This window comes from Populus trichocarpa, chromosome 5 (genome assembly GCF_000002775.5).
Source record: "Populus trichocarpa isolate Nisqually-1 chromosome 5, P.trichocarpa_v4.1, whole genome shotgun sequence".
Classification (NCBI taxonomy): domain Eukaryota; kingdom Viridiplantae; phylum Streptophyta; class Magnoliopsida; order Malpighiales; family Salicaceae; genus Populus; species Populus trichocarpa.
In genome coordinates, this window is record NC_037289.2 from 18,678,424 (window position 1) to 18,822,602 (window position 144,179).

The 144,179-nt window shown below is 34.1% G+C and overlaps 9 protein-coding genes and 1 long non-coding RNA gene across 16 annotated transcripts in view; 5 read left to right on the top strand and 5 right to left on the bottom strand.

The window, feature by feature from the left end:
* The first annotated feature begins 2,983 nt into the window (after positions 1-2,983).
* LOC7460969 (beta-galactosidase 16) lies at positions 2,984-10,886 on the top strand. Of its 2 annotated transcripts, XM_052453262.1 has the most exons (19): positions 2,984-3,682; positions 3,977-4,072; positions 4,163-4,275; positions 4,408-4,474; positions 4,588-4,680; positions 4,760-4,903; positions 5,328-5,422; positions 5,791-5,896; positions 6,092-6,176; positions 6,256-6,374; positions 6,486-6,650; positions 6,895-7,076; positions 7,180-7,271; positions 8,065-8,174; positions 8,565-8,657; positions 8,761-8,862; positions 9,145-9,290; positions 9,560-9,842; positions 10,402-10,886. In XM_052453262.1, the coding sequence occupies exons 1-19, from the start codon at positions 3,518-3,520 to the stop codon at positions 10,510-10,512; spliced, it is 2,367 nt and encodes a 788-aa protein (XP_052309222.1). In that variant the 5' UTR covers positions 2,984-3,517; the 3' UTR covers positions 10,513-10,886. The 2 variants fall into 2 exon arrangements, with proteins under 2 accessions (XP_052309222.1, XP_052309221.1); XM_052453261.1 differs by having other exon boundaries at positions 6,256-6,650.
* On the bottom strand, positions 4,551-12,648 carry LOC7469168 (N-glycosylase/DNA lyase OGG1). The gene is made up of 4 exons (XM_002307415.4): positions 11,838-12,648; positions 11,555-11,765; positions 11,239-11,461; positions 4,551-5,027 (listed from the first exon to the last, which is right to left on the bottom strand). The coding sequence occupies exons 1-4, from the start codon at positions 12,497-12,499 to the stop codon at positions 4,987-4,989; spliced, it is 1,137 nt and encodes a 378-aa protein (XP_002307451.2). The 5' UTR covers positions 12,500-12,648; the 3' UTR covers positions 4,551-4,986.
* A 5,189-nt stretch (positions 12,649-17,837) lies between these two features.
* On the top strand, positions 17,838-24,486 carry LOC7460970 (SWI/SNF complex subunit SWI3C). 4 transcript variants are annotated; one of them, XM_024601697.2, is made up of 9 exons: positions 17,838-18,040; positions 18,173-18,733; positions 19,614-20,149; positions 20,413-20,767; positions 20,869-20,942; positions 22,608-22,693; positions 23,002-23,075; positions 23,187-23,362; positions 23,671-24,486. In XM_024601697.2, the coding sequence occupies exons 1-9, from the start codon at positions 18,010-18,012 to the stop codon at positions 24,166-24,168; spliced, it is 2,391 nt and encodes a 796-aa protein (XP_024457465.2). In that variant the 5' UTR covers positions 17,838-18,009; the 3' UTR covers positions 24,169-24,486. The 4 variants fall into 4 exon arrangements, with proteins under 4 accessions (XP_024457465.2, XP_024457464.2, XP_002306648.2 ...); XM_024601696.2 differs by having other exon boundaries at positions 17,839-18,040; positions 23,184-23,362; XM_002306612.3 differs by having other exon boundaries at positions 17,839-18,040; positions 20,416-20,767; positions 23,184-23,362.
* Positions 24,487-36,646: 12,160 nt separating this feature from the next.
* On the bottom strand, positions 36,647-63,310 carry LOC7460972 (metal transporter Nramp5). Of its 3 annotated transcripts, none has more exons than XM_052452659.1 (13): positions 63,069-63,310; positions 40,047-40,125; positions 39,908-39,948; positions 39,698-39,776; positions 39,453-39,557; positions 39,126-39,235; positions 38,511-38,692; positions 38,362-38,431; positions 37,989-38,162; positions 37,797-37,901; positions 37,567-37,698; positions 37,386-37,481; positions 36,647-37,299 (listed from the first exon to the last, which is right to left on the bottom strand). In XM_052452659.1, exons 1-13 carry the CDS (start codon positions 63,213-63,215, stop codon positions 37,021-37,023), a joined length of 1,599 nt encoding a protein of 532 aa, XP_052308619.1. In that variant the 5' UTR covers positions 63,216-63,310; the 3' UTR covers positions 36,647-37,020. The 3 variants fall into 3 exon arrangements, with proteins under 3 accessions (XP_052308619.1, XP_024457074.2, XP_024457188.1); XM_024601306.2 differs by lacking the exon at positions 63,069-63,310 and adding an exon at positions 40,227-40,504; XM_024601420.2 differs by lacking the exons at positions 36,647-37,299; positions 37,386-37,481; positions 37,567-37,698; ... (7 more) ...; positions 39,908-39,948; positions 40,047-40,125 and adding exons at positions 59,525-60,081; positions 60,169-60,264; positions 60,349-60,480; ... (7 more) ...; positions 62,749-62,789; positions 62,888-62,966 and having other exon boundaries at positions 63,069-63,306.
* Positions 63,311-81,591: 18,281 nt separating this feature from the next.
* Positions 81,592-83,152, bottom strand: LOC7460973 (uncharacterized). The gene has a single exon (XM_002307419.4). The coding sequence runs from the start codon at positions 82,476-82,478 to the stop codon at positions 81,897-81,899; it is 582 nt and encodes a 193-aa protein (XP_002307455.1). The 5' UTR covers positions 82,479-83,152; the 3' UTR covers positions 81,592-81,896.
* Positions 83,153-83,464: 312 nt separating this feature from the next.
* On the bottom strand, positions 83,465-87,353 carry LOC7460974 (replication factor C subunit 2). Its single transcript, XM_002307420.4, has 12 exons — positions 87,211-87,353; positions 87,040-87,118; positions 86,835-86,914; positions 86,633-86,755; positions 86,466-86,535; positions 86,296-86,369; positions 85,820-85,940; positions 85,677-85,739; positions 84,690-84,749; positions 84,456-84,581; positions 84,280-84,363; positions 83,465-83,804 (listed from the first exon to the last, which is right to left on the bottom strand). Exons 1-12 carry the CDS (start codon positions 87,252-87,254, stop codon positions 83,700-83,702), a joined length of 1,029 nt encoding a protein of 342 aa, XP_002307456.1. The 5' UTR covers positions 87,255-87,353; the 3' UTR covers positions 83,465-83,699.
* Positions 87,354-88,594: 1,241 nt separating this feature from the next.
* On the bottom strand, positions 88,595-91,789 carry LOC112327435 (uncharacterized). The gene is made up of 3 exons (XR_008059201.1): positions 91,702-91,789; positions 90,883-90,987; positions 88,595-88,873 (listed from the first exon to the last, which is right to left on the bottom strand). It is a non-coding gene; the product is annotated as an uncharacterized LOC112327435 (long non-coding RNA).
* Positions 91,790-105,659: 13,870 nt separating this feature from the next.
* Positions 105,660-109,396, top strand: LOC7460975 (cyclin-A1-1). Its single transcript, XM_002306613.4, has 11 exons — positions 105,660-106,030; positions 106,735-107,095; positions 107,198-107,334; positions 107,558-107,650; positions 107,819-107,952; positions 108,065-108,140; positions 108,248-108,324; positions 108,410-108,443; positions 108,559-108,708; positions 108,794-108,928; positions 109,059-109,396. The coding sequence occupies exons 1-11, from the start codon at positions 105,818-105,820 to the stop codon at positions 109,128-109,130; spliced, it is 1,482 nt and encodes a 493-aa protein (XP_002306649.1). The 5' UTR covers positions 105,660-105,817; the 3' UTR covers positions 109,131-109,396.
* Positions 109,397-129,814: 20,418 nt separating this feature from the next.
* LOC18099598 (amino acid permease 3) lies at positions 129,815-132,093 on the top strand. The gene is made up of 5 exons (XM_006383526.3): positions 129,815-129,978; positions 130,087-130,320; positions 130,414-130,507; positions 130,635-130,989; positions 131,114-132,093. The coding sequence occupies exons 1-5, from the start codon at positions 129,861-129,863 to the stop codon at positions 131,765-131,767; spliced, it is 1,455 nt and encodes a 484-aa protein (XP_006383588.1). The 5' UTR covers positions 129,815-129,860; the 3' UTR covers positions 131,768-132,093.
* An 11,275-nt stretch (positions 132,094-143,368) lies between these two features.
* The window catches only part of LOC7469170 (amino acid permease 3), a 3,611-nt gene continuing 2,800 nt past the window's right edge, over positions 143,369-144,179 (top strand). The window contains exon 1 of the mRNA XM_002306614.4: positions 143,369-143,550. Within this exon, the coding sequence (XP_002306650.3) occupies positions 143,545-143,550 (6 nt within the window). The 5' untranslated portion in view covers positions 143,369-143,544. The remainder of the gene's footprint in view (positions 143,551-144,179) is intronic.

Genomic DNA, 144,179 nt, shown 5'->3' on the forward strand with positions numbered 1-144,179 from the left:
GAAATGATCTGGTTGAATTGAACCTTAGTTCGATAGGCAAAGGTGAAAGTTGGGTTAATGGCCAAAGCATAGGCAAATATTGTGTCTCATTTTTAAATCTGATGAGAATCCCTATCAGACATGGTGAGCATCAGACAATAATATTCATTTTAGGTGTAAGCTATATGGCTAATACTTTATGTAATTTTGTTCAATCCTATGCTTGCATCATTATTTGAGAGGAAAATATCAACATCACTCTTCATGTTTTTGTATAACACAATCATAATAATTTACAAAGTTGTAAGATATGTAACCATTGTTTAAAACAAGATCATCTAGGTATCATATTTATTAAACCTTCCTTAAACCTTCATGAACATGAAAACACAAGTTTTTCTATAAAATAAAATAATTTTTCAATGATTTGGGCATGGTACAAGCATTCTACCCATTGGGATAGGTCAAAGAGCTAGAATTTCAACTCAAAACTCAACCTTAGAGCCGATGTTGACCCGGTTTGTCCAATCCTACGCAACACGTCCTTTTATGTATTTTTTTAAGTTCTTATGAACAACACACATAAACTTTTCATGTATATAATTTTTCTATACACACACGAGTTTTTCTATACAGAGCAAACAATATATTTTACACCAATGACACAGTTTATCATCAATATTTTCATCAATAACACATCAACCATTAAGCAACCATGGTTAGCCATTTCAAATAGAATGAAATGGATCTGGATGAGTCCAGTTTTCCAACCAAAAAGTGTAATTGAACCATTCTTTGTCATCTCCATTCTTAAACTCGTGTAATCTGCTGTAAATCTAGTGTCCCCACTAAGAACGCAACAAAACGAAATATGGTTGGAGGCCTAAAGTCAAGGTTCGCTGTCCCCGCAGGAGGAGGATTTCCAGCGTTCTCTCTTCTCAAGCTTTGGAACTCCTTATGGTAATTGTAAAACTCATGCCATTGGAAGTTGTCATTCATCCAGTTCTCGGGCTACTGTGGAGAAGGTGGGATCTCTATCCCTTTCTCTAATGGCCTTGTAATGAAGTTGATTAGTTTTTAGTTCGTTATTTATCAATTAAAATGAAATCATGGCTGGTTAGTCTTTTTCTCCAATATCATGACTAGCTATTTGTATCCATTATGAAGCATAAACAGCATGAATGTCACTCTCCTTTATTCTGCAGGCTTGTCTAGGTAAGGGAATATGTTCCATTCCTGTGTCACTCAAGAACTTCCATGTCCAGGCATTGCAAAGCCTTTGCTCGTTGATGCTGAGTGCACATGAGGAGGGACGTACTAGGGTGTTTTCCCTCTGGCGTGATTCAATTTGCAGTCGCAAGATTAATAACATAATGTTTTCACCATCAAACCAAACCGCAATTAATGATAATTTATTATAAACTGTACTTCGATTGAGTTTAATTGTCTAAGCTTTGCTTGTGTTTCTATCAACGGGGGTTGCTTCATGTCCATGAGCAGCATGTTTTCTTGGTGGGCTAGAGCTTGTCCAATAAATTACTGAAAACGATGCCAGTTATGTTTCAATTAGTCAGCGTGCCTCAATTAATATGCAGGGATGAGATGATTACTGCTTCCACATTCTGGTGCCTCGAAACCGGCAGGTTTTTGTGCCGTGTCATGAGATCTTGTCAGAAAATATGTAATTAAAGTCGAAGACTACAGTATATGTTGCTGACAATCATAGATTAATATATATAAATTGGATCGGTCCATGGTTTAGATTCTTCTTCAACACAGTCTGTACGGCCTGCTAGTCCCAAGATTTTTTCTTGAAATCAGGCAATTTTTTGTTTGCTATGTTAGTTAAATCGGACAGAGCAGATCTTGTTGAGCAGCTTCTTCAAGAGAGCTGCGATGTTTGTCAAGTCAACTATAATATTGTAGCTTCATCCACATGCATTATAGTCTCGAAAGTCGATGCTCCACTTTGCAGACGGAGTTATATATAATATCTGAAAGGTGATATACATAGTTTTCTTAGTCATTTTTTAGATAGCTAAAGTCTTGAAATTAAAACTACTCTACAGGCAAGGGAAATATTGTTTCTATAGCTAGCGTTGTAGACACACTTTCGTGGACACTATGGAATCACTTTGTTCATAAGTTTTTCATAATTTAGCTAAAATTATTAAGAAAAGGAAAACAAAATTGATAGGCGGATGATCACAATGCAAAACACAAAAGAGATGGATGATGTTTTCGAAATTTTTGGCAAAATATTCAATTTAGTAATCATACTTTTCAAATTATAGAAGTAGATCCCTTCCATTTTCAAAATTTCAAAACATTTAATTTTGGTTCAAAACTTTATTTTTTTTAGTTTTTTTTCATGAACACCTCCTTTTTTTTTCTAAGTTTTTTTTTTTTGTCAATTACATCTATTTCTATGGTATAGTTTTTTTATGGTACAGTTTTTTTTTTTATGTGCATATAACTTTTTCTATATAGTGTAGGCATTATTTTTCTTGTCAATAGTTATTTAACTACCAATATCTTCGCCAATAACATGTAGCAACCCTCCACTTTCCATGAAAATATCGTACAAATTATAAACATACCCTTGACCATGCAAGGTTATGAGTTCGAGATTTCAAGATTTTTTAGGAATAACCTAGATCAAAACAAATATCTATGTTAAGCTCATCACTCCAATTCAAGACGAAACTATAAAAACCTCAATTTCTGTTGGAATTTGCTCCACTTCATCACAATTATAATCATTGATCTATTAATAGAACAGTCGTAGTAAATGCTCGTATGTTAGGAAGATAGAAACTCCAAGAGGACGTGGTACGTGTACTCTGTATATATACATAAAATTAATATCTTCCTATTAGTTGGTGGATAATACAAGTAAAATCAAATTAAATTGGAAACAAACCAAGCAAATCCGCATTAAAATCCTAATCCATTAATGTCCATGCTCTTATAAAAAGGAAAAGAAAATTAATGTAGAGAGAGAGAGAGAGAGAGAGAGAAGCAGTGCCTGAACTGGCTAGTTGCTATTTCCTATTTCGTGGATGAACCTTGCAAAAACTCTGAAGCAGTCAACGCAAGTTAAAGCATAGACATCGTCGACATCCCACGTTCATCATCGTCAGTTAAACAGTCCACATTCTGGATTGCTCCTTCCTGTTTTCTCTCCATGATTTGAATCTTTCTCTTTCTTTTTTATCAGTTACGCTCGATCTCTTATTAGTAATTTCAATATCTAAAGGCACGTCATTCTCCTTTTTTTTTTTTTAACACACAAGTGTTTCTATATATTTATAACCTTGGTTTTGACCCATAGCAAACTAGCAGTTATGAAGAGAGGGGGGGGAGTAGGTTACATTTTTTAAGGCTACGCTATCTCAAAGGCAGTTGAGATCAGTATATATATATCAGTATAGTTTCGTGAGAGACTGTATATAAAGAAGTGGAAGCTGGAGACTCGGGTGTGTGATCACCAAGAAGAAGCTTCAGGTCACTAAATTAATAAGTAGATATTTAGAAGATGGTGCGCATGCTCTATTGGCTTACTGCAATATTGCTGCTATGGACGGCGACGGGCACAGTCCGTGGAGGCAACGTAACCTACGATGGAAGATCCTTGATCATCAATGGCCAACACAAGATTCTCTTTTCTGGTTCAATCCACTATCCTCGCAGCACTCCTGATGTACGTATCTCACTGTTCTGTTCATGTACTTACGATTACGATGCATATGTTTCTTTTCTTCTTCTTTTTAGTCTGTTTAATTTGCCTATAGTAGTTCAACAAGCATGGCCTTTATCTATTTCTTTGTGGCCCTTCATTCCTCTATCTCCCACCTTTACCGTAAGTCGAGGACGTTGCACTTAATCTCTTCTCTTCCTTTCTCCCATGGATGCGTTTCATTTAAGAAAAGATATAAAGCTGGGTTATCTGCAGTTCTATGATGATAAATCCCAAGATACCTGTTCCTGTTTGCAGATGTGGTCATCTTTGATTTCCAAAGCCAAGGCTGGAGGCATAGACGTTATACAGACCTATGTGTTTTGGAACCTGCACGAGCCACAACAAGGGCAGGTAGCTCCTTGCGCGTGTGTGAGGCCCCTTTTAATTTTCGTTTGATCGACTGTAGTGGTGAGTGACCATTTCATACCCTATTCGTTGCAGTTTTATTTCAATGGAAGAGCGGACTTAGTAAGGTTCGTGAAGGAAATCCAAGCACAAGGCCTCTATGCTTGCCTTAGAATTGGGCCCTTTATTGAGAGTGAATGGACATACGGGTAACTCCCCTTCGACTGTTATTTCCAAATTCAGACGTGATAAACAGGCCTGTCAAAAGCAAAAATAATGTGCCACCTTTTATTTATTTTTGCGTTGAAAATTATTTTTATATAAAAATAACAAAATTGCAGGGGACTACCATTTTGGCTGCATGACATTCCGGGCATGGTCTACCGATCTGATAACCAACCTTTCAAGGTATCGACTGCTTGTCACATCAAATCCATAAGTTCCAACACTTTACACTGGATTAATGTATTTAACGGTGCACTGCTAAAGTTGAACTTGTATTCTCATTTGGCTATTGGCAGTATCACATGAAAAGGTTTGTATCGAGAATAGTAAGCATGATGAAATCAGAGAAATTATATGCTTCACAAGGAGGGCCAATCATACTATCACAGGTTAAGTCCACCGAAGCAAATTGAGGCATTTTATCATTGCTAAAGCCGTTATCATGGTCTAATATCTGTCTGCATGCAGGTTGAGAACGAGTACAAAAATGTTGAAGCAGCTTTTCATGAGAAAGGGCCAAGTTATGTTCGTTGGGCTGCATTGATGGCCGTAAATCTTCATACTGGAGTGCCCTGGGTGATGTGTAAGCAGGATGATGCTCCTGACCCAGTGGTTAGTTCCCTCGTCCTTCAATGTTTAGCATTTAGCAACTGTTGCTTCAAAGGTAATCCACCATTTTCTGGTCTGGAAGACGTTCAATCTGCTTGCTGGCCTCCTTCCTCAGTGCTGCTTGGGCCTGCCAACCAGGACAGAAAAGGATTAAATAGAGTTACAAGCTTCCAAATGCCCTGCATTAAGTCTCTATAAGAGCAAATTCACAAGATTCACTAAACATACAAGTCATTGATGAACGATGAGTTTAAAAAATGTACTGAAATTTATGGTAAAAAACAGAAAATCTTCCTTGACATTGTTTGTCAAAGAATCTGCTAGTTGCTCTAACACCCTCTTAATTTGTTTTTTAAATTCCATTTTGCATTATGTGCTATAATAAGCAGTTATTCCGTGATTAAAGACTAAGTCGTGCAATTTGCAGATCAATTCATGCAATGGAATGCGATGTGGAGAAACATTTGCAGGACCAAACTCACCGAATAAGCCATCAATATGGACTGAGGACTGGACCAGTTTGTATGTTTTTAATGAAATGCTTTATTTGTTTTTTTTTTTTTTTTTCCAAAATCAGATTCTACATTGAACATTAGAAAGAATTCTAAATGGATTATGTCAAATGGGGAACTAAATGGCATTGACAAGTAATATTAACTTGTTGCAATAGAGAGGGCTGCCTTGCCACAGTTTAAATATAATCTATATATCCTGCAACACTGTAAGCATAATCACATAAACAACAGTCAGTAGTATATTTCTGATTTCCTTTCAAATGTTGATAAAATAAAAATAAACAAAAACGGATGTGCTCAATATGCTTGCCAAGCCAATTTGCTAATGAAATGATTTACCGAGACTACAACTAATGCCTTCATGTTTGTCTGAAGCTATCAGGTATACGGGGAAGAAACATACATGAGATCAGCTCAAGACATAGCATTTCATGTTGCTTTATTCATTGCAAAAACAGGAAGTTATGTAAACTATTACATGGTATGATAATTGCAGCCTAGACTAAACCAAAACAGTATAGTGTCTCCCTTTCTTTTATTCATGATTCAATGTTTTGAAATCTATAGATGGTAGCCCAGAATACTACACCGCATACAAACTTTTTCTTTGATTTAATGTAATCACAACAACAAATATTGTCCAGACCTATTAACTTCTTCCCCAACACGGTTACAGTATCATGGAGGAACCAATTTTGGAAGAACAGCCTCTGCATTTACAATAACAAGTTACTATGACCAAGCCCCTCTTGACGAGTATGGTAAGTCTTGTAGATTTTTCCATGACATTAATTTGTATTTTTCAAATTACAATCTGATCTGTTTTAATGATGGGTGCAGGTTTAATTAGGCAGCCAAAATGGGGTCACCTGAAGGAATTACATGCTGCAATAAAGTCATGTTCAAAGCTGCTACTTCATGGAGCACATAAAACTTTTTCTTTGGGGCCACTACAACAAGTAAGAAAGCTAAGAACATTTTCTTTCCTGGAGATTGGTAACTTGTGTTTGATTTCTTTCGAGAAACATTTGAGTAAATTATTTCTTGATCACTCAACCCTGAAAATTCAGGCGTATGTCTTCCAAGGAAATTCAGGACAATGTGCTGCCTTTCTAGTGAACAATGACGGCAAACAAGAAGTAGAAGTCCTCTTTCAAAGCAATTCATATAAGTTGCCTCAAAAGTCTATTAGCATTCTACCAGACTGCAAGACCATGACCTTTAATACAGCAAAAGTATGGCACCTGTACACTCAACTCAATTTTTCATAACATCAGTGCATAATATTTTATCCCCGTGTTCTGATTGTTATAAAGGTTTTCATATTACAGCATTTTCATTTAATTGACTTAACCACATTCAGATCACAAAGAAAGGTATAAGAAAAATACATCATAGAAATGCATTATGCGTGCAATGACTACAGAATTAAGCATCTCAAAATGTGATTCTATTTCTTTTAAACTTTTTCATGGACAGGTAAATGCACAATATACTACAAGATCAATGAAACCAAACCAAAAGTTCAACTCGGTTGGGAAATGGGAAGAGTATAATGAACCTATCCCAGAATTTGACAAAACATCTTTGAGAGCAAACAGATTGTTAGAGCACATGAGTACAACAAAAGATACATCTGACTACCTATGGTACACTTTCAGGTAAAGCACATTGAAAAGATTTAATATTAACAAGGTTGTAGTTCGATGAAAATGAAAAAACCATAAGACCTGAGATGCTTACCATATGCTATGAAAAGTGCAGGTTTCAACAAAATCTTCCCAATGCACAGTCTGTATTTAATGCCCAATCACATGGACACGTTTTGCATGCATATGTAAATGGAGTACATGCTGGTATGCTTCTAGATCTCGTAATCCTTTTTAGTATGGTAAAAAATAGCCCATAAATACAATTCAGTGATTTTTGTTTTCCATAAATTAAGTTTACAAGTCTCACATATTTTCTAAGACTAGTTAGACACATAAATGAGAGAATGCAAAGCTGGTCTACTTTGTTTAAAGATGATGGAAGAAAAGACCAATTGCTGAGCAAGTTTTATAGCTACACATATTAGTTCCTTCTTTAACATCTATGTTGTCAACTTTTATAGCTACACATATTAGTTCCTTCTTTAACATCTATGGCACTATTACAAGAATCCATCTTATTCCATGTTGTCAAGAAGCGTTTTTTTTTCAAATTAAAGGTTACAGGGACAATTTAAAACAACTACAAATGAAATGCCTCTCTAGGCAGACCTTTCGTTTCTACATGCACACTTTTATTTACTTTTCTTGGCTATCCATAATCCACTGTACACACGATAATAGGTAGACTAAAGAGCCAGAAACAGTTCGTGTAGTGGATAACCAACATGAAAGAGTGACCTAATAAAACACAAGCATCTATCAACAGTTGACTAGTTGCTGGCCAGTTCTTCTAACATGGCTTGCCTATGTATAAAAGTGAAAAATGAATATACATAGTATCTAATAATGCAGGATTTTCAATATAAACCTTGGCATCTGGAATTTCAAGATGGACAGACAATTTCAATGTCCGGTTTCTATAGCCTCCACCACAGCCTTGTGGTGCTTATTTTTAAAAGTTATCAGTTTTTAACATAATTAAGCTTTTTCTATGTAGGCTTTGGTCACGGAAGTCATCAGAATACAAGTTTCAGTCTGCAGACTACAGTTCGTCTAAAAAATGGAACAAATAATGTTGCCCTACTTAGTGCAACAGTTGGATTACCGGTACTTATCAGTCTCAATGCTCTTCTTTTTCTATACAATGACTCAAGAATATGATGGCTACTTGATAGATATTTAAGGAAATACATGCGTGTTCATGTATGTATATAATTTGTTCGTTTCTTATCTCAGCAATGACACAGCAAGCAGAAAACTTTTGCTGGACCTTGATAAAAACAAATTCAACATTCATGAAGCAAATTTAGATTCACCAATAAAATGCTGATATTTAATTCTACCTTGATATGACACAGATAATACAGCACAGCAGTCAAGCTGTATTCTTTTCAACTCTGTTTCTGCGAGTGGTTTTGACTTTTGAAAGTATGTGACACAAGCAGAAGCTACTTGATTTCAATATAACTTTAACAGGTCAGCTTATTTGTAACACAGGATTCAGGAGCATATCTCGAGCGCAGGGTTGCTGGATTGCGTAGAGTAAGGATTCAAAACAAGGATTTCACAACTTACACGTGGGGATACCAGGTATGCCTTGAGTGAAGGTTCACAAATCCCATTTCCTCTTAATTTCAATGATAGACCTTGAAAATAATCAGATTATACTGATCTTATAAACATATTGACAAAGGTTGGGCTGCTAGGAGAGAGGTTACAAATTTACACGGAGAATGGATCTAACAAGGTTAAGTGGAACAAGTTAGGAACCAATCGACCACTCATGTGGTACAAGGTATGGAAATTCATTAACTGACTCTAAGTTGAATTTCTGTGTTTAATTTTGATACAAGAAAGAAAATAAGGAAAGTACAGTGTAACTACATATTATATTAAAAACCATATCCTTCCTTTGAGAACAAGAGTAAAATATGATGAATCATAAAAATTCTCTTTTGTTTCAGCACATTATGATCAACATACACACACAACACTATCTAATTCTAACAGGAGTTCCTCATTATGTTTGCCAGTGCTACAGTATAATACTGACTTTTCTCTCGTTTATTATTCGCAGACTCTCTTTGACGCACCTGCAGGAAATGATCCAGTGGCACTAAACCTTGGTTCCATGGGAAAGGGAGAGGCTTGGGTTAATGGCCAAAGCATTGGCCGATATTGGGTATCATTCCATACTTCCCAAGGAAGTCCTTCACAAACATGGTAATATCATTTTTTACGACAAAGAAGAACGTACATGAACACCATTTTTTTTCTGAAAAAACCCTGATAATCCTTTTCAAAATAAACATCAAATGACCATTACTTTATGATGTCTTAAGTTTTGACACTTTTTTTTAATTCATAGAAAATTGATGTTTCATTTCAAGGCTTTTAAAACATACCGGTGCTTTGTCTTTCTAAAGAAGTTCTCTTAAGAGGATAACTCAACTTTGATCTATCTTTTCCTAATAGCTGAACTAATATGTCAGGTACAACATCCCTCGAGCTTTCCTCAAACCGACTGGCAACCTGTTAGTTCTGCTAGAAGAAGAAAAAGGATACCCTCCAGGGATTACAGTAGACACTGTTTCAGTTACAAAAGTATGTGGCTATGCATCCGAATCACACTTGTCTGCAGTTCAGCTTAGTTGTCCTCTAAAAAGAAACATTTCTAGTATCATTTTTGCAAGCTTTGGAACCCCCTCGGGTAATTGTGAAAGTTACGCTATTGGAAACTGTCACTCATCTAGTTCTAAAGCTAATGTAGAAAAGGTAAGCTTTTGTGCGATTTAAATTTTCTAAAATTAAATTCCTAATGCTTCGCTTTGTCATGAAGTTAGAGAAAATCAGAAACAAATGGGAAAGTTAAGATATTTTGGCTTAATTTCTTCTTTATCCATGCAAAGCATTGCTGTTATAGGATTATAAGTTACAATTCATTTTAATATTAACATGAAAATCCTTCTCTGATATTAAAATGGCAGACAACTTAAAGCAAGGTTTGAACCCTCAAAGTTTTTTTTTTTTTTTTCAATTTCCATATTGTTGACGACAAGAGTCAGGATTGAGTAAAGTGAAATGGGTACTTTACGCTATATGGTACATGCCCTACTAGAATAACTACTTGAAGCTGCTCCAAATCTCCTCAGCCCCCCAACCTTCAACAATTTTTAAAGGTGGTGGCAATTAAGAAATATATCTAGCCATTGTAGTCCCTTGCTGAAACCCAGCTAACAGTGAACTATAATTATGCTAATATATGACATGAATAAGCCACACATCTTTTCTTGCAAATTGATTGACCCAATCAAAACTGTTATCTATTTTTCAGGCTTGTATAGGGAAGAGAAGCTGTTCCATCCCTCAATCAAATCATTTTTTTGGTGGCGACCCATGTCCAGGCATTCCTAAAGTTCTGCTGGTTGAAGCCAAATGCACATGATTTTAAGTTTCATAGCATATTGGGCAAAGAGGTACCATGAAAATTTAAATTCAACTTTTAAATGATGTATATCTAGGCGAAATGAGTCAACTCAAGGTGTCATCATCATTCCAGAACCCATATATCCTAGTCTAGGTCTAAAAACTTTTTGGTTTATTTTTTGTATTTTATGGGAGGATAGAAAGCACTGTGGCTGCGAGGGGCAACAAGTCAGGGCACTACAAGTCTAAAAGTTTAGATGATGGGATTATAGGGAGACCGATGTTGACTAATACGCGGTGTGGATAAAGCACGTGAAGAACATGTAAATGTTCCTCTTGTTTTTCTCTATAAAAGTTCCCCTTTCCTTGGCTATACAGTAAATTCTTGATTAAGTGGTTTTGTATATGTTAACTTGCAAACTTAGTGTCAGTCAACTTATATTGATGATTTAATGTTCTCCAGATTGCAAGTTTATTTCCAAATTTCCTTCTTTCATATCCAGAAAAAAAATGTCGCAATAAAGAAAATGAAAATCAATCAATCTATCAGAGCTTGAAAGAAGAATGGTACAATCTTGACAACTGTAAATTTACACCAATCATGCATGTAATGTAATCAAGGGGATTTAAAGACGTAAAAGAAAAAAATTGAAGGAGCAGACTTGAAAGCCAAACATATGAATAAAGCATAAAGATTCTGCAAAAATTCAAATATCAGTGATGCTTAGGTAATAGCTTCAATTACCACGTTGTGCTTTGCTGCCTCTTTTCTTAGAGGATTTCTTTTCATTGACAGTCACTGATGGTAGAAGGGCCTTCTGCGAGGGCAATTCAGCAATGAAAAGTAATGTCTGAGCCCATCCAGCATATTTCCCATACTTAGTCACAAACGCATCTGCCACACGGCCGCAGAGCTTAGGTGTCAGGCTAGCACCAGCAAGCTCAGGTACAAGGTGTGTCGTAGCAATCTACTCGAGTCAACCCCAAAACAAGCATTCTCTTATCAAAACTATAGCGAATCAAAGCTACCAAATAAACTAAAACACAACAGAGCATTGTACCCGCCACACGTGCGTATCAACAGGGATGGCATGATGTTGATCGAGAGAAAACAGAGCAATACAGGATGCCACTTTTAAACCAATTCCAGGTAATGTACAAAGTGAATCAATCACCATTTGGAGTTGTAATTTTCGAAGAGATTCAAGCCATTTCACACCTCCTTCCGGTTTCGATTGCAAAGCATTCACCGTTCCAGTAACGTATTTAGCTCTGCAAATTAATTTACAGCATTAACACAAAAAAATAATCAACAATAACACAGTATTTAACAAACATACCTACCTATAACCAAAACCAGCCTCTCTTAGCTGCTGCTCCGTAACCAAAGCCAATCTCTCCAGGGAAGGAAACGCGTGGAACTCAAAACCCTCAACATTCCCCAAATGATCACCTAATGAGGACACGAAATCCACCATTTTAGTGATCCTCGAAATGTTATTATTCGAAGAGCATAAAAATTGAATCAAGCACTCAAGTGGATCCTGCCTCAAAACCCTAGCTCCTTTAAAATGCTGTGCCAATTCAGCGAACCGCGAATCAGCGGCGGCGAACCCGTGCCACATTTCGGTTAGTGAGATGTTGGTGTTGAGGAAACTGAGGAGAGCTGATTTGGCAGCGGATTGGGAGGGGGAATGGTGGATTTGGTAATAAACGTCGCCGTTTTGATGGTGCTTAAGGGAGATTAAGTGACGACCGAGACTGCCTGTGTATTGGAGGGGACCGGTTTGTTTCCAACGGAAGGTTTGGCCGGTGGGGAATGTGAGTGGGAGTGAGAGTTCTGACTGGGTCAGGTTGACTGGGGCCCAGTTTGTTGGCTTGAAAATTATTTTTTGGTGTTTTTTGGAGGAGTGGCGGGGTTGTGGTGGTGTTGGCAGAGGTGGTATTGGTGATGATCTGCTGGTGGTGGGGGTGGCGGGTGGCGGCGTGGGTCTGGCTCGCTTCATTGTTGGCGTTGGGAAGTAAAGGAACTCCCTTTTGGTGATGGGAATTTTGCGGCCAGCTATTCGTTCCCTCCCTGTGTGGAATCTCGCGAGTGCTATCTCCTCTCATGACCGCATCATACTATCCTCAATTTGATTGTTGTGTAATTACTCTTCAGTCTTCTTCACCCATGATATCGTAAAAATATTGATTTTTAATAATATTTTGTTGAAAACAATTATTTACAAACATGCTTGTTTTTATAATTTATACTAGTGTTCAAACTTCTTTTTTGCTTGTTTAATAATCTTTTCCAGAGATGGGAGTATTGGATTTTCTCCATCTCCATACATTGCTACCAATACATTTCACTATTTCCATTTTCTTCAAACATTCATGCATGATTCTAGAGAGATCTCCACAAGGTTTGGTAGAAGCAACTCCATCGTTTAATCTTTGAGATTTTGAACCTCCATATTCGCTTATCTCTTGCCTTTTTCAAATTGTTGTGTTGTTGTTTTGGTTTACATGGATTAGAACTCTTTCAATAATAAAAGGAGATTCAAAGCATGGGTTTCTGGTTTTGTAAAGGAGAAGGTGATTACTTCGTGGACTAAAGTTGATTTGATGATGTATTTGATTTATTTTAGGTGAATATTTTGATTATTATTAATATGGATATTTGGATCAACTTGTATGTATCTTGATTAATTTTATATTTTTAAAGTTAATAATTATATAAACCTCTAGTGATTTTAAGATTTGTAAAATTCAAATTGATGATATTTAGAAGCAAATTTAGAATTTGAACAATTAAATAATACATATTTAAAGAGAAAAAACATATTTGTTGGAAATTAGATATGAGTGTAGTTTGATTTTTTTATTTGATTCGAAAAATTATATTGATATAGAATAACTTCCATAAACAAAATAGAAGTAAAGTAAAAAAAAAAAAAAACCAAGTAAACTACAAGATGTTTTTTTATAATTATCTGTATAAAATCCGTACAAAATTAAACAGTTCAAACTAGTAGATGTCTCAAACATAAAAGATTCAATTAACTAAAAAGAATTTAATAGCACCAAACTTTTGTATAAAATATAGATTATACTAGACGTGGGCTTGTGTTATATCGTGGAGACAGGTTTTTTTTAATTAAAAATGATGTGTTAACTTATGCAAATACGTTTTAAAAGGGAAAAAAAATTCTTGAGTTATAATTTGATTTTATTTTAATTAGATGATAAAAAAATTAATAGAAGCATTAAATAGACCAAATAAAAAAGAATTGACCACAATAACTTGGGGAAAAAAATCAAAAAGAAAAAAAAATAATTCAATTCTTAGCCAATTAAATATGGAATGATGCAATTGGGTTAAAAAGTACAAAAAAAACATATCTTGAGTCAATCCGAGTTAGCATGATAAACATGTAACCCAATAATAAGGGTCGATCCAACTCGGGTTAACCAGTCAAATTCACGGCTCAAGTTACGAGATCGAGAAAAACCAATATAAAATAAAATAACAATAACAATAAAGCCCTTTAAAAAAATACAATGGTGAATGAGGAAATAAAAATAAATAAATAAATAACAATGTCAACATGCATTAGTTTTTTAAACTCGTGACTCATGTCATTAGACTAGAAACATCTTATTTAGAAAAACCATGAAACCCAATTCCTAACCAATCAAAAGTTAAAAGATAATATTAGAAAAATTATATAAAAAAATAATAAAATAGTAATTAAAAACAATAATGATCAAAATAAAAATAAAAATAAATTAAAGAACAGCTACAATTTTTTAATTGAATGGTGAAATTGAAAAGAAAAATCAATTTAACAAAAACAAAAAAAAAATTCAAAAAAATAAGAATTAAACTGTAAAAAATAACATATGATAAACTAGGGTTGAATGATGAAATAGAAAACAAACTAGAATTTTATAATATAAATTAGAAATTAAAAGAATAGAGACCGAAGTTGAAATATTAATAAATAAAATGATAACTTTGGAATTTTGAATGGTTAACACGAATTTCAAATAGATAGAAAGTAAAAAGGAAAGAAAAGTCACCGACAATAAACCATGAAGCCATTAACGCCATGCGTCACTCCATCAGGAAAAAAAAAAGTTTGTGACGACTCTAATGACATTGTGTAAGGGAATTTTTTGCCACTAGAAAACGCTCCACATGCTTCTAGAAGATTGTGGGCGACTCTTACATGTTAGTGCATGTGTCGTTGCACCTGCCAACAACTTTTTCATTTAAGTAATATTTTATGTTTATTAAAGAGCAAATTGTCCTCGCCTCAACATGGTAATAACAAAAAAAACATATGGAAAAAGAAGAAAAAAACCCCTTAACGCTAGTTTTAAACTTTTTGATTTTAAAGGTAAATTAGTCATTTTATTGCGCTTGGAAAAATAAAAAGACAAAACAACCCTTAGATGTCAGTTTTGAAGATTTTGTTGTTAAGAATAATTTAGTTATTTTACTATGCTTAAAAAAGAAAAAAGATACTTTTATCTCTATTCGATTTTATATTAACTAATGAACCTCGGAAAAAGATTGAATCACCCCAAACATGAAGACCATTGATTCTAGTAAATAGTGAAATATGTGTAGATGTACAATAAAAATCCCTCTCATTTTAGTTTTTATTTTTTTTTGTTATCTATGTATTCTTGCAAAATATCAAGATCTTTAAACTAACATTTAAAAACTATATCTATAATTTATAATAATAATGGAGCTTTACAACATGCATTTGTACAACTTTAAATGTGAGAAGCCAAAAAAAGCCCTTGTAAAAGATTAAGTGTGTTTGGAATTGTAGTAATTTTTATGGTTATGGTTTGAAAAAATTTGTTTTATAAAAAGCATTTTTAGTTGAGGTTGGTTTGGTAAAATATATGTTCGGTTAAAACTGTGGTTGAATGAAAAGTAATTTAATGTGTTTGGTTAATAATGCTTTTCAAATTGATGTTATAAAATAACTAAAAAAGACATATATTAATATTGAAGGTTTTTAATTGAAGTATTGTAGATTTAACTACAATAAAAAATAAGGTAACAATAACAAATAAAAAAAATATTGTCATGGGCAAAATTGAGCTAACATGTGAAACCTGTGACTTGAACATGAAATATATCCAAATTATATGTTTATTGTACGTCATAAGTCATGAGATTATGATAATTCAATAGAAAAAAACTAACGATAAATAAAAACAAAACTGAAAAAATTAAGAGATAAATATAGATCAAGATATTTAATTTCGCAACCCGAATCATTTGCCCAATTATGTTTAATGAATTTATTTATTAAAATCAATTTTTAATAGAAATCGACACACACATAAAATTTATTGAATAAAATAAAACAAAAAAATACCATGTAAGGCTGCACATATTAAAAATATTATAAAAAATAAAACATTTTAAATTTTTTACAAAAAAAAACACCTCAAAACCAGAAACAAAAAAATCTTCCTAAGCTTATATATGTTTTTTGGGTAAAAAAAACACCTAGTTCAAACTTCTCTTATCAAATGTAATATTTGACATAAAAATTGATCATTTTAGTGGTCGAAATCTTTATTAATGACAACTTTCTTTCTCTATGCTAGAATCCAGCGGGTCTCTCTCTCTCCTTCCACCAAGAAAAAACTGAAAATAAGAAAAATTAAGTTTTGTATCAAAATTGAATTTTTAAAAATTAAAAGAACCAATCACCTAAGAGGAAAGAAAATAAAATTTTAAGATAAATTTTAAAGCTGTTATTTATTTCACTTGTTTTTTTTCACTTTAGTCATTTGTTTTTCAATTCAACTCTCCCTTCTAGAAAAATATATAATTAAATGTTAATTTAGGTTTAAAAAAGTTAAATCATGAAAAACAAAAGTTAAAGGAACAATTTAAAAATTAAAAATATCACTAGTTCAATTCAATTGACAATGATACATAAAATAATTAATAGTATTTGTGATACAATAAAAGATAGAGCCTTTTTTACTATATAGATAGTCAAAAATCACCTTTAAGATAAAATATATTAATTAGCAATAATTGGTTACGAAACTGAAATTTTTTCTTAGCTCTTACCCTTTCTGAGAAATCAGGGAGAAACAAATACGAGAAAGAAAACGCTTCTCTTCGGACAAAAATAAGAAAAAACTTCGAGCACGTGTCACTCACTCTCCATCAGCAGCAAAAATGTATCAATTCACGCGCTATTTCGCGTGTCGTGAAATGGACACTTGCACTGCACTCCCGCAGCAATACATTGGCTCGCTTCAGCTATAGTACAATAACCCACCAATAAAAGAAAAAGAAAAATGTAAAAAAGAGGGTGAATTGTATGCTCACCCTTATAGATTTACGAATGCTCCACTTCCACCTTTATAGTTTAAAATTCTTCAACATCAACTCTAATATTTCCAAAAGGTCTTACTTCTGGCCTTGAACATTAGTTTTTTAAGCTTTTTTTGTTCAAGGTTTTCATAAAATTATTTTAAAAATCATTTAAAACCCAAAATCTATAAATTATGAAAAGAGGTCTTTGAATCTTATCTAACATAAAGATATTTTAACAATACGTATTATCTATATTTTTATAGTTACAACCATTGTTATAAAAAGTATATTTTTCGATATTAGTTATAACAAAAGCTGTAACGTAGATTTTTAAGATTTTATTTGGTATTGTGATCCAATCGTGTTTTTAAAAATCTTTTTAATTTTAAATTAAATTTTTGGATGTTTATGAATCGTTTTGATGTGATTATATTAAAAATAAATTTATAAAAATATAAAAAAAATATTATTTTAATGTATTTCCAAGTAAAAAATATTTTAAAAAACAATCTTAATCAAACAGGCTCTAAATACATATTTGGTTTAAAGGGTGGTTATAATTATAATTAGAGCTAGAGTTAAAGCTATAGAGAATCTAATTCAAAAAAACCTTATTCATAGTTTTTTTTTATTTGAGTATTGTTAAGCTATACAAATTTATATGATAAACACACTTCAAGGCATAAATATATTCTAAATAGAAAATAAAAAACTAATGTTAAATAATATGTTAAATCCTCTTAATTTATTTCCAGGACATTATCAAATAAATAAGGATCCAGAAGAAAAAAAAATCATCATGAAAAAGTAGATATTTCTTGGGTGTTTTGAATAGCTACGAGCCATATTATAATGTCTCGAAGACACTGAGGTTGATATTAAGAGATTCAAAAATATAGAACTCAAAGTGTAGTATTTGTGAATTTATAGGGGCTAAAATATACTTTGTAAAGGAAACAGTTTTGAGAGAGGAGAGAGAGAAATGCCCCAAATTGAAACCTGGCTTTGCAAGAGACCAAACAAAGCAACAGCACAAAGCTCACAATCAGATACATAGAAGAGAGACACCAATTCTCTCTCTCTCTCTACCATTTCCCTCCCTTTGATTCCCCATTCAACCAATTAAAGACCCCACAAATCTCCACATTTCCCTCTACTCCAACAATGCCAGCTTCTCCTTCTTTCCCTTCCTCAGGTACTCCCTTCTCTTTTCCCACAAAACCCCCTCTCCCTCTCCACAACTCTTACATTTATTGCCCTCCCTATCCATCAATCGTAGTGTTTGTTTTATTTTATTTATTTGTTTAATTCGGTCTGATTTTGACAGATGGTAGGGGCAAATGGAAAAGGCGAAAGCGAGGAGATTCTCAAATTACACGAAAACCTCCAAAGCACCACCACCAAGAAGAAACAGAAGAACCCGAAGAAGAAGACGACGCCGTTGATGCAGACGAAAATAATAACAACGTCATCGACAGAGAAGATTCTGATGACCCGAACCCAAATCAACAACCCAGCGGACCCGATCCAAACCCTCAAGAGACCGAGGTTTTAATTGACGGTGGGGTCCGCTTATGCGATTTCCCTCCTGTCACGAGGCTCGCTGTGAACCGCCCTCATGCCTCCGTGATGGCGATTGTGGCGGCCGAGAGGGCCTGCTTGGCTGGGGAAAACAGTAATAGAGGGCAATTGGTGGTTAGTTTGGAGAATGTATCGTACGGGCAGCTGCAGGCGGTGTCTGCTGTGATAGCGGACTGTGATGGGAGTGATTTGGAGAGGAGTGATGGAGGGAATACAGGGTATGTAGTGACGCCGCCGCAGATTATGGATGGAAAGGGTGTCGTGAAGAGGTTTTGGAGCAGAGTTCATTTGGTTCCTATGCATTCAGGTTTGAAATTATCACTCTCTTTTACTCTTTTTTTGTCGAATTTTTAATTTTTTTCTCTTGGTTGATATTAATGTTGAAGTGGGTGTTGTGTTATTATTGTTGAGATGGATATGTTAGGGCTTTGTGTGAGTATTTGGAAGATGAATTTATTTTTGCTTTAGCTATGGAAAGTTGGTTTAAGTGGCAGTAGTGAACTTGAGGTTTTGAGTGGCTTTTGGTTTTACAGTATTGAATATTGAAAGAAAAAGAAACAGTAATTGGGGGATTTCATTGCCTGTTTGCTAATTTAAGGATTTGATTTTCTTGGGGGTTTGCCGTGTATCAAGAAAAAAATGAAGAGGAAAATAGAGAGGCTAATGTTATTTATTGAATCCTATTCTGATGATATAATTCAAAAAGGCAACTCTTATTTTGGGAAACCTTTAATTTTTTTTTTAATAGTAAACGGCAAAATCACTTTCAAGCCCTGCAGCCTTAATGAATGATTCTAATCCAAATTGCTATGGGAACCTGCATTTCTGAACCTCGCTAGTTGCCTTACCAACTCAAAGCATCTCATGATCTAGTGAGCTAGCTAGTAGCCTTACCAGCTCAAGGCACATAATTTCGAGGTTTGTATGGGTAAAAATTGTTTGGCAATTTCACACCAAGAGACGTGTTATGGATTTGCTTGATTGAGGTTAGTTATCACATTGTTGCTTTCATTTAGAGAACCTTAACACAGATATAACTTGCCTTAACAAATATTGAATATCTTTTGTCTGAATATTTCTGTGAATTTTGCTTATTTTTTTTTCCCTGTGCAAACTCATTTTTAGCTGTATTATATTCATAGTTTTATTGATTTTGGCATTTTATTGTTGGGATTCTCTGAGAGTAGATTGGTTTTCTCCGGCCTTGGTAAATCGACTGGAGAGACAAGTGGTGCCACATTTTTTCTCTGGAAAATCTCCAGATCACACACCAGAGAAATACAGGGAGTGTAGAAATCGCATTGTTGCTAAATACATGGAGAATCCAGAGAAGAGGCTCACAGTTCCTGATTGTCAAGGATTGGTAGTCGGCATTGACAATGAAGATTTTACTCGAATTTTTAGATTTCTTGATCATTGGGGAATTATAAACTACTGTGCAGCTCCACCAAGTTGTGAATATTGGAATGGGGGGTCTTATTTAAGGGAGGATCCAAATGGTGAGGTTCATGTGCCATCAGCTGCTTTAAAGTCTTTTGATAGTTTGATCCAATTTGACAAGCCCAAATGTAGGCTCAAGGCAGCTGATGTTTACTCATCATTGTCATGTCATGATGATGATCTCTCTGACTTGGACAACAGAATTCGAGAGTGCTTATCTGAAAATCGTTGCAATCATTGTTCTCAGCTTCTTCCCTCTGTGTGCTACCAGTCACAAAAGGAGGTAAATCCTCATATCCTCTGTCCCTGCTTTTGCTTCCTTTCTATATCATTGTGATACTGTTGTGTTGTTCTATCCATACTTCATTCCCCTTTGCTGCCTGCGAGCTCATTCTAACAAGACTCATAATTTTGAGATCTCAAAAGTCATCCATATACATATAGGGGCAAAACCTGGAAATGCCTTTCTAAATATTCAGTCAACCTAAGTTAGCTCTTTGTTTTTTTTTTCTGGATCCATTCTCGGCTGATCAGCATCTCGTGTAGCAGGTTGATATACTATTATGCCCTGACTGCTTTCATGAGGGGAGATTTGTGACTGGTCATTCAAGCTTAGATTTTATTAAGGTGGATTCAACAAAAGATTATGGAGATATAGATGGGGAAAGTTGGAGTGATCAGGAAACATTACTGCTACTTGAGGCAATGGAAATTTACAATGAGAATTGGAATGAAATTGCAGAGCATGTTGGCTCCAAGTCAAAAGCACAATGCATCCTTCATTTTCTCCGTCTGCCTGTGGAGGATGGCCTGTTGGAAAACATTGAAGTTCCTAGCATGCCCAAGTCAATCAGCCCATCAAATAGAGAGGATAACAGAAGACCACACTCAAGTTCAAATGGTGGTCTATCAGCTATTTCTATTGCTTAAGATTTTCTCAATTAAAAAAAATGGTGATGTGTTTCTAATGTTCTGTGGCTGCATTTCTCTTTGTTTCTGTAGGATCCTGCCTCCAAGGTGCTGATGCTGAAAACAGGCTCCCTTTTGCAAATTCTGGCAATCCAGTTATGGCATTGGTAGGTCACTATCTTTATTTTATGCTGTATTTATGTTTACTTGAAAGCATTTTAAGTATAAACAGCCCAATTTGGTTAGCAATTCCATTCATGCTAAAATGAGCTGCTAATTTTATATATTTTTCTCACATTTGTTGATTTTTCAATAGTAGCACTGAAGGCCTTAAATAATTAACCTTGTTGCATGCTCATTGTGGATTCTGGTGTTTGTCTTTTTGTGTTTTTCACTTTGTTTACTTATCGTGTCGGCAGTTGAGTAATAAAAGAAAAGAAAAAATCTAAGCAAGATCTTGTGAACATTAGGAGAAAATAACCTAGCAACATGGTGGATTGAATCTCTGTACCTTTTCAGTTTCAGGATATATGCAGAGAACAGTATCTAGAATCACTCTTTCATCATAAAGCTCTTGTGAACTAATATGACTCCTATTTTAAAAAGTAAAAGTCATTAGCAAACTTAAATGCTGAAATTGAGTCCTCCGACACCATCTTCTGTTTTAAACTGATTTTTGCATTAATTGGTCTTTTAATTCTTTTGCAATCAAAGAGCATTCAGGCTTATATAGTAACTACTTGGAATTTGCGGCAATTACTTGAAGTTGTGTTGTAAATATATCTGTGAATCATATATTCCTCTTCCTCTTGCCCTCAGTTTCTTGAAAAATTTACCACTTGATTTTAGAGCAATATTTGATACCCATCATGCTTGAGTTCTAATCACTGCAACAGTGTGTTTATGACCACACGTCCAGCGTCTATTGTCTATTTAGATGTTTGATACGATGTCTTTTCCAATGATCATATAGAATCGCCCCCCCATATGATGATAAGATCATTAATTTTAGAGCTCTACCATACTTTCATATGGATTGATGGAAGTAATTTAACTTTTCTTTTCCCTGATTTACTTCATTACTAACCCTTCTAAGATGATCCTTCTCCATCATTAACCTGCTTGGAATATTTTCCTCGATAGTGCTCTACTTCTGTTAGGTTGGTTTCTATTGAATGGCTTTCACATTTGAATCCTCTACTATCAGGACTCTAATATCACCCATTTTTTTCACTAATTCCTTTCTGTCCTTGATTCTCCTAGAAAATTCATGCGGTCATTTGTTTCCATCCTTCTAGCCCTGTACTTAGACCTCAATTTCCTTTGGCCCAAATCTGCCAACCTGGAGATTTCTTTTTCATCTAATAAAAGTGAAGATGCAGGAAACATGAGTTATTGGCAGTGTTGTGGAGTATATCTGGATTGTTACGTCCTTATTGTTGGTTGAATTATGATTGGATTGGCAGGTAAAAATGGGGGTCTTGGGGTTCGGGCTTACAGAACTAGGGTGCACAATTTGTTGGTTGAATTGGGATTGGATTGGTTGATTGATGTTTCTGAGCAAAAGTTTCACCAGCTTGAATTAATTGGATCAGGTTGCAGTGTTTCTGTCAGCAGTTACTTTTAGAATTTAAAGGGTTGAACAAATTACTTTGGTGGAAAGAAGATGGGAGAATGGAGATAAATGTTGGAATATAGATTTATTGTTGGTGAATTGTGGTTCAAAATTATTGGTGAATGGTGGAATGACGCAGCACAAATGAACTTGTTTCAAAAGCCTTTTCTTGCTTGGGTATTTTGTGGATCCATCTAACCAGTGGAAAATTTTGCAGGTTGCTTTTCTGGCCTCTGCTGTTGGACCAAGAGTTGCTGCAGCCTGTGCTCATGCATCTTTGGAAGCGCTGTCTGCAGATAATAGGTGGGTGTATGCCTGTCTTAAGAACATGAATAAACTTTCATTTCTTATGGTGTGCCTGTATACAAGTGATTTCTCAGGAATTTGGCATTTTAATGCAGATGATAAATCTCTTTCTTCTGTTCTTCTTCCTCTAGTATCAGGAACTGCTGAGTAGCAATGCTTTTAACCAAATAAAAGTTTCTTGCTTCTTTTCCACTGGCAAAAATAATACGCAATAGAGGATTTTTTTATTGCTTTTATGCATGCATTATGCTTTCATGTTATAAATCCTTGTTGAATTCGATTAATTTTCTCCTTTACTTGTGAAGGTTGGGTTCAGAGAGACTACATGGTAGAGAAGGTGGTTTTCATGGAGAAGTTGCAAATTCAATTCAACTAGAAGGTGGGCCATAAGTTGCTTCCCGGTTTTACTTATCTCCCTCTCCCACATTTCTGTCTTCCTTCTCCTTCATCTAAGATTAGCAAAATATTTCTGTGGATCATACTTCAGAAGATAGCCAACATGGCTCACGGGGTCAAAATGGGGCTGAGGTTGCTCCTCCGTCTGCTGAAAAAGTTAAAGCTGCTGCCAAAGCTGGCCTTGCTGCTGCAGCAACAAAAGCTAAACTGTTTGCCGATCATGAAGAACGAGAAATTCAGAGGCTATCTGCTAATATAATAAATCATCAGGTAGAACTGTTGCCAACATTACTTGCTTTTTTACCTCCATTTTCTATGTTACTTCGTTCTTAGTATTTGTATGTTTATGCCTTGCTTGTGTATACAAGGTGAAGAGGGTACTGTTGAACCTCTTAGGGACAATCTTTATTGCGTCTTTCTTTTCTGGGTGGCATGTATTTTCTCAAGCAAGATACTATACTTTTATCCCTTGTATCAACTGGCATGTCTAGTGAAACTGGAAAGATGGTATTTTTGTCTGGCTTCACCATGTAATGATATATGATTAACACATTAATAAGTTGTTGATATGGTAACAGTTGAAGAGATTGGAGCTTAAGCTGAAGCAATTTGCAGAAGTGGAAACCTTTCTAATGAGAGAGTGCGAGCAAGTGGAGAAGACAAGGCAGAGGTTTGCTGCTGAGCGAATCCGCATGCTATCTACCCGGATAACACCTGCAGGAGTTGCTTCACAAATGAACCAAGCAGGTGTTGCTCCTTCGATGGTTAACAATAATGTTGGCAACAGTAGGCAGCAGGTGATGCCTTCCTCTTCTTCGCAACCAAGCATTTCAGGATATGGCAGCAGTAACCCAGCCCATCCACACAACAATCAACAAGTCCATTCTCACATGTCATATATGCAACGGGGACAGCCACAACCAATGTTTCCATTAGGGCCGAGGCTGCCCGTGGCAGCTATACAGCCATCATCGCCAGCTCCGTCAAGTGTCATGTACAATGCCTCTGGAAATTCACAGCCTAACCTCAATCAAATGCTGCGGTCCGTGTCAGGCCCTAGCTCTGGTTTAGGTTGAAACAGAGAAAGTGATGTAACCTTGGAGTTTTATGGTTGCTTACATTGGTTACTTGCTCTCAATCTGTGTGCTACAGCAGGGGCTAGAGGATGAAAATGGAAGGAGCCAAGAACGTTTCATCCATCTTGCCTTGTAGTTTTGATCTGATTATAAATTATTCTGTGCAGTTTGTAGGCTTGTAACAGATCTCAGTTGATGTAGCATTTGTGTCGAATTATGAACGCTATCCATTAACTAGGAAATCTTATTTTCAGAACAAATAATCTAAGATATAGAATGTGTCGTGAAAATGGCATGTATGACTGCTATTTATATGTTTGTTTTGTTGTCTTTCGCAGATTAGTAAATAACTAAATCATTGTCCCCGCTGATGGATCAAACTTTTTTTGACATAAAAAAAGGCCTAGGTGTTACCTTGTCTGATAACTTAACTTTTAAATTGAGCTTTTTGTTTTTTGACACGTTATATCCAAATATATATGGATTTAGAAGCTGTGCTAGCGTGCAAGAGAGAAAAAAGAGAAGAGAGAGAAGGTCTGAAAGGAAGATTAGAGAAAGATGAGCTGCCAAAGCCATAACTACTTTGGTTATTGTTAGATTTGTGGAATGCCACACCCTATATTAAAAATTGACCGGATGAATATCGTTCGAAAGATATTGTTGTCGCAATATTTCTAGAAAAATTGAGTTCGCGATAACTGTAGTTGCCGATTTGTTTTGCCCTCATTCACCATTGGATCTGCTCTATTTTTCCAAGACAGGTTCGCTTGGATGTCCTTTTAGTTCTAGATGGTAAAGATCAAATTCTAACAAGTTTGAAAAATCTTTTTCTTCTTGGATTGGTTGTTGCCAGTTTTCAAGTTAGATTGTTCCTTTGTATATCGTGACTCATCTAACCAATTAATTACTCTGTTTTTTGTATATGTTATCTGTTTTTTGTATATGTTATGTTATACCTGCTTATCCTAAACTGGACTATTGGATTTTGTCTATTTTTGACTGTATTGAAAGTATTGCCTCTTCGAACTGACTTTCTAGACATGATTACCAGTAACCCGGGATCCGGTTGATTGGTTCAACAAACCCAGAAAAAGGTCTATTGGTTACCTACACAATCGACTACCAACCCCACTACAGCCACCAAAAAACCCTCTAATACCACCCTCAACACATCAAACACCATTGCCACCAACAAAACCATCCTTTAACCTCCTCAAAACACCAAGATTACCCTTAAACAACCACTAAAGAAAACCTAATTTACCCTCACCCAAGTTGCCACATTGGCTCACAAGAACATTGCCCACAACCTTGCACCTAACACTTTATGTGCTCATAGAGTGAAGGTCTCCAACTGTACAACTTGTGCCAAGATAGTCTCTTTTCCACGACAAGAGTTTGGCACCATCTTGGACATTCCAGATAATATGATTGATGAAAGTGCATTGAAATGGAACCGATGTTTGATAGGTTTCTTCCCGGGTTATAAGATATCTTACCATGCTGCCAATTATATTGCTATTCGAGTATGGAAGAATTATGGCATTGAGAGTGTAATTACAACATAACAAGGTTTCTTGATTTTTCGTTTCAAAAGTGATGATGATGCAAACTTGGTTATGGAGAAGGGACCATGGATGTTCGACGAGAAATTCCTTATCCTTCAACCATGACACTTACATTTTATTCTTGACAAGAACAAAATTTCAAAGGTGCTCGTATGGGTTTGTCTTCAAGGTCTACCTTTTCCATTTTGGAATGAGACGGGCCTAGGCATAGCTGCGAGTATTGGCTTGCGACGAACATACACTTAGTGGCACCTGACTTGACTGTCCTAGATTATGTGTTGAATTGGATGCTTCACTACCCATGATCCATGTTTTTTAGCTACGATGTAAGTTATCAATGAAGCCTATCACATTTATAGTTGATTATGAATGGAAGCCATGAGCTTGTGAGATTTGCAAAGTTTTTAATCATTTATGCAAGGCATTGGTTGAGGCCCCAAACTTATTAGAGGAAGACATGCTCAAGATAAAAATAAGAGGGGTGTTTAACAAGCTTATAGCTCACTAATTATTATTGCTAAAGGGGTTACATCCCCTTCGATTGCTAATGCTACAACAAAATCAGTAACCTGGATAGACATATCAGGTGGAATCGATCAAGTAGTTTAGACTAAACTGGAACCAAACAACTAGTTGAACACAATAGAGGCCCCGAGAGCTATTACCCTTGCCGATTGAGACACCAGAGGAACCGGTCGACCGGTTAAAGCTGTAAATTACTATTGAAATAGCCAAACCTATTAATGTTGAGAGGGATAGGTTAAATGATGATGGGGGTTCGAAAGTTGACTCAATTTATGACATATTGCCTTTCTTAAAGGACTAACACCTACTAACTGGAATCAAAATATGTTTGGAGAACAAACATGCTACCTTCACTAATAATAGTGAAGCTAGCACTTCATCACCGATATATGGTTTTTCAGATTCTATCTCGACACCTTCTCAACCAAGTGAAATAAGTAAGCTTGATCCTTATAGTACTCGTGAAATTAGGTAAAGTAAGAAAAAAACAAAAAAAAAAAAGCTTAAGGCCCTTTGATTATTTTCCTCTATTTTTGATATTTTGTTTCCCATGTCCATGTATAATATAGGAAATGTATAATATAGGAAGTTGGAATATTCGGGGTCTTAATGGCTCATCAAAACATAAAGTAATAAAGGATTGAATTAATAATCATAATCTTAGCTTAGTAGGCATACTTGAGACTAAGATTGCATCTAATCATATGAGGGGTTAAGGCATCTATAAATCCTTCTTCATAGCATTTTCTTTCTAATGTCCGAGTTAATATTAATTATTGTATTCTAGTTGCATGGAGTCCAATAGTATATAATGTTGTTTGCTTGCATTCTTCTCCACAGTGGATAACTTGTGAGGTATCTAGCTTGATTGATAGGCACTCATTTATTGTCATTTTTATATCCATCCTCAATACACATTTAGGGTGTCAGGACCTTTAGGAATACTTGAGGTGCTGAGCTACTGCATCTTAGTCTATACCGAGGCTTTCTTTATGAGACTTTAATGCTATGTTGAGTTCTACCGATAAGTGTGGATGTGATCCTACTTGGTATAGTCACATGGATGATTTTGGTACTTGTATCCAAGCAATGAAAGTGGTTAAAGTTCCTTATTTAGAAATAAGATACATTTGGAACAATGTTTAACATGACATGGATACTATTCTTCAAAATCTAGATTGGATCTTTGGTAATTCATATTGGTTCTTTACTTAGCCGACTACTTGTTTTGAATTCTTACTTAGAGACTCCTCAAATCATAGTGCTATGGCTATTCACTCCATTGGTCCTCTTCCTAGGCTAAAATCATTCTTTAAGTTCTTGAATTTATGGGTTGATAGAGATGATTTCTTGGGTTTCGTGGCGGATACTTGGCAGACTCCTGTGGATGGTAACCCTACATACAACCTTACAAAGAGACTTGGATTGCTAGAGCCTAAGTTAAAGACTTTGCATCACCTACACACTAGCCATATCTCTAGTTGTGTAGTTGAGACAAATACTAAATGGGCTGCAACACTGACTCTTCTTGATGATTCTCCTCAGTTTAATGAGTATCAGAGGGTAAAGAGAAAGCTTGCTAGGGAATTCTTTCAATTAAGTAAGGGTGATAAAGCTTTTTATAAACACAAATCTCAGATTCAGTGGTTAAACTTAGAAGACAGAAAAAACCAAGTTCTTTCACAGATAACTCATTCACAAACAAGTCAGGAATAAAATCCATTGGTTGATCGATGAGATATGATCTACGGTTTAAGATTAGCAGGTTTTGGTTCGGTTGACAATCTATTACTTTCAGATACTACTTTTCACACACTCAATTATCACTTTAAAGGATGCTTCCCGTTTATACTCTAGCAGGTTTTCTCTTGACATTACCTCTCTTTTAGAATCATGCATCATAACTGATGAGATCAATGAAGTTTTATTTTCCATCCCAAATGATAAGGTCCTTGGTCTAGATATCTGTACCTCCTTATTCTTCAAGAGAAGTTGGGACATTATTGGTAGAGACTTCATTACTACTGCGAGGTACTTCTTTGATACCAATACTCTACCTAGGTGTGTTAACGTTACTAGGATTACTTTGGTTCCTAAGATTGAGTCACTCACCACTATGAATGACTTTAGACCTATCTCATGTTATAATATGATGTACAAATACATATATAAAGTTATTGTAAGTAGGTTGAAGGGTATTTTTCCAGATGTTATTGGTCCTGCTTAAACTACCTTTGTTTCAAGTAGGCAAATATCAAATACTATCTTGTTGACTCAAGAGCTCATACATAAGTATCACCTAGCTAATCTAATGCGTAAATATGCTTTGAAAATAGATATAAGGAAAGCTTTTGATATGGTTAGTTGAGAATTTATCCTTATGGGCTTAAGGGCTATTAGAGTCCCTGGTGTCATGGTCAGATGGATTGAGGTATGCATGTCTACAACTTTTTTCTTTGTAGTCATGATCAATGAGAGTCATGGTTTCTTCCCATCTTATAAGGGTCTTTGACAGGGTGATCTTTTATCTCATTACTTGTTTGTTTTGGTTATAGATGACTTAGAAAGTATACTCAAAGAGGCTTTGAGGTTTAGATATCATTGATGGTGTCAAAGGACTGCCATCACTCACTTGTGCTTTACAGATAACTTTATGATTTTCTGTTGGGCATACATGGACCTAGTTAGGATTATGAGATGGGCTTTGGATGATTTTGCAGGGTTATCAGGACTTGTTACAAATCCAGGGAAAAGCCATGTCTTTCTATTTACAAATCCAGGAGAAGGTGGCAGCAGCAACAGAGTCCATAGGGAGAGGGAAAAAGAGTTTTGATTGCAGAAAGATCTGATACCAAGTTGAGAATAATTAGGAGACTTGACCTATTGATTAACCAACCTTTTCTATTTATATATGTAGGACAATATACAATAGTAATGGTGGATATTACAATACAAGAATATGATTATAATATTTCCTATATAGATACATTCTATAATAGTCCCAATCACTGTCCGAAAGTATAAATAAAAAAAAAAGGGTTAAATATTGCAATACTGTATAGAATGTGATATTTTTAACGGTAATCGAATTTACACATGCCTCCAGGTATATCAGCAGCTACGACAGCTACCTCTGCCTGCAACCAAAACTTTGGATACTCCACCTTGCACAATTCGGACAAGTATTTACCTGAAAATCCAATGCCGCAGCACAAAAATAATTGCTAGTAGTTTTAATAAATTTTAGATTTGATACCTGTCGTGAGTTTAATTATTTGAAATCTTGTTTGGAAACATATTATAGTTGATTATCTTCACTTCTTAATTCAATCACGTACCGGTGCTTACACCGAGATTTGCAGCAAGAGATCGGATGGCGAGAGCGAAGATCAAACCAATAAGTATAACCCATAACAGCTGAAAATTACACATGATCACCACTTATTATATATTTTGGTTTTTGGTTGTATTTCTTTACACGTCGTATCCATGGTTGGCTCCTGCTTGCAAATCTGTTTCCACTGCAAGTAGTGCACATGACAACATTAATTATATGTTAACGAGTCAAGAAAAGCTAGAGATAGGAGGAACGAAAGAGAAAGAACAGTTGTGCTTACAGTTTCCAGGATCAAGATAAGCTAATGAAACAAGAAAACCGGGTCCTACGTATGGAATTAATTATCTCCATCCAGGTTTCCATATTTAATATATATACGTCAAAAGAGCCAAACATGTACGTAGATCAGGAAAAGCTCGGTGTTTTTTCTTCCAAAGAATATGATGGCAGAGAAACCCAAAAACGAGCTTAACATGAGAGAATGATATGGACCTGCTGGTCATGATCAGTGCAAGGTGGGGACGGGACTGGCCATCCAAGTCAAGAGCTGCTATACGCTCGCTTTTTCCCGGTGATGTATTAGCATTCTGATCGCACAATTGCTGTTCCTGCTGCAGGCTACCCATCTTTCCCTCTCTCTTTCATTTTCTTTACCTGTTAGAGATGCAGGATTCTTTGGGTTTGGTTATATATGATCAATCCCCTTAAACTACAAAGTATCTTCACAATTTAACTTGCAAGGATATTCTTCATTGATCTGCTCTCTTATTTATAGTGCTGATCACGGGGTGGAATCAAATTAACAATTTCTTATGAAGACAACTTAGAAAGTGCTATTAAATAAGGATACTATGACAACAAGTTACTAGATTACTTGCCCCACTAACTTAAATTATTATTTTTTGATTAATGTCGGTGTCCGGCCAGCTTGTGTGCACATCGACTAATCTCACGGGCCCTGAAGTTAACGACCATATAAGCCTCCAGTGGCTCTGAAAAGACTCGAACTCATGACCATTAAAAAGCAAATCCAAGATCTGATCAATTGAGATACCCCTCAAGATTAATATGTTTTCTCGTAGCCATTTTTTTTTAATGCATGCTAGCTAAAGATTAAGTTGTGAAGTTGGGGAAACTAGTACATGGAAAGATATCTAATCTTGTGCTATTGCTAATAGATCTTGCTAGACTTGGCTGGAAGTTTTTAGAGAAATAGACTTTGGTCTTAGCAATGCTCACCCGCTGACCAGATGAAGCACAAAACAATATCCAAACACTCCATTAATAGTCTCCGTTTGCTTGATGTTAGCCTCCGCAAATAAAAGCATGTCATCTGCAAAGCATAAATGCAAATTTTTTGAATGGCTCCTTACACCGTAAGATTAGATATTTTAATATCTCTCAACTTTCTGATTTTCTCTTCGATATGCATCAACATGTCGTTAGAACATTTATTTCAACTTATTGATTTTTTTCTTTGATAGGTATCAATAACTCGTTCTAATTAATATTTATTTTTATATATAATTCTTGATGTCAACTTTTCGGTTCATAAAAATAATAATAAAATGGATGGAGCGTGAGTTGAACTCGCCAACAAGAAAGTCGCTCTATCATATTCAAGCGATGTTTACAGCGACTTACGGTGGTAAAAACAATCTTTCTTAAGTGTTTCTTAAATCGTCACGACGAGGACTACCTTTCTAGGTGACACGTGTAGCGTAATTCTTTTTGGTTGGACGTCATTTAGCTTTTTTTTTTTAATCTCTTATCCTCAATTTTCAACGCAATAGCAACGGCCCTGATCGATTTTAACTGAAATAAAAGCCAAAATTACAACTATAGCACTTCATAGAATTTACGAACGATGAGTCCTGCTATTATTAGACCCAAAAGGTGGTACATTGAAGTCTTAGTAAGCCTTGAACTTCACCTAGACAAAAAGGCTTCATATTACATCATTTTAACCTCGATTTGATTAGTGGTGTCTTGTCCAGTAACAGAGGAAACCCTCTATTCTGGCAGAGGGATATCAGCTAAATCCTCTCTATATGGTACTCGTTCCATCTCTGGGCCCTCGGTAGATTTGGTTAGTCCTGTTAGGATACTGGCATGCAAACCCGACAAGATAAAAGGCAAAGGATAGGATAAAGTGAGAAATTAGACACACAAGAATTTACGTGGTTCACCCAATTTGGCTACGTCCACGGACAAGTATAGAAGGATTTTACTAAGTAATGTGGGAATTACAACCTCTCTCTAACAATAGGAGAACAACTGAAATCTCTCTATTACTAGGAGAAAACACCTCACTTACTTTCTCACAAATACCTCACAACTTTGTGGGATTACTCTCTCTTCACTCTCTCTACTTGCTCTCAATTTTCTCTCTTGTGGTGTGTTCTATATGGCAAGGATGCACTGCCTATTTATAGGCAAGCATCCTTGCCTTTGTCTTGCAAAAGACAAAGCAAGGCAAGTGGCACAAGTTTGGTGCCTACAATTTGTGACTAAGGAAGGATGGCTTCACCACCATTGTTGACTCCCACCATTGTTGACTTAGGTGGCTGGACTTAGGTGGCTGGCTTCACATTCTCCCACTTGAAGACTTTGATGATTTAATCAAGTCTTCACACATGATCATCTGTGATTCTTCTATCCTTTCTATACTTGCCATCTTCATGCTGCTTATGTTTCGGCTAGGCCATAAGAGGATCTGCACCATATGTACTTGTCAGTGTTGACTGGTTTGGTTAAAGCATCTGCTGGGTTTTCCTTTGTGTGAACCTTCTGAAAATCTACACTTCCAGCTTCCACCACTTCGCGAACAAAGTGATATTGAACATCTATATGTTTTGTTCTTGAATGAAACGCTGGATTCCTTGCAATATGCAAAGCACTCTGACTATCACAATACAAAAAAATCTTCTCTTGTTTGTGCCCGAGCTCCTCCATAAGTTTCTTCATCCATATTGCTTCTTTACAAGCTTGTGTAGCTGCCATGTACTCAGCTTCTGTTGTGGATAAAGCTACAACAGTCTGAAGTTTAGAGACCCAGCTCACAGCTCCTCCTGCAATTATGAACACATAGCCTGTAGTGGATTTTCTTTTCTCAAGGTCGCCAGCAAAATCTGAATCAACATAACCTCTGACGGTAAATTCTGATCCTCCATAACATAATGCAACATCTGAGGTGCCCTTGATGTATCTCAAGATCCTCTTAATAGTATTCCAATGCTCTCTACCAGGATTTGCCATGTATCGACTAGCTGCTCCCACTGCTTGTGCAATGTCTGGTCTTGTACATATCATGGCAAACATTAAACTTCCCACTGCTGATGCATACGGTACTCGAGACATCTCCATCCTTTCTGCTTCATTGCTAGGAGACATACTTGAGGATAATTTGAAATTAACAGGAAGTGGGGTGGAAATTGGCTTACAATCTTGCATGTTGAAGCGTCGCAAGATCTTCTTCAGATAATTCTTCTGAGAAAGCCAAATCTTCCTCTTACTTCTGTCTCGGTGAATTTGCATCCCTAGAATCTTGTTTGCTGGTCCCAAGTCCTTCATATCGAACTCCCTAGCCAATTGTGCCTTCAATTCTTGGACTCGATCTTTGTTGGGGCCTATTACCAACATGTCATCCACGTACAACAACAAAATGATGAAAACATCATCTTCTTCAAACCTCTTGTAATACGTACAATGGTCTGAACTGAGTCTGTTGTACCCAAGGCTAATTATGAAGGAATCAAATCTCTTGTACCAACACCTCGGCGCCTGTTTGAGACCGTATAGAGATTTGTTCAACCTGCAAACCAAGTTCTCCTTGCCTGTTTCAGCAAAACCCTCTGGTTGGAGCATATAAATTTCTTCTTCAAGTTCTCCATGAAGAAATGCAGTTTTCACATCTAACTGCTCTAAGTGAAGATCAAATATAGCACACATTGCCAAGACTACTCTGATTGTAGTAAGTCGTACCACTGGAGAAAATATCTCATTGAAGTCTATTCCTTCTTTCTGAGCATATCCTTTCACCACCAATCTTGCACGATACCGCTCCACTTGATCATTGCCATCACGCTTTATCTTGTAAACCCATTTGTTGCCAATGGCCTTCCTTCCTTGTGGTAGCGGAACAAGATCCCAAGTGTTGTTCTTGTGTAGAGCTTCAATCTCCTCTTGCATTGCTATCATCCACATAGATACATCTGTGCTTTTGATAGCCTCATGGAAAGTTGATGGCTCTCCATCCTCTGTTAGAAGACAGTATGCAATGTTGCTCTCAGTAACATATTCTGAGTGCCAAGCCGGTGGTCTTCTTTCACGAGTTGACCGTCGAACTTCAGGAGTGTCAGACTCTGTTTGTTCTTGCTCTTCATGCTCTGGTGCAGCTTCAGAAGAAGTATGTTTCTGAGTATTTTCAATCTGGACTGCTGTAGTCTCCTTTAGAATGCTATTATGTTCTTCCATTTGCATTTTACCTTCTGCAAATATAACATCTCTGCTGATGACTACCTTGTGGGCAGTGGGATCCCACAAGCGATACCCCTTCACTCCATCAGCATATCCCAAGAATACACATTTTCTGGATTTTGAATCCAGCTTGCTAACTTCTTGTGTATTGTACATCACGTACACAGGACTTCCAAATATATGCAATTGAGAATAATCAGCTGGTTTTCCAGTCCATATCTCCATCGGTGTCTTTAGCTCAATTGCAGTTGATGGAGAACGATTTATCACATAACAGGCGGTATTGACTGCTTCTGCCCAGAATGACTTTCCTAGACCTGCAGCCTTCAACATTGCTCTCGTTCTTTCTAATAGAGTTCTGTTCATCCGCTCTGCCACTCCATTTTGCTGTGGAGTGTATGCCGTTGTGAACTGCCTTTTGATACCTTCATGTTGACAGAAGTTATCAAATTCATCACTGGTATATTCTCCTCCATTGTCAGTCCTCAAACACTTGATCTTCTTTTCAGATTCAAGTTCCACCCGCGCTTTGAAAGTTTTAAAGACTGCGAACACATCTGCCTTCCTTCTAATTGGATACACCCAACATCTCCTGGAGAAGTCATCTATGAATGATACAAAGTATTTTGCTCCTCCCAAGGATACAACCGGTGCTTGCCAAACATCAGAGTGAATCAGGTCTAAGATGCATTTGCTCTTAGTTGTTGATGTGCCAAACTTCAACCTGTGCTGTTTACTTGTAACACAGTGCTCACAAAAGGGTAAAGTAACCTTTGTAAGCCCAGGGAGTAACTTCTGATCAGAGAGAACTTTCAAACCTTTCTCTGACATGTGGCCTAGTTTTTGATGCCACATCATCGTCTTCTCTTCTGCAGGACTGGCTGATGCGATTGACGCTTCTGCCCCATGATGTGTTTCTCCCATTAATACAAACATGTTTGCAACTGTCTTTCTTGCCTTTAAAACTACCAGCGCTCCTTTGACAATTTTCATTATTCCATTGTCTGTTCGGATCTTACAGCCAAGACTATCAAATTGTCCCACGGACAAAAGATTCTTCTTTAAGTCTTTCACATGTCGCACTCCTGAAATAGTGCGAATTAAGCCATCATACATCTTCAATTTGATGGTGCCAATGCCAGCAATCTCCACAGCATGATTATCACCCATGAACACTTTGCCTTCAGAGATGGGTTCATATGTATGGAACCAATCTCGATTAGGAGTCATATGCCATGTTGCTCCTGAATCCATTAGCCAGACCTCAGTAAGCTCTTCTCTATCTGTAGAGATTGTCGCTGCTTCACTATATAAAACCTCCCCATCTTCTGAGGTGCTCGCAACACATCCTTGAGGTTTTGATGACTCTGCAGTGTTCTCTATACCCTTTTTAAACCAACAATCCCTTTTGAAGTGCCCTTTTCTGCCACAGTTGTAGCATTTCACAGTCTTCTTGCTTCTTGATTTGGACCTCCCTTGCCTTTGACTCCCACTGGAGCCACGCTCCGTTGATCTCCCTCTTGACACCAATAATGCCTCTGCTTGGTTTGAACTATTTCTGTCTCCTTTATTTTTGCGCCTATTTTCTTCTTCCAAGATGACGGCTGCAACATCATCAAAGACTAAATAGTCTGTGAGGATATTATTGGTCAAGTTGATAATGAGCTGATCATACGAATCTGGAAGACTTTGAAGTAGAAGTTCTGCACGTTCACTTTCCTCTATTTGTTGACCCAACGTAGTGAGTTGTGAAAATAGAGTTCTTATTGTGTTGATGTGGTCAGTCACCGCCGTGGTTTCTGCCATTCGAAGGGTATAAAGTCTCCGCTTTAAGAAAATCTTATTGTGCAAAGACTTGGACTCATATAGCTTTGTTAGAGTCTCCCATATCTCCTTAGCTGTTTTCTTCTCCGCCACACTTGATAACACTTCATCGGCTAATGCTAAATGTATGTTAGCAATAGCATTGCCATCCATTTCATTCCATTTTGCATTATCAGTGATCTCCGCGGGCCGATCCCCAATTGCTGCCAAGCAATTGTCTTTCCTTAAGATTGCCTTGATTCTCATTTTCCACAGTGAGAAATTGCTCCCCTTGAACCTCTCAATCTCGTACTTTGCTGCCATTGTATTCACCGAGATTTATTCAGCTATCACTGTTTCACAGATCTGTAACGTATATAGAAATAGTATCGTGTGAATAATACTTCACTAAGTAAGTTCCCAGGAAAGATTGGAGGGGTCACAAACGGTCCCGCTTAAAACCCAATCTCCTTAGACAGAACTTCCTAGACTGTATTTAATCACCACACTGACTTTCTATATACGCCAACAATAACGTATGTGAACAGTACCGTATGGATGAATAGTGTCGTATAGGTGAATAGTGCCGTAGACGTGAATAGTAACCGTATACACGAATAACTTTTGTGTATTAACAACACCAACCAGAAGGCTCTGATACCACTGTTAGGATACTGGCATGCAAACCCGACAAGATAAAAGGCAAAGGATAGGATAAAGTGAGAAATTAGACACACAAGAATTTACGTGGTTCACCCAATTTGGCTACGTCCACGGACAAGTATAGAAGGATTTTACTAAGTAATGTGGGAATTACAACCTCTCTCTAACAATAGGAGAACAACTGAAATCTCTCTATTACTAGGAGAAAACACCTCACTTACTTTCTCACAAATACCTCACAACTTTGTGGGATTACTCTCTCTTCACTCTCTCTACTTGCTCTCAATTTTCTCTCTTGTGGTGTGTTCTATATGGCAAGGATGCACTGCCTATTTATAGGCAAGCATCCTTGCCTTTGTCTTGCAAAAGACAAAGCAAGGCAAGTGGCACAAGTTTGGTGCCTACAATTTGTGACTAAGGAAGGATGGCTTCACCACCATTGTTGACTCCCACCATTGTTGACTTAGGTGGCTGGACTTAGGTGGCTGGCTTCACAAGTCCGTTTTCCATGTTAGCTTGTTGTTGTGGGTCATTCTTATTTGGCCCCAGAAACGTCACCACAGAGTCTTTTCTGAAGGTTAAATAGATTACTGCTAGGATATAGATTGCCATCAGAGGAAACACTATAATTCCAATGAAAACGTTCCCAACTTTTGGTAGATTGTTGTCAATTAGCCAGCCCACAAAGCCTGTGCTGAGATAATAAATATTGACGCCTATAATTCCCAGACCCAAAATCCATGAGATTACTATAATCTGTAATCACAATAAGGAAAATGATTAGTATATGAAAAGCATCTGTCGAGTCTTACATTTATTTCAAGAAGAAGAAAAAAGCTTACATAAATTGAGTTCTTGTGTGGTCCCATCTTGGTGGTACTGCTACTGAATTTAAGAAGTGGGATGAGAGCAAATGGTAGTTCAAAGGAAAGAATCATCTGCAGAACCTATGACAGTTAGTTACACTTGAAAATGGATATAATTTAACACTGTGATTAGTTTGACGTCATCAATTTTTCTAACCGATGCAATGATGATTAGTCGGCCTGCTCCCGATGATCCACCAATAATCGAGACAACAAGACTAGGAGCAATGGCAATGCACCTGGTCACCAGGTTCCGAATCCATTTTCTCATCTTAAGTTCCAAGAAACCCTGAAAATTACACCGCCCGAAAGTAATTTATTATCTCCTAAGAATTATGAATAGTTGAGTTCAAATGCTAAAGTTTTTATCTTTTTATCGTCAGAGACCTGCATGATGTATTGTCCTGCATAAGTGCCTGTGATAGTGGAGCTTTGCCCTGAGGCTAACAAAGCAATTGCATAAATTTTGGAGCTTGATTTTCCCAGCACATTCTGCAAAAACAAATTAAATCAAATTGTCAATTTATCCTTGAACATATGCATTATGGTAACTCTTTTTTTTTCTTATGTGGTTTCTACCTGAAGAAGGAAGGAGGCAGAGTTAAGGGTGAGATCTCCACATCGATCTGCATTTTCAGATGATAGATTTTGGGCTGAGCAAACAGTCCCAGATACGGAGATGACTGCGAGATTGATTAAAAATGCTATAAACAGTGCGAATCCACTCTCTATCAAAAAATAACGACAGGCATCCTATAAAATCAAGAAACAAAATTATACAAGTCAATTTGCATAAGGAAGATTATGTATAGCAAAGTGAGAAGAAGAAGAAAAAAGAATTAAAATGTGGTGTTTGAATTTATTAATTTTATGTCAATGTCATGTGAGCAAGCTTTAGCCGCCCTTGAAAAGTGTTACTACAAGGTAATATAGTTTCGCTATTTTAGCTTACATTAATGCCACGGACAGAATTTGGCATTTTCCTAGACAGAACAAGGGCGGAGTGAAGGAAGAGGTTGTGCCTGTAGAGAAAACAGACAAATGAGTAATTTAGTATTACAAATATAAAGCAATTGAGTCATAATTGAGGATCGATCTTACGGCATGATAAGGGCACCGAGTAGGGCAATGGCATCGCCAGTGGCTCCTTGGCCTGACAGCTTGGGGATAAACATGCCCTTAAGCACATCAGTTGCAGAAGGTTTTACATAGCTCATTTCTCCAAAGAAACATGCTGCCATTACAAACACTAGCACTGCTATTAACAGTTCCAGCTTCCTCACCTGACCAAAAAATAAATGAATTCTCAGAAGAAAGTGCATTAAATTAAGACTTGTATGAACAACCTTTCATCCTAATTCTTAAAAAAATGAAGGTAATGCAGAGTCTGAGTGGGAAAGTAGAGTATAATATATATTTTTTGTTTTGTTTTTTATTTGGGATAGAAGAGAACAAAATAGCAGCTTAAGTGTGAATAGTTGACTGACAAAATAACAATTAAGGAACTAAAAACTGGAAAAGCACAAGCAACGGAAACCCCTTTTCTTTTACATGTGTATTGAAACCAAACATGCAAATGCAGACAAGAACTCATGAAGACTCAAGGCTTGACATGTGTATGCAGTGGTGTCAAACATTACTTCAAAAATAAAGGGCAGGACAGAAATCACTCTCATATTTTATTTTCATTTTCCCTTTAATGAGCTACTAACTTACTCCATATTTCTGCAGGCCAAGTAGTAGGAGGGTGCTGCAACCAGTGCAAAGAACTCCAACCCATACTGGGATGTGAAACAATATGTTCAGCGCAAAAGCTGTCCCAATCACTGTAAAGAAATTTAGAGATCCCACGTTATAATTTCCCTTTTCCCTCTGATTTCTCGACTACAATTCAGCCTGTTTGTTTTAACAGTCTAAAAGTGACGAATAAGAACAAAACTGAGACGTATACGTGTCTTATCAAAACAGCATTCAATAACAGCCAAGGACATAGATAAGTATCCAATATTAATTTAAAGTAATAGAGTAATGAAGAAATTATGCCTTCGGGGATATCGGCAGCTATGACAGCTATCTCTGCTAGCAACCACAGGCAATACTTGACATATTTTGGGTACTCTGCTTTGCATAGCTCTGACAGGTGCTTTCCTAAAATCCTCACACCAAATTGTAATAATCAATACTAATAAGAAAAAAATGATAAATACAAGTTAATACAAAGTTAGAACAAGGTTAATAACAAAACAATTTTTGAGATGACCAAGAGGTGTGATGTTTGAATGTTTTACCGGTGCTGACACCAAGGTTCGCAGCAAGTGACTGGATGATGAGAGCGAAGATCAATCCGATAAGTATCACCCATAGCAGCTGAAAATACCAGATACTTAGAACATTACCGATTGCCGGTTAGTAAATTTATCCAGGCGTGCTGATTTTCTAATTGCCAAAGAAAAATTATGGTATTTTTTTTTTCATTTCTGTTTGTCTCTTTTAATTACCTCATATCTGTGATTAGCTCCTGCTTGCAGATCAGTTTCCACTGTTTACATGCCATGATAAAACTGTTTATAAGTCATATAGTCCCAAATACAGTAAGTACATAAGTGACAGAATATGGAGGGAGGTACATGCACTTACAATTGCCAGGATCTAGATAAGCCAATGAAACAAGGAAACCAGGTCCTACATATGATAGGAACTTTCTCCATCCAGGTTTCTGGTCATCAAAAAGAGAGCTCAAATGCTGATACGTAAAAGCTTACTAAAAATTAGAATTCAATCAACACGTTAATTTCCCTGAACATATATGAAAGAGACCTGATGATTTGGGTCTTCCAAGTCAAGATCATCAACCCAAGGTTGTGGCTGGCCCTCCTCCACATTAACAGAAGCTATTCGGTTGCTTGATCCATTCCATGATGCAGGCAATGTATCATTCACTAGTTGTTGCTGTTGAATGCCTGCCATCTCTCTATCTATTGTCTCGGGGTTCCTGCGTTTTGTATGACTTGCATGCTATCTAGTGAAGTTGTGGTGGTCTATTTATAGTGGTAATTAAGGAGCATGCCGCTTGTCTGTCTTGAAGAAAGTTCTTCAGCAGCAGTCTATTATTTCTCAACCATTTGTCTCATCCTACAGTGTCTTCTCTGTAAAGTTCTGTTGACGCATAAATGGTAATAAACATGTAGTCAAATATTAGTTGATGCTCATATAGGATGATGTATTAAATATTGTTGATCCTTATTTTATCCTATTGTGTTTTCAGTGTATGTACGAAAAAACTTTCAACTATAATCGCCCTGGGTCATGAATCCAGTAACAGGGACATGTTTATTTTTATGAAAACTGATGACAACAACACCAACATGTCCAACATTTTATTTTACCTGTCGGAGCATCACCTTTAATCTTACAAGGCATTGAGTTGTGGCATCACCATCACGACGAGGAGATCCATGCCTCCCTATTTCTACTGAAAGAAGAGGTGATTCATGCCTCCCTATTTCTACTGAAAGAAGAGGTGATCCATGCCTCTTATAACCACTCTTGTCTGCATGTATCGTCGTCTTCGTCGTCATCATCATCAATTAATTAATTAAGTAATAATACATTAGGTAATGGTGGATTGATTTTAGATATCTTGTCGACACATTGGGCATGGATTAATGTGTCATCGTGATAATCACAGCTCAACTTAAAAGTAATTGACTTTGTTTATCACTGAATTCCAATTCTGAGTTCTTGCTTGAGTTCCCTCCGTCAAGGAAAAGGCAGTCTGATCTTCCATACTTACTGCGAATTTAAGCGGTCAACAATTTGATGTTTGATAGTATCGTAAATACACTTCTAACATCTTATAAGTTATGTTACAGTGAGAAATTGAGGCAACCCAAATTATAAGGTCTATAATAACTAGCAATGCTCACCCGCAGACCAGATGAAGCACAAGACATATCCAAACACTCCATAATAGTCTCCGTTTGCTTGGCGTTAGCCTCTGCAAATAGGAGCATGTTATCTGCAAAGCATAAATGCGAAACTTTTGTACCTCCTTTACCCACCCTGAAAGGCTTCCACGCCCCAGTATCCACAGACTTAACAATGAGCTGAGACAACCTCTCTAGGAATAGGACAAAAAGATATGGCGATAATGAATCACCCTGGTGAATACCTCATGTAGGTTTTAAAAGCTGCGGAAGGGTTCCCATTCCATAAAACACTGAGTGAAGAGTTCTCAATGCAGGTCATGATTAACGTAACTAGCTGAGGAGGCAGATTCACGTCTAGCGGCGTGTCCTTGATGAAATCCCATCGCAAACGATCATAGACTTTTTCCAGATCACCTGCCATGAAACCTTTTTTCCCCTTCATAGATCGCATAGAATGAATGATTTCCTGGGCCACGACTATAGTATCTGTGATGTGCCTCCCTGAGATGAAACTACTCTGATGATAGTTATTAAACCCGGTCCGAGGTTGACCCGGCCAAGGGGCCGGGTCTCAGGTTTCATGGGTCAATCCGGGTCAACTCGGGTCAACCCGGAAAAATTAAAAAAAATTAAAATTTTAATATTTTATATGAAAAAATTAAGAAAAAAATACATGTAAATATATGCTATACATTTTATAAATAATGAAGTTTAAAAGAATATTTTAAAAAGTTTTTTATCCAACAATAAAAAGATATTATGTTAAACTTTTAAGTTAAAGTATTTAAACAAAAACATTTTCTTATCCCATATTAAAAAAACATAGTTTTTTTTCTTATGAACTTATAATATATATACTAATGGGTTTCAAATTCCACATTGAAAAAATATAATTTTTTTCTTGGAAACATAGAGTATATATACTAATGGGTTTCAAATTCCACATTGAAAAAACATAGTATTTTTTCTTGTGAACATAGATTATATATATACTAATATATTTCAAATTTCACATTGAAAAAAAAATAATTTTTTTCTTGGGAACATAAAACATATCTACTAATGAGTTTTCAATCTCACATTGAAAAATGATAACTTTTTTCTTGGGAATATATAATATATATACTAATGTGTTTCAAATCCTACATTAAAAAAAGATAATTTTTTTTTTGGAACATAGAGTATATATACTAATGGGTTTCAAATCCCACATTAAAAAGATATTATGTTACCTTTTAAGTTGAAGTATTTAAACCAAAAAGTTTTTTTATCCCACATTGAAAAATATAATATTTTTCTTGGGAACATAGAGTATATATACTAATGGATTTCAAATTCCACATTTGAAAAAAATAAAACACCGGGTCTTGGCCGGGTCTTGCTCGGGTCACGGGTCGACCCACCGGGTCGACCGGGTTTGACCGGGTCATTGCACTGACCGGTCTTTTGACAAACCCGGACAGATCCAGCTCCCGGGTCGGACGGGTCCCGGGTCGACCCGCCGGGCCGGTCTGGGTTTAATAACTATGCTCTGATGTTTAGAGACCAGATTCGGTATCATGGGCTTGAGTCTATTTACTATAACTTTGGTCAGGATTTTAAAGTTCACATTGCAAAGACTAATTGGTTGGAACTGAAATAGGGATTCAGTCTATTTACTATATCTTCGGGATCAATACCAAGAATGTTTGATTGATTTCAGCTACTGAGCTTCTACCATCTAAAACCTCTCGGATGTATTTGCAGACTGCAGGGCCAATCACAATCCACAAATTAAGATGTTGTTTTCATATGCATTAGTTTTCTATCATTCAAAATTATAGTGGTGGGATTCATGATGAGACTACCCATGTTGTGTTAAAGATCTACAATGAGGTGTCCCGCACTAAGGTATTGTGTTAGAAACCTATAATAATGTGGTCTATAGAAAGGTGTTGTGTTAGGATCCACATACAAAAAGATATTCTTGATATATTTTTTTTCTAACTAAAGAATGAACTCTTAGGACAAGTTCTTTCTAACTCGAAGATATAGATGAAGAATTTTTTTTTATATAGAAAAATATATATTTTTCCTAGTTAATTCTATTTTTATATTATATATTAATATTTTTCCTAGTTTATTTTTCCTATTCAGCTTTAGGCTTTCTAGTTTTCTCTCTCTATATAACATGTTGTAATAGCCTTTTGATAAGTGGAGACTTGGATGAATAAAAATTAAATATTTTGGGTGTTTTCCTATAGTTATGGTGTTTTTAGTTTTTGAGAGTTTTGACATGTAATAAACCATATTATCCTTTGCCCCCTCGTCTACGTTAGAGTGGATTAAAAATATATATAAGAATAATACAATGTTTGCATGTTGTTGTGAGGAGCTCTTTGACAGTGTCATTAAACTTGACTCAACAGCTCAACTTTGAAACCTTTCATCTGACTTCTTGCCTAACCCAAATTTCAAATTAAACCGTATGAAGGTTGACAATGTGACCTGGTCAACTTATCAGGTCCAAAGACAACTTAGACGACTAGTAAAAAAACTTTTTGATTCCATTTTTTTTTCAAGATGATATATTTTTTTTAAATATTGAGACAACGATATATTGGATCGACCTTAATTAAAATGTCAAACTCGTGAATCGAGTTATGAATTCAAAGAAGTTTAATAACTTTGTTTTTCTAAAACTATTTTTTATCTAATTATATATGTCATAAGCCATTTTTGACACCGTTTCCAACATATTTTTAAAATAATAAAAAATTGAAATAATGATAAAAAAAGATCAGGGGTGAAACAATAAACTAGGAAGAAAGACATACTAAAATGATGAATGATCAAATAATAAAATAAAAGATCATACAAATAAGAAAAATAAGATAAATGGAGATTTGAAAAAAAAAGGAAAAACTGTAGAAATAAATCATGCATAGTCAAGAAAAAGAAATAAATTAATCTTTGACTATAAAATTTTCAAATTATAAATCCTCATTCAAGAAGGAAATAATATAAAAATCTTTTAATATTACTTTTTCTGTCCGAACAAGAACCCTAAAAATATAAATAGGGGAAAAGAAAACTCTAGGGTAGTGTTTGGTTACAGTTCTGAAACAAAAAAGACGGAGACAATGGGTACAAAGAAAACAAGACAAAACATAAGACAAAGACAAAGACAAAATTGTATTTGGTACAGTAACTTAGGTTGTCTCCTATTTGATTAATGGTGGACAAGACAAAATATAATATCAAAAGTTTATTTTACCCTTAATATATATTATTATTAAACTTACATATTTAAGAAAATAATTATGTATTTTTTTTTTACTTTAGTTTATTTTAAGTGTTGAAATTAATAGTAGTACAATAACCCTAGTTATAAAACCGGGGCCAACCAGGGACTCAATTGACTTAGGGCCTATATTTGACTGGGTTTAAGAAAAAATAGAGGAAGGATTGACTTGGCCTGACTCGGTGAAAAATACGGGTTGACCTGGAGTAAAACAAGTTGACATTTCGTTTCATAAGTTTTTTTGGTCAAAACGATGTTTTGATCCTTTTTTAAGAAAATATTAAGGCAAACCCGAGTTGTCCAACCGTCTCAAGCCTTGCTCCAGGTTAGGTTTTAAAACCATGATAATAATCACTTTTATCCTTATATGTCTTAATTGAGTAATTTTGGAATTAATAGTATTTAATAGGGGTATTTTAGGGATAAAAAAACAAAAAACATTATCTTTAAAAGTACAAAAATTCACTTTAAAATTGTTTTTGTCTCTATCTTTTTAATTAAAGACATTTTTATCTTCATTGTCTCTGTTTCTTTTATTTCTGGATAATAACCAAATGCTACCTAGAGAATAAAGAGAGAAAACTCTATAGAATAAAAGATTTGCTAACTACTGACCAAACATTAAAAAGAAAAATTAACACTGAAAAAAAATTCAAACCAAATAAAAAATCACAATAGCCACCATCACTTTTTTCACTCTCTAGCCGCTCCTCCATTGGTTCCCAATTTTCTTCCCTTTCTTTTAATCATATAATCTCTCTTCGTATAGGCAAAAACTAGATTATTAGAACGTGCTATGATGTCAGTCAGATCGATTTGTTTTTTAACTTAGAAGTTACTATTGTTTATTCTAAGTTAAAAAAATTTAAACCGCGCGATAATTAATCTGATGTGACTCGATCTTTTAGTTGGGCCAAAAGCAACCTGGATAATGGATGGAAATGTAGTGTGACTCAACATAAATATTTAAGATGATTTTTTTTTTCTTAAGACGATAATATATTGGATCAATTTGGGTTTACTCAGGTTAATTTGCCAATCCGCATACTGAGTCATAAAATCATGATAACCCCATAAAAAAAAATCAAAAGAAATTATGAAACTCAATTTTCAATAAACCCAATATGAAAGGATGAATTGAAAAGGAAAAATCAATTAAAAAAAGGACCCACAAAAATAACCCGAGTTAACTCGGGTTAACCTGCCAAACTCATGATTTGGGTCATGAGATCGAGATAACCCAATAGAAAGCAAACTGAAATAAATTATGAAGCTCAATTCTCAATCAACCTAGTGTTGAAAAATAAAATTTAAAAAAAAATACTTAAAAAAATGACTCAAGTCAACTAGGGTGAACCTATCAAACTCGTGACTCAAGTCATGAGAAGAAGATAACTTCATAGAAATCAAACCAAGACAAATCATAAAACCTAATTCCCAATCAACCAAATATTGAAGTATGAAATTGAAAAAAAAAAGTCAATTAGAAAAAAAAACTTGAGTTAACCGAGTTAACTCATCAAACTTAGATAACTTCATTAAAAGTAAATTGAAAGAAATATTATGAAAGCTCAATTCTCAATAAACCTAATGTTAAAAGAAAAAAATTAAAATTAAAAAAAAAAATATAGATTAGAAAAACAAATACTATTCTAGTGAATAGTATTTTGTGAAGAATAGTACAATAAATTCCCCTCCTCTCTTAGTTTTTTTTTTTGTTAATATTAATGAAATTGTAATTATTGATTTGTAAATTAAAGTTGTCTCCTACCTTTATTTGTAAAGAGAATTTATTAGGCGAGCCTACTCACCAGTATTTTATTTTGGATGACCTTAATGAGCTAAATAATTTTATATGAGATCCATTTAAAAATATTATTATTATTCTCTCTATTTCAAAAAGATTCTCCTGCTTTTTATTTTTAATTGTCTCAAATAATTTTTTATTCAAAATACTAAGTTACTATATCATTAGCTCACACTATGCTGTGGGTAGGATCAATTGTTTTAATATAAAAAATATCTAGGTATTGCTAATGTTTTTTTTAGTAGAAAAAATTTATATCGTGTGAGGATCAATCTGATATGTCTCAATCTCTTTATCGGGTCAAATGCAACCTAGATGATGGATGAAAATATTGTTTGACTCAAAATAAATATTTAAGATGAGATTTACGTGTGTGTGTAAATATTAAAATGATAACATATTGGATCGATTTGACTCAAGCCGAGTTAACCTGCCAATCCCCATATCGAGTCATGAGACCATGATAACCCCATAAAAAACAAATCAAAACAAATTATAAAACTCAATTAAAAAAAACCTAATATTGAATGATGAAATTAAAAAAAAAACGAGTCAACCTGCCAAACCTGCGAAACGGGTCATGAGATCGAGATAACTTAATAGGAAAAAAAATCGAAACGAATTATAAAACTCAATTCCCAATCAACAAACCGAGTCAACCTGCCAAGCCTGCAAAACAGGTTATGAGATCGAGATAACCCAATAGGAAGAAAATTGAAACAAATTATAAAACTCAATTCTCAATCAACCTAGTGTTGAAAGATGAAATTAAAAAAAAAAACTGATTAAGGAAGGACATAAAAAAATAACCTGAGTCAACTAGGGTTAACCCGTCAAACCTGTGACCCAAGTCATAAGATAAGGATAACTTCATAGAAATTTTTTTGAAACAAATCATAAAGTCTAATTCTCAATCAACCCAATATTGAAGGATGAAATTGAGAAAAAATTCAATTAGAAAGAGGAAAAAATCGAGTCAACCCATCAAATCCACAACCCGGGTCATGAGTTTAGGATAAGCTCATTAAAAGTAAAATGAAAACCAATTATGAAAGCTCAATCCGCAATAAACCTAACTTTGAAGGATAAAATTGTAAAAAAAAAACATAGATTAGAAAAAAAAACAAATAAAAATTTAATTAGAAAAAGAAAAAAACTCGAGTCAACCTTCCAAACCCGCAATCCAAGTCATAAGCTTGAGATAATCTCATTAAAAATAAATTAAATAAATTATAAAATTATAATCCCTAATAAATTTAACATTGAAAGATCAATTTAAAATTGAGAAAAATATACATAACAAAAACTGAATATAACAATATTATAATGAATAATATTTAATAAAAGGGTACAATAACCTCCTAATCCTCTTCTTCTTCGTTTTTTTTAATGCACCGCAATTGAAGTCTTTGTTCGGAGCATATCGAACCAGTATTACACAACAAACAATTGCCTTGAATTTCGCATGCAAATTGATTCGTCAACATAACCCCCCTTTGCGTCCCCACGCATAGCAAAATTTTCCATCATGGAGTAGAGGACAATTCCTTTCCATATATTTTTTAAATGTCACAAGACCACACGCTGCCAGTTTTTGGGTGCGCTCCTCTGCCGCTCCAAATTCTTTTTCAAAAACAAACTGAACATGGAATGGTATTAAATAAAATAATATCTAAATATGTTTTTAATTTATTTAAGAATTTAATAAAATAATATTCCTAATACATTTTAAATTAATTATTTAAAAAAAATTTATATCTAAATTGTTGGAAGAAAATTAAAAAAAGATTCAGCATGTTGGCATGGGTGGCCTAGCATATTAAAACCTTTAAAAATAAGGCTAGATGCTAGTATCTCGGGCTCGCGAGCCTGAACTTGTTTTTTTTTTTTTTTAAAAGATTAATGACATGTTGTTATCAATCACTGAAAACGTGGCCAAATGTATGCATGTCTGGTTTTTTATCACTGAAAATGTGGCCTAAAAATTGATGTGGTTTTTTTTTGGACTAAAAGACCAACTTTTAACGCATTTTCACTTGAAAACATTTTTATAGTCTTAACAAACTATTTTATTAACTAATTTTTTTTAAATCAATTCAAAAATATAAAACCAAACTGAAAAAATATATATATATATTAACTCTCATCTATTTGTTTTAGCAACATTGAAGTTTAAAATACCTTAATGACACATTTCTCATGAAAACAAATATTTTGACATCAAAGATGGTCTTTTTTTGTCAAAAGTTTTTGACCAACTGATCTCGTTCCCTCTCGTTTATTGTTTTCTAGTGGCACTCTCTCCTATCTAAACTCAGAGACTGTACTGTGAACAAATAATTTTTTGAACTAAAATGTATAATTCTCAAAATAAAAGGATGAAAAAGGAAATTGAAAGAAAAATCTTAAGTTCAAATTTATCAAAAAAAGGCCTGACACCGTAATTTTATTTTTAAAAGGGTTGCCATTTTTCTTCACTTAAATTTTGATCCCCTCATTTAAATCTTTTACAAATAATAAAATTAATTTTCCCCCACCCTCCCATAAAATCGATCCCTAATCCAATATCAAGATATTATTTTGAGATTATAATAATCTCATAGAAAACAAATCAAAACAAGTTATTAAACCCAACTCTCAATCAATTCAATATAAAACAATAAAATTAATAATAAAAAAATTAAAAGACCATAAAAAACACAAAACATTGTTACACATAACAATTGTTTTGTTAGGTGCTGAACAATCAACTCATCACCTTTATCTGTCTCTCTCATTTCTTAAATTTGTGAACAAAATATTTTGAATTAAAACGTATAATTATCAAATTAAAAGGATAAAAAAGAAATTGAAAAAATGTTAAGGAAATTGAAGAAAAAAGACATTAAGTAAAGAAAAAAAAACAAAACACTGTTAAATAATGTTATGTAAGTGGGTGAACAGTGACTTGAAGAGGTTTTTTTTTTAAATTTTTTTTTGTAATTTATAATGTAATGTAATAAGGTAATAATTGAGGTCCAAGCGAATAAGCCGGCACCACTTGCCAATTCACAAGTCAGCCCCAAATTTGAAAGCAAACGAAAAGGTTTAAATTGCGGGAAGAATTCTCATCATTCAGGACAAAATAGTTGGTCTACCGGAAAAGCGTACTAGGAATTATGGGCAATAAGATGCTACGTCATTTAAGAGAGAATTAACTCCTTTATTTCTCTTATTTATTTATCAGGATAGAGAAAGATTCTTCTGCCCTGTTTTCTGCTGTAATTTGCAAATCATATTTCATATTATGATTTAACTTCAAATGAAATTCATTTATACTTAAAAAAAAAACAAAGAGCGGAAGGATCAGCATTATGAAACCGAGTTGGGGCAGATTAATTTATGAGTTAGTAGGTTAGAAGGATCATTATGAAACCGAGTTGGGGCAGATTAATTTTCGGGTTTGGCTCGGTTTTTTCCGGTTTGCGTTCGGTTCGGTTTGGTTTTTTCAGTTTTAGGCTTATAAAACCGAAACCGAACCAAACCGGTCGGTTTTTTCAAAATTTTAATCGGTTTTTTTTCACGATTTGGTTTTTTCAGTTATTTTTTTTCCAGTTTTTTCGATTTAATCAGTTTTTCAGTTTTTTTGCTCATCCCTGATTACATAATTAAAAGGGCTTTTGGTTAAGCTAAAATTAGCTAATCAAAGCTAATCAATCTGCAGCTGAATTAGCCTCTCGGTATGAATGCTGCACCTAGACTTCCCATTCACTGTAAATTAAATCCTTGGATGTGGACTTGAGAGCATAAGTGGCGTTAGGAACAACGTGGTCCTTTAACAAATAATCCACTGCAAGAACGGGGTCTGACTCGAGAATCAGCTTTCTGTAACCCAGCGACCACGCGAGTTCAAGTCCGATGGTCACAACCCACAGTTCAGCTTACGTGCATGAACACAACCACTCAACGCATGTAGAGAAGATTCCACCTCGGCCGGAATGGTTGCAGAAAGGGTCCTCAGCTATATGTCTTCGCACTCTGTTCTCATTGGTCATCACTCCATTATGAGAGACGGTCCATCGAAAGGTACTTTTTATGCGTTTTGGACCCTTCCATTTCCAAATCAGCTTCCATAACGGAGTCAGGGAATGCTTTTGGTGAACATTGCTAACCTGGGAATCATAGGCTGAGTGTATAGAGAAACTACCATTTGTGGAATGCCTCCAGAACACCGAATCATCAGTCTAGTCCACCGCAGGGGGAGGATGGCTTTCCATGATCATAAGCACCTGCACTGGAAGAAAATGGGCAAAGGACCCCCACAACCACTGATTGTTTGAGCCCACCATGTCTGCAACTGTCCAATCCTGGCAATCAACCATGGCGTCTTGAAAAACATGCTGAAGTAAAGGACCAAAGCCTTCCAAGTTCCAACCAGTTATCCGCCCAAAACTTCACTCCTGTGCCATTGCCAATCGACCAGCCAACCCCCTCAGTCACCCTAGGCCAAACTTTGCAGATGGCCTTCCATAGTGTAGAATCATGGCCTCTAGCTTTCACTTGCGGAATCCCATAGGCTGGTGTTGTCATAAATAACTCCTCAACCTAACTTCATTAAAAAAAAGCCTTGTTTAGAGGATGCATCCTCTTAATTCCCAAACCTCCCTCCATTTTCGGTTTGCACACTGAGTCCCATCTGACCAGGTGAGCTCTTTCCATAGCTTCTGAGTCTCCCCATATGAAATCCCTGCATAGTTTCTCAACCGCCTCAACCGCAACACAAACTGATTTAGGAACAATAGTAGATTGCATAGTGTAGATAGGCACCTTAGCAAGCACGGACTTACAAAGTGTTATTCTACCAGGCTACCAGCCAAGGTTAATTGCTGGGATTTCGAGTTAGCTAACTTTTGTTGCATGTTCTCAAGGATATAATTACAAGTCTGTTTTGTAATCTTCTGGTGAAGGAGAGGAACACCTAATTAATACTTCCCCAAATCATCGGTTCTTGAGAAACCACTCCTGTTGCTACTAGATCTTGCTAGACTTGGCTTGAAGTTTTTAGAGAAATAGACTTTGGTCTTAGCAATGCTCACCTGCTGACCAGATGAAGGACAAAACATATCCAAACACTCCATAATAGTCTCCGTTTGCTTGACGTCAGCCTCCGCAAATAAAAGCATGTCATCTGCAAAGCATAAATGCAAATTTTTTTAATGGCTCCTTACACCGTAAGATTAGATATTTTAATGGCTCCTCAACTTTTTGATTTTCTCTTTGATATGCATCAACATGTCGTTATAACATTTATTTCAACTTATTGATTTTTTCTTTGATAGTGATGCAGGACAGCTTGCGGAAGGAATCATAAACTAAAACTACTGCCATAAAACAATTGCCAGCCACTCTTTTCTTATTTAACATAGACTCCTATATTGGGATTTCTATTTTTCTATTTACTGTTGCTTAAGTTTAGGATTTTAATTTACTTCTTTAGTAGGAATTTTCAAATTTTTTCTTATTTTGTTATTTATTTTCGTAAGTGATTCTCTTATTAGAATTAGGGTGGCAACTTATAAATACAAGCAACCCCCCTCATTCTAGTCACTCTTTTGATTTTGAATAAGAATTTCTTTCAGAAACGTTACTTTGTTACTCATGGATTCGAGTATTTTACTCTTGCTCGTGGATTCGAGCAAATAAGAGAAAAGGGGTGGTGACCCTTTTTCTTTGTTAATCTTCCGCTACGTTAGTTGGTATCAGAGCAGGTTTAACTTGTTCAGATGGCAAACACATGGAATGAACACGAAGCCCTTGATGGCGGAAATCGTGAAAAGGGCGTGATTACACAGGTTGAATTTAGGATTTTCCAGCGTGAGATCCAACAAGTGTTGCAAGCAATTCAAACGACTCTTGCTAAGGAAATAACCCGTAACGTGAAGGTGAGGTGGGTTGCGAAAATTTCAGAGAAAGGGTTGATCCTGCTTGTGAACGCCATCCGATTCCACGTAGGCAGCTAGCCTACAAGGATGAACTAAGTGATGATGAGGAATATGTTGAAACACATGTTTCGACACAATCGACAGGGGCAACACAATGTGGGGGAGCGAGAACCACAAACTTTCCGTATGAAAATGGATTTGCCCAGTTTTAATGGTCAGCTACAAATTGAGGGGTTTCTCGATTGGTTGGCAGTAGTGGAGAGGTTCTTTGATTACATGAAAATCCGTGAAGATAAAAAGGTGAAGTTAGTTGCTTATAGATTAATGGGAGGAGCCTCTGCTTGGTGGGAGCAGCTGCAACTCACGCAGATGCGACATAGAAAAGGAATGGTACAAACATGATCAAAGATGAGACGACTTCTACGATCCAGGTATTTACCACCAGATTATAAGCAGATACTGTTTCAACACTACCAGGATTGTAGGAAGGGAAACAGAACAGTGCAAACATAAGTTGAGGAATTCCATAGGTTATCCTCACATAATAACCTGTCAGAAATGGATGCGCAACAAGTCACTAGGTTTGTTTGGGGACTGCGTTTGACCATACAAGATCGGGTTTCAATGCAAACCATCTATTCTTTAACTAAAGCCATTAATCCGGCTACAAAAGTAGAGGCGCAACTGGATAGGTTAAAGGCGATGTGACAAGGAACTCTTTTGATCCTACTCGTGTTGCAACGGACAAAGGGAAATCACTAATGAATTAACCACCACCGGCCAGTACTACTAAGGGGCCAAGTAATAGTGGGGCGCTAGTAAATACTGCAGGGACCATACCACCTGAGGCACTAAGGAATCCATATGCTCGACCACATTCAGATAAATGCTACAGATGCGGGCAACCAAGGCATCGCTCCAATCAATGCCCAAGGCGTGGTACAGTAAACCTGATTGGACCAGGGGAGAGACGAACTTGGCGGCAGAGGGGGTAGAGGATGAAACAACATATACCTATGAAGATGATGAAATTGTCGGAGTGGATGATGGAAGTTACTGTCACGTTCCCTTATAGTTCGAAGACTTTTACTAGCGCCAAAACAGATAGAACAGTCGCAACGACACAACATATTTTGAACCAGGTGTACTGTAAACTGAAAGGTATGGGATGTTATTTTTAATAGCAATAGTAGTGAGAATATAGTGTCAAAAAACATGGTGATAAAGCTAGGATTAAAAATGGAGAAACATCCATCATCGTATAAAATTGGTTGGATCAGGTAGGGTGCAGAAACAAAGGTCACTGAAATTTGCCGCATTCAGTTCTCCATTGGGAAAAATTACCAAGACGAGATTACCTGTGACGTTGTCGAAATGGATGCCTGCCATATGATTCTAGGCAGGCCGTGGCAGTTTGATATGGATGCCATATATAAGGGGCGTGATAATGTGTATATCTTCATGAAAGGAGGATAAAAGGTCGTTCTGGGTTCCATAAGGGAGGAGTTCTCTGCAGTAAAACCAAAGATTAAAGGGAAGCCAATTTTTTAGTAGATGGAGTCAAATTTATAAAGGAGACCAAAGAGTCAAGAGAGATTTTTGCAGTAGTAGTTGGAGGAGGAATTGGAGCTGAACCTCCCAACATCCCAAGGTGCTGTAACCCTTACTAGCAGAATTTCAGGAAATCATACCGTCAAAATTACCGGATGGGTTACCTCTCATGCGAGATATTCAACACCAGATTGATTTAATTCCAAGGGCTAGTCTGTCGAATCGACCACACTATCGGATGAGTCCGAAAAAGAATCAGATCCTACAAGAACAAATGGAAAAATTGATCAAAAGGGGGTTGGTTCAGGAGAGTATGAGCCCTTGTGTAGTGTCGGCCTTGTTAATACCAAAGAAAGATGGCAGTTGGCGCATGTGCATAGACAGTCTGGCTATTAACAAGATCACAGTTAAGTATCGATTTCTCATTCCTCTCCTAGAGGATATGCTAGACATGCTGTCAGGGTCCAAAATCTTTTTAAAAATTGATTTAATAAATGGGTACCATCATATTCGAATTAGACCCGGAGATGAATGGAAAACTGCTTTCAAAGCAAAGGAGGGTTTATACGAATGGTTAGTAATGCCATTTGGACTAACCAACGCCCCGAGTACCTTCATGCGGCTAATGAATCAGGTACTTAAGCCCTTCACTAGCAACTTTGTTATAGTGTACTTTGACGATATATTGATTTACAGCCAGAGTGAGTCTGACCACTTTGAGCACTTGAGAAAAGTACTGATGGTGTTGCAGCAGAATAAGTTGTATGTTAACTTGACGAAGTGCAAATTCATGACCAACAATTTATTATTTTTGGGGTTTGTTATGAGTACTAATGGAATTAAGGTCGACGAAGAAAAGATCTGAGCCATCAGGGATTGGCTTACTCCAAAGAATGTCAGCAAGGTACGTAGCTTCCATGGACTTGCAACGTTCTACCGATGATTTGTCTGAAATTTTAGCCGAATCTTCGCACCAATCACTGAATGCATGAAGAAGGGGAAATTCCATTAGGGAACCGAAGTAGAACAAAGCTTTACTCTAATTAAAGAAAAGTTGTCTTCTGCCCCAGTTTTAGCACTGCCAGATTTTGACAAACTATTTGAAGTGGAGTGTGACGCGTCTATTATGGGCATTAATGTTGTCCTCTCTCAAAAAGGCAGACCCATTGCATTCTATAACGAGAAACTCAGTGAAGCTCGCTAGAAATGGTCCACCTATAAGCTTGAACTATATGATGTGTTTCGAGCTTTAAAAGTGTGGGAGCACTACTTAATACAGAGGGAGTTCATCCTTTTCAGCGATCATCATGCACTGCAATTCATTAATAGCCAAAATAGTGTGACCAGATGCATGCACGTTGGGTGTCCTTCATAAAACGGTTCACTTTCGCTCTGAAACATAAGGCAGGACAACTTAATAAAGTAACTGATACTCTAAGCCGAAGGGTATCACTACTTGTCACGATACGGGCTAAAGTTATAGGTTTCAACTGTCTTAAGGAATTGTATGTCGATGATGAAGATTTTGGCAATATCTGGGCAAAGTGTTAGCAGGGGTTCTCTCATGAAGGAATGCATATTAAAGAGGGGTATTTATTTTGGGGCAATCAACTCTGTATTCCCAGGAGCTCATTACGGGAACAAGTGATCCATGAATTGTAAGGTGGCGGCTTGGGTGGTCACTTAGGTCATGATAAGACCGTGGCCCTTGCAGAAGAAATATATTATTGGCCCCAACTGAAGCGAGACATCAATAGCCATGTCCAACGTTGCCCTACGTGCCAAGCAGCCAAGGGGCAATCCCAGAATACGGGTTTGTACATGTCGTTGCCTATTGCAGCAGCCCCTTAGGAAGATCTGTCGATAGACTTCATCCTGGGACTTCCACGAACCCAGCATGGTTTTGATTTTGTCTTTGTGGTAGTGGATATGTACTCTAAAATGACTCACTTTATCACATGTAAAAAGACTTCTGATGCCGTGCATGTCGCTAACTTGTTCTTCAAAGAACTTGTTCATCTACACGGGGTCTTTAAGTCTATCACTTATGACCGAGACACTAAATTTTTAAGTCACTTTTGGAGGACTTTATGGTGGCGGTTTGACACATCCTTGAACTTCAACAGCACTAGCCACCCTCAAACCGATCGCCAAACGGAAGTGGTAAACCGAACTCTTGGAAACTTAATCCGCTGCCTATCTAGGGAGAAACCTAAACAATAGGATCTTACCTTGGCACAGGTTGAGTTTGCTTATAACATCATGCTAAATAGATCCACTGGGAAGACTCCTTTCCATGTTGTGTACTGCCAACTTCCAAGTTATGCCTTAGATTTGGTGCCTCTGCCTAAGCTTCCTGGTATGAGCATTGCAGCAGAGCATATGGCTGACCGGATTAAAGCGATTCAGGAAGAAGTGCGAATGAATCTAGATGAATCTAATGCCAGGTACAAGGCAACAGCAGATCGTAAATGACGAGTTAAAGTTCTTCACGTAGGAGATCTTGTAATGGTGTATCTACGTAAAGGGCGAATGCCAGCGGGAACGTATACCAAGTTAAGCGATAAGAAGCATGGTCCTTTCCAAATTCTACAGAAGATTAATGATAATGCATATGTAGTGGACCTCCTTGCAGTCATGACCATATCTCCCACCTTCAATGTTGCTGACATATTCGAATATCATCCACCCGACGAATCTTCCTCTCATCTGCCCAACTTGAGGGCGAGTTCTTTTCAAGCAAGGGAGACTGATGCAGGACAGCTTGCAGAAGGAATCCTAAACTAAAACTACTACCATAAAACAATTACCAGCCACTCTTTCCTTATTTAACATAGGCTCCTATATTGGGATTCCTATTTTCCTAGTTACTGTTGCTTAAGTTTAGGACTTTAATATACACCTCTAGTAGGAATTTTCCTGTTTTTCCTTATTTTGTTATTTATTTTCGTAAGTGATTCTCTTATTAGAATTAGGGTGGCAGCTTATAAATACAAGCAGCCCCTGCTCATTGTAGTCACTCTTCTGTTTTTGAATAAGAATTTCTTTCAGAAACGTTACTCTGTTACTCGTGGATTCGAGTATTTTACTCTTGCTCGTGGATTCGAGCAAATCAGAGAAAAGGGGCGGTGACCCTTTTTCGTTGTTAACCTTCCGCTACCTTAGATAGGTATCAATAACTCATTCTAATTAATATTTATTTATATATATAATTCTTGATGTTAACTTTTCGGTTCATAATAATAATAATAATAATAAAGTGGATGGAGCGTGCGTTGAATTCGTCAACAAGGAAGTCGCTGTACCATGTTCAAACGATGCTTGCAGCGATTTACGGTGGTAAAAACAGTCTTCCTTACTGTTTGTTGAATAGTCACGACAAGGCCTACCTCCCTAGGTGACGCGTGTAGCGTAATTCTTTTTGGTTGGACGTCATTTGGCTTTTTCTTTTATTTTCTCTCTTATCCTCAATTTTCATGCATGGCCTCTTAAAATTTTACAATAGCCCTTCAATATTTTACTTTGGAAGATTTTTTAAATTGATTTTTTTTTAATTTCATCATTCAATATTAAATTGAGTTTCTTGATTGAGTCCAAGTCTAGAATTTAACGAGTTGCAAATTTGAGATATTAATCCAGGTTTAGGACATTTACTTGGGTTCATTTGTTTTTTTTATCTAATGTTTTGTTAGTTTTATCTTTCAGCATTTGATTTAATTGGAGATTGAGCTCCTTATTTTTTTTATTTACTTTCTATAGAATTCTTCACCAATTTAAAAAATAACCTGGGTTATCACAAGTATTTCTTATTTGTCATTCTTCGTTAAATTTATTATTTCTTATATAAAATTTTGTTTTGAATTAAATTAAATCAATTACTTAATTAAATCTAATCATGATATTTTTTTTTGCTTAAATATAACTTTTAAAGATAGAAATATGTTTAGTTCAAGAAATAAAAAATGAAGACATTGAATTCATATACTTTCATATCAAAACTGGAACTCTTTTATAACCAAACATTGTTTTAAGTGAATATCATGTCCAAAACAAAGAATCCTTTTTTTTTTTTACAATTTAGTTTAGGATGTCAACAAGTTGACACATCAGAAAGGAATGAAATAGTATTTTGAAAGGTCTGAGGAACTCCATTACTTATAAAGTAATACCACATTTCAAGTTTTAGTAGAGGTTTTAGTACCCGTTTGTTTACATGATAGCTTTTGTTTTTAAAGCAAACCGTACAAATTGAATATTTAGTTATGATAAAACATATTTCATTGTTGACATGGATTCACACAAAATTTAGAATAAATTGCAGGTTTGTGAAAAGCATCTCTCAGTTGCTTTCCACCAACCTGTAGTTTTATTGTCTGGACGTCAAAACACGTGGTTGTTTTCTACCCTTCGGCAGTTACACTTAAAACTGAAGTGTTTTCTACCCTTTGGCACAAAACTCAAGGAAGGAAGTGTTTTCTACCCTTTGGCACAAACTGAATAGAAAAGTTACACGGCATGTTTTCTACCCTTTGAAATAAAGTTTAATTTAAAAATTTTAATAAAAAAAGAAATTTAATCTTTTGAAATATCATAAAAATTAAAAAAAAATCTATCTAGCCTTTTTTTTTCCAATACCTTTGAAAAAATAAAATAAAAATAATAAAGGTAATATAAAAAAATAAAATGAATTGAATTTTATATTTTTTAAACATGCTAATTCAACCTATTTATGAATTGAATTTAAATCAAACACTACAATTGAATTCTAAAGCTAACTAAATGCATTGAAACGGGTCTGAGCCAATTAAAAAAATTTATTTTTATTTTTATTTTTAATTGTATTTTATTCAAAAAATTAGAAGGAGATCGCTTGATAACGTAGCATTTGCAGAATTTGATTGCAATCCCAATTTTGTTCCTGATGATATTTTACCTGATGTTGTTGCGCTCTTAAGAAACCAAGGAAACTGTAGTCCTTGTCGGATGGATTTCGTACGTGATGAAATTGTAAATAGTTTAATGGAACAATAAAAAATATTTGATATAAATATTATTTATTTCATGATATAACACTAGTAGTTAAATCTACAATATTTAAATTAAAAATCATCAATATATATATATATATATATATATATATATTATTTTATAACCTCAATTTGAAAAGCATTCTTTTAATCAAACACATTAAACTACTTTTTGTTCAACTTTAATTTAAACCACAATTTTAACCAAACATATATAAATATCAAACCAATCTCAACCAAAAGTACTTTTTATAAAACAACTTTTTTCAAACTACAATTATAAAAACTATCATAATATAAAACACATGATATCAGACCTCCATTGAAGATACATTGAAGTCTCCAACATTGGTACAAATGTTTGACCAAATAAAATGACAAGATGAGTCTATTAATCTTCCTTTCAACAGTGGAAGACCACAAGGTAACACACCCTTTATAACTTCTAATGCAAGAATTTATTCACCAGTTTAGGATAAACATATGCCTAAAAGATTACATGAATAAAGAGAAGGTTAGGTAAAATTTTTGAATATGTTTGCACTTGGCCATTAATGTATCAAGAATAACTTAAATATGATAGAGGGTAAAGAAGAGGAAGGATAAAAAAATTTGTATGCGGAGACAAAAACAAAACGAAAACTTACACTGCAATATCTGATTAAGACCCAAAACTACTTGACAATTCAAGGCAATAGTAATGGCCCTGATCGATTTTAACTGAAATAAAAGCCAATATTACAACTTGAGCCAAAACTACTACACAAAAAAGGCTTCATTTTAGTGGTGTCTTGTCCAGTAACAGAGAAAACCCTCTATTCTGGCAGAGGGATATCAGCTAAATCCCCTCTATATGGTACTCGTTCCATCTCTGGGCCCTCGGTAGATTTGGTTAGTCCGTTTTCCATGTTAGCTTGTTGCTGTGGGTCATTCTTATTTGGCCCCAGAAACGTCACCACAGAGTCTTTTCTGAAGGTTAAATAGATTACTGCTAGGATATAGATTGCCATCAGAGGAAATACTATAATTGCAATGAAAACGTTCCCAACTTTTGGTAGATTGTTGTCAATTAGCCAGCCCACAAAGCCTGTGCTCAGATAATAAATATTGATGCCTATAATTCCCAGACCCAAAATCCATGAGATTACTATAATCTGTAATCACAATAAGGAAAATGATTAGTATATGAAAAGCAGCTGTCGAGTCTTACATTTATTTCAAGAAGAAAGAAAAAAGCTTACATAAATTGAGTTCTTGTGTGGTCCCATCTTGGTGGTACTGCTACTGAATTTAAGAAGTGGGATGAGAGCAAATGGTAGTTCAAAGGAAAGAATCATCTGCAGAACCTATGACAGTTAGTTACACTTGAAATGGATATAATTTAACACTATGATTAGTTTGACGTCATCAAGTTTTCTAACCGATGCAATGATGATTAGTCGGCCTGCGCCTGATGATCCACCAATAATCGAGACAACAAGACTAGGAGCAATGGCAATGCACCTGGTCACCAGGTTCCGAATCCATTTTCTCATCTTAAGTTCCAAGAAACCCTGAAAATTACACCGCCCGAAAGTAATTTATTATCTCCTAAGAATTATGAATAGTTGAGTTCAAATGCTAAAGTTTTTATCTTTTTATCGTCAGAGACCTGCATGATGTATTGTCCTGCATAAGTGCCTGTGATAGTGGAGCTTTGCCCTGAGGCTAACAAAGCAATTGCATAAATTTTGGAGCTTGATTTTCCCAGCACATTCTGCAAAAACAAATTAAATCAAATTGTCAATTTATCCTTGAACATATGCATTATGGTAACTCTTTTTTTTCTTATGTGGTTTCTACCTGAAGAAGGAAGGAGGCAGAGTTAAGGGTGAGATCTCCACATCGATCTGCATTTTCAGATGATAGATTTTGGGCTGAGCAAACAGTCCCAGATACGGAGATGACTGCGAGATTGATTAAAAATGCTATAAACAGTGCGAATCCACTCTCTATCAAAAAATAATGACAGGCATCCTGTAAAATCAAGAAACAAAATTATACAAGTCAATTTGCACAAGGAAGATTATGTATAGCAAACTGAGAAGAAGAAAAAGGAATTAAAAAGCGGTGCTTGAATTTATTAATTTTATGTCATGTGAGCAAGCTTTAGCCGCCCTAGAAAAGTGTTACTACAAGGTAATATAGTTTAGCTATTTTAGCTTACATTAATGCCACGGACAGAATTTGGCATTTTCCTAGACAGAACAAGGGCAGAGTGAAGGAAGAGGTTGTGCCTGTAGAGAAAACAGACAAATGAGTCATTTAGTATACAAAATAGATTGAAAAACTTGGACGTTGTATTACAAATATAAAGCAATTGAGTCATATTTGGGGATCGATCTTACGGCATGATAAGGGCACCGAGTAGGGCAATGGCATCGCCAGTGGCTCCTTGGCCTGACAGCTTGGGGATAAACATGCCCTTAAGCACATCAGTTGCAGAAGGTTTTACATAGCTCATTTCTCCGAAGAAACATGCTGCCATTACGAACACTAGCACTGCTATTAACAGTTCCAGCTTCCTCACCTGACCAAAAAATAAATGATTTTTCAGAAGAAAGTGCATTAAATTAAGACTTGTATGAACAACCTTTCATCCTAATTCTTAAAAAAGTGAAGGTAATACAGAGTCTGAGTGGGAAAGTAGAGTATAATATATATATATATATATATATATATATATATATATATATATATTTTGTTTTGTTTTTATTTGGGATAGAAGAGAACAAAATAGCAGCTTAAGTGTGAATAGTTGACTGACAAAATAACAATTAAGGAACTAAAAACTGGAAAAGCACAAGCAACGGAAACCCATTTTTCTTTTACATGTGTATTGAAACCAAACATGCAAATGCAGACAAGAACTCATGAAGACTCAAGGCTTGACATGTGTATACAGTGGTGTCAAACATTACGTCAAAATTAAAGGCCAGGACAGAAATCACTCTCATATTTTATTTTCATTTTCCCTTTAATGAGCTACTAACTTACTCCATATTTCTGCAGGCCAAGGAGTACGAGGGTGCTGCAACCAGTGCAAAGAACTCCTACCCATACTGGGATGTGAAACAATATGTTCAGCGCAAAAGCTGTCCCAATCACTGTAAAAAAATTTAGAAATCCCACGTTATAATTTCTTTTTTCCCCTCTGATTTCTCGACTAAAATTCAGCCTGTTTGTTTTAACAGTCTAAAAGCGACGAATAAGAACAAAACTGAGACGTATACGTGTCTTATCAAAACAGCATTCAATAACAGCCAAGGACATAGATAAGTATCCAAGATTAATTTAAAGTAATGGAGTAAGGAAGAAATTATGCCTTCGGGGATATCGGCAGCTATGACAGATATCTCTGCTAGCAACCACAGGCAATACTTGACATATTTTGGGTACTCTGTTTTGCATAGCTCTGACAGGTGCTTTCCTAAAATCCTCACACCAAATTGTAATAATCAATACTAATAAGAAAAAAAATGATAAATCCAAGTTAATACAAGGTTAGAACAAGGTTAATAACAAAACAATTTTTGAGATAACCAAGAGGTGTGATGTTTGAATGTTTTACCGGTGCTGACACCAAGGTTTGCAGCAAGTGACTGGATTATGAGAGCGAAGATCAATCCGATAAGTATCACCCATAGCAGCTGAAAATACCAGATACTTAGAACATTACCGATTGCCGGTTAGTAAATTTATCTAGGCGTGCTGATTTTCTAATTGCCAACAAAAAATTATGGTATTTGTTTTTTTCATTTCTGTTTGTCTCTTTTAATTACCTCATATCTGTGATTAGCTCCTGCTTGCAGATCAGTTTCCACTGTTTACATGCCATGATAAAACTGTTTATAAGTCATATAGTCCCAAATACAGTAAGTACATAAGTGACAGAATATGGAGGGAGGTACATGCACTTACAATTGCCAGGGTCTAGATAAGCCAATGAAACAAGGAAACCAGGTCCTACATACGATAGGAACTTTCTCCATCCAGGTTTCTGGTCATCAAAATGAGAGCTCAAATGCTATCAACGTAAAAGCTTACTAAAAATTAGAACTCAATCAACACGTTAATTTCCCTGAACATATATGAAAGAGACCTGATGATTTGGGTCTTGCAAGTCAAGATCATCAGCCCAAGGTTGTGGCTGGCCCTCCACATTAACAGAAGCTATTCGGTTGCTTGATCCATTCAATGATGCAGGCAATGTATCATTCACTAGTTGTTGCTGTTGAATGCCTGCCATCTCTCTATGTCTGTTGACAACAGATATATAAAGAACTTAACTTGTTTAGTTAACGAAAAACAGAAAACAAAGAACAGAGAACTTCGGGGCAAAGAACAAAGAGCAGAATAGTTTTTCGTAGGTTACTGCCATCCCTTAACTTTAAATTATAGATGAAATCAAACACTACTTTATCTCCTTTATTTAAGGATAATCCTTAGATAACTGACTAGAGTTATCCTAGATAAGTTTAAATCTAAAAAATTAAAACATAATAAACTATAGAAATTTTACTGAACATAATTTATTTATTATCATGAACTCTTTTGTAAGTAAAGTACAAGTTGCATTTAACACAAATACAAAGACTGAAAGATTTGTTTCAACTGAAGGTGTGTCAACGAAGACTCCGCAGAAGATGAGATATGCAGCGAAGGTGAGATATGCAGTAAGCTGATTTATCTGCAAAGGATGCTTATCGTTTGTGCTGTAGATAATCCTTAACACGCTCTCTCAAGATAGGCATGTATCGTCGTCTTCATCGGCATCATCATCAATTAATTAATTAGCTACTAATACATTAGGTAATGGTGGATTGATTTTAGATATCTTGTCGACACATTGGGCATGGATTAATGTTTCATCGTGATAATCACAGCTCAACTTAAAGTAATTGACTTTGTATATCACTGAATTCCAATTCTGAGTTCTTCCTTGAGTTCCCTCCGTCAAGGAAAAGGCAGTCTGATCTTCCATACTTACTGCAAATTTAAGCGGTCAACAATTTGATGTTTGATAGTATCACGCAATAAGGTGCTCAAAGCGTATCGTAAACACACTCCTAACATCTTATAAGTTATGTTACAGTGAGAAATTGAGGCAACCCAAATTATAAGGTCTATAATAACTAGCAATGCTCACCCGCAGACCAGATGAAGCACAAGACATATCCAAACACTCCATGATAGTCTCCGTTTGCTTGGCGTTAGCCTCTGCAAATAGTTGCATGTTATCTGCAAAGCATAAATGCGAAACTTTTGTACCTCCTTTACCCACCCTGAAAGGCTTCCACGCCCCAGTATCCACAGACTTAACAATGAGCTGAGACAACCTCTCTAGGAATAGGACAAAAAGATATGGCGATAATGGATCACGCTGGTGAATACCTCTTGTAGGTTTAGAAGCTGCAGAAGGGCTCCCATTCCATAAAACACTGAGTGAAGAGTTCTCAATGCAGGTCATGATTAACGTAACTAGCTGAGGAGGCAGATTCACGTCTAGCAGCGTGTCCTGATGAAATCCCATCGCAAACAATCATAGGCTTTTTCCAGATCTAGCTTGATTGCCATGAAACCTTTTTTCCCCTTCATAGATCGCATAGAATGAATGATTTCCTGGGCCACGACTATAGTATCTGTGATGTGCCTCCCTGAGATGAAACTACTCTGATGTTTAGAGGCCATATTCGGTATCATGGGCTTGAGTCTATTTACTATAACTTTGGTCAGGATTTTAAAGTTCACGTTGCAGAGACTAATTGGTCGGAACTGTAATACGGATTCTGGTTTAGCTACCTTCGGGATCAATACCAAGAATGTCTGATTGATTTCAGCTACTGAGCTTCAACCATCTAAAACCTCTCGGATGTAGTTGCAGACTGCAGGGCCAACCACATTGCACGGAGATTGGTAGAAGAAGGGTTGATATTCGTCTGGTCCCGGAGCCTTATAAGGCTTCATATCAAATAAAACCTTCCTGATTTCCTCATCTGTAATTGGTGACATGAACCCGTCTCTGTCTGTTTGGCTCACATCGCCATAAACACCTCTCACAGGGAACAACAGAGCAAAATCACTGTCTCTCGCGAAAAGTCTATGATAAAAGTCAACTGCGATCTGTCTTAGCAAGTCTGCTTCACACACCCACTGTCCATCTACGCCCTTCAAAGCCTGTATTCTGTTCTTCTGACGTCTGATAACGGCCTTCGTGTGGAAATAAGTTTAGTTTCTATCTCCAAATGTGATCCACTGACATCTGGATTTTTAAAACTACAGGACCTCCTCCTGAGTTACAATCTTATTATATTCTTTTGAAAGTTACTTCTCGAATTTTAACAGGAAAGAATTCCCACCATTTGTGAATGCTCTCCGCCCTCCACCATGTTGAAGATTGCTTCAAGAGCTGTCAATATGTTTACTTTCTTTTCAGCAACAATAAATGGTTGTCGTAGTCTTTAGCATGATTTGGTGCTAGAAGTTAGCAATTCAGTTTATTTCATTTACTCTGTGTTTGTAAAGATTGCTTCTATTCAGTAAGCAATTATTCATCTCTATTCAATAAAACAGTATACAACAGTTTGCTATCTTTAACTTTCTTTTTACTTTCCTCCTCCACTTAAATACTTTTAATTGGTATCAGAATAATTTTTAGTTGGAACAAGCTTTTCTCATATTACCTCTCCTATCTTTGATGGAGAGAATTATCAACTATAGGCAGTGAAAATTAAGACTTGTTTGGAGGCTTTAGATCTTTTGGAAGCTATTGAAGAGGATTATGATATCCCTCCATTACCAAATAATTCAACCATGACCCAGATCGACGGCCACAAAGAGAGAAAAACAAATAAATCAAAAGCAAAAACATGTGTGTTTGCTACTATTTCAACAACCATTTTCACAAGAATTATGTCTCTTAAATCAACAAAAGATGTATAAGATTATCTGAAGAAAAAATATGCAGTAGATGAAAGAATTTGTGGCATGCAAAGCCTAAACTTGATATGAGAGTTTGAGTTGCAAAGAATGAAAGAATCTGAGACCATAAAGGAATACTCAAATAAGTTGCTTGATATTGTTAACAAAGTCAGATTGCTAGGAACAACATTCACAGATTTTAGAATTGTTTAAAAGATTCTGGTTACAGTACCAGAAAAATATGAAGCTTCAGTTACTGCATTGAAGAATACAAAAGATCTATAAAAATTACTTTGATAGAACTTTTGAATGCCTTACAAGCTTAAGAACAATGAAAACTTATGAGGCAAGATCGTTTTGTAGAAGGAGCTTTACAAGCCAAGTATCAAGATTCTGAAAAGGATAAGAACAAGTTTTTCAGGAAAAACCAGGCTTCAAGCAGCAGTAAATATATCACCAATCAATATCAGAACAAGGGAAAAAATTTTAAAAGAAATTTTTCACCATGTCAACATTGCAACAAGATAGGTCATCCATCATTCAAGTGCTGGAAGAGACCTGATGCAAGGTGTAGCAAATGCAATCAACTTGGACATAAAGTAGTTATTTGCAGAACTAAACCTCAAAAACAAAAGAAAGATGCTCAAGTTGCTAGTCAAGATGATGAAGATCAAATGTTCATAGCCATGTGTTTTTCAGTTCAAAACTCCTCATATCATTGGCTCATTGACAGTGGTTGCATAAACCACATGACTTTTGATAAAAATCTTTTCAGAACATTGTAATCTACAGAAGTTAAAAAGGTTCGAATTGGAAATGGTGATTGTATAGCAGTTAAGGGAAAATGAACCATTGTCATCACAACAAATTCAGGTACAAAAACAATTTCAAATGTTCTCTATGTACTTAATATAGATCAGAATTTATTAAGTGTTGGGCAATTAATAGAGAAAGATATAAAGGTGATTTTTGAAGATCAATTCTATCATATTTTTTATGTTGATGGACAAAAAATACTGCAAGCTAAGATAAGAGGTAAAAGTTTCTCATTTTTACCATTTGATGAGGAGCATACAACTTTTTCAACAAAGCTTAATGACACAGAAAATGGCATAAGTGGCTCGGACACTGTCATCAACAACGAATGCTTAGTATGAAGAAAAATGATGTTGTAAAAGGTGTGCCTCTATTTACTGATCAATTACCAAACTGTAAAGCCTGTTAGTTTGGTAAGCAAAGTAGAAAACCATTTCCAAAATCAACTTGGAGATCTGCACAGAAACTCTAATTAATCCATATTCATGTGGTTGGCCCTCTAAAAACACCTTCATTAAAAGGTAATTGGTATTACATTCTTTTCATTGATGACTTCACTAGAATGTGTTGGATTTTCTTTATGAAATACAAGTCAGAAGTAGTTGAGATCTTTTGGAGATTTAAGAAGAATATGGAGAATCAGAGTAGATGCAGAATTCAAGCCATTAGATCTGAAAATGGTAAAGAATACACTTTATTAAAGTTCAATCTATATTGTGAAGATGCTGGCATTGAACATTAACTCACAGCTCCTTACACTCCTGAACAAAATAGAGTCAGTGAAAAGAGAAACAGATATATAATGGAGATGGTCAGGTGCATGCTACATGAGAAGGATTTGCCCAAGATTCTTTGGGTAGAAGTAGCTAACATAGCTGTTTTTCTTTAAAATCAACTTACAATAAAAATTTTGGAAGAAAAGACATCATTTGAAGCTTGGTATAATTACAAACCTTCATTAAGCTTTCTTAAAAATTTTGGCAGCATATGTTATGTTTATGTTTCACAGGTCAAGAGGGATAAGCTTTACAAGAAGGTTATATCAAGTATCTTTGTAGGCTATAGTTCTGTGTCTAAAGTCTACAAAGTATATCATCCTCAAACTCAGAAAATGGTCATTACAAGAGATGTTCATTTCCATAAAGAGGAACAATGGGACTGCAAAGATTCACATAATAACGAGTTGTTTTGAGTTCAAGATAAGCCTTAGTAGTAGGATGAATCAATTAATTACTCACCAATCAGAGGCACCAGATCTCTTGCAGATATTTATCAAATGAGCAATATAGCAGTCTGTGAACCAGAAGGATATGAAGAAGCTTACTAGGACTCTAGATGATATAAAGCAATTAAGGAGGAGATATGAATGATCCCGAAAAACTGCACCTAGGAACTGGTTGACAGACCACCAGACAAAAACATCATTGGCATAAAGTGGGTGTTCAGGACTAAACTAAATGTAGATAATTCCATCAATAAACATAAAGTTAGGTTGGTTGTTAAGGGGTATGCTTAGATATTTGGTGTTGATTATTCAGATATTTTGCTCTTGTAGCAAGAATGGACACCATCAGACTATTGTTTGTTGTTGCTGCACACAAGAACTAGAAGGTATTCCAGTTAGATGTCAAGTCAGCCTTCTTAAATAATATTTTGTAGGAAGAGATTTATGTTGAACAGCCAAACTAGGTTTGTGATTCAAGGAAAATAAGATAGAGTTCATTTGCTAAAAAAGGCTTTTTATGGATTAAAGTAAGCACCTAGAGCCTGGTATAGCAGAATTGATGATTATTTTATAATCTTTGGCTTTTAGCAAAGCTTTGTTTGAAGCAACTCTCTATATAAAGAAGACTAACAATGATAATCTCATAATATCACTTTATGTTGATGATCTTCTAGTAACAGGAAGCAATGCACAACAAGTTGAAAATTTCAAGCAGAAGATGATGCAAGCTTTCGAAATGACTGATATTGGTCTCATGATGTTTTTTCTTGGAATGGAAATCAAGCAGAGCAAGAATGAAATATTCATCTACTAGAAAAAGTATGCAAAAGAAATTTTGAAGAAATTTTACATGGAGAATTGCAAACCAACAACCACTCCAATGAATCAAAAAGACAAATTCAATAAAGAAGATGGAACCGACAAAGTTGATGAAGAGAAATTCAGAAGCTTAATTGGTTGTTTGATGCATCTAATGGCAACCAAACCTGATATACTTTATGCAACAAGTCTTATATCTCGTTTCATGAATTGTCCAAGTGAAAAACATTTAAGAGTAGCCAAACGAATCCTAAGATACATCAATCGAACCATCAGTTTTGGTGTCAATTTCAGATGAGTTAGAAGTTAAAATTGCATGGCTTTTATGATAGTGATTGGGGTGAATTTATTGATGACATGAAAAGCACTTCTGGATTCTGTTTCAACCTAGGATTAGGGATGTTTTCATGGTCATCCAAGAAATAAGACATTGTGGCACAATCCATTGCAAAAGCAGAGTTTATTGCAACAGCAGTAGTAGTGAATCAAACATTGTGGCTTCTAGAAGATTCTGTGTGATTTGCACATGGAGGAGAAATAAATAACAGAGATCTTAATGAATAATCAAGCAGCCATAACAATTTCTCACAATCCAGTGTTTCATGGAAAAACCAAACACTTTAACATCAAACTCTATTTTTTTACAAAAAGTGCAGAAAAATGGTGATGTTATGTTGATTTATTGTAAGTCTGAAAATCAACTAGCTGACTTGTTTACTAAACCTCTTCTAGTAAGTAGGTTTGAGTTTCTAAAACAAAAGATTAGAATTTGCAACTCCTAAAGCAAGAAGGAGTGTTAAAGATTGCTTCAAGAGCTATTAAGATTCTGTTACGTTAATCTTTCTTTTCAACAATAATAAATGGTTGTCCTAGTCTTTAGGAGTTGTTAATCTGTTATTTTATTAGCAGGTCATATCATGGTTTGGTGCTATAAGTTAGCAATTCAATTTATTTCATTTACTATATATTTGTAAAGATTATTTATATTCAGTAAGTAATTCTTCATTTTTTGTTCAATAAAACAATATACAACAGTTTGTTGTCTTTAACTTTCTTCTTACTTTCCTCATTCATTTATATAATTTCACTCTAAGTCCAGCTAGAACCTTTCTCTTGCATATAAAAGATGTTACCAAACACATTCTGGTTCCATTCCCTCAACAATGTTGTCCTAAGGGTTGGAACCAAACCTGCGTCATTCCCCCAACTGTCCCAAATAAATGTTACAAAGTCCTCATAAGTATTCCATGTTGCTTCAAAGCGTAAGGGACGGGGCTCACCCTGAGACATATTGTTTCCTCTATTCATCTCAACTAGAATCAGATGATGATCTGACTTGACTCTTGCCAGAACTCTAATACATGCCTCTAAGAAGCTCATCCTCCAAGTATGATTGTCAATACCCTTGTCTAGCCTTTCAAAAACTTTGTTATACCCTCTACATATAGGACCCCTCCAAGTATATTTAGGACCAACACTCCCTAAGTTAATCAACCCACAATTCTGAACCCAATTACCAAACCTCGAACATCTCCTTACACACTACTAGAAAATTGATAAATATAAACGGAAATACTAACAAAATATTTTTGTTAGTAAATTACAGTGATTTTTACTGATGGAAATATTCTCTCGATATATACCAAGGGAATTATGGTGGGGAAAAAAGAATTAAAACAAAGCCAAAAAAATACGATGACATGTCATTTATACCAACGGAATTACCGATGGAATGAAGCAGAAATTTTTTATTATGTGTATTTTCTGTCTGTAAAACATTGATTTTTTATTTTATTATAGACAGAATTAGCAATAGATGATGGAATTACCGACGAATGTTATTCTGATGGATGTATTTCATCGGTGAATTAGTCGGCAAAATTTTCACCGACGAAATGCTAATCTCACGCCGACAGAAAATTTTTACAGGTAAAACTGTCAAATGTTGTAGTGACATCCGTAGGGGCCCCTCATGACTTTTCCGTGGTTGATAGAATATCATGAAAATCTCCATCCAAGGAGAAGTTATGGAATTAGAGAGGCTACTCAGTTCTGCAAAGCACTCTCTCTTGAGTTGAACATGAGGATTCACATAAACCACAGTGCAAAGCCAAGTGAAAGATCCCCCTTTATTTATTTTGAAGTGTATGTAATGTCTTGAAAAAGTAAGAATGTTAATCCCAACTTTGTTGTTATTCCATAACAGCTATAGTCCTCCCAATCACCCATGAGCTTCAATCTTATAACTGACAAAGAAGTTCAATTTTTATAATTATTTTATCAGCTACCTCCTCACTAACTCTTGGTTTAGCTATTGCCATAACATCACATCGATGTATTCTTTTAAAGTCATGCATAATTGAGCGGATGCATGCACTGTCTGCCCCTATCCATCTTTTAGAGTAAAAGTTATAAGCTCATGTCATGGGTTCTGTTGATAAGACATTGTGAAGACCTATTTTCCATACTTCATCTGCCATTATAAGTATCTCACCTAGACAAATGGCCCCTAAAATCACATTGATCTCAATTAGAGCTTGGGCAGGCTAGTTGGGTTCTTCTCTGTCACATTCCATATAGACATGCCCTTTTACAAATTGTTTTAGATAACCCTTGGCTATCATCCTCTTAATCTTTATCTTTAGTGTGAAACAACCATTCGTATCATGCCTTTTATCCTTGTGAAACAAGAAAAAGTTCTTGAAGGTACGTGTGTGTGAAAGCAACATCATAGGAGGTGAATACTGAACAAAGTATTTTCCTTTGATGGTTGTAAAGACTTCTATAAGAGTGGAATTTAGGGAAGTCATATGTCTCTTCTCGGGGCATTGTATGCAATCTCTTACTAGCATTTCAGACCTTTCTTGGAATTAGTATCTCTAATGGAAAAGCAATTATATTTGAAAGGTTTCTCATCCTCGATCTCTTGGTATAAACAAGACTCATGCCTCAACATACTAGCTTATTCCACCCTTATATGATTTTTCATGACTTGTTTTACCTGCAACAAACTTCTGTCTAATAAAACATACAAATCTTTCCATGGAGAACATTCTCTCATTCTACTTATCAAAGCCTTTGTGGCTATTAGCTTAATCAATTCATCTACTTTGAGAATTTCTTCATTAAACCTCTTCAAGTATTCCCTAGTGGATTCCTCTCCTGACTAAGTAATGCCAAAGTAATCTATAGAGCTCCTCTTAGTGGGTATACTAGTGTTAAACCATGACACAAGTTTAGCATAAAGATCATTAAAACCTATGATAGAACGTGACTCTAAGTTGTTATACAAAGCTTGGAGGTTCTTGCACATAGCATCATTGTCTTAGATAACCAACTCAAGGTTTCCACACATGTTTTGTATATGTTCTCATGGATTCTCGAGACCATCATAATTGTCAAAAAGTTATCTTAGTAAAGATATACTCCTCAGGGATAAGGGTATACAAGATTCATCTAGATAAAGGTGAATTTTTTTTTTCTCATGAGGACTGTAGACTTCATCTTGGATGTATTTACTAGCCATACTTCTTTTCGACCATTGTCAAATAGGCTCTAGGAAGCTAGATAATTCTAGTGTAGAACGTCAAGAATGATAACTGAACTCAATCTTGTTGTGGATAGAAGGATCACGTCTTGAATGACTGCTTATTGGGAGAGCTTCACGCCTATATAAGAATAATTTATGAAAAGACTAGGAGATCATCAAAGTGGAAAGCTTTCCATTTCATTTTGCCAAGGCTACAATTGTTTCCTGGCATAGAGGACTACTTGTGGTTAAAAGGTTGGGACTAAGGGATCTACCTCATATGCTAGGACTTGTTGGGGTGACAAGGCCTGATGTTGCCCCTATGATGCCAACACGACTTGGGTAAGGTCTTATACCTGATTGATGAGCTGTTGAAACTATGATGGAGTAGACGTGCTAACAACTGCAAAGAGGTCCGTGATATGTCCCATTCCAGGGTTATTTTAATTGTTTGTCATTAATAGCCACTAGGGATGTCAAAAACCAGTCCAGAAAGAATAATTAATGGTTTTTTTTATCAATTTTCCACAAACAACATCAATTGATGATGTTCTAAAAAATCCAATATACTTAGGAATAAGGGTTTTTTGAGTGTTTGAATAATCTGTGATCACATGTTCACTTCAATATTCTCTTTTCTAAATTTCACAAAGTTGATGATAGATGAAAGAAGACCTGTCATATGCAAAACAGTCCTTTTGTGGGATTTAGGGACCATACAATAATAAAGTCAATGACTTGAAATAAGATATTGCAATAAATGAGATAATGAGCTTTAAATTCTAAGAACAATAGTGTTTGTTCTTAGTTATGTATGATAAATGCTCTGAAAATAAAAGTATGAATACTTTAAAGAATAGGAAAAGTGTGAACCATTTACCTGAATGGTTTAGATGTTAAATATAGTCTTTGAACTTCATCATATTGCTTGAATTAAGAAGTTGAAGCATCATTTCCTCCTGATAACATTAATGGAGGATAAATATCTCTCACATAATATTAATGAATGATAGATATCTCTTACATAATATTAATGTTGATGAAAATATGATAGGCCCTTTGTAAACTTTTAAACATATGAGGATGTAGGGAGATGATCATTCTTGACTTTTAACATTTTATGTTAAAACACAAAAGAATAAACAAATAAATCCTCGTGACCCAACATGTAGCCTAGAAAATTTATCAACTTCATATGTATTTGGATTTGAAATGATTTCAAACCTAACGATGATGGGTTTGACAGCTTGCCAGACCCATATGTACTTGGGCTCAACGCGTAATTGAACCCAAGAACATTGGACTTGATACCTCTCCAAACCCAAACACGTTGTTGAACTCAAAGATGTTGAGTCTCGCATTTTGCCAGACCCATATGCACTTAGATTTGGCGTGTAGCTGAACCCAAGGGTTTTGTGTTTGGCATCTTGCTAGACCCACATGTATTTGAGCTGAACACGTAGCTAAGCCCAAGGATGATGGATCTAGCATCTTGTCATACCCACATGCACTTGAACTCAACGCATAATTGAACTCAAGGGCGTTAAGACTGGAAGTAAGCAAGACCCATGTCATTTGGGCTTGGTAGGCACATTGGGTTATTATCCTGTTTTTAGCCCTTATAATCATAAGTTTTTAAGCAAACTTATATATATATATATTGAAGCTCAATCACATCTATATTATAATTAAAGTTTAGAGTATCTTTATAAATAAAACCAATAAGATGCAGTTATAATCTTTCACAGAAAGCCTGGTATGAGTCCAATAATATGTGTACTAAGAGAGAAAGGACTTGTGACTTAATTCAGTGATAAATTTTCTTGGTTTAAATTCTCTTTAGCCCTTTATTTGTTTATAGTTAAACTTCAGTCCCTAAACTCATTAAACATTTTTTGGAGTTCTCGAGTTTCATGACGATTAACGAAAGAGGCCATGTATGCTCCTTTTTATTGTTTAGTTTTTAGATTTGATAAGAGAGTAGGTTTAGAAGCTTTAGGATAAAAGTCTAATTTTGTGAAAACTTCAGCCATTTAATTTTTTAATTGTAAAAGCTTATTCTAAAAATAATATCTAATCATATTCACACACGATATTTAATTAAAGGATTAAGCTTTGCCTTTTTACTATAGACATTTTGAGTTAAAGAAAAAGGTGTGGTTTAAAGCTTACTTAACCTAATATATGGTCAATCATATCTTAACAATTATAACTTCGTTTCACTGCCCAAATGACAGATGTGCCAATTTTTTTAAAATTTAACAATATAATGTGAGTGATATTATTCTGAATCACTCGAATAATTCTTTAAGAAATTTGAATTAATTGCACAAAAAGCTTCGCTAGCCAGATTTTCATGTTTTGTAATCCATAGAGTAGGAGCTTCATACGATGAAACTACATTGAACTAGAAGATTTTTTGAATACATATAGTACACTTTTTTTTATTAACGTGGGTGTCTGGGCCAACTTGCGTGTACTTCAACTAATCTCACGGGCCCTGAAGTTAACGACCATGTAAGCCTCCAATGACACTGAGATTTGTGGAGCTCGAACTGGTGACCTTTAGAGAGCACAGTACATATTTGTTTTGAGGAGTTGACAAGTTCCTCACCAATTTAAGCCTTCGCCTCCTATCGGAATCTTCATTCCAAGCCTACTAACAAAAGCTAAAAGAGATTGGGAAAATACTAAAGCTTTAAACTGAAAAACACGGCCTGTTGGAATATTATAATGATAATTTTGTCCTTCATATCAAAAAGTTTAAGATTAGCTATCGGAAGCGTGAAGGTCATTTCATAAGATGCATTAGTTATTACTAAGTTGATTAGCGGCAAACAAGTCTATTTACATTTTAAAAACACAATGAAACTACCAAAACACTCTTAAAAGTAAAAACCTTAAAACTAGCTTTAAAGGGCAATTTGGTACTTTTATAATGATATTTTTCATAATTATCATGTCAAATAAAGGGAACTTTGGTATTTGACTAGACATAAAAAAAAATAGTAAAACAACCAAAATGTCCTTTAAAGTTAAAAAAAAAAATTAAAATTAGCCTCAATGAGCTTTTTCATCTTTTCACAAAAGTTTTTTCATTATTATCAAGTCAGCTTAGGGACAATTGGATCTTTTTATAAATAAAAAAATAAAAAGTAGTTGGTGTGTATGAGAGGTGCACACGTCTTTCGAGTAGCGTATGTGGCGTCTCCTATCATCCAAAAATACCTTTCTGCCATGTCATTGGAAGTGTCGTCAAATCCTTTTACTTTTGGGGTGGCGCGTGTCGGCGTTGGATGGTTGGTTTGTCGCTAGTGGGCTTTTTCTTTCTTTCTTTTCTCTCTCCGCCCCTAAAATAACAGTTTGGTCCTTTTTGTTTTTAGTATTTCAAATTCAGTCCTTATTTTATTGATTTCTAATTTTTATTTTTAACCCTTTTATAAATGTTTTATTTGTTTTCAATTTCATCCTTTAATCCCAATTTATCATATATTATGTTTTCCAATTTGATCTTAATTCTTTTGATTTTTATTTTTTTTCTTGATCCTTTTTTAAATATTTTATTTAATTTCAATTTCATCCTTCTATTCAAATTAATTGTATATTGTTTTTACTAATTTGATCCTCATTATTTTGATTTGTTTTGGGGGTTGTTTTGCTAAATTTATTTTTCTTTTCAATTTCACCCTTCAATCAAATATAATTTATTTTGTATGTCAATTTTGATCCTCATTCTTTTCAATCTTTTTAGATCCTTTTGCATAATGGGTTTTTCTTTTCAATTTCACCATTCAATAAAATATAAAATTTACTTTCTATTAGAATTTTGATCTTCATTCTTTTAATTGTTACTTTTTGTTTAGAATCCTTTTGTATAATTAAAAAAAATTCAATTTTATCCTTCAATATTTGATTGATTGAGAATTGAACTTCATGATTTTTCGAGATAGGGTGCTTCTGGTCTAATAATTTGGGTCACGAGTTTGAATAGTTGATGCGGATTAATATTTTTTATATCTAGTTATTCCAATATCATAATTTAGGTTGTGGGTTTGGCTGGATAACCTGGGTTTGGCTCGACTCTAATATCCAAAGTTATAGATTTGTTATGTTAACTCAGGTTGACTAGAGCTAAAATTTTTAGATCCTTCTTTTACCTTATTGTATCCTTTCATATTTAATTGGCTAAAAATTGAGCTACACTGTTATTCCTTTTTTAAAAAATATATTTTTTCCCAAGTTATCATGATTATTTTTAAAAAATATTGATCCATCTAAAATTATTTTCTATTTTTTTATCATATAATTAAAATAAAATCAATTTATTTAACTTGTTTGGGTTTGTGACCCAAGTCTAAATTTTTTTTCTTTTTTAAAATGCACTTATTACATCTTAATATCATTTTTTTTAAGAAAAAAATGGTCTGGCTAAAAAAAAAAGTACAAGCACCAAAGCTAGTATAGTTCTAAACTATAAGGCCAAATTAATTGACTCGTAGATTCCACCTCCCATGGCAAGATGAAAATTAATAATAGTACAATTTTTTTTAAGAAAAAATTCGTCTGGCTAAAAAAAAAAGTACAAGCACCAAAGCTAGTATAGTTCTAAACAATAAGGCCAAATTAATTGACTCGTAGATTCCACCTTCCATGGCAAGATGAAAATTAATAATAGTACAATAACTCTAGTTATAAAGCCATACCAACCTAGCTAGTCAACCTAGTACCCAGTCGTGCCAACCTAGAGCCTAGACTTGTCCAGGTTTAAAAAAATAAAGAAACAATTAACTTGGTTTGACCTTATCAAAAACTCAAGTCAACCCACAACTTAAATAAAATCCAAATCCAAAACATGTTGACATTTATTTTTATTAGAATGATGTTTTGGCTTATATATATAGATATAAAGAAATGGTTAGCTCAAATTTACTGACCCTCCTGGGCCTTGCTTTAGATAAAAATTTTAAAATTATGATAATAATTATTTTTATCGTTACATGTTTTAATTAGACAATTTTAAAATTAAATTTTTTTTACAATGATATTTTAAAGATAAAAAATAATAAATATTACCTCTAGAGATTCAATACAAAAATTACCTCTAAAATTATATCAATAATATATTTATTTTTATATCTCTGTTATTTTAACCAAAAACAATTTTATCAACATTTTTTTTATTACAAGAAAGTAACCCAGCACAACCTTAATGTTTAAAGTTTTGTAAGTGCATGATCAGGCAAAACGTAAAAGCGAAATGCTTCCTTTCCTAAGATTAATTTTGAAGACACCAGTTAATAGATGGAGTGAGAGGAAACTTTGATACAATTCATGGATGCATGTTTAGATAATTATTTTCAGTCCGGTTTAGTTTTTATCCAAAAAAACAATTAAAATATTTTTTTTCAAATAAAACCAAACCAAATCCAGTTTTAGTCAATTTAAGTTCAGTTAATATATGTTAAAAACTAAAAAAACCTATATTTTAATTTTTGGGCTTTTTTTAGTTTTTTTTTTCTGATGTGCTTTTGAAAGACTTGTAATTAATGTTCGAATTATCCAATTTTTTTCAGAGATTCCAGAAAAGAGTATTAAGTATCTTGCAAAGATTCCTCATATTTCTTCTTCTGTTTTGTTTTATTTTGTTTGAGTGAGGGAGAATTTAAATAACAAACAGCAAGATAATAAAATCCAAATTTACCTTCGAAGGAATTAAAAAAGAAACAACACATAATATTGTCAAAAAATTAGAGCACCATCCTTTGTTCCTTTTACAGTGTCAATCATAGTTTTTAGACCCGGTCCGGTTCAAGATCCGGGTTCCGGATTCTGACCAGGTCATCGGGTTGTCCGGGTCAATTCTTTAAAACAAATCAAAACGACATCGTTTTAGTAAAAAAAACAAAAGTCAACGGGTTACAACTGGGTTTTTGACCGGGTCTTGTCGGGTCAACCGGGTCGCCGGGTCACACCGGGTTTTTCCTTCCCCTGTTTTTTCTTCAACCTGATCCGGTTCCAGCCCCGGGTTAACCGAGTCCCAGATCAATCTACTGGGTCAGGCCGGGTTTTAAAACTATGGTGTCAATTCGCATTTTCTTTTATTTATTGATGTTCCGTTGTCCTGTTGGAAATGTCTGTTACAAGCAGTAAACAGACAATGAGGGCAGAGGAACGAATAGTTGTCTCTTGAACACAAATAAAAAATCATCGAGCACATATAATAGCAGAGGAAATTTCTTTTCTCGACCACTCCTCTTGAGTAAAATATTTCATGCTACTTCTTCCAATGCTATGTTTGGAAAAACAAAACAAAGCTGCCATGCTCTAACGGAACCTTTCTGGCTCAGTTTTAAGGCATAACAAAAAGGAAACGATTCACGCTTCGAAGCTGAGCTGGTCCAAAAACCATGGACGGTTCTCAAAACACAAAGCGAGCCCATTTTACGTTCAAGAGAAACATGAATACTAAAGAGAGCAACATAATGATTGCCTTGTCGGCTTGACAGAAATTTTTTGAGAAAGATAGGATAATGCACCTGGATATTGGTTCTGCTCTGTTGTGGGAGTCCATAGTTAGTACTGCAGCAAACCTGTTGAAAGAAGATAGACATATAAATCGATTTTCATTTCAATACTATTGAAGATAACCTAACCACTTGCACCTGAAGATACTGAAAGAGCTTGTAATTCAGTGTAGTGCATCTCACCAGCAGTGTGACCGGGGTATCATATTCCTTCCTGCTTGTTGCATGAAGTTGTCTCGAGGTAACTTTTGCTCCCCTGTGTGCAAGGCCCTCTAATTCATGTTGAAGTGCTTGCATCCAATGCTTTTGTACATGAGTGCCAGGGACCTTAAATAACAGAAAATCTCCCGGACACAGATGATACAGCAGAAATTGGTAAAGAGCTCCATGTAACATAGCAAGTAGCCAGTATCTAGATCTGTAAAGATAATGTAAGGGGATCAAATTGAAAAAAAATAAAGTTAAGGGACCAAAATTAAAAAGAGAGATACCCCCCCCCCCCAGCATGCACATCTGTCACTAACGTTGGAAAAAAAAAAGGGATGGAACATTTCTTTAAGTTTCAAATTTTATCCCCGAAACTCTAATTATTTTAAATCATTGATATTAAATTTTGTTTTGCTAAACCAAGCATTAACCGAGCAACAAAACATTTCCTCGACACCTTGAGATCCCTATACTCTGGTATGAAAACAAGTCATCAAGACCAATCACAAATCAAAGCAATGTTAAAGGATCAAATAAAAAGAAGAAAAAATTAAGGGATCTAAACATAAAAAATATGAGGGACAAAAATAAAAACATTATTCGAATGAATAATGTTTGTCCTCACAAGCTATAGTGAAAGACTGGTGCCTTTTAATTTTTTTATAACTAGGTTACTTCTCGTGTTACACTACATGTTGAATAAAAAAATTGAATGTAAAAAAAGAATGTCCCAGTCGTAGTGAGATTTTTTTTCATTATCATTAAACATGATCAATTTGGTCAAATTTAAAGACTCTTGACTTGACTCCTTACTTAGTTCAGGTTTCAAATTAAATCGTATGAGAGTTGTCTTAACATGACTTAGTTGACTTGACAAATCCTAAGATAAAAAAAAAAATCAAAGGAAAAAACTCAAATAACAAAAAAAAACCTCAAGCATGTGAGTCCTAAAGCAACCTGAACGATCTGTAAAATTGTGGTTTGGCTATAAAAAAAACTTAAAATGATAAAAAAAACTTTAACATTAAGACATGGACATATTGGATTGAACCGAGTTAACCTGTCAATTCCATGATCTGAGTCATGGACTCCACTAGATTCAATAATATTTTTTTATTTAATTATATTATAAAAAGTCACAAAAATCAATTGTAAAACAACCAAATATTAAATGATGAAATTAAAAAAACACAAAAGAATAAAAAAAATCAATGTTAATGTTAGAGGATAAAATTAAAAAATATAAGTCAATAAACAAATTCAACATAGACTCTATGTTAATGTTGAAAATAAAATAAAAAATAAGAGAGAGAGAGAGAGAGAGGTCAGGCTATGTGTGCGAGCTTAGGTGGCCCAACATGCTTTGGCCTTAAAAAAAGCCTAAGCATGTGGGCTTAAGGCGGGCCCTCATGCATGGGCCATAATTTTTTTTTCTTTTTTAAGTGTCGTCCACTCTTTTTAAAAAAGAAAAAGAAAGAAAAGAAACAGATGATGTACCCAAAGTGCCAACCCAAAATTCAACCACCACCATGGTGACCGGAAATTTAGAGGATGGGGTTTGTAGATTTTCATCTAAAAAAACCTAATAAACATCATAAAAACCTTTCTAAACCAACCAGTAACCCAAAATCACCCAAAAAATAAAAAGTAATTGAATCAAAAAAATTAAAACAAAACCTAGTGTACTTTTTCAAGTATGTTTATAGAAAAGCTCATTATCATAAAACTTAAAACAAAACCTAGTGTACTTTTTCAAGTATGTTTATAGAAAAGCTCATTATCATAAAACTCCTCTTGCCTAATGGAATTGTTGACACCAATAATGATGACTTTCGTTGTCAAAAACAGTCAAACTAAACATTTTCTCTCTCTCATCATTTTCATAGGACTTTGTCTCTCCTCTCTTTTAACTCATGGACTGAAGAGTTAACAAAATGAACTTTTAAATCAAAATTGAAGTTGAAAAAACTATAGAATTTGTGTATGAGGATGAAAAAGAACATTTCCCCCGAGTTTGAGATTGGTCATGGGTTTTCTTAGTGTTTAACACTTTGATCCTCAATTGTTGAATTTTTTTTCTTTCCTTAACAACTTTTGACAAATTGGTCATGAAATTAGGCATAGGAGGCTAAATTTTTTAAAAACAAAATTGAGGATGAAAACAAAATAAAAAAAGTTATTTTGGATTGTTACAGTACGTTAGCCAACCATTTTAGTATATTTTGTAATTACAATGAGCTCAGCCAACATTTAATTTTTGTCATAGTGGTGTGATTTTATTCAAATTTCATGGTCATGGAACACAGATTGGTTGCAGCTTATATTGACATTAGATATTTATTTAAAACACGGTTTATAAATTTTGATTGATAAAAATATCAATAAATTGAGTGTTGGTTGGAAGAATCAGAAATTACGAAGACAGACAAAATTGTTCTGATTTGTCAATATGATTAAGCAAAGGCATGCCGGGAGCAGGTTATATGCAATTGGCAGGCAGATGTCTGGAGTTTCAGGCATCAAATTATCAATCATGTCCTCATGAATAGAGACCAGAACAACGACTAGAAAGAGCAACGAGCACTTGATAAAAACCTTTTTTCTTCATTGAATTGCCTTATTATCTATAGAAAAACAAGACAATGGCGTCTACATAACGACATTGACTGAGATTTTGGAACGAGCTTTGATTTCGACGTGCAACTCGATAGTACTCTTAGAAAACAAAACTCCGAAACTCCATGGGAGGAGAACAATAAATATCCACAGGTCATCTTGGGCTGTAGATCCAACAAAGTGACAACACATGTGGCATAGTACATAACTGTAAAGCAATCAAAACTTATCGACTTGGTAAACATTCCGAAGAAACAACATGTATATGTTCCTTCAGAAAAGTCCAAACCCAGCCCACTGAGCATCACTCACAGGTCGAGGTGATGACTGATACGATGAAAATGAGGACGCTGGTGAATCACGAAATGACGAGAACGACTTCCTACTTGAAATGGACCACCGAGACAGCGTGTCGAGGTCGGAGGTATAATCAGGTTCGGATGCAGGTTTAGCTATGCCGGCGCTGGTCCTCCTCTTGCTGTCTTTTCTCCTTAATAGAGGTGATGGGAAGCACCCAGGTGAAACACATTCAGGTCGGACATGGGTGGGTTGCTCAAACCGCCAACGCCCAGAGCGGCTACGTGGAGCAGATCGAAATGAGTGGGCACGGGGCTCTGGTGGAGGGAGAAAAACGGATCTAGCTGGTGGAGGCTTAAGCTTTTGCTTTTGTACTTGAGGAGTTGGTGATGGACGCCGGTGATTGAAAGGTGGTGATGGTGATGGCAATGTCGGGGGTGATAGTTCTTTCTTTTGCTGTTTTTGCTGTCGTTGGATCTTAGGGACACCAGGTCGGATCTCCCATTTAAATGGGACAGCTCCAGGCTTTTTGAAAGAATCGTCTATTTCTACTGCCATCTCAGCTGAGAATTAACTAACCACACTGAGAGCGAAGAAAGCAAGCACAGTAACAAAAATGACACAATTCTCTCTTCCTGTGTTCCTCAGAGATTGTTGATAATATAGTTTTATATATAGCGAGGTGAAGAAAAGGTTTGGTCTCGGCGGGATTAAAGGCATGAAGCGGGGTGGCGGGGCCAGTATAGAGGTTAATGGGTCCATGCACGTAGATATCAAAAGACAGAAATTTCAAGTAATCAAATAGGACAGAAGCTAAGGTTGCAAAAATTCAAACTTTAGAGATTAAGACATGAGAAGCCGACCATATCCTTGAGAAAATACCATCGCCCATGAACTGCCACGTGTATGATATCTGGGTACGTATAGACTATAGATTAAACTTTTAATACATAATATTGTCTTCCACGCCTTTAGCTTTTGTTGTATGAGCAATCCTAGCATGAGATCATGGACATTTCGGCAGATTTACTTGTAAAAATTAAACAAAAGTAGTCTAGGTCACATCAAATAAGCCGCACAGGACAAAACATGGCATCCTTGACTAATGCAGATTAACTACTACTACCATGAGCTGTATGAATTTGGACTCCAAAAGTAACTATAATGATCTTGTGCACCATTCCGAATTTCAAATATTACAAATGATCATGCATCATATGAAGCCTCTGGCTGTCTGGCAGCCCGACAAGCCTGCAACGGTGGAATTGCCACTTGTAAGTTGTGCTCCTAAATCATAATGCAAACGTGAAAGGGCTTTCAAATACGCGAGGACCTATAATCATATCAACTTCAAACTTAGGTGGGGGTAAGGATAACCAATAAGAACGCCTTTTTGTCCCAGCTTTCAGCAGTATTTCCACTAACAACTCTTAAACCAAATAATCATATAGGCGTCTCATTGATAGATTTCTATGCCTTCCGAAGGTTGCGAGTTTCAGGCACTCGATTGAAAAGAAAAATGGGCATGTAAAATAGAGAGAAAATTGGCAACCACTTGTTTCAATCTTTTAATCAATTAGGGTTCAAATACATGAAAGTATTCTAAGTAGCCACCGATCCCACTAGGAGGAAGAAAACGATTGAAAAGCACATGCATAAATATTTTGTAGGCAACTCTTCTGTTAAGAATTTCTTTTACAGAACAGTTTCCAAAAGTGGAGCATTATACCGTACATGATCTCACCATGTGCTGCATCTCAATCCAAGCTTGAATGCTAGCTAAATATCATAAGAGAATTCTTGTGGCATGTTGCAAAGAGATCGCATTGTGTTGCTAACCACATCCAGCAGCTGCAAATACTCATCCGCACCATCAACAAGACACTGCAAATACAGAAAGGCATAAAATATAAATATTATGTTCAATAGGGGCCACTATGATATCATGTGCCTTCAAAAATTTATACCCGGAAAATGAAATAAAAATAGAAACAAGAATATTTGGAGACACTTGATTGACATTGATGGGTCAAAGAAGCTCCTTATAAAAAAAAAGGGTGAAAATAGTGAGATCCAGTAATGGGGAAAAACAAACTTCAGCGGTTCTCTCTCATATGCATCATCAGAAATGGTGGTGAAGTGGAAGGGGTGACAGCAAGGTCAATTATTCGAATACAGCATTATAACCATTTTCTTCTAAAAAAAAGAGCAAATTATGGTTTTCTATCAGCAGCAATACTGGGCCACCCAAGTTCCTAACTGGTTTATAATATAAGACACTCTTGCCAAGTACTCTTCTGCTTTTGTTATTATTAGTTAAGCTTGTGTGAAAAAATAAACGAGCTTCTGAGAAAGTAACCTTATCAGCAGTAGCCAAACTCTTGCATATGCGAGCCTTTTGCTCATCTGATATGTCATCTACTTCAACCACCACCTCAAATAACTGGAAGAAATCTCATATGAGTAGCATATTTATCTGTCAATTGAAAATTGACAATGGCAATGAAAGTAGGTTAAGTGTAGAAAAAACAGAACCTGAGCAAGCATCTGAGAGACTGGATATCCTTCTGCAATTACATCATTTACTTCCTTGTTCGCCAAATCAAAGTCACCATTTTTGCATGCTGCATAAATTGCCTCAGTAACCTCTCGTGGAATGGCCTAATAAACCACGACACCATGAAAATCCGGGCACAAAAGGAATACCATGCATAACAAGAATATATATTGCCAAAACAAAAGGCCCAAAAAGTTTTTAATATAACCTACCCCTGACACACTTATGAGGTCTTTGGATGAAATTGACGATCCAAATAGGCGAGCAGCTCCCTGCAATAAGCAAATGCTGAAGTTCAACTATAACTGAGAGATGGGAAACTTGAACAGAAGACAATGCATGAGCTAATGACTGGGTATTGTCTGCTTTCAAAATGGAACTTTCAAATAAAATGATCAAAACAGTCAGATAAACAAATGGTCACAAAAGTAGGATCTATGATATTTCATGTTCTTATGCTAAGGAGCTCTCATCAATTTGTTCTCGTACAAATTCAATTCAAAAAAAGATCAACAAATTGCAAAACATACATTTGGACCCTTCTCTAGGATGATCATTCAAATATCACACACCAAAGGCTTACTAATAGTACTAGCTTTTTTATGGAAGCACTCTTCGTGAAAGGGCTTGGCTGAGCAGGTCTATTGAGAATCTCATCTTCGATTGTGTTATATCAGAAATTCTAATATATGGTATATTTCTTTTTGAACCTATAGATGTTTCTGATCCTGATATAATCATAATAGGCCTAATCCTCAAAAGCTAGAGACTTTGAGATTATGTTTGCACAATAAAACAATCCAATCTAGTGAAACAAGTTTTCATGCTTGATGAAGGTCAAAAAACTGTCACTCATTTGAAGCAATATTCATAAAGGCAATGGTAAACTCAATAACATTAAATTATGCTCTGTTCTATCTCATGGAATTAAAAACGCCATAAGAAATCAATATTTTAATATGAATAGTCTCAGCGAGTGATAAGGATTCAAGGATAGTCTGCTTCATGCCTTCTGGACCAAGAGGAAATGAAAAATGACTAGTAAGAAATTGTAGTTTAGTTTGTACAAGTAGCAAGACCATAACTCTTGGTTAACTAAATCAGTGAGCAACTCACAAAAATAATGGAGTACAGAATATAAGCATGATAGTCATGACATGAAACGGGAAAACAAAAGAGAAAAAAAAAGCATCACTTACTTGCAAGTATGTGATAGCCCGGCGAAGATCACCTTGTGAGACAGAGCTTAAGGTTGAGAGAGCCTGCAGTGGTACATTACATGTTTTTGCTAGGAAATCAAGCCACTGAAAAAATAGGAATGAACGTGGCAAGTTTTTCATACCTCTGTGTCCAGAGTGAGGCCTTCTTCATTACAAATGTGCAATATACGATTGCTCATGATTTCTTCTGGAAGTGGTTTGAACCTGAATTTTGCACATCTTGAAGCAAGTGGCTCTATGATCCTGCAAAAAACACAATCCCCTGAATTATGAGTGCAAATCATGCAATAATATTTTTTTCTATCCAAAAAAATAAAAGATCAGGACTGATGGCCATAGAGTTCACAGAAGAAATTTGCAGTGGAATCGTCATTGCACCTAAGCATCACCTCATTGATGAACCCATACAATGACTCCTTGTTTTATTAGGAAAACAGATGCAAGATGGAGGCCATTTACGTCAGAAAACTATGTTTCACAAGTACATCGTGCCCCCAGAGTGCAGTAACAATCTTACTAATCGCAGAATCCCCAACAATCATCAAATTATGTGTAATGACATGTTGTATGAAAACTAAGCAGAGTAGAATTGGCTCACCTGCTAATGTAATTACATATGAAGAAGAATCTAGTAACTTTGGAGTAAGTTTCCATTGTACGTCTCAGGGCATTCTGTAATGTATTGCATAGATTCCAAGTGAGATGGCATCCATGTATTTCACATTATTTTTGTAAATAACCAATCATAAAGGGAAGAAAGAAACATGCCTGAGCATCTTCAGTCATCGAATCTGCCTCATCTAGGATGATAATCTTATAAGGTGGACAAGGGTAAACCCTGTAGTAGTGGAAGCATAAAAGGCGAATGTGAAGGGCAAGTTGCTATGATGTTCTAAGTTGAAGAAAAAAGTTATTGCAAGAAGAAGAATGTGCACCCTTGACGCTGACCAGAACCTACAGCCACAGCAGCAAAATCCTTGATCTTAGTCCGAACAACATTGATTCCACGGTCATCACTTGCATTTAGTTCCAGAACCCTAGACTTGTAGAGTTCAGGCCTGTAAGAGATTGTCATCAATGCAGAGAACATTTTCCAACAAAAAAACACAGAGAGTATTGCTATAAAATTAGCAGTACCCGTAGAGCTGGTGTGCGATGGCCAGGGCAGTGGTGGTTTTTCCGGTACCAGGTGGGCCATAAAAAAGCATGTGTGGGCACTGCAAAAAGGGAAAAAAAAAAAAAAGCAGAGTGGTCGAGCTAGGGTTTCAACTGAAAAGAAAATACATATATATACAGTAAAATTGAAGGGGTAATAGATAGTGAGAATCTGCATCTCGCTCACATTTGCGGTCTCGAGAGTGTTAGTGAGGACGCGAACAACCTCATCTTGGTGAGCTACATCCTTTATTTGCTTTGGTCGACTGCCCAAAATAGCAAATAAAAAATCAGTGTTTTAACAGAAACGTAAATACTATAATTGAAGGAATTGAAGAGAGATATTTTATTTAGTTACTATTTCTCCACCCATTGCTGTGAGCTCTGCAATAATGGCGCCATGCCTGTGTCTTAGGTTTGTTTGTGAGATATGATTGATAAATTGTAGGGAGGGAGGGAGGGTGTTCCAACTTTTCCCGCTTTTAGTAGAGTTTCGGCCTTTGGGCCGTGGGTTTGTTCTGTACAATGTTTGTGATGTCGACTACCATGAAACGCAGCGTTTTCTATTTATCCATACGACAAAAGTAAATTGGATTTAATGAGAGGCCATGTCTCTTTACCTGACACGTTCCATGCTGATGTGGTTTGTTTCCATGTTGTACACACTTGACATGTGTCATGTTAACATTTCTTCCATTTTACTTTTTTTTTAAAAATTACCATGAGTTTAGTCTTTTTTTTTTCTTTACCTTAGTTTTTTTAAAAATCATAATTTACATCCTATTTATAAGTTAATAAAATTTTACGTAAAAAAACATCAATATAAAAATTGAGTTATTTATAAAATTATCATTATATTTCATTTAATAATTAAAAGATTATTATTGGAATAAAATAAAAAAAATATTTATAAACACATAGATTTGCAGACACCCATTTCACCCTCTTTTTCATTACTTTCCAAATCAGCATGAAAATCTAGGAACTAGAATAAGAAAGATTTATCAAAACATTGTAATTTTTTATTCAAAAATATATTAAAATAATATTTTTTTTATTTTAAAAAAATTATTTTTGATTTTAGTACATTAAAATGATTTGAAAATTTAAAAAATATATATTTTTAAAATATAAAAGCTTTGAATATTTTTTCCTCTTGTCTCTTTTCTAGACAATGTCTGACTTCCTACTCTCTTTTGTCTTTCCATTCCTAATGTCACTTCCTCGCGTTCATCTTAATATAATTCACATGTCTTCTATACAATAATAGTAAAACAAATACACTAAGATGTGATGCTTCAAACACCTAACATGTCTTATGCGAGCAAAAACAATTTACCTTGTCAAATATAATTATTATTATTTTTTAATACTTTTTACTTTTAAATAATAATAATAATATAATTAATCACTGTGATATTAAATGATATTAATTACTACTATTAATACATATTATAGCTGTTATTAGCCATTCTATTTGGCTATTAAATAGAAGAATAATTGTAGTGATATTGATATAATTAATAATTGTAATATATAATTTAATTACTATTAATATTAGATCTGTTTTCTGCACTACGATTGCGGGGTTGGATCTAAATTAGATTACAACTAGATACATTACCCGCGCTACGCTGCGGGGTATTATTTTTCAACGTGCATGAATATAAATTAGAGTGGTGTTTTACCGGGGGGGAATAAAAGCAAGCATAAAATGAAACTTCATTATATATCATTTAACCAACAAAACTCAAAATTGTCATTTACGATGTGAGAAAGAAATCCTACAACTGCCTTAAGATTTGAGAAGTTGGCACACAAAAGATTGATAGAAGAAAACAACTTTTGCAACAGTCCATCCAAAAACCCAAAACTCTGAAACCTCCATGGTGTGCAAAAAAAACTGCAGACTGTTCTGCAACAGAGAAAGTTAAGATCACAACAAAAGTGTTTGTTAAGAAATGGTGTATGGTTACACACGACACTGCCAAAACACTGGAAAGGTTGGATGATCAATGATCCTGCAGTAAAGAAATCGCATCAGCATTTTTTCATTTACACAAACAATTTGAACACAAATGAGCAAACTTTAATATGATGAAATATAGCAAGAGAAAAGTAAATTGAGAGGATAAGCATCCAAATCAAGTGTATATCAATGGAGAAAAAAACATAACCAACACCCCCTAATAAGCCATAAGGAAAGGTAAAAGGCGTGGGAAAAAAAGGCAGGATACAATGGTTGAAACTCAGCTGTTAAATTTTCTTTTCACAGTAAACTTAACGTATGAAAAGATAACCAAACACGTATGAAAAGATAACCAAACATGCATGAAAAGGTTGTTCCATCTTCTCCATCACATGAATGACAAACTAAATGAACATGAAAGATTTAAGTATAGCAAACATAGTAAAAAAAAACACAAAAGAAACTTATGACAGTCCAGAATCCAACACAACAACTAACATCCCAAGGCATGAGCATGAATAGATGAAAAAAAAAGATGGAAAGCATGCATAAATGGTAAGGAAAACAGATGCTGTAGATGTGGCAGCATTCCAAAAGTCTCAATCAAACCTCAAGCAAGCGTAAAGTCATCCTAGCAGAACACAGAATGTTTCATAATTATTGTAACTAAAATACACACTGAAAAAAATAGCCATGCACAAATGAATAGGGAGGTTGCCATCTATAAAAATCCAGAAAAGAATTGAAGCAACTTAAGATAGCCACACTGAAAAAAATAGCCATCCACAAAAGGATAGGGAGGTCGCCATCTATAAAAATCCAGAAAAGAATTGAAGCAACTTAAAGATAGCAAGATCAATCTAAAAAAGGGGGCTGTAATAAAAAGTAGGGAAAAATAGAAAAACCGAATTAATAGACAAAGAGAATGGATGGGAAGCTTAGAAACAACATCGCAAGTAAAATATGAACATCAAAAAAGGAAAAAGAAAATGAAGAATCACAAATGTTAAAAAAACTAAGAAAATAACAAAAGGAAACAAAAGATTAAGGTGGGAAAGAAATTGCTTGAACATACCTTGATAAAAGGTAGTGAAAGCGGCCAAAAAGACTTATTGCATATCCCTTAACTAAGCTGTGGACACTGTTAAAACATGGAAAAGGGCACAAAAAGTATGCAAAACTATAAATCTGCAATATAGCATAGGTTGTAGATATGTTGGAATGAGGAAACAATATATGCTAAAATGAGAGAAAAAAAACAACCCAAAGAGTGAAAAGGGTAACCTGCTGCTAGTAGAGAATAATGAAATTGCAATTTGAAGAAATAGTTTCATAAAAGAAAAGGGTTATTGGCTAAAAGCAGACTACCTAATAGAGTCCAAAAATAAAAGAATCAAAGAGCGATGTATAAATGAATATCATTAGCAAAGAAGAAAATCCAACAGCTTGATAAAACCATCATGAAATCAAACAAATTTTGAACCAAAAGACACAGTAGAAAAGCTTCTTAAAGAACAGAAAAAGAAAGGGAAAACAAAGCAAAGGATTTCAATTCAACAGAGCAGAAAAATCTCTAAAGACATATAGGAAACAAAAGACAAATAAAGCAAGCAAAGAGACAACAACAAAATTCCTTTAACAATTTGGCTTGTATACTCATTAAAAAAAATAATAAAGGTGCTTTTAAGTTGTGTATCTATAGAAATACAATCTAATAAGTTAGACTTGTAGGAATTCTAGCATTACTCCTCAATTGTACCATGCATTGCTAAAGTCTCCATTTTGACAGGGCAATTAGCTCCCATTCAATAAGCTTGACCAATCACTTATTCCTATATGATGATAGGATTTAAACAAAGATTTTTTTACCAATACATTTATACTATAATTTTAGCTTGAAAATGAAAGCAAAAATTGGAGGTAGATAACAAAATGTTGAACCAGGAGTAACATATGAATAACATCTGGCTAAGAAATTTGAAATCATGATGTAAGATACTTATTTGCAAGAATGGAAAAGAGAGATAGTGAGCAATTTAGGGTTTGAAAAAAAAATATCACCTTTTATCCCAAATTTGCTTCATTAAGAATACATGAGTTAAAAGCTCAAATCACGACCCAAGCAACGCTGTCATCCATTAATAGAGTCATACGTGCAACATCATGCTAAAAGGTGACCAATGATTTCACCTGATTAGCCCAAGAATGTATCAAGTAAAAGGAAAGGGAACAAAAGAAGAAATATATGAATGAAATGAAGAAGAACTAACTTCAATGACTATACATTTGAATAAATTTGATACCATCAAATGCTAACTGGCCAAAGAAAAAAAGTCCAGGATCATTACACTTGAGGAAAGATAAAGCTACATTTGTTAAAAACTCATAATACAATTAATAACTACTTGTCCAATCACATGTATATGCTAAAGAAATTGAGAAAATATTATAACTTTCTCCAATGCAGCCTTGTTAACACTAAAACAGTCTTATTGAAGCACTACTCTCGAATCATATTTGAGTATCTTTGTTAACAGACCAATCACTCTCTCAATTGGCCTCTTGTAATGCTTTCAGCTTCTATATAATATCGTGAGATAAGTCCGGGCCATCATAATTTGACACAGTAAAAACAAAAACTTGATTTTGTAATTTTGCAATTATAAATACATCACAAACCCCTTTAAATCCCCCTAAAAAGGATTTCTTTCTAACATAACCATTTCCATAACCAAAAACACAATGCAATAATCCATTATATAGTGCAACAGTTCTAAATATGTCTATAAAATCAAGACAGATTATCCAGTTAAATATTAACATAAAAAGGTTCATAATTTTTTACAAGCAAGAAATAAAAAAGAAAGGATTTTTACATACCATAAGAGATATTAATTCCTTCTTCAACCTACCAAAAAAACCAACAATCAAACTAAACCCATTAAGATCATTTCACTGGAAAAAAAAAAAACAACCATCAAGAAACAACATATAATCAAGACCGACGACCCAATTAAACATTAAAATAAAAAAGTTTTTAATTTCTGACATGCAAGAAATTAAAAAGGAAGGGTTTTTACATACAATAAAAGATATTAATTACTTCTTCAACCTGAAAAAAATCAAAACAAACTCATTAATAAGATTATTTAATTGCAAAAAAAAACCAAGAAACAACATGTAGAAAATTTATATTAATTCAAAGAGACCCAGAATAAGAAAATCAAAATTAACAAACTATTTTTTTTCAAGATTTCTCATGAACCAAACAAAAAATTCAATGGGTCTAATGGATGGAGTTTTGGGGCCCTGCAACAACCATGCTAGAACTTGCAACACTCAACAATTTGAAAATAAACAGAGGCCCTAAACCCCTGCAACACCCACGCCAGATCCTGCAATACCCAATAATATTAAAAAATTAGAGGCCCCAAATCCTGCTACACTCAATAATCTAAAAAAATCAAAGCCTAACCAAGAACCCAAGCCAAAACCCATCTAAACTCACCAGCTCCTAGCAACTTTGCAATGTTCATGAGAAGAACCATCGGTGCATAAAGATGTTGAAGCCGCACACAGAGCCACCAAAACACCCCCAACCGAGCTGCACCAACAAAGGAACCCTCACCCAGCGCCAACAAAGGAACACGTAAGCAGATCACCAGGCAGCCTCACATCGCGCTAGAAGACCACCGAGAAGCAGAACAAAACATTGATGGTTCTGGGTAGGGAGATGGAATGGTTGCACAGTGGTGTTTGCAAAGTGGATCTGGTGGTGTTTGCAAGGTGGATCTGGTGTTTGTACATTGATGGTTCTTTGGCTTGTTTGTGAGGCGTTCTTTGGTGCGTTTGTGCCAGAAAAAAGAAAGAGATGGGAAAGCTGTAACCTGTCAATAAAAGACAGGAAGATATATGGCAGGGAGGCTGCCACGTAACCAACAAAATAAATGAAAAAACAGCGAAAAAAAACTGGCCAAAACTTATCGCGAGAACGAATTAAAAATTTAAACAGTAATCCACAGTGATTTTAGACACAATCTACAGTGATTTACTGAGCAGTTTTAGTTTTTTTTTTTTAATAATGATTTACAAGAAAAGGAAAAAAAAAACAAATTCTAAAGTCCAACCGATGTTACTGATCACTTTGTGTCAGTGCATATGTTATAGGCATATTCATGGGATGTTTCTTCCTACCAACCTTTTAAAAGAACATTTTCAATTTAGACGACTCAAAAATAGATATCACAAACAAACATATCATCTAATATGATTAAAAAAAACATAAAAACTACATTCAATCAAAGAAAAAGGAAAGATTCCAAGTAAATTACAATATCACACCTACAATAAAAAATTCATTCGATGGAATATGTGACAATAAATGCTTGTATCAGTTAATATGAAGATAATGTTTGATCTTATGGTAGTAGTTGCTTTTCAAAATATTTTTCGTTTAGAAATGCATTGAAGTAATATTTTTTTAATTTTTAAAATTTATTTTTGACATCAACACAAAAAACAATCCAAAAATATAAAAAAAATAATTTGAAGAAAAACAAATTAATTTTTTACAAAATGTACGATGCGGCTACAAAGACAAACATGACCAAAATAAAGAAGTAAAATGAATCAAGACATAGCTACTAGCAAAAAAATTTATCGCCTTGTCAAAGCTACCATTCACACAATCATTTATCCACATTCAAACTAGTCCAACACCTTAAGGATAAGTTGAGGTTGTTGGATCTATTCATCCATTTCCCCTCTCAACACAAACATATCATTAACATGGACTAAGCCTTATTTGTTACTTTAACTACTGCAAACACACTTTAACAAAGACATGAACAAAGATGATAAGTAATTTGCAGCTTTGTCATAAGCATTCTTTGAAAGTGGTCAGAGTATTTTTCAATGCCTTTCATTTGATAATTATTTTACACAAAATACAGGTTGTTCCTTTGAGGGTTGTATGGCTACCTAAAATGATAAATCTTTATAATGATTGAAATTTTATATGGCTACCTAAATTGATAAATTTATCTACGTGCATCAATTATATACATAAGAGGTAACATAAAGTTCTTTTTTGCAAAAGCCTTTGCATGTTAACATGGGATTACTTCCATCATAACCATAAGATCCAAAAGGAAACATAAGCTATTTTTCATATCCACACCAAGAATTTCAACTTTTTTTATACATTCAAAATTTAAGAAAATCATGTTATGAAACTAATTGGAAGCAATTGTTGGAAATAAATAATTCATATCATTTTTTATTTGCACATAAAATGAAATGCCAAACTTTTTTTTATAGCTTTGAAGGAACAAACCTAACATACCTTATCCAAGTTAACTTAAAGTAATAATTATCTCTTTATTAAAAGTTTATCCTTTTTAATCTGAGATAACTTGTTAATATAGACTTAAACCCTAAAAAAGTAACAAACTACTCAACAATATGTAACCAAATACAAAAATAAACTAAGAATATTAAATTTTGTTGGTGTATTCTAAAATGAAACCTACTTGTTTCTCCTCTTCTATCTTAGCCTTGATGTAAGAACAGGTTACCACTTTGGTAATTCCAATGCTTGTTCCAATACTAGTCCATGTTGACACTTTTTTATTTGCAAAAAAAAGATTGTTAGGTATTAGTTTTTTATCTATAAAAAAAATAGTAATAGTAGTAGTAATTGTTAGGACTCAAATGAGTAAATCAAGTGTTTGACATATCATTACGAAAGACTAATATTAATAGCATGTATAAGAGGTGAAACCCTCTCCAAGGCATCGATAGCCAACTGAAAATTTAAGAGGAAAAATTGATTTATAATTCTACAAAACAACATCGTGATAATCATCCATAAAAATGTTGACTTTCCAAATAAGATCACGAATAGAAACAATAAGTAATTAGATTACACTCTCTAAGTAAATGTAAAAGAGACCATATTATTGACTTAGTTTCTAGGGTCTTTCTACCAACTTTTCGTTGTAAACTAAAAGATTGGGTGTTCAAATGCATTTTCTTTAATTATTTGACAAATATTAAAAAAATCCAAGCTAACCAGTTTTACAGACCATCAATGACTTAGAAGCTAAGTTGACCCTCTCACCTAGCAAGTTTAACCTCTAAGTAAGTACAACTTTATACACACAAGAATCCAGAAACCATAAAGAAGCAATTTATAAGAGAACCAACAACGAAAACACTTCTAATCAACAACAACACGAACACACAACCGTTTTTTCTAAAACAAATCACATAAACAATCTAAACAAAAAAAAGATGTCATAATCAAAGTTTACTAAATTTAATTACAGATATATCTTATTAATAGTATACATTAGTAAACTAACTATATATATATATATATATATATATATATAGAGAGAGAGAGAGAAAATAATTATTATGAAGAAACATTCACAATAATTAACCTGGGACAATTTATTTGTGAAAATATAGGTATTACATTAAATGGACCACACCTAAAATCAAGTGAAGTTATAATTGTTCAAGCCAACTCTATAATACTAAGATTGGCTATACCTTATTTGGCCACTCCAAGATTTAAAAATGGGATAACGCGCTCAATAAGGCATGAGTTCAAAGTATCAGAAGTATTTCCTCATAGAAAATCCATGAATTTGATCAAATATTCTTTGTGCTTTGTGAGTAGACACACACACATATAACCCCTGAAGTGGATGCTTAATTTGAGTTCCTTTTTCTCTTTTTTATCATAGGGTTTACATTAGTTCTTACTTTTACTCTTAAAATTTAATAAGATATAAAAATAAATATAAATATTAAACTAATAATGAATGATAAACATTTATATTTTCCTTCATTTCTTCAAATTATGTTGGATGTTTAACATAGTTTCAAGTTGAATAAATTCCACAAGTGAAGAATAAAAACAAAGATTTCTAAGAATTTTCAAAATAAATAAAAGGATTAAAAATATTAAAAACATTGGAAGAGAAAAAAGGTACAATTCTAACACATTTTGGTAAAACAATTATAAAAATGACACAAGTTAGAAAAGTATTTATGAAATAACATAATTTGAATACAATCGCGTTTCTGAATATTGGTTTTATACACAACTATTATTAAGAATATCGTTTATTTAGTCAAAAGTCAAAACGCATGTCTCATACAAATTAATCAATATGTACAAAAATCAACCCAAAACTTTATGAAGATTTAATGGTCCAAATATGAGATTCGAGATCCAATGGCCAAGACAGAAAAGAGATAAGTTGATATGGTAAGAGAGAGAAATGGAGAAGAAAAGGAAGGGAAAGAAAGAAAGGGTTACCAAGGACACATCAAGGCTTTGTTTTTTACATATCTGGTACCTTTCAAAAGATCTCGACGAGACGATTCTAACCACATATTGGAAAACCACCAAACAATGTTGTAATTAACTCTAATTTATCCCCAAACAAACCCTTAACCAATTATAATCTTGTTTGGTGGTCTATCAAAGTGTGGTTAGAATAGTTTCTTCGAGATCTTTTTAACAGTATTGGGTATATCGAGAATAAAGTCCTGGTATGTTCCCAGTGACCCATTCTTTCTTTTTCTTATTTCTTCCTCTACTTATCTCTTCTACCCCCATCAGCTTATCTTTTCTCTTTTTTTGGTCATTGGATCTTCATAAAATTTTAGGTGAATTTTTATACATGTTAATTAATTTGTACGAGACATGCATTTTAGGTTATGATTAAACTCAATAACGATTGTGTACAAAACCAATATTTAGAAACACAGTTATGTTCAAACTGTGTTATTTTCCAAATATTTTTTTCAACCTCTGTCATTCTCCTAAAACTTGTACCAAATCTTGTCAACTTTTTAAAAACAAATCAAATCTTTTACCATTCTAACACAATTTGATAAAAGTTTTATGAAAATAACATCGATTATAAAAGTATTAGAGAAATAGCATAGTTTGAACATAACCGCTATTGAGAATAATGATTGTTTCAATATTCATGTCTCTTTCAAATTAATTAACATTTACAAAAGTCAACCTAAAATTCTATGAAGATCCAATGACCAAGAAAAAAGAGAGGAGATGAGTTGATATGGCATGAGAAAGAAAGAAAGAGGAAAAAAGAATGGGTCATCGGGAACACCAAGACTTCATTTTCAATACACTCGGTATTGTTATAAAGATCTTGACGAGACGATTTTAATCACATCTTGAAAGACCACCAAACAAGGTCGTAATTGGTTAGGGGTTTTGTTCAGGGTTAATTTATGGTTAATTATGATCTCGTTTGACGATCTTTCAATGTGTAGTTATAATCATCTCGTGGAGATCTTTATAACGGTATTATGTATGTTGAAAACGGATCCCTAGTGTGTCCTCGATAACCCATTCTTTTTTTTTCTTTTTTCTTCTCTCTTTTTTCTTTCTTGCCACATCACCTTATCTCTTCTCTCTTTCTTGGTCATTAGATATTGAATCTCATCTTTTAGCCATTGGATCTTCATAAAATTTTAGGTCAACTTTGTTTGGGTTAATTAATTTGTAAAAGACATGCATTTTGAAGCATGACTAAACAACTAGTGGTTGTGTATAAAATAAATATTTAGAAATATGATTGTCTTCAACTTGTGCTATTTACCAAATATTTTTTTCAACATATGTCATTCTCCTAAAATGTTTACTAAATTATGTCATTTAAAAAAAAACTGAAATAAATGTCAAATTATTAATTGGTCTACATCTCATTCAGATCTATTTAATGTACAATTCACTTGAAAAAACCTAAATCTTTTGATAACTTGATGCTTCACCACTATGCACACTCTTAGTGGTGAAACCCACCTCTAATAATGACGGGGTAGGAAAGATGTGCCAATGATCATAACAAGAATATGTATAGTCCATATGCCATAAAAGGATCCCTCATCATTATTGGAATCCCAATCTTTATTTGTTTCACTGCCTTTCTTTAAATTCTACCTTTATATGCTCACTTTCTCTTATCTTCCTCCTTTATTTAATGTCAAAGATTGTTGAAGATGCTAATAAGAAAGATGATAGGGAATTCAGATTGTAGTTTTTATAGTGATATTCAAATTGAATTATAATGTATCAGTATATATATATACACACACACACACACACATTATATGTTTGCTTAAAAAAAACATGACTAAAAAGGCTAAAAACAAGGTAATAATCCAACATACCTAAGCTTGGTAAAATGTCAATCCCCGATGGTATAGGTTTGGCTTCCTTCAAAGCCCAACACCATTAGGTTTAGTTATACACTGAGCCCAAGTACATGTGGGTTTAGCAAGTAAATAGACCCAACACCATTAAGTTTTGTTAAACCCAAGGGTGTGGAGAAGTGTCAAAACCAACGTTCATAGGTCAACTATACATTTAGCCTAATTACATATAGATTTGACAAGATACTAGACTCAACACCTTTGGGTTCAGCTATGCGCTAAGCCCAAATACATGTGGATTTAGCAATGTGCCACACCAAATATCCTTGGGTTTCGCTATTTCCTGAGCCAAAGTATAAGCGAGTTAGGCAAGATGTTAAACCCAAGATCCCTGGGTTCAACTACCCGCTAAACCCAAGTGCATATAGGTCCAACAAGATGTTGTACCCAATACCCTTAGGTTTAGCTACATGCTAAGCCCAAATGTATATAGGTCTTATAAGATACCAGATTGGGTTCAGCTACACGATGAACCAAGGTATATATAAATCTAGTAAGCTGCTAGAACCATCACCCTTGAGTTTGGAATCATTCCATATCCAAATACATATGTAGTTGATAATATTTTTAGGTTTTTTTTGTCACAAAGATTTGTTTGTTTTTTCTTATGTCTTGTAATATAAAATATTAAAAGTCAAGAATGATCATCTCCCTACATCCCTAGGTGTACAAAAATCTCATAAAAGCCTACCATATTTCCGTCACACATTAATATTGTGTAAGTGATATTTATTTCTTGTTAATGTTGTGTATGAGATATTTATCCCTCGTTAAAACTATCAGGAGGAGATGACATTCCAACCCCTCTATTCAAGCAACATGACAAATATTAGAGGCTACATATACCATTTGAACCACCTAAGTAAAGGATTCACACTTTTCTTATTCTCTAAATATTCGTACTCTTATTTTTAAAGCATTTATCATACATAACTAAGAACAAACATTCTTATTCTTAGAATTTAAATCTCAATCTCTCATTTATGGAAATCCTTTATCAAATATCACCAACTTTATCATCAGAGGGTCATTAAATCCTACCAAAAGGACTATTTTGCAAATGTCAAGTCTTCTATCATCAATCATGTATTTCTTAAATTCTTAAGAAGGGAATATTTATGTAAAAGTGTGATCATCATCTATCCAAACACTTAAAAAACTCTCATTCATGAGGATATTAGATTTTCAAAAATCATCAATTAGTGTTATCTGGGAGAAACTGATCAAAAAGTCATCAACTATTCTTTCTGATCTTGTTTTTGGCATCTTTAATCACTATTAATGGTAGACAATCAAGATACCCCTAGGATGAGATGTGTCACATACCTCCTAACAGTTGCTAGCATGCATGTTGTATTAGAGTTTCAACAACTCATTAATCAGGTGCAAACCCTTAGCCAAGCCGTGTTGGTATTCTAAGGGCAATATCAAACATTATCACCCCAACAAGTTCTAGCATATGAAGTAGTTCTCTTAGTCCCAACCTCTGAACCACAATCAGTCCTCTTTTCTAGAAGATAATTGTATTATCCAAGAAAGGTAGAGCAAAATGACTTAGAAAGCTTTCCACTTTAATGATCTCCCAATCTCTATAAAGCTAGTTCTTGTAAATATGAAGCTTTCTTAATTAATGGTCATTCTAAACATGATCCTTTTAGTCACCGTGGGATTGAAGTTAGCTATCAATCCCATTGTTCTATGATATAACCATCCAGCTCCTCAAAACCTATTCAATAAAAATCAAGAAGAAGTATGAAAGGTAAATACATCCAAAATAAAGTTTACAGTCCTCTTAAGATAAAATGATCACATTTATCTATACAAGTTTTGCTCACCCTCATCCCTAAGAAGTATTAATCCACCAATATGATTTTTGGACAACTATGATAGTCTTGTGGATCCATGAGAACATGTCCAAAATATGAGTAGAAACCTTGAGTTGGTTAGCCAAGATGATGATGTTATGTGCAAGATTCTCCTCATGACCTTAAGAGGGTCGACATGAGCTTGGAATAACAACTTAAAGCCATGCTCTATCACGAGTTTTTATGACCTTTATGTTAAACTTGTGTCAAGATTTAACATTGTTAAACCCTTCAAGAGAAGTTTCATAGAACTCTTTGGCGTTACTCAATTAGGAGAGGAGTCCACTAAGGCATATTTGAAGAGGTTCAATGAAGAAATGCTTAAGATAGAGGAATTGATTCAACTAGTAGCTTTAGAGGCTTTGATAAATGGAGTGAATGAACATTTTCTATGGAATGATTTGTATGCTCTACCAAACAAAATCTTATTGAAGGTGAAATAAGTCATGAAAAGTCATATACGGGTGAAATAAGCCAGTATATTAAGGTATGGGCTTTTCTGTTTCTACCAAAAGATTGAGGATAAAAAAAAACCCTTTCAAACAGAATTACTCTCCCAGCAGAGAAACGTCAGAAAAGGCTAGTAAATGATCACATATAACACCCTAAGAGGACATATATGATTCCCTTGAATGTCACCTTACATAAATCTTTACAACCATTAAGAGAAAATGACTTTGTTTGTTATCCATCTCTTATGGTGTTGCCTTCACACACGCGTGCCTTCAAGAAGTTTGAGTTATTCCATAAGGATAAAAAACATGATAAAGAAGGTCGTTTCATACTAAAGAAAGAAATTGAGAGGCTAATAGACAAGGGTTATCTAAAGCAATTTGTTAAAAGGCATGTCTATATAAAATATGGCAGGGAAGAGCCCAGCCTGCCCAACTAGCCATCCCAAGTCCTATATGAGACCAATATGATTCTAGGGTGCATTTCAGCTGAGGGAGATATTTCTAATGGTAAGAGGAAGTATAAAAAAACATGTCCTCACAACGACTCATTAACAAAACCCATAACTTTTACTCTATAAGATGATGTTGGTAGATGATAAGAGCTAAGTTAGCATCCTATTCAGAGATGTGATGTCCTAGATAAGGATAAATCCCTCAATGATGACTTTTGTAAAAACCTTTTTAATTAGGATTAAAAGGTCATGACCAATAAAGGGTGTCTTGGAGATCTCAATCACAATAAACACTTACCTTAGATGCCTTACCATTCAACAAAAAATTATAGATAAACATGGTTTTGGCCTCCAACACCATAATAGAAAGACCTCTTTTGCACATAATAAATAATGTCATAATCATACGATATTTGGTCTTGAAATTACCTACTCATAAGAGGGTGGCTATCATGAGAGAAAACCAAGGGGCATCAAGGCATTGTGCCTTTGTATATCTGAAAGGTAAGAGGACTTTGGTCTTAGACCACTAAGGGTTTTTGAAGGAGAGGGTGGAGGTTAGAATTGAGACCACATAGCAGTTGATAAAAGTATCTTTAAGGCAAAATGAGGGGGCTATCACCAAGATAAGCTTCACCTTGGAACCACCTCGATAAAAACCTATAAATAGACTTTCTTCTTACTTGTCAGGCTAATTTTTCATTCAACACTTCATATATACCATGGATCAGCCCAAAGATAGCTTCTCATAAACTTCAAGTTAATCTGACTTTCCCTTTTATCCTACAGGAAAAAAAAAAGAAACTTTAAGGGGAAGATAACAAACAATAATTGTAGAAATGGATAAACTGTTGACTGCTAGATTTATTCACAAGGTCATGTATCTAGATTGGTTGGCTAATATGATCATAGTAAAGAAAAGCTCTGGAAAATAAAGGATATGTGTGGACTTCACTGACCTAAACAAGGTCTGTCCAAAGGATAGTTTTTTTCTCTCAAAGATTAATAAATTTATGGACTTTAAAGCTGGCCTTGAGTTCTTAAGATTTTTGGATGTTAATTCAGGGTACCATCAAATCCCTATGTATCTAGAAGATGAAGAGGAACTTTTTGCTACAGGGCAATGCTATTTGGCTTGAAAAATACGGGAGCTACTTACTAGCAGATGGTCAATAAAGTGTTCAAACACAAAATTAGAAGGAACATAAAAGCTTATATGGATGACATGCTGGTGAAAAACATGACTTTTGAATAATATTTGAAGGATCTAGAATAGGTTTTTTTTTATATTTTAGGCAAATGTAAGATGAAGCTTAATCTTTCCAAGTGTGTATTTGCCATTAGAAAAGAAAGATTTTTAGGTTTTCTAGTAAGTAGCAAGGGAATAAAACCCATTTTAAGAAGATTCAAGCAATATTGAACATGACGACTCCTTATAAGTTCAAAGATGTTCAACACCTCACTAGGAGACTAGCCACCCTAACAGATTCATATCCAAACTAGGAGAATACAACCTACCATTTTACAAGATCTTGAAAAATATTACCAATTTTAAATGGACATCAAAGTGCCAGAAAGCTTTTGATGAGCTTAAAGCTTATCTCTTCTCTTTTATGATCTTGTCACAACCAAGAGAAACTGAGAGCATGTTTCTCTATCTTGGGGTTTCTAACCAGACAGTTAATTTTATATTGGTAAAGGAAATGGAAGGCATGCAATGCCCAATCTACTATTCTTATTGAACTCTTAATGATGCTAAAATAATATACTTAAAAGTGGAAAAGATGGCCCTAACTTTAGTGAGAACCTCTAGAAAACTAAAATCATAATTCCAAGCTCATCAAGTTATAATATTAATATAGTAGCCTCTGTGATAAACTCTCCACAAACTATACATGTTTGGACAATTAGTGATATGATCGATTGAGCTATAGGAATATGGACTTTTATATCAAACAAGACTAGTTATTAAAGAGCAAGCCTTAACAGACCTCACAATAGAATACTCTTTTAAGAATGATATCCAAGATAAACATTTTCAATATTTGAACAATCGATCCCCTCAAGAGAAACTACAATCCCCCCCATAGTCCATACAATTGATCCTACATTGGGAACTATATGTAGATGGATCTTTCAATTTTGAAGGAAATGGTGTTGTGGTGGTATTTAGACCCCCATGAACATGTCTTTGAGTATGGAATTCAATTTGAATTTTTAGCTACCAATGATGTATTAGAGTATGAAGTTTTCCTAGCAAGATTGGGCCTAGTAGAATCCTTGGAGGTTTCCTCTCTCCATTTGCACAATGACTCCCAGTTGATAATGAGACAATGCCAATGAATATTTAAAACCAGAGACCTTTAATGAAATACTCGGTGAAAGTCTAGGAACAACTCTCTAGAAAATACAAAGGCATAAAAATCTCAATTGACCATATTCCAAGAGAAGAGAATAGAAGGGTAGATCTCTTATCCAAACTAGCAAGCTCCCATTCAGTTAAACTCCCTTTAGAGGTATGTATTAAAATCTCGAAAAAACCAAGTATGTGCGTGCGTGTGTTTGTGTTTGCTTAAAAACTCATGATTAAAAAGGCCACAAGCAAGGTAATAACCCAACATACCTAAGCTTGATAAAATGCCAAACCCATATGACATGAGTCTAACTTGCTTTTTAGGCCTAACACCATTGAGTTCAACAACGCATTAAGCCTAAATATATATGGGTCTAGCAAGATGTCAGACCTAACACTCTTGGGTTCAGCTATCTACTAAACTCGAGAACATATAGGTATGAAGAGGTGCACACCCAACATCATTGGGTTTAGCTACATGCTGAGCCCAAGTACACGTGAATTTGGCAAGATGTCAGACCCAATACCTTTGGGTTTAGCTACGCGCTGAGCCTAAGTACAGTTGGTCTGCGAGATGCCAAACCTAACACTCTTGGATTCAGCTACTTGTAGTCTAAGTATATGTGGGTCTAGAGAGATACCAGACTCAACATTCTTGGGTTCAGCTATATGCTCAGCCCAAGTATATATGAGTTTGGCAAGTTGTCAAATCCATCACCCTTAATTTAGGAATCATTCCAAGTCCAAATATATATGGGGTTGATAATCTTTTTGGGTTATGAGGATTTGTTTGTTTATTATTATATCTTTTAACATAGAATGTTAAAAGTCAAGAATGACTATCTCCTTATATTTCTAGGTGCATAAAAGTCTTCTAAGGGCTTATCATATTTCCATCAACATTAATATTATATAAGAGATATATATCCCTTATTGATGTTATCTGGAGGAGATGATGTTCCAACCCATCCATTCAAGCAATATGACAAAGTTCAGAGGCTATATATACCATCTGAACCACCCAGGTAAATGCTTTATATTTTTTTTTTATTCTTTAAGTATTCATACTCGTATTTTTAGAGTATTTATCATACACAACTAATAACAAACACTCTTGTTCTTATAATTTAAAGGTGATTCTCTCATTTATTGCAATCCTTTATCAAAAGTCACTGAATTTATCAATAGAGGGTCTCTAAATCCTACAAAAATGATTGTTTTGCAAGTGTTAAGTCTTTTATCACCAATCATCAATTTCATGAATTACGGAGAAAGAAAAACTAACGTGAACATGTGATCACCCTTTATCTAAACACTAAAAAAACCTTCATTCTCGAGCATATTGAATTTTAAAACATAATCAAATTACAACTTACAAGGAAATAGAGATGAATTCCATGGTTTCTATATATATATTTAAATGCCTAAATCCCATAAAAAAGGATTGTTTTGCAGGTGTTAAGTTTTCCATCACTAATCATCAATTTCATGAATTATGAAAAATAAAATATTGATGTGAACGTGTGATTACTCTTTATCCAAACACTAAAAAAAACCTCATTCCTGAATATATTGGATTTTGAAACATAATCAAATTACAACTTAAAAGGAAATAGAGATGAATTTATGGTTTCTATATATATATATATATATATATATATATATATATATATATATATATTCAAATGCCTAGGTAAGTGTTGAAGGCAATCAAGTCAACAGTTTTGGATTGTTAATAATTATTTATCCTTTTTTGTTTTAAAAATTCGATTTTTTATTTTTTCATCCTCTGTTTAGTTTCTGGAAATGAAGATGAGGTGGGTTTTATTCAACTTGCTCAAGCTCCAAACATCCGGCTGATCATCATCAAATCTTTGCAAACAACTTTTTGGATGGAGGATTCTAATTGCAAGCAAAAAAGATAGCAGAGGGACGTAACAGATTTAATTAACAGTAGGGGGACTCGATTGATGAAATCTACATAGTATAGGGACGGTACTTACAATTTACTTTGGCCCTGTATACTTGGCATTTAAAAGTTCACTTTCCAATGGGAAAAACATGACTCCGCAGAGCAGCTCAATTATTAACAAATTTGTCTACGTTGTGAAGACAAATTTGAAGGATCTAGTGACCGTTTGAATTTCGAATTCAAAACTTTAAACCTTAGTCGACAGACAGCCTGTGACTTTCCATCCAAAACCATCTACTCAAATCGGCCAAGCCCCATTAAAATAAAAAATCTCTATCCCCGTGGCGGAATCTCGTTTGTCAGTGACACTCCAAAAACAAGACCAAAAAACACGATACAGATACAGTGGTCCCTACAAAACTACGCTCCCAACGAATACCGAGCCCGAATCAACGGTCAGGATCTCTCTACAATTCAAATCAAGCTCTTCCCCGCCTCAACAGTAAGAAACAAATATTAAACAGTAAAAGTAAAACCTCTCCTTCTGCGCGAATAAGAGAAGCAGAGCCCTTTTGCTTTCTTTCAAAAAATCCAAGATTGTTTTGTTTCCTTTTAAAACTCTCGCCTTTACCTTAAATCCCCTCTCTGTTTCTTCTTTACTAAAATTGAAGAGAAAGAGAGAGAGGGGGTTGAAAATGTCGACGCAGACACGCCGTTCGTCGTTTTCCTCTTCAACGTCGTCGTCTCTTGCAAAAAGACACGCGTCTTCTTCATCGACAGAGAATGTAGGCAAGGCCACGGCGGTTGCGCCTCATTTGGCCAAGAAACGAGCCCCTCTTGGTGACATTACGAATCAAAAGAATGTGACTCAAAAAGGGTCAAGAACCTTAATTCCATCATCTACTTTGGTGGGTTGTTTTTTTTTTTTTTTATTTCTTGTTTTCGTTTCTTTTCTCTTTCTAAATTATGAGAAACATTTAATGGGTTTTCTGTATCATTTTCTTCTGGGTATTTCTTGTTGCATGCGGACTTTCTTGGGTCTTTTGTTATTTATTCTTGTTAGCCCAGGAAGGTTTTGATTATTTTTAGGGTTTGTTTATTGCATTTTATTAAAAAAAAAAGATAGTAAATGCTAAAAGAATGCATAATTATTTGTTAACAAGAAAAGGAGAGAATAATTTGCTTACTTGTAGGTGCATTAAAGATATCCAATTAAGTCACTGTTTGGATACTTGGTAACATAAGATTCTGGTGATCAGAATCTTGACAAAAACTGCTTCTGTGTTATGATCTGTATAGAGTGCAGTGTTATCGTCAGTGTTGAAATTAATGCTTTTTTGCATACTTAGAAACTGCATTATAATCTGATTTTGATAATGTTATCCTCAAGGTGGCATGATCAAAGCATTACCAACTATGAAAGTTTTGATCCCTTGATGGCTCTGATTTTCCTGAGAAAGCAGCATTTCGTTGAGTCACCATGGACACTGGATTTATGATTAACTTCTCAAGTTCTAATTAACTCCCTCTATTGTGATGTTCAGATTAAGCTTGTGAGTTTGTTCTAGTATTCAGAGAATTAGTTGATCCTAACTGAATTTCATAAATGCAGGCACCATTCTCAAATAAATTTGCCAAGGTGAAGAAGGGACCTCCTGCTTCTAATAGCAGTACTTTACCTGCATTCTTAAATGCGAAATCGAGTGCTGTTGGTGTTTGTAAGGTGATCTCTATCTCAACAAGAGACGAAAGTGTCCCTCCTGTTGCTGCTGTTTCTGTTCCATGCAGCAATGATGTTTCTCCAAGTAAATCTGATGATCTTTCAATTTCTTTGGATGAATCAATGTCCACCTGTGATTCTTTTAAGAGCCCCGAGGTTGAATATATAGATAACAATGAAATAATAGCAATTGATTCTATCAATAAGAAGACCTTGAGCAATCTGTACATCTCAGATCATTTGGAAACTGCAGGTTTTTAACTTTTTTCACTCTCATTTCTGTTGTCTTTATTATATCTTAATAACTGTTGTTTTATTTTCTAGACTTCCTAATTTAGTTTGTATATGCGCGCAGAAAATGTATGCATCAGAGATACTCGTACTGATATGGAAACAGATGATAAAATTGTTAATGTTGATGACAATTACCAGGATCCGCAGCTTTGTGCAACCATTGCCTGTGATATTTACAAGCATTTGCGTGCATCTGAGGTAGAGTATTCAAGCTTATGTGCGAATTATGAGTCTCCTTTGTAGTACACAGTTGTACGTGCTTGTGGCATTGCTAAATGAGTTACTTTCTTCCATGTATAATCTGTCATCCTCTTCAAGTTTTGTTTTGATCTTGGTATGCGCAATGCATTTCCAGAGTGCTACCTGTACGTGCCTGGACTTATCGTTATTCTTTTCTTTATTGAATTTCATGGGATTTTAGATGAAGAAAAGACCCTCCACAGACTTCATGGAAAGAATTCAGAAAGACATAAATGCCAGCATGCGTGCAATACTGGTTGACTGGCTTGTGGAGGTAACATCATTGAATTGCATTACATATTTGTAAACTTGCAACGTGATCTGAAGAATGATCAATTTTTGTAACCATTCTTTAGATTGATAGATGGGTTATGGGAATACAAATATTTCTTCAGATGGACTATGAGTAATCAAATGCTGTAACTTGTAATTCAAAATGTAGGTAGCTGAAGAGTACAGGCTTGTACCAGATACCCTGTATTTGACCGTGAACTACATTGATCGATATCTGTCTGGCAATGTGATGAACAGGCAACGACTGCAGCTGCTTGGTATTGCCTGCATGATGGTTGCTGCGTAAGAAAGAGTTTTCTGCGATGTCTTTGTTTGTTCTATAAATGGCACCTCTTTTTTCTTATAAAAATTTTACTATCTCATGTATTAACAAGGAAGATGATGATATTGCCAGGAAATACGAGGAAATATGTGCACCCCAGGTGGAAGAGTTTTGCTACATTACCGATAACACATATTTCAGAGATGAGGTATTGTTCTTGTTGTCCATATGCCCAAGTGCATTTGACAGATAATTCTGCCACTGTACTTTTTTTTCCTAACCTGCACAAGCATTAAGTATTTTTAATGGCTGCAGGTTCTGGAAATGGAATCAACTGTTTTGAACTACTTGAAGTTTGAAATGACAGCCCCAACAGCTAAATGTTTTTTGAGGTAATGACCAACTTATGGTTATCAACTCCTATCTATTATTCCTGTATGCTATACTGTTTTCATGACTTGTCATCCATGCATGTAGGCGATTTGTTCGTGCTGCTCAAGGAATCAATGAGGTATCTATTTTTGTTCTGCTGGCCATGGAATTGTTGATTTTTATAATATCTATCACCTCCATCCCTAAAATCTTTGGTTTATTTTGGTTGTTATGTACGTGGCATCATTTGCTAGGTTCCATCAATGCAGTTGGAATGCTTGGCCAACTACATTGCAGAATTATCTCTCCTGGAATATACTATGCTTTGCTATGCTCCGTCGCTGGTAGCTGCCTCTGCCATTTTCCTGGCCAAATATATACTTCTTCCTTCAAAGAGACCGTGGGTACGTGTTAAAAAATAAGGAAACTTCTAGTTCATGGGTTTTTAAACTCGCAATCATACCTGATACTCCATTTCTTCTGGAACAGAATTCCACATTGCAACATTACACACTTTACGAGCCTGTTGATTTGTGTCACTGTGTAAAGGATCTCTATCGCCTGTGTTGTGGAAGCCATAATTCTACTTTACCCGCAATCAGGGAGAAATACAGTCAGCATAAGGTGAGCAAGATTCTCATTCTGTCCCTGTTTCTCTCTCTATATCTCTCTGCATAGCATGAACACTAGTACAGAGGAATGGTCTGAAGTGCACGCGTCCTAATCTAATCTTTGTTTATTACTTTTGTCGCAGTACAAATTTGTAGCTAAGAAGTACTGTCCACCTTCCATACCCGAGGAATTCTTCCAGAACCTAAGCTGCTAGACTGTTGTATTACTCTTCCAATGCTCTGTTGGATTAACTTCAAGTGAATCAACTGCTTTTAGAGGCTCTTCCGATTCCATGCAATGCAATCCCATAGGCAACACTTTATCATTATTAACTGTAAAATGTAGAGGTCAGTAGTTTTTTAGCTTGTCTAGAGGTTTTGCTGAGTCTACTCTTTCGGCAAAGATCAACTTTCATATAATCCTGTATGATATGATATCTTTAGTTCTTGTTAATGAATTCATAGCCAGATTTTAGCACAACTATTTACCGTTAGAAAATATGTTTAAAACCAGTAGAGTCCATTTAAGATTAAAATTAAATTAAAAGTGGGGTGTAGTCATCTTTAGGATTGGAAATTATTTTTAATAAAATTTCTTTAACATGAAACATTAATATAATTAAAATAAATTGTGAGTGAATAAAAAATTGATATTGAAGGGTATGATTTTATGAAATCCAAAACTTTTTATTCTATATAAAAAAAGAAAGAGATTTTCTTTTATTTTATATATTATAGGAAGTTGAAGAATTAAAAATGAGTCTTAAAGTAAAGTTTTTTAAGGCTTTAGGTTGCATTTTTGCAAGACCTTAATTTGCTTTTTCACTAATTTAATATTGACGTGGATTTGAGTTTGTTATAAAATAATTTTTTGACCCATAAAATTTATATTTTACTAGCTTGTCTAGTATATGAATTAACGATTTGAAAAGGTAATCTTTCAAATACCTTCAAATTCACAAATATCAATATGTATATGTATCCAGAATTATGCTCAACATTTTTGAAAGGTTTTCTTGAGATTTTATCCATGCTACAAGATTTATATTTTTCATTTTCATTTTCAAGTTTGGGGATTAAATCAAGATTACTTGAATTTTTCACATATTTAGAATTTATATGACATGATCTACTATACTAAACATTTACACAAGACACAATATATATAGAAGTAGGAATTTCATTTTTTTCAATATTGAGCTTAAACATTTCATCACATGTATATTGATTAAACTTAATAACTCGTTTAAAATGAGCCTTGATAAAAAAAATAATCAGAAATCAAATTCTTGTGAATTCTTGTGAAATCAAATTATATGTTACTCATGTAACATATAATTGAGAGTGACTTCTTTTTCAAATGTAAATTTGATAAGAACAACTCCAACCCCCACTATATTAGAAGAGTGTGAATCATCAAACATGATCTTTCTTTTTCTCATTCAAGATGGTACAAGTTTTGAACAAGGTTTTGTTATAAAAGACAAGTCTATTAGCTCTAAAATCAATTCACCGGCCATCCAAGCCTTTAAGAATATTAATCTTGGGAGTTATAGCCATAAATGGCTTTATGGTAACATTAACTTGTGCAACATGCCCATGTTTTTGGAAATGATAAGTCCTAGCATTATACCTAAGTTTACCACAAACAAAACAAGCATGATTATTTTTATCTTAGTTGTGGTTGCCCATTATTTGATATTGGTTTAAGATATGGTCTATTATTTCTTGCTTGGTTAGAATGAAAATGGTTTTCATAAGGTTTTTTCTTGTAATACTTTTTCTTTGGCCTAAAATTTCCACGGGTTTTTTTGACATGTGAGAGGGGCTCTTATGAGAGATGTGATTAAACTTACCTTGGTACCAATTGATCTATTAAGTTAAATAACTTTGTCCTGATTCCTTACTTTTTCTTCTACTTTTAAACTAGGTAATAAGAATTTCAATTGAGAGCTTTTTTTATTTATACTTCAAATCTTTCCAAGATTCAATGAACTTGTCAATGATGGCTACAACTTGCATTTGTTCATCTATTTGGATGTCTTTGTTACAGATCTCATGAGCAATCATTTAGAATTCATAAGCTTTTTTTCATTTATTTTAAACCTAAAAAACCAGTCATAAGCATACTTTTTGGAGCCAGCTTTTTCAGTATCATATTTTTATAGAGCATCTTCTAAATCATTTTGATATAAATAAAACCTTGATCATAATAATCCTAAAGCTCACCAGAAAGACAATTTAGATTGCAACAATGATTGTTATCCTTCTCCTATTTCTTTATCATGTGTTGCTCAGTGGGCACATAAAGTTCGGCAAACATTGAAAGGTTGTTAAACCTCCTCTTATACTCCAACACAGATATATAACTCTACCTCAATGTTAAGAACTTCTTCTCTTTCATTTTACGGTGATACCGTGAGTAGAACTAATTCTCAAATTCAACTCTAAAATCTCCCCACGTCCATAACTCCATGGCTTTCCTTGACTGCATCGTTTCCTACCATGATTGGGCTTTGTCGGTCAACACTTTAGTGGCACAGTTTACCCTCAATTCATTTGGTGCTTTTATCTGTATCAGGGTCTTCTCTATCTTCTTGATCTATTTACTTGCAACTTCCGCATCCTAATCTCCAATAAAAGGTTCACAACCCATCTCTCTCATGCTCTTCATAATCCGTACCAAGGCAACTACACTATTTGTAGGTGTCGTAACCACTAGAGTTGGTGGCACTGCTAGGGCCACAGGGTCTAGGACACTGCCCATGGTCTTCATCACTTCCATCACTATCTTTGCTATAAAAATAGGATCAGCATATGGGACATAAGTCCTATCGGTGTCGGTGGTGTATGCGCAGCCGTCTGTTCCTGCTAATTAGTTGTCCTTTGTTTGCAATGCCCCAGCATGTCTCAAAATAGTATCGTCATGAAGTTTAGTTGGCTCATCTCGTCCCTTCTAGGTAAAAGCTGGTGGCATATGAGATGCAATGTCAACTAGGGGATCCTCCCCCTGATTCCCACCCGAGTCCACATCTCAATTGTCTGTCCTTGTTGAGCTATTCTCTGTTTGCGATGCCTTAACACGTCTCGAAATAGTGTCATCATGAAGTCTAGCTGGCTCATCTCGTCCCTTCTAAGTATAAGCTGGTGGCATATAAGATGCAATGTCAACCAGGGGATACTCCCCTTGACTCCCACCCGAGTCCATATCCCGATCCCTCATTCTCACTGGAGAGAGATCTGTACTCGTGCCATGTCTCGTACGAACCATCTTGCAACAATTTAGCATATATCAATTTGCATCAAACTTCCTGAACCTAAGCCAGGACTCTGATACCAACTATAACACCCTAATATTTTTATGCACTTTAAGCTTTATTTCTTGTAAATAATTACCATTTTCGAGGTGACTTTTTTTATATAGCTTTACAAGAATCTACCAAAATTTCAGTAAAGTCTCCTCTATATCGAGAAATCCTAAATTATCAACATATTTGTAACACTTCAATGTACCCATCAAACAAACCCAATTATTGTTCAACAATCCTGGACTCATCATTTCACAACACATCTCATCACAATTATTATAATTCATTTTAATGTCACATCATGTATGTAGTTATAATATTCAAGATTCAAATCAAAATCTATAATCATAAATTATTTGATACTATTAGTGTAAATTAAAAAAAAAAAAACATAAGTATAACATCATACACTAGCATAATTAAGTTAAATTTATAATTACATAATTTAAGGTAGATTGACATTCAATTATAAAAAGATAATTATTACGCTGCCCGAGGCTGAGAGGTACCTGTAAATTAATATACAAGCAACAATTAAGTATGTAACAACAATTTACCTAAACAATTAAAATAAATACAGTGACATGTTTGAACACAATTCATCATAAGATTTATTCGATTAGATTCACACAGTCTAGTTTTAACTTGAACGATTTATTTTCTATGTTAGTATTTCTTATTTATCATTATTTATTCTCTTTCTTAAACTATAATATTCATATTAAGCTCTTTTTAACCTATATCCAATACTAGATAATTCTTGGTTCGCCTAGGTGCATATGTTATTTCCATTTACAAATAATCTGAATTCTCTACCCATTACCGGGTAAAACTCCTACATCTTGAAATTAAATTTCCATTTCTTAGTACTAAACATTAATCCTAATACCGAGAAAGATTACTTCTTCATGTCCACTGTCGGACTTTATTTCCATCGGTAGAATTAATTTATTTTGCCCCTTATCATACATTAATCCCTTCATTGGGACTAATTTCTTATGTCATTTACCGGCCATTAATCCCATCACCGGGATTAATTTCCACTGTCTTTTATCGGGCATTAATCCCATAACTGAAATTAATTTCAATGCCCCTTATCGGACATTAATCTTCCACTACCCTTACTGGGCATTAAATATCACACCATAAGGAAATTTCTTTCTTCCACTATATGTTTTACAAATTAAAAATAAAATAACATAACATATCCAAAATATTATAACGACAATCTTACAAAAGAAAATGTTAAGGTGTGGAACACTTACCCGCGATCAAAGATTTCAGGTGCTGCCTTGCTGCAACACAGCTTTCGAAGCCTCTCCTGTATCAACATGCATACCAATTTTCCTTTTTATATTTGTCACCAAATAAATTTTTATTTTTATTTTTTTAATATATACATATATTGCAATATCATTAATTCCAATTCTCTAAAACCCTTCATGCTCATTTAAATCTTTATTCAAGCATCTAAAGTCAATTTAGGTAATATTCATGTTAACAAAATCTCCTACTACAATGACATTTCAATCAAAATTTCAAATTATAATTCAATTCTTTCAAAAGTCATTTCCCCCACATAAATATATATTATTTCATAACAATTTCACTTAATGACATGCAATGCAATTATGATTTAGATGCTTTTTATTCTCTTTGTTTACCTTTTCCCCACCACTGGTTTTGCAGTATATGTCTGCCTGAAGGTCATGTTTTTGTGATGGGTACTGACAACTATAATAACAACTATGATTCCCATGTTTGGTAGTATTCTCAAGCCTGTTCTTGCTATATATCTGTATTTTTTTTTCAATAAGACATATCAAGAACAAATTTTCTTTAGGTTCTTCACATTTATACCCAGCTTCCCTTCTAAAGGACATCAATGACTTATATGATATTCAAATTTATCGGTGTGTCCCTCCTAGGACTTCCTTGCACGCCCGGAGATAACAAATTGGACGGTAGTAGTACTTTTGTTTCTTACTGATGAGAACTAGGAGCAAGGCTTTATTTTTAAATTCTGAGATGTATTTTTAGAATTGTTTTCTCAACATCATCGATTCTAACACTTTCTTGTGCGTTTGACATTGTTTATGGCAAGAGACTTGTTGAAAGAAGAAACACTAGAACAAAGAAAACAAAGAGACTCACTCATTGTCCGGCTCACACACGCATGCGATAGGGAGGTTTACAAGAAACTGTAATTGCTATTAACATTCTCCCCTCTTAAACTTAAACAAGTGGTATACCATATCAATCACATGTTCTTCATTCATTCATCGCTGTTGACATGTTTGTAAGTGGTATACCAGAGGACGGGCCATCAATTTTTAAAGTTCATGTTGATGCTCTACAGTGGAATGAGTATATCATTGTATTGCTAACACATTCGCTAGATCTATTGAACTATGAACAGTCTTATTTCCAGCAACAAGCTTCTAGCTGCTTTCAACACATCAAGCAAACAAAGCAGAGTAAATATGAGATGCATGATTTCTCTTCTCCATTCAAGTTCCTATGACCGAGTCTTTCTATCTTGTTAAATAATCATCTCAACCTAAAAGTTTAAGTTGTTAGGTGAGGTTCCAAGGTATGATTTATATTATTCTCTAACACACCCTCTCAAGTGAAAGCTCTTTGAGCTTGAAACTTGCACAAGCCCACATTACCTTGTGCTTAATTTTTATCAAATAAATGAGAATGGTGAGATTCGAAATCGTGACCGCTTGACTATCACGGCTTCGATATCATGTCAAAGAACCAATTCACCAAAAAATTTAAGTTATTAGATGATATTTCAAGATATAATTTATATTATTTTTCGATATATCTTTTTTGAACAGGCATGCTCAGACCTGGTCAAGATCCGATCAAGAACTTGCACTCAACTCATAATCTAGTATAGTAGTTGATTTAATTTTTTCTATTAGCTGCGATGCTTGTTGCGAACAAACTGTTACTCATGACATTAGTTTGGAGTCGGCTATAAAATAGCTACTTTTGGGGCTCTCTACATAAAAAAAGCCTATCCGGAATGGCTTCGGAAAGGGTAACTCAGCATCCACTCAAAGCAGATGGCAATCTTTCAAATCGTTTCTTGTTTTGTTTGGAACTCCTGCATGTTTTAATTGTTTTGTTCCTTGTGGGCAACTTGTAATAAAAAATCTGGCTCCTCGAATGACAAGTAGGGTAAGCTATCTTTAGCCCCTATAGATTTAGAAATGTTCCACTTGCGCCCTCATAGTTTGAAAACATTTTAGTATAAACTTTAATGTTTTAAAAAAGATCGAATATGGTTCCTGGCTGTTGAACACCTTGCATTTTCCCATATTCTTCCTTCACTTTTTCCCTGCTTTTCTCTTGCCTTTCCTCCCGAATTCGCATGCATGTGGTAACATCCAACAAAAACTGCTTACAGACTTTAAAAATATCAAAAACCATAAACGTAGGCCCACGGTGTTATCTATTTAATGACCTTGGAAATCTCTGAAAACATCAGGATAGACATTTTATGCTATAGGGGGCAAAGTTGATCATTTCTAAGCTAGAGAGGGTCAAGTTATAGTTTACCCTATCAAATATTTGCATCTGCCACGGGTAGCATAAGTGAAATTAGTGCGTTGATTAACTAATTAGACGTAAATAGAGATGATGCAAGCTATGGTGACAGATTCACTCGGATGGATGATAAGCTTACCAGCTGGATGGCAACTGAGTGATACAATTTTTTAGATTTTTGAAGAGGTGACATTGCAATCAGATTAGTTACCAAAGCTCCCTTTTGCAACTTTTTGGAAGGCAGGGAGGCAAGTGTGCTTCTTGATTTGATTTTAATTTCTAACGATAAAATTCATAGATATCTTCACCCACCAATCCACGCCTAACTTTCCTGGTCCAAAAGTTGGCATGCATGTGAAAAAATTGTACGAGTTCTAGAAAGCTAATTATTAAGTGGTAAGCTGAATTCAAGATTCGTTATATGTCGATCATCATTAGGTTCCAAGAAGAGGGAATTCGAATTTGCTATGGATGTTTTTCGTGTGTTTTGTAACTTAGAACAATTAAAAATTGATTTTAACAAATTAACCCAAACAACAAAAGTATTTAAAGAAAGAAGTAACATACGTGATCTACCTTTCGATTAATACACAATTGAATAGGCCGATCACGAACGCTATAAATATTAGAGTAATTTTGATAATAACTGGTATCCGTAACACTTGAGTCACAAATACCATCTATAATCTACGACTCCATTATCAAAAATATTTTTCTAATCTTTTGGAGACTTAACACAATTAAAAGAAGATTTTAACAAAATAACACGAGTAAAAATATTTAGGGATGTAATATATTTGATCGAGTTCCGATTGACATCTACAACACTTGAGGTGTTGATATCAAAAACTTTTTTTAATTAAAATAATTTATAGTAAAATAATTCTTTTTGGCCAATACGAACCAAACCTAGACAATGAATGAGCATCGGATTTGTTTGGATAAATTAAAGCATATCATTAGGAATTTCACTTATATCTCAATACCTTTCGAATATCCATGCACCTACCACGAAGTTTAACAATGATACATATCCAAGCCTGCAAAATGGTCCAAATGGTAATCAAAATTGACATAAAGCAATAAGCCCATAAAATAATATACATGGTCCAATTAGAGGCTGTTCTCAGGATTTTGTTCTTTATTCTCGGGCTGCAGTAGTCATCACTCACCTCCACAAATTACAGTCTTGGTGATGTTCGACCATACCATCAACATGATTGACCAGTTTAAGAGGGCATTGCCCCTCCTGGTCTGGAGTTACACCATAGGCTCGATTGATCTGCATGCTCATACGAAGAGAAGTTGTATATTGTTAGGACACTATTTATGATTCGGAAGATGCATAGAACTGTGCACACAAGAATAAATACAGAGAGACATGAGAGATGCTTGCTATGTTTCTCGAGTCCATCAACGAGGCCGATTCGCCGCACCAACGGGTGACTCAACACCGAGTCTACACGGCGGCCTCTGTTGGGAAAAGAAATTGATTAGTGGGATGGAGTGGTGGTGGTCCATAAAATAATTCTCAAAAGTTTGTATTTCCTTTCATGGACCCCCTTGCCTGATCTTTTCAATTTCTATGCAGCAGTGAAAGCAATAAATGAAGAAAGGAACCAATTATTAGTGGTTGCAACTTGCTCTCACTCTTCTGCTTTATTGCTTGCAGTATCGATCAGATAAGATATGAGATTTATACCCCCAAAATAATAATGTGCAATAGGACAGCCATTGTTGACTGCATTGCCATTTTTCTCTCCTTCCATGCGACCCATATTCCCTGATTTAATAGTTTTCATATTTTCAATAATAATTATAGTTTAAAATACTTTTTAGTTTAAAAATATATTAAAATAATATTTTAATTAGACAATTTATACTGGCGAGGGCTTCTTTTTTCTTCCCCTCCCCTCTCCTTTCCTTTCCTTGTCAAGACATTTCCTTTCATGTTTTTTCTTGTAATCACTTCTTTCCTTTCATTAATCTCCATCTAGTTAACTCAAGATTTAACAAGAGCCTTGTTTGTTTAAGATATCTTTTTTCTGTTCCAGATTCTAGAGTTTCTAAATGGAATTCTTTCTCTAGATCATTATGTACACTTCATATTTAATTTGTAGCTGTTGGCTCATACAAGTGGATTTCATGAATGCATCAATATAGGATAATACATGCCTAAGATTCAGTCAGAAATAATTTTCATTAGACAACTAAAATGAGATAAATTATAATATAAATTATACGTTAAAAACTTATCTAACAACTTATATTTTTAAATAATATTATATATTTAAATGATGAAATGATTTTTTATAATATAAATTATATTTTAAAAACTTTAATAAGACTTCTTATTATTTAATTTTAATAATCAAATAGTTTAAGGTAAAGATTGTGTTAATTTGCGAGTTTACATCTATGTTTATTGTCAAAGAATCATCTCAACCCAATAGGTTAAGCTATTAGATGAGGTCCTAAGATATGATTTATATTATTCTTTAACACACTCCTTTAAGTGAAAGCTTTTAAGCTTGAAACTTGCACAGATCCACATTACATGACAGCTTAGTCATCAAGGCTCTGATACCATGTCAAAGAACCATTTCAATCCAATAACTTAAGCTGTTAAATGAAATCATAAGATATGATTTATATTATTTTCTAACTGTGATTAACTTATTCAATATTATCATTATCATTAATGATTTTCATATGCATAAAAATTAAATAAATATACACGTTTTATATATATACTAGTCACATAACCTGCGCGATGCCGCAGGTTAATTTTTTTATATAAAAAATACAAAAAAAAAACTAAGATTTAAAAGTGTTAGGTCTTTCTGCAAAGTTATATCCAAGAATCTTAGGTTTTGTTATAATGTCTGACCCAAAAGTAATATTTATAATAATAATAATAATATTAAACTTGCATGACCCAGTAGGTTCAGGTCTAGCTCTAATACCAGACCCAATAGCCTTGGATGTGGATCTATCTGCAAAATTATGTCATAAAAGTATGATAATTAAATAAATTAATTAAAAAAAACCAATAGAAAGAAAAAAACTAATGAAGAAAAAGAAAAAAAATCTGAATTAACTGGGTTAACCTATCAAACTCGAGATCCGTGTCATGAAAGTCTGATAACTAAATAGAAAAAAACTTGAACATTAACAACCTAAACTAAACGAAAAAAATTAATTAAAAATAATAAAAAACAAAAAGAAACAAAAGACATAAGCCTGTTACTAATGAGGAAAAATAAAAAAAAATCTGAATCAACTGAGTTAACCCGTCAAATCAGGTTAACCCGTCAAACCTGGGATTCACGTCATTAAAGTTTGATAACTAAATAGAAAAAAAAATCGATGGGTCAAACGAAAAAAAATTAACAAACTAAACTAAACGAAAAAAAATGATTAAAAAGGAAAAAAACAAAAAAAAATTCAGGTTAACTCGTTAAACCAGGTTAACCCGTCAAACCCGAGATCCGTATCATGAAAGTATGATAACTAAATAATTTTTTTTTTCACATTAACAAACTAAATTAAACAAAAAAAAATTCATTAAAAGAAATAAAAAAAAATGTGAACATTAACAACCTAAATTAAACGAAAAAAATTAATTAAAAAAAACAAAAACAAACAAAAGACATAAGCATATTACCAATGAAGAAAAAGAAAAAAAATCTGAATCAACTGAGTTAACCCGTCAAACCTGGGATTCGCGTCATGAAAGTTTGATAACTAAATAGAAAAAAAAATCGATGGGTCAAACGAAAAAAATTGATTAAAAAGGAAAAAAACAAAAAACAAATTCAGGTTAACTCGTCAAACCCGAGATCAGTGTAATAAAAATATGATAACTAAATAAAAAAAAAATTTCACATTAACAAACTAAATTAAACAAAAAAATTCATTAAAGAAAAAAAACACTGAAAAAAAAAACCCATAGGCGAAAAAAACAGAAAAAGAAAAACAAAAAAAATAGAAAAAGTCAAGTGTTTTGTGTGTACAGTAATACATTACATATAAAAAACAAAAAAAAAACAAAAAAACTACTGCTACAATGAAAAACCAACGCGTTTTAGATTTTTTTAATATATAGATGAAGAGGTTTGGTGTAAAAAAAAGGAGAAGATTGCACTCGATATATACGGGGAATAATTATCTCAATAATATCTTAAAAGTAACACAATATACCTGTCGAGCAGACCCCGAAAAAAAAAAAGCATAGCGATCGACTCAAGAGATAATCCTTTGTTGACAAACTAACTTGTACATTTCCACTAGTATACTTCAAATAGAACACGAGTTCTAACATTCTACTCTTTCCAATTTGCTGAAATAGCTGTACATTTGGCCCTTGTATGGTACATTTCTTTTCACTTTAGTCCTCTTTCGTAGGAAATTTCAAGCCAGGATGAGCTCAACGTAAATCATTGCCCGAGTGTTTAATCAATCTCCTTCATACATTTTAATTATTGTGAGTTGTGTCTTTTCAGTCTTCTAAGTTCTATCTATATTCTTCCGTTATCTTCATTTCCAGGATATTTTTCCAAATTAGTACGGTAAATGTAAGATATTGACATAATTTGATTATACTATGCTTTTAAAGCACGACATTATCAAATATTACACTTTTAAAAAGTGATATGATCAAATGTTATGTTTTTAAAATGCGTCAACTTAAAATATCACATTCCAGAAGCGAGACATCAATTAAAATTTAAACTTTCCAGATCGAAGAACAACAACACAAACAAACGTTGTCTTTCTCTCTCTAAAAGCATTGATACGCTTAATTTCTTTCAAAAACAACCAATTACCATCATAGATTTTGCCATTAAAATAATAAAAAATCAAATTCATCCTAGTCTCTAAGTATTCTAGGATTCTAGGATGTTTTTGTTTTAAAACCCTACTGTTATTTTTGTTGTTGCCGCCGCCACCTCAGTTTTTTTTCTAGTCTTACAAATAAGGTAAAAATATTATATTACTATGAATTTGTGTTTGATTTAATTAAAATAAAATAATTATTTAGATTGAATTTAAAGTCGTTGAATTAATTTTAAATTTTGTTAAGAATATTATAAATTAAGATTGATTTGGTATAATTGATTATGAAAATAAATTATAAATTAATTATATATTAAGTTTAATGGTACAATTTCAAGAACCCGATGCACTCAGCCATCAAGCAAAGGAATGGTTAATGGTTCTTCACTACTCCGTGCGAAACAACTGCCTCCTTCGAGGAAAATAGATATACTAAAAAGAAAAGGGGTAAAAACAGTGCAGGTTACTGTAAATTATGACTCTTATGCACGGTGAATTGAGAAGTGGATTTACATTTTTGCCCTTCAAACCAAAAACAATTGGCTTAGCTGATGGGGTAGGTGTCTTTTGCTTTCTTTTTCTTTTTTTTTTTTAAAAAAAGTATGAAAATGCCACTAGACCGGAAAAAAAAAAAAAAAAAAACTTTACCTTTGGTCCAAGGTTGGTTTCCTCTTTTCTCTTAATTTTTTTTTTGTTATTACTGTATAAAGAGGCAGATGGATATTTTATATTATAATAAATATTATAAAAAAAGTTGTTGCCCGTGATTGTTCATTGTCGTTTTCAAGCAATGTGTGTGGCATCGCTTGATAGCCAAATAAAAACTTTCAAAACGACGTCCCATTCATCTTGATGTCTCTTTTGTCCTTAGGTTATAGGTGTCGTTGATAAACGTCTAGTTTGATGTTGGCGATCCTTTTTTCTTTCTTTTATTCTTTCTAATCCTTGGTTCTCATACCTATTCCCTTAAATTTTCAAAATAACCCTCAATATTTGTTTTTTTTTTATTTAGCGCATGTTATTTTGATTTTTAATTTGTTATATCCTATCTATAAAAAGTATTGTTCCAAACCAGGCCATATTCATTCAAAACTTAATAATGTTAAATATTTTTAATAACGTTCTTAGAATACATATGAACAGTATAGATTAATAACAGCAGGTCTCGAGTTCGAGTCAGGACGTGCACGTCTTGTAAGAGCCTGGGACAGCTGGAGTTTTACTCGTTCACCTGGGCCCACAAATTGTACTTTCCGGGAGGTAGGGTTTCCTCGAATCCAAAAAAAAAAAGTATAGATTAATAAAATCTATGATTGAATCTCACATTAAGATTATAATTGAATGATTCATATTTTTTTAGAAGTATCTTTTTCTTGTTTTTTTTCTTATTATTTAATATTTTAAAAAAGCCACCTTCCAAACCTATACTCAGAACATACCCTCCATACCAACCCATTTAATATGCGGTCCATACCCTCTAAAAATAACTCTTGTGTTAAAAAGGTTATGTGATTTATTAAGAAGTGAATAGTATCGTTTTTCTTTATTAAGAGATTGTATTTTCCTTTTTTGTTAAGTTAAAAATAGTATTGTAACCTGCAAAACACGGCTAAAAGTTCAAGTTAAATTCTAATGTAAAAGAAAAAAGTGTTATCTGGATGTGGTTTTTTTATTGAAATTTTTTATTATTATTTACGAATAATAAAATAAATTTAAAAATATATATGAATCAATAAATAAAAAAGGAGTTAATAATGGTAATTAAATATTAAGATAAAAGGCTAATTTTTCAAATAAAACCAAAAGATACATGCACATGAAAATATTAAATCTTAATTGTTCTTTTTATCTTATACTTTTTTATTTATTTTATATTAGAGATTAATTATGGTCATCGAGAACAAACGATGTTTAATTTTATAAATACATCACATAAATACAATTTAATTACATAAAATATAAAAATAAAGAATTTAAAAATAAATTACAATAATCTTTTTGAAGTATTATAAAATTAAAAAAAATAATTAAAAGACTAATTACTATTTTAAAGGAAGGTGAACCAGAAAATGTTTTAAAAAGAGAGGATATTAATTAAAATTTAAATAAAAACATTAATGCAAAAAAAGACAAAAAAAAAGTAAGAGAAAAGGCATAAATTAGGATTTAAATTAAAAAATTAATCAAAAGTTATATATAAAAGAGAGGTCAATCCTGCATGCTTGATAAAGGATAAAAAATCTGAGGCTCACATGCGTAATTGTTTTTTTTAAGGAACACCGTTCATTCTAGTTTTTTTTTTTCAAACAGGCAATAAACCGTTTATTGTGAAGAACGATCTATCATCTTTTACACTAGTTTATGGACATAAATAATCAAGGTTCGAGTTTTTAGATATCATAAAACTTATTTTTCAACATATTTTCATCTTAAAACACCTAAAAACAATATTCTAAAAACCTTATCAAACCCATTTCAACTCTAAAACAACCTCTAATCTCTCTAAAAAATAAAAAAAAATTTAGAAAATGAGTAAAAAACTTTACATACCTCGATCTACTTTTTCCGGCATGGTTAAAAGACAACACCACCTTCATTGAATTTTTCTTGAAAAAATAAATTCATTAACACAAAGATCAATCTTTTTGATGGCTAAAATATCGTCATTGAAGCACTTTCTCTCACCTTAATATTTTCCATGTACTTTCTCTATCATCTCTCAATGTTTAGGGACTGAAATGTAAAGAAATAAAATTTAGGATTAAAATATGAAATTCCAAAACAATAGGGATCAAATACATAGGTAAACTAAAACTTTAGGAAGCACATTGATCCTTGATATTTATTACCATTACCCTTACAATGTTTGAAACAATAAATAGATATCAATATTTTTACTTTAGTTTGCATTATGTTTTTAAATAAATTAATGTGATAATTTTCCATTCGTTAAAATCATGTTATATAAATGTGTAATCATCATAAAAAAAAAATCCATTACTAAAAAGATAATGTATTTGAATTATGACTTACTCATTAAATTATTATTTTTAAATATATTTAATAATTAAATCAATCATTTATCAAATAAAATATTTGCAATAATGAAAAGTTAAAATTCAATATACTTTGAAATATAAGATAATAGTTTCATAACAAATGCATATTTTTTTCATTATCATTCAATCTCCACCTCTTCATGTTTTTTGTTAAAATCTAACATATATTTTGTTTTTGTAAGTTTTGCTTTTATATTTTTACTCTTTAGATCTAACGGTAGAAATTATAAAATGTTTAAATAGATATTTGTAAAAAGAAAAATTAACTTCATTTTGCTTTTATCTTCTTCCCGCTTTATCTTTCTTTTTTAGAAGGACAAAAAATTAACTAAAAAAAAAAAAAGCCTCCACAACCAAACATATTTTTTGTACCTCATGTTTTAATATATTTTTTTTTAATCTTATGAGAACATCCAAATGCTATGTCGAATATAACTCTTTGATGGATTGAGCTACATTGATGAAACTCTATACAATGGCTTTTGGTATCTCTATGCTCATAAAACGTTTTAGTATATTTGTCATATTTATATCACCTAATTTCAAACTAAAACTAAAGAGAAGTTTTAGAGTTCAATCCTGCATGCTTGGTAAATGATAAAAAAAAACCCAGGCATGCTTGGGTTTTGAAGCCCAAGCCAGCGAGCATCGCTAGCTCTAGTTATTTTTTTTCAAACAAATGATAGGTTGTTTGTTGTGGAAACAATCTAATATCTTCTGGACCAGTTTATGGTCATAAAAATCAAGGTTTGAATTTTTAGATTTTAAAAACTTGTTTTTGAACTTGTTTTCATCTTTAAACACCTAAAATATTACCCTAGAAACATTAAGAAACTCATTTCAATTATAAAACAACTTTTAAGCTCTCTAAAAAACAAAAAATGGACATATCAATAAAAAGCTTTAAAGACTTGATCTATGTTTTTGGTATGGTTAAAGGGCAACACCACCTTCATTGATTTTTTCTTGAAAATACAAACTCATTGTATTAAAATCAACCTCTTTGGTGGGTAGAATATCATCATCATAACACTTTTTTTCACCTCAATATTTTCTACTACTTTCTTTATCATCTCTCCATAAAAAATCAATGTTTGAGTTTTTAGATTTCAAAAACTTATTTTTGAATTTATTTTCATCTTAAATTACCCTAGAAACAATAAGAAACTCATTTCAACCATAAAACAACTTCTAAGCTCTCTAAAAAACAAAAAATAAATATATCAATAAAAAGCTTTAAAGACTTGATCTATGTTTTTGGTATGGTTAAAGGGCAACACCACCTTCATTGAATTTCTCTTGAAAATACAAACTCATTAACATTAAAATCAACCTTTTTGGTGGGTAGAATTTCATAACAATAAGGATCAAATAAATAGGTAAACTAAAACTTTAGGGAGCACATTGGAGTTTTTCATGGCACTATTTAAATGAGGTCTCTTTTGTTTGTTTTTGTTAAATTTGATAATTCTTCTTTAAATTCCTTTTTTTTAACTATCAATAAAGTTTTATTTTGCAAAATTAATATTTAAATTGTCATCAAAATATTCTTCAACGCTTTGTATATGTGAGAAATATGAATTAAAAGAAATCTCAATCAATAAAATCATGTTAATGTAACGTAGGAGTATAAAATTACAAATAAAAAAGGTTCTAATGATTGAAACGAAAAAAACTACACTATTCATATGAACAATAGTAAAATTGAATTAAGCAGAATAAAGTTGAACTCACCATTTCTTTTTTCGTGTTCTTTTAATATATTTAATAATTATTTGGAACTAATGATACAATTATGAAATAATTGGTTAATAATAGGAGGCTTACAAGTAGCATTTGATTACTATCTTGTCAGAAAAGATAAAGATAGTGAAAATAAAAATGTGTTTAGTTGAAGAAATAGAGACAAACATAAATATAAATATGTCTTTAGAACAATTTTGGAGTGAATTTCTCCAAAATAGAAGGTACAAAGAGGACATGTCTTCAGAGACAATATTTATATTTTTATTCTTAAACTATTATTGTAAAAAACTCTCAATTTTAAAATTATCCAACCAAGACATATAATAATAAAAATGGTTGTTATCATAGTTTTAAAACCCGATTCAGGGGTTGACCCGGGGCAAGGCATTTGTCAATAATGGGGTTGATCGTTGATCTGGATCAACATAAAGACAAAAGTGGTTATTATCATAGTTTTAAAACCTGACTCGGAGGTTGACTCGAGGTAAGTATCGGGTTACATGTCATATGGGTTAACCCGGGTTGAACCGGGACAACATAAAATAAAAATGATTATTATCATTGTTTTAAAACTTGATTCAGGTGTTAACTTAGGGCAAGACCAGAGTCACGGATTAGGAGGGTTAACCCGGGTTTACACGAGTCAATATAAGAATAAAAATTGTTATTATCATAGTTTTAAAACTCGACTTTGAGGTCGACCGGTGCAAGGTCTAGATCACGGACCGAGAAGGTCAACACGGGTTGCCCCGAGTCAGTATATGGATAAAAATGGTTATTATCATAGTTTTAAAACCTGATTTTAGGGTAAAATAGAGTTTTTCATATTTTATTATATTTTATCCATCATAACCAATAAGATACGGAGACAATTATTTTATCTTGTACATCATATCAAATATAGTTTTGTATCCTTCTTTTTTTTTTATCTTATTTTATCTGTTTTTTTTTGTTTTTTTTATCCCAAAATAATAACCAACAATCATGCATGGAGATATCTTTTTGTTATTTGGAAAGCACCATGGGAAGGACATGTGATTTGTGTTTTTCTTTATATATTATCATTTTTTATGCAACGCCTAAACAATGCTCGAAATCTTTTGCAAGGAATATGCTTTCTCTCTCTCTCAAGGAATTAAGCTTGTCGTGACTTGATTATTCATCACCAAAATATTCGTACGATCGTAGCTTCTTCTTCTTCTTCTTGTTTTATGCACGAAACAATCAACATTCAATACTATCTTCTTTTTCTTCACAAAGTAAGAGTTGAACTACGTATCCTAGAAAGCTTGAAGCTTATAGCTAGCAGCGGCACCCAGTTGACTAGATAAATTAATTCCATTCAAAGATGTTAGCTTGAAGACCGATCTATTCCTTTGTCGCCGGGAACCAAAGCATCAAGCATAGGAATAAATGAATATGATACACATTGTCAAACAATTGACGAGTAATATATATATATATATATATATATATATTTGTCTTGTAATGATCAACTCTTAAGAGTGATTACGCCATGTCTCGATTGTTAGACATTAAATATTATGATAACGATGAATAAATTAAATCTTATTAAATTAAGTAAATTATGAAGGACGATTAATTCTTATAGTTAATATAAGTTTACATAATATACAATATATATGTTTTAATGTAACTATAGTACTATGTTAATCATGGTGTTGAGTTTATTAAAGTTCTAAAAGCTGAATTAAAGTATCATTTGATTACTATTTTCGGATAGAAAAAATGAAAATGACTAGGTAGGGTATAGAGAAAATATAATAAAAATATAATTATATTTGATAATAGTGTACAAAATAGAATGAATATCTTTATATTTTATTTGATTAATATTGAAAAAATGGAATAAAATACAAAAAAAAATTGTTTGATTCTTGATATACAATATCATTATCCTTACACTGTTTGAAACAATAAATAGATATCAATAGTTTCATTTTAGTTTATAATGAACATTACTTTTTCTTTAACTAACTTAAAATGATAATCTCTCCGCTCATTAAAATTATGTTAGAAAATTATAATCATAAAAGAAATAATTCATCGCTAAAAAGATAATATAATTAAATTATGACTTACTTAGTCATTAAATTATTATTTTCAAATATATTTAATAATAAAATAAATAATTAAACCAATCATATATCAAATAAAATATTAGCACAAATGTGAACTTAACATTCAATATAGTTAGAAATACAAGATAATGATTTCATAATAAATGCATTTTTTTAATTATCATTCAATCTCCACCTCTTCATTATTTTTTTTGTTAAAATCTAAATATTTTCTTATATAATTTTTGCTTTTATATTTTCTAGTTTTAGGTCTAATGGTGAAAATTAGATTAATTAAAATCAACATATAGATTTGAATATAAGGATAAAGATTGAAATTATAAAAAATTAACTAAAAATGACAAAGACCTCTAAAACCAAACTTGGTATTTATTTTTTTATTTTTTATTTTATGACAACAACCAAATGCTATATCGAATATAACTTTTTGATCATGGTCTGTTTGGTATTGTGGTAGCTTTTGTGGTTGTGATTTGAAAAAAATTATTTTATAAAAAGTACTTTTTGTTGAGGTTGATTTGGTATTTATGTACGTTTGGTTAAAACTGTGGTTGAAATTGAGGTTGAACAAGAAATAGTTTAATGTGTTTGGTTAAGAATGTTTTTTTAAATTGAGGTTATAAAATAATTTAAGAAAATATATATTAATATTGATGGTTTTTAATTTAAATATTGTAGATTTAACTATTGCTATTACATCATGAAATAAATAATACTTTATATAAAATATTTTTTCTTGTTCCATTAAACTATCTACAATTCCATCACGTATGAAATACATCCGACAAGGACTACAGTTTTCTTGGTTTCTTAAGAGCGCAACAATATCAGGTAAAATATAATCAGGAATAAAATTGGGATTGCGATCAAATTCTGCAAATGCTACGTCATCAAACGATCTCCGTCTAATTTATATAGTGTCATTGAATAATGTTTAACACTAGTTTTTCGAATAAAACACAATAAAAAATAAAAAAATATTTTTTTATTATTTTACTGGGTCAGACCCGGTTCAATGCATTTTTAGCTTTGGACCGGACCCGGTCCAGCCGGGACAGTGGAGAATGTCTCCACTATTCACGTGAACAGTGGAGGCATGCTCCACTGGTCACTGAACAGTGTAGTCATGCACTACTGGTCACGTGAATAGTGGAGCATTGCTACACTGTTTATGTTATTCATCCGCGTAAAAAGTAGCAAAGAGCTGCTTCTTGTAAACCTGCGGCACAGTCACAGTTTATGATGGGTCCTACCAAAATGAAATTATGTTTTTTGCTTAACCAAACAACAATATGTGTGGTTGCGGGTGAACCTCACCCACAACCACAATACCAAACGGCCATTATTTACATAGATGAAGTTCTATACAAGGACTCTTGTCCCCTATCTCTCAAATAACCTAATAGAAAACAAATAAAATAAATCATAAAGTTTAATTTTTAATTAACCATCCAATATTAAAAGATGAAATTAAAAAAAAATTAAAAAAAATAAACAAACCGAGCTAGTCAGGTTAATTGTCAAACTCGCGATTTGTGTTATAAGAGTAGGAGAAACCAATAAAAAAAATCTAATATTAAAAATTAAAATTAAAAAAATATTAATTAATATATATATGTTTTTTTTATAGTGCCGCACTATAACATGTGGGGGAAGATACTCTTCATTACTGTAGTAATTTCCTTCACGTGTTTTTAGTGTATTGTTAATATTAATATATATTATGGTAAGTGAGATTTCAACTCTTAATGATCATTTTATGAAGAAATATCAAGTAATGGTTGATAATTAATTTACTATTAAAAAAAATCCTCTTCTACAAGGAATTAATCCCATACATGTTGATTAAATCTTAAGAAAACAAATCCAGTTTTTCCATTTAAATCCAGTTAAATCTTAAAAAAAAAATTAAAAAAAATGAAAAGTTGATGCGCCGAGGTACATGTCAACAAACTTTCTTCATTTTTTTAATTTAAGTATTACAACTTTCAGTTTTTCCAATGGAGTATCTCAACCATTGATTTTTTTTTTTTTCAGTTAAGTATCAAGACTTGTCCTTACTGATTATTAATAATTATGTTATAATTATCTTATTTATTTATTTATTTTCATTATAAAAAAATAGCATCGGCATGTATTATATTCAATTTGAGTTAACTTTAATTTACAAGGTTATTAATAAGTATTATTATTCAGCCAAACGAACAGTTTCTATAATTAATAAAATAAAAATATTTTTTCTATAAATAACCTCCCGCCCCGCCCTCCTCTTCTATCCCTTCTAATTAATTACTCCTCTTTCTTTTATTCTCTTTTACTGCTAAAGAAGGATGGGTGAGACTGAGAACACAAGCGCAGAGAGGCACCAGGTTTTTGATGTCTCCATTGGCATGCATCAACAAGGAAGCTCCAAGTGGTTTGATGATGATGGCCGTCAAAAGCGAGCTGGTGATTAATCCTTATAACTCCTTTACATTATTATTTCTTGATCAAGATTTTCAAGAAAATCTAAAACGACAAAGATTATTCTGTTCATCTTGATCTGTTTCCTTACAGGAACCGTATGGACTGCAAGTGCTCACATCATAACAGCTGTTATTGGGTCTGGTGTTCTTTCCTTGGCTTGGGCTATAGCTCAGCTTGGATGGATTGCTGGGCCAGCTTTCATGTTCTTGTTTTCTATAGTCACTTGCTATACTTCTTCTCTGCTCTCTGTCTGCTACCGCTCTGGTGATCCTATAACTGGCAAGAGGAACTACACCTACATGGATGCTGTTCGGTCCAATCTTGGTAAATATTCCTGCTGCTATATGGAGCTAGCTTGATTGAATCTTTTTTAAGATTCTAATTTCTTATTTATATGTTCATTTTTAATTTTGTCAGGTGGTGTGAAGGTCAAGATATGTGGATTTGTTCAGTACCTGAATCTTTTTGGAGTTGCCGTTGGCTACACAATTGCATCGTCTATAAGCATGATGTAAGCTTTCACTTTCAAGTAAAACAAAAAATGAACTTCTTTTTGTCTTACTTGCTATGGCTGACCATGCCTAGCTATGCTTTGAATTCTCTGGGCTAACGGTGCCTTTTCTTTTTCAACAAAACAGGGCAATAAAGAGGTCTAATTGTTTCCACCAGAGTGGGGGAAAAGATCCATGCCGCATGAATGCCAATCCATACATGATAGGGTTTGGCATAGCTGAGATACTTTTGTCTCAAATTCCTGGATTTGATCAGTTACAATGGCTCTCTCTTGTCGCTGCGGTCATGTCCTTCACTTATTCATCAATTGGTCTAGGTCTCGGCATTGGTAAAGTTATAGAAAATGGGAAAATCAGTGGAAGTCTAACTGGAATAGGCATTGGCACAGTGACTCCAACCCAAAAAGTATGGAGGAGCTTCCAAGCACTTGGTGACATTGCTTTTGCCTATTCTTACTCCATGATCCTCATTGAAATTCAGGTGCTAACATTATTATATCTTTGTAGCATACACATTTCTCTTGCTGCATAAGAACAGGATCACGTTATTTGATATTTTCATTTACAATTTAAACCAACCTACAATTTTATATCATAATTAACAGGACACCGTCAAATCCCCACCATCAGAAGCCAAGACGATAAGGAAGGCAACTCTATTAAGTGTTGCAGTCACAACCCTTTTCTACATGTTCTGTGGCTGCTTTGGCTATGCTGCTTTTGGAGACATGTCCCCTGGAAATCTCCTTACTGGGTTCGGCTTTTATAACCCATATTGGTTGCTTGATATTGCCAATGCTGCCATAGTAATTCACCTTGTTGGCGCATACCAGGTCTTCTGCCAACCTCTCTTTGCTTTCGTCGAAAAAGAAGCAGTTGCAAGGTTTCCAGATAGTGAAATCATTACGAAAGACATAAAAGTCGCAGTTCCTGGTTTCCGCCCCTTCAATATCAACCTCTTTAGAATGATTTGGAGGACCCTCTTTGTGATCTTTACCACTGTGATTTCAATGCTACTTCCCTTCTTTAATGACATAGTCGGTCTACTCGGAGCTTTGGGATTTTGGCCACTGACTGTTTACTTCCCCGTCGAGATGTATATTGCCCAAAGGAGGATACCAAAGTGGAGCACAAGATGGCTTGGTCTGCAAGTCCTGAGTATTGCTTGCCTCATTATTACTATAGCCGCTGCTGCTGGCTCTATTGCGGGAGTTGTTGTTGATCTCAAGTCGATCAAACCCTTCCAGACCAGTTACTAAATCGGTAGAATTTCAGCAGTCAATAAAGGGGAATAATTAGTAGAAGAAAAGTTAAGATTATATGGCGGGCAAAACCTCGAAGTGGGATTTAAACCTGTGTATCTCTAAGATATACATGTTAAACCTGTTTCTCTATGGGCGGCAACCTGTGTGTCTTGAAAATGATGTCTCATAGGTGACATAGATTGAACATGTGTCATTTTAAATTATGTTATTTTTGTAAATTAGTTTAGGGTGGTGATATTTTACCGGATATTTTTTTTAATGCTGTACTATTTTTCAAAAAATAAAATAAAAATAATAGATTAGCTTAATTACCAAACAAATGGTTATCAAGTGTTGCGATATCTTAGATATTTTAAGTAGTCTCATCTAAATCTTTTAGGTGCGAAGAAGCCCTCTCTAGCTTTTTGGAAGTGAAGGACACAACTTGTTTGGATTCTAATTAGAGAGGGAGAGATTTGAAATTCTTCGATATTTTCACTTGCCAATCTTCCACCGTACCTTCCCACCTTCAAAGTTATCTCAAATAATTTGAAAAATGTTTAGTTAATAAATAGACATCACAATTATGTATTTATCCCACTAAAAACTTTTTTTTTTAAATTTAGTTATATATAAAAATATAATTTATATATTTTTAAGTTATTTTCTTAAACCGTATATCTTTCTCATGAAAAAAAATGAATGGAGACAAGTTAATTAGGAACTCAAGTTCTTACAACCCATTTCACATATTGGCATTTTATGGAATTCGAGAAAAAAATATATTTTGTACACTAAGTTATTTGCAACTGTAAGCCCTAGTACTAGCTCATGATAGATCATGCCATGGTACAAAGGGCCATGAAGCTCCATCGCTATGATAAGCCCATAGCTTGTCTTATCCCTTGAATTCTGAAGGTGCGTGCTCATTGTCTTGGACATATAGTTGATTTTTCACTGCGCATGCTCTTGAATTTCCTTTCGAATCTCGTTCTGCCAAAATACATGTCAACTAGCTTGGGTGGGTTGCGTAATGCGTTATAGGCTCAGGACCTCGTTGTGGTATTCTGCCTTGTAGGGATAGTCCTTTCCTATTTATGAAAAGCTAGTTGCCGAAGCAGCCCGGCGTCTTTCAGTGTTCACACATGCCCATTTTCAGTTCAATTTATGCATGGACTGAAACTAAATCCTTTCCTGGATGATTTTAAGAGACAATCTCTATATTAATTTGATGCATATAACTTAAATCCCTCGAAATATTTGCTTTAAGATTTGAACTAAAAAAAAAAAACAAAGAAATACACCTCTTTAATCACAAGTTCTATCATCTTAAAATTATCTTTTTATACCTTGTCATTCACCGTTGAGTGGTACACTATAATTGAAATACTGATGGGACATTTTTCTCCTTTATTCCACTCAAGAAAAAACAACCGGATAGACATGGAAAATGTGATGAAGTCGTTTTCTATATGCTTTTTGGGATATGTAAAGTAGTTGTGTAAATTGGCTTTTATAGGATATAGTCTTTGGAAAGAAGTGCGCGTAACAGTACTCTATAATAAAATATTACATAATAAAAATAATGTTTAATTTATTATTATAATTAGATTATGAAATCTTTAATATCGTCTCGCGTTTAGGTATTTTTTTTTATCAGAGAACATGCGAGAAAGAGTCAAAAGATAATTGATGGAGATGGTCATGCATATAGTTAAAACTTGTGGAGGATTGCTCTTCATAGCGAGAGTGACTCCTTTGAAGAGTGGAAATATCATGCATATTTTATATATCATTTCGTTATATTCCTTCATGGAACCAAAGTTGCCTTTATGCGTTTAATGCATGTAAAGAAACCGTGTGTTGAATTTTCTATTGATGAAATGAAAACGTGTGAAGTTGTTCTTGTATGGTTAGAACAATATTCTTAAGCAATTGCACTTGTTGGAGATCTAGAGGAGTTGAAACTCCTATAGCGGGATCGATTATTCTCCCATATCCTTGAGTTTTGTTGGCCATGAAAGATATTTTTGATGAGAAGTGAAAGAGAATGGACTATTTTTTTGTTATTTTTCCCATGGAAGGCACCACTAATAAAGTTTTTAAAAACTTATATAATATGGACTTTTCATGATTGCGTTATGGGTTGGTAAATATAGACCTTTTTCTAGCATTCCCTGAGTTATTCCTAAAAACCTAGTCCGTCATGGAAATATAGAACATTTTGATGTTTAAATTAATAAATATATAAGGATAAAAAAATAAAATAAAGACGACTGGGGAATGCATATATGGGTGTAATGTATAAAAACTGAATAGCATGGCCTAGTTCCGGTTGACTTTTGTATTGCTATAACTTGTGTGGCATGCACTCTTTTTTTTAGTTTAACGTAGGTGTCCGGGCCAGCTTTTGCGCACCTCGACTAATCCCACAGGCCCTGAAGTTAACAACCATGTAAGCCTCCAGTGGCCATCATATGAGCAACCACAGGGCTCGAACCTGAGACCACAGAGGGAGCAAACCTCTTGATCCCAAGCTTTTACCACTGAGCCACCACCTAGATGGTTCTCTTGCCTGACTAGCTTATGGACTATTTTTGTGTGGCTAAAGATGTGATATCTCTTTTTTCCTTGTGACTAGAAAAATTAATACACTTATGTCTTAAGATTTTTTCATGGAGAAGGAAAACATACTATTGATGAAGAAATTAGTGTGTTATTATTAACTAGCCATGATAGTTGTTGATTATTATATCATGTTATGATTGTTGTATCACGGGTGGAAAAACATAATGTATATTTTGAATAGAAAAACTCATATATACTTAGAAAAAATCATGTTCATGAAAAGTTTTAGGGCTCAGCTCATAAAAATCTAAAATAAATGCATATAATTGTGTGTTAGGGCAGGATTAAACATGCCATGTTAGTATCAGGTGTCAAATTGAAAATTCCAGCTGTTGCTTCTGGTTTTGAAGCAAACCACAGAAAATACATGTTTGGTAAAGTAGAAAATTTTGTTTACTGTTTGTGGGCCCCAATTAATTTTGCGTTGAAAACGCAGGTGAATTAAAAGCAGCTTCAAGTTGCTTCACGATAAGTGTAGAGTGAATTTCACTCTGCACTGTTTACTTTGCAAAAATAAACAGTGCAAAGTGAATTAATTCACTTGCACAGTTCACGTGAACAGTGGATAACATCTCCAGTGTTCATGGTCGGACTGGGTCCAGTCCGAACTTAAATGTATTGGACCGGGTTTGACCCAGTAAAAAAAATCCATTTTTTTTATTTTTAATTGTGTTTTTTTTAAAAAAAAACTAGTGTTTAACATTATTCAATGACACTACATAAATTAGAAAGAGATCTCATGATGGCGTAACATTTGTAGAATTTGATTGTAATTCCAATTTTGTTCCTGATGATATTTTATTTGATTTTGTTATACGCTAAAAAAACCATGAAAATTATAGTCCTTGTCGGATAAATTTCGTACATGATAGAATTGTAGATAGTTTAATGGAACAATAAAAAATATTTTATATAAAGTATTATTTATTTCAAGATATAATAGCAATAGTTAAATCTACAATATTTAAATTAAAAACCATTAATATTAATATATATCTTTTTAGTTATTTTATAACCTTAATTTGAAAAGCATTCTTAACCAAACATTTTAAACTATTTTTTGTTCAACTTCAATTTCAACCATAGCTTTAACCAAATATATATAAATATCAAACCAACTTCAACCAAAATACTTTTTATAAAACAATTTTTTCAAATTACTACCACAAAAATTACCACAATATCAAACATGTATTAAAAAACTTTTTGGTTTGGAATTGCAGTCATCTAGACTGGCCAAAACAGCTGTAAAAAACCTTTTTTAAAGAAAAACTCTGCGCCATCAGAATGGATGCTACTTCTTTCGTTTTCCCTTTAAACAAGATATTGTATGGAAGAAAAACTCTAGAGGAGACAAATTTAGGCGTCAAATTTATCTTTGGACGATGGAAATACAAGCTAGCCAATACCGCCCCGAAATAGAAACGATACGAGAAACACGGGCATGGTGACCATGGTTCACAAGTCCATTAATTACCTGAACATATAGGTCTCCTCCACTTCCACTCACAAGACTCTCAAACCACCAGGCTCGATTCGCCGCGGCCACAAGTGAGTCAACCCCGCGTCTCCTCCCCGTTCACCTCCCCTGCCGCACGTACAACACTCCAAGTTGTCACTGTTAAAACATTCAACAACAAAGACACATTTTCTTTGTAAATAAAACATTCGTTTTTTAATCTTGTTTTTTCTCGATGTTCAACTTGGAAGTCACAACCAACCAGTTGAGGAAAAAAAAACAAAGAATTGCATTTTTTTCATTTTTTCCGCATCAATATCACTGTCAATGAGATGCGGCAAAAAAAAGGAGCAATAATTATGAACAGCCTCAGTTGACCGGCGTCGCATAACCCTCCCTTAGTCTTTAAACACGGGACCCCCTGTTCAGTTGACTTCTCTTTACCATCCACAGAGCACCAATTACAATGGACAGTACTCAACTGCTACACATTTTTTCAACAAATAAAAGTAAAAAACTGTAAACCTCTTTTTCGAAATTGAAATTTTGGGAGTGAAGAGAATCAACTCCGGCTCCGAGCAGTTCAACTTCTAATTTCATTTCCTTTTCTTTTGGTGTCATGGTATAAGGATCTACTTACCATCTGCTTTCTACCTCTCAAATATATATATATAAAGTTAAAACGATTCCATAATCCATATAAATGTATAGCACCTCTAGGGAAACTAGGCTCCTTGGTTTTAGAGGATTGCAGGAGTGTTGTGATGTGTTTGATGTATATGTGAGTAGTAACTATCTAATATTGAAAAAACAAATGCTTATATATATTAGATGGACTCATATATATATATCTTCCTAATATAAATCATAACCAAGTACATAGATGTTATTGCAAAAAATATATTTTTTCATGTCATTCAAGTTATAACTACTAGACATTTACAGTAAAAGAGAAGTAAAAATATATATAAAAAAATCACATTTGATATCAGCAAAAAATAATAAGAATTCTCTTAATTAATAAATAATTATTTTTTCAATTCCTCTCTCTTATTTCTTTTTCTTTTTGTGTCTTTCTCTCTTTTATATTCTTAGTATTTATTAATTACACCTTGAGCACTGTAAATTTTTTAAATTTTATTCTCAGTTTTATTATTATAGTTTTCAAGGAAAAAATCACTTTCAATTTAGGTTATCTATATTTCGGGTCAGTCATAATGAATTTATTAGCCAGTTGTGGCATTATAAAATATGAAGTACAAATATTTCTTTCAAAGTGCTCGAGGGGATTCTAATTGGTTCAATTTTCAGCATAAAATATATTTTCCCCTAACATCTAATTAAGAGCTAGCATCACACTTTAGCTAAATAAAAACCTGTTCTCCAACTTAAAGGGTTCTAATTCAATGTCAAGATATAGTTGATTTCATGATAGTTTTTATAACAGTGAATATGAAATTTGGTAGCTAAATGACCTTAAGTTCTGTAAATTATGTAGGTTGAAAGTCCTTCTATTTTCATGTTTATTAACTGTTAACAAATGATTTAACAATACTTTGCAAACATTGATCAATAACTAAATAAATAAAAAAATATAAAAAACTTAAATACACAAGATATTTCACTACTAGATTTAACAGTTTTACTGACGGAAAATTTTGTCGGTATTTACACTCATAGTCTATCGATATGTATATTACCGATGGACTCACGAACAGAAATAGTCTTTCAGTAATTCACAGTCTTTCGGCGAACCCATCAGTAACAAATATACCGATAGATTTATAAACGGACAAAGTGCGCAAAAAAATTTTACTTGCTTCATTTCATCGATATTTCCATCGGTAAATTTAACATATCACCGACATGAAAAATATATGTAATGCCATTAGTGTTTTTATTTGTCCATCGATATATCCATCGATAAATATAACATATCACCGACAGAATATCATCTATAATTCTATCGGTGAGTTAACAGTAACAGTGATATTTGCAGTAATTCTTTTTCAACTATCTCTAGAATATACCGACAGAGTTATTCCGTCGATAACCCCGTCAGTAATATTTTAAAAATATATATTTTAAAAAATATAGTGAACAGAAGTAGAAAAATAATTAAAATAATATAAAAATAAAATATTTATTACAAATTTAAACATTTGTTCATTCAAATACAATAAATCTAAATATAGTGTCCAGGCCTTTGTTATTCCAATTACAAATAGCAGCATCATCTCTGTTCCATTCAACAAACAAAGTTTCAAGTTTGATCCATCCTTGCTCTACTGAGTGTCATATATTCTCATCTAATGATTTGAGAAAGGCTCTTATTCTATCATTCCAGTAGGCATAGTTCTCGCCATTGAATTGTGGTGGTGAACTCAATGTTGACATCTTCAATCAGGAAAAATAGATCCCACTCCTATAAAGTAAACTTGCTTTGATACCACTTGAAAGTTCATTTTTCTTGTTTTCTACATGTTAACAAATGATTCGATAACACTTTGTAAACACTGATCAGTATCCAAATAAATAAATAAAATACATAACACTTAAATGCATAAAGATATTTGGTTACAAAGAGAAAACCTTTTGAAAAACTCTTCAAAAGATATATATATATAAAAAAAAACCTTCTAGGGTAACCAAACCTAGGATAGATAATTTTTCTCTAGTTTGAAATATTACAAGAGGAATATCTCTAACCACAAACCCTTTATGTCTATACTACCTTATTTGTAGAGACAGTGAACCATTTTATGTCTCCTACCTCAATAGCTTGCCTATATACCTGAGGATCTTCAAACTATTGTCATCTTAATTGGAACATTCAGTTGCTAACAATTCACATAAGAACTCCCTCTAGGAGTCTGCAGCCTTTCCAACTCTTTAAAGATCAATTATTCTCGAGAATTTCCTACACACTCCTCGTGTGTCAAGAGTATGTGCCCAAAACTCTATGTAAACTTCTTAGTTGGTTGACACATTTGTTTCAACGTAATTGATGCTTTTATATTCTGAAACTCTCCTTTGAAGCACACCCTTTCTTTCTTCAGACTTAACATTTCTTATATACATGTCTTATGTGATAAGGATAAGGATAATCTTCAAGCTTCCTAAACTGTTACGTTGTTAACAGATTGCTAATGTATTTTACAAAAACTCTGGAAAAGTTATATTTGGATAACTTTTTCTTTTTTATCTGAACTTATCTTTATATTAACTAAACTTAATCAGATAATTAGAGATAAGATCTTGATAAACTTCTATTTTAAACAAATTATATTTTTATCAATCATAAAAAGATCTTCACTTATCTAAACCAACAAAACCACATTTACATATGTAATTGTCTATTTTAATATTTTTTTAAATTTGTCGGTTCATGTTATATGTTGACCATGCATGTACTGTCTATCCCTAATTGATGACTTACCAATTTAATATGGCCTTGGTCGAGATTGCCGATTGATTGCCTTCTCGAAGAAAACAAAAGACTTGTTAATTAAAAGTTCAATATATATTTAGCATGTATGTAAACATAATATATCCCAACATGGAACTTGACAAGAAAAAAGCACATGGAGAGTTGGTAACGCTTTTCCTACCAACCCTTTCCGCCTTTTCTTTCCTTATGTTCTTAAACATTTGTCAACAAATTGCCTAATTGATACCAACCTAAACAACAAAACCTTCTCTGATATTCTTTCTTTTATTTGGAAAATTGCTAGGAGCTCCGTGTATAATAACACTTTCTTTCTCTAGCATGAAGGCCGAAGATATCATGATATATAAACATCCATAAATCTCACGATTTTCTGATAAAAAATTCTTATAGATTGTATCATGGAGAAAAGTGGCGTACGTGTTGAAATATTGCTAATTGGATTGGAATAGTTGTGATATTGGTTTCTATGGTAGATGGTTAACTAATAACTATAGTAAAATTAATGGAGCCCTCGATTTCCTCCCCGACCCCTTCTGACAAAACATTGAACGCTACATATTCTCCAGATTGTTCACTTCCTAATGGCATCACGCAAGTATTTTTGCTCATGATCAGACTTGATGAGTAGAGCTTGATAATTCTTTATTTCATGACCTGCCGTCGCAGCTGATTAGCTCTATTTTAGTGTAACGTATGAATTAGGAGTCCAAGATCCAATTAAACTATGAAGCATTGATTAATCTAGTGTGGGAAGAGTCAATATATGATGCAAGCGGTGCACCTTTTGCTTTCCAAAGGTCAGCATAATTCGAGACACGAGAGCTCTTAAGGTCAACATAATCAGTTTCCCAAATGAAAATATTAGGGCACATTGGGCCCTTATGCAGACAGAACCTATCGCTTTAGCCCTGGTCAAAGCAGGAACGATTTCTCAACTCTCATCCATACACTTCTCTGCCTCTTGGTAAGCTGAAAATCGTAGTATTATTGCTGTTGCTGGGAGTCGACATTTATGCATTAATTTTTCAAAAGGCTGGTCCACTTCAGTTTGTATATATGTACAAAATACATTGACAATTGTCTTCAAATGCCATCATATCTTTCAAAAACCCGCCACTAAAATTCAATTTTGTAGCAGTGGTTCCTCACGACGTTATAATCGAAGGCTTAACACTATGATTTCTACTCAATTTTTCAGATTTGGTCCCTTGCATCACTTCTTTTTCTTCGCTACTACTAGCACTACTGGGCGTAGTGCTAGTAGTAGCGAAGAAAACAAGTGGATATAATTGTTCGCCATATATATATATATATATCCCGTGAGGTTACCAGACATGTTTCATTGTTTAATTTATAGATAGGATGGGCATGAACTTTGCTTTTAAAGTTGAACGATCGAGACCTTGTATTTGGGATTTACTTTCAATAATTGTAATTGTTTGATTGCGTACACATAACACATTGGTTTCTCAAAGGCAAGCTTCAATAAATTATTGCTTCTTCTTTTTCAATCCGAATTCCATAAATTATTAGTAGAAACAGGAATAATTAATTAAAGAGCTCAAATATTATGAAATGGTAAATAGTTCATGATACAAACAATTTTAGACAAAACAATTAATACTACCATCACTACTGAATACTGAAATTGAAAGATCAATTGCTGTCCATCTACTCAATTGTGTGCCTAAACAATGGGGGAGGGTGTTTCTGCCTTTATGAATACACATTTTGTACCCATTTGGTATTAAAATTCAACCTGTTTTTTTATTAAATTTTGAATTATATTTTTTTGCTTCAAATTATTATTTTTTTATTTTTAAATCGTTTTTATTTGCTGATATCAAAAATAAATTTAAAAAAAATAAAAAAAATTCATTTTAATATATTTACAAACAAAATACACTTTAAAAAACAATATCTACCCTTCTCTAACAGTCTCTTCTCCAGTAGTTAGGGCTAAAGGTTAGGCTGATATATATTTTCCTCGATGTCATTTATGAACCCAACAAGGCAAATGGATTTTTTTAAGCGTGAATCTTGACACAAGTGGAAGGAAGGAAATAAACAAAGGTGGGTATTTTCACAGATCACGGCAGTGTGTGGGTAATTGGCAGATTGATTAATGACCTAACACCTATAAAAACGAACTTCTTTTAGTTTAAAAAAAGTTTTGTAGAACTGAGAGATATACAAGTCATCGTAAATCTTCTAGAAAAATATCTCTATGGTTCATTCGTCTGGAATTCCTTTTTGTTTTTCTTTGACAAGGATAGGCTCACAACACTCTTTCGATTCCCCACGAAAAGAAACCGATCATGCCAATACCTTGAATACCTTCTTTCTGACATGATGATAAGTATTATTCTCATCTCAATAAATCCCATTTGTAGGTGCTTCGACGGCGCTTTCAAGCGAATTGGGACAAGCACTAGTAGGTTTGGAGAAAGAAAGAGAGCTCGGTCACTCTCCTTCTTCAAAGTCGAATAACTTGTGGTCAAACAATTCAGCTGTGCTAGAAGGTCTTCTCTGGCTGATGCGAGGTTGGTTTGATATTTAATTTTGTTCCTTTCTTAACTCATACCTAACCAAAGTTCAAGTCCCAGACACCTTGCTCCGCGCGTATGTAGAGTCCCAAGTATCAGCAACAAAAATGTTTCACCATGGTTAAGAGGACGAGTCTCTGCTGCAAATCTTAAGATTGCTCTGAAAGAACTAGGACGTGAGGATGATAGAAGGGACGTGGGCATGCGGTCACCAATGATCTCATGCTTAATTCATGCTAATTATGAGTTATTGGCAGACGCATATATACGTTGATTGATGATAACGATCGGTTAATTAGGGAACGCCGTGTACAGTTTGGACTCAAATTTGTCATGTCCAGTCCCTATTCAGCTTTTTCTCTGATTCCTAACGCATGATAGTGCAGTGGCTAAAGCTTCAAGTTCATGTTTTTGTCGTAGCTTTCATCTATTTGATCACTACAACGACAGGTAACTTAGCTACAAAGTGTTGCTTCGGTTGATCAACAGGCTAGCACATCAGAGCTTTTGGGATTAAAATATCAAAGGATCAAGAAGTACATATACATATATTGAAAGGTGATAACACAATACACTAGAAAAGGTTCGGATTGTTTTTCATGATGAAAAACTCGGAGGGGGGAGGTGTTCAACGTGTGTGTTGGTGGTTCTACCACGTGTAGGGACAAAACGAATCGTATCCCTTAAGACAGTTGATAGTTAATCTTTTTTTTTACAGTACTCTCGGTGGGGGGCAATAATTAGGGCGGTCGTTAATTTGTTGACAATGTTGTGTTTCTAGTTAATTAATTAATATAATTAGTATTTCTATTCAATTTAAATTAAATAATTATGATCTCATGTATAGTAAAAATTATATCTATAAAATTGTCGGATTTTTTTTTTATTAAAAATTAACTTCAAATTTTATTTGCAGCGTAAGGTGGTTTTACTCGTACTCGTGCTTCAGTGCCTACCTACAAATGATGCCAGTACAACGTTTTTAGAGCCCTTCAATCTATTCTACGCTCTGAACGTACTGGCAACCCGCCAGCACAATGGAACATGCATCTAGTATCTTTCCAGCAGAAGGGCAGGAAATACAATTTATTTATTTATAATTTAAAATAAAAAAGCAACATTGAATTAAAATAAATTTAAAAAGAAAACCATATAATCATGCATGTAAAAAATTTAGATATTTGTATAATATTTATTATTAGTTATAAAATAACCTTAATTTATTTCCTCATTTATTGGGAGTTATAGACGGGAATTAGATGCTGGTTTGTCCACCTACGAATGTTAGTCATGGTTTTTGCTTATGATCATGAAAATAAAATCCCAATCTTCTGATCTTATATGCTCTTTTCAGTTCAATGGAAAATGAAAGAAAAAGGGAACCCTATTCTCGAACAACATTAATCGTGGTAGAGAAGCATTTAACGCAAGAATCCCCATTCAAAGGTTGTCTTTCGAAGAGAAAATATATGTATATTATATATTTTCAAGTGGCTCAATTCTCATGCTACTATATATATAAGCCATTGAGGGTTGATACAAGAGAAGCACACCAGCACAGGAATTCCTCTCCCTCATAAATTCTTCTTCTACCAGTGTCTGCTCTTAGCTCTTGCTGTGAGCTTTTATGGTAAGTATCTGGGTGGTACACACGAGCTTTTAATTAGAAGCAGCTCAGGGTGCTAGAGAAGACAGCAGGTTACCGGGTATGAAGGTAAGACTACTTTCGAGTTAATCTTTATCTCTCTTGTCGCATATAATTCATTATTCGAAATAGGGTTTGTTCATCTCTTATTATAACTCTGGTGACCCCAGTTGCCACACATTTCCGAGTTTGGTCCGAGAGAGAGAATAGCTCCATTTCACTATACAAAAGAAGCGTGAAAAAGATAATTGAAAGTGAAAGGAGTAAAAAGAGCACAAATAATATATATATATTTGCTCCAAGTTAACTAAAGCCATGTCCAGTGGCAGGGATGACTCGGAGAATCTCACTTTTGAAAGAAAAAGTAGCACAGTAAGTACGTAGTAACCCTTGTGATTGCAATTTTGCAACAAAAGTGCAAGGAACACCCTTGTAAATAACAAAAGAGAGGCCCTGAATTCATGCGTAGCATAGACAAAAGTTGATTAATTTCACCCCCAATAACAGGAGGTACGTAATTAGCAGCATTCAGCATCGCTTCTGAAGCGGTTAAAGAATGTTTTCATTGCTTAACGTCTTTAACTGCCTTTATTTAACTTAACTATAGTGAAAATAATTACATGCAGAAGAAAAAAAATAAAAGGAAAAAAAGAAACAGTAATTAATTATTATTAATGCTAACTGTTTCGAAGTCAGAA

Excerpts from the sequence above, each read along its gene's own strand:
- LOC7460969 (XM_052453261.1), top strand. The coding sequence starts at position 3,518 with ATGGTGCGCATGCTCTATTGGCTTACTGCAATATTGCTGCTATGGACG. Across the intron at positions 5,423-5,790 it reads ACTGAGGACTGGACCAGTTT|CTATCAGGTATACGGGGAAG; the intron begins GTATGTTTTTAA and ends GTTTGTCTGAAG. Across the intron at positions 8,175-8,564 it reads GTGCAACAGTTGGATTACCG|GATTCAGGAGCATATCTCGA; the intron begins GTACTTATCAGT and ends TTTGTAACACAG.
- LOC7469168 (XM_002307415.4), bottom strand. The coding sequence starts at position 12,499 with ATGAAGCGAGCCAGACCCACGCCGCCACCCGCCACCCCCACCACCAGC. Across the intron at positions 11,766-11,837 it reads GAGGCTGGTTTTGGTTATAG|AGCTAAATACGTTACTGGAA; the intron begins GTAGGTATGTTT and ends ATTAATTTGCAG. Across the intron at positions 5,028-11,238 it reads AGGCAGCAAAGCACAACGTG|GCCCAAGCAGCACTGAGGAA; the intron begins GTAATTGAAGCT and ends CCTGGTTGGCAG.
- LOC7460970 (XM_024601696.2), top strand. The coding sequence starts at position 18,010 with ATGCCAGCTTCTCCTTCTTTCCCTTCCTCAG. Across the intron at positions 22,694-23,001 it reads GCGCTGTCTGCAGATAATAG|GTTGGGTTCAGAGAGACTAC; the intron begins GTGGGTGTATGC and ends TTACTTGTGAAG. Across the intron at positions 23,076-23,183 it reads AAATTCAATTCAACTAGAAG|AAGATAGCCAACATGGCTCA; the intron begins GTGGGCCATAAG and ends ATCATACTTCAG.
- LOC7460972 (XM_024601420.2), bottom strand. The coding sequence starts at position 63,215 with ATGGCAGGCATTCAACAGCAACAACTAGTGAATGATACATTGCCTGCA. Across the intron at positions 61,204-61,314 it reads CTCGGTGCCCTTATCATGCC|GCACAACCTCTTCCTTCACT; the intron begins GTAAGATCGATC and ends TTTTCTCTACAG. Across the intron at positions 60,481-60,578 it reads CAGGACAATACATCATGCAG|GGTTTCTTGGAACTTAAGAT; the intron begins GTCTCTGACGAT and ends TGTAATTTTCAG.
- LOC7460973 (XM_002307419.4), bottom strand. The coding sequence starts at position 82,478 with ATGGCAGTAGAAATAGACGATTCTTTCAAAAAGCCTGGAGCTGTCCCA.
- LOC7460974 (XM_002307420.4), bottom strand. The coding sequence starts at position 87,254 with ATGGCGCCATTATTGCAGAGCTCACAGCAATGGGTGGAGAAATA. Across the intron at positions 85,941-86,295 it reads ATATGTAATTACATTAGCAG|GATCATAGAGCCACTTGCTT; the intron begins GTGAGCCAATTC and ends TGTTTTTTGCAG. Across the intron at positions 85,740-85,819 it reads GCCTCACTCTGGACACAGAG|GCTCTCTCAACCTTAAGCTC; the intron begins GTATGAAAAACT and ends GTACCACTGCAG.
- LOC7460975 (XM_002306613.4), top strand. The coding sequence starts at position 105,818 with ATGTCGACGCAGACACGCCGTTCGTCGTTTTCCTCTTCAACGTCGTCG. Across the intron at positions 108,325-108,409 it reads ACAGCTAAATGTTTTTTGAG|GCGATTTGTTCGTGCTGCTC; the intron begins GTAATGACCAAC and ends CCATGCATGTAG. Across the intron at positions 108,444-108,558 it reads CTGCTCAAGGAATCAATGAG|GTTCCATCAATGCAGTTGGA; the intron begins GTATCTATTTTT and ends ATCATTTGCTAG.
- LOC18099598 (XM_006383526.3), top strand. The coding sequence starts at position 129,861 with ATGGGTGAGACTGAGAACACAAGCGCAGAGAGGCACCAGGTTTTTGAT. Across the intron at positions 129,979-130,086 it reads TGGCCGTCAAAAGCGAGCTG|GAACCGTATGGACTGCAAGT; the intron begins GTGATTAATCCT and ends GTTTCCTTACAG. Across the intron at positions 130,321-130,413 it reads TGCTGTTCGGTCCAATCTTG|GTGGTGTGAAGGTCAAGATA; the intron begins GTAAATATTCCT and ends TAATTTTGTCAG.